Below are 144,179 nucleotides of genomic sequence, written 5' to 3'. Positions count from 1 at the left end.
AAACAAAAAGAAAACTAAACTAATCCTACCTAGCTAGCCTAAACTAACACTAGGCTAGCTTAAGACTTGATCTTAACAAAATGGGACAACAAAGATTTTGAGCACTTCTTGATTGATTCTTCATTATGTTAAGTAGTAACAACTTAGTTGGCCAAGTCCTACGTCTAGCAAATTCATTTTTGTACTCAGAAATATAAAACTTCAGCAATTTCAATTCATTTTGAGAGCACAAAACTTTAAAGACCAACAACTGTGGGTCTTCATTATGACCGTGATCTACCCACAAACATGCTGGTATTCTCTTCACCTCATATTAAAATACAAAGCAATCAACACATGGAGGGAAAAGGAAGGAAACCACCTAATTTGATTGTGTTGTTGGTGTTGTAGTGTCATAAATTGCACACCCTTGCTAGGGTGGTACAGTTTCAAACTTAGGTTAGCACCCACCTTACTGTGTTTGCATCTTGCATTATGAATCTAAAGTCATGTTTCATCACTCATCACACTATAAAATTGGGCCCTTTACTCTAAGTGTGCCCCTTTTTATTTTATTCCTCCAATAAATCATTTAATCATAAACCCTAATTATGTCCTATTTCAACCTTTAGGCCTGATTTTGCATATCAAAACACCTCAAAACCAACTGTAACTTTGGGATTCTCTCTAATATCATCATATCTAACAACCCTAAAAATTTGGTGACTTGGTTGGACCATGTGCGTACCCACCACGGTCCTCGGATTTTTTCCCAAAATTTTAGGAGCACAATTCTATGATATTATAATGCTTAACCCCAAAATATTGGTAGGAAATTCAATTCCTAGGTCAGCCTAAAAGCATAATTAAGTCGCAATTAAGATCTAGGGTTTCATACATAAGAGCTCTCTTTCTTCATTTGAAGGGAACCAAGAACTAGATGGATGGATCTTTCTAAGTATCTAAGAGAAGGTTTTTGGAGCATAAGGAGACTTCTATGTAGTGGAAGAGAAGCCTATGTGGAGTCTTCAATAACATTCAATAACTTCAACAATATTTCATTGAGCATTCATCATCAATTAGGGGCCTTGAAGACATTGAAGAGTAATAGGAGATCTAGTGGCAATATCTCTCCCTTGGGGATTGGTATGATTTCATGCTTTCATGTCTTTGTATGAGATTCTTTATATCAATTTACATATTTACATTCATGCTTTAGATCACTTTGCATCATTGATTTAGAGCATTTACTTTGTCAATTACAAGCAATAAGGGTTTACTCTTTAGGGTTGCTCTAGATTGTTTACTTTCATTTTAGGATCTTGCATACACACAAGGTTCTAGCACACACATTTTCAGTATATTATCAACTTTTTGTGGAGGTTAAAATCACCAACACATGGGTTTGAATAAGTCAAAACTCCATATAGCCACACAAACCTTCCCTTTTCAGTTCTAGGTATAGAAACAGGTACCCCGAGGCACTTTCAGCTCAGCAAAAGGCATAAGAACCACTCAAAATCATCAAATCTGCCCTAATATGCCTAGGAAAGGGGTGTGGCACCCTGGCCCTACCCAAGATAGTGGCATGGCACCATGGTCTCTCCTCTTTTCAGTGAATTTTAGCAGGTTGCAGCTTCAGGATCTCAGATTTGCAGTGTCTCAGTTGCAGCCTCCTGTATGGAGAAATGGGATAGTGGCGTGGCACCCTGGTCTAGGTCAGTTTTGTTTAATTTACAACATCAATTAAACATCTATAATCCTCTCCCTTTCATGCTTTCAGTATCTCAGTTTCAGATCTACAAGTTTGTGCAATTCCGAGGTCATTTATGCTTCATTCTTTATCTCCTAATCTAGTTGATCATTCAAACCCTAGTTTTTCTCATCATTTGCAACAAGAGGAATGGAAACCCTAAGAGGTAATCCTTAGCTCTCACTTTCTCACAAGAAGTATCCAAAGTGATCTATCTCCCTAGGCTCTTTCGTATTCCCAATGTGTTAGCAAAAGTGGGACTAGGTCCTAGTCACCCATTCTCACTTTTCCCGCCACCACATTTTGGTGAACCTAACGTGAATCCAAGATTATTAAATTCTGATTTATGTTCTCAGATTTGAGTTTTTTTCTATTTCAAATTCAAATTTACATTTACAAGTTTCAATTCCTTGCAAATTTAAAAATATAGAGGTTAATTTTGTTGAAACCCTAATTTTTCAATTCAAATTTGAACTTGTGGATAGCTTAATTTGGATCATTAAAATCAGATTTTATTTAGGAACACATTTCACTCATAAATTTTATTTTTCTAAATCATCATTTAGAGTGCTTCCATTGGTTAAAATTGAACATTTCCTTCTATTTTGTATGTGTTATCATTTGAAAGAGGAAATTTTTTGTCATGATGCATTCATTTCATAAATGTGATAATGGGTTATCTTCCCTTATTTCAATTTTTCCTCCTCCTATCTATGAAAACATTTAAGTGCCTAAAAGGGTTGTTACAAATCCCTTCAAAACTCTCCCATGCTCTAAGGATGAAGATTTGAAGAGTGATCTTGAGAATTCTCCTAAAATGTGCCCTTTCCATCTAGCTATCTTAGAGGAAGAGGATGATATCATAAACACATTTCTTAATGTCACTTTACCTTCCCTACATGATGCCTCTCTAAGTAAAAAGGTATTTATGTGTTGGGAAAAATGGTGTCTCAACCTTGCATTTATGTGAGGTTACTATTTATAGTAAGTTTTCATTTGAGCACGAAATGGTGCGAAACTCTCCCTGAAGCTTCTGGTTGGTTAGATAAGCATTTCGGTAAAGTTGCGTCGCAAGGTCACAGCTACTTTTGAAGATATTAAAGTTTTCGTCTTGGAGGGGTGCAATAAAATGTTTAAACTTAATTTTGGGGACTTTAGAGGCTCCGAAACGCCCTGAAAAGTTGTCGTAACCAACGAAGCGGGTTACGAGGTGATAGAGAACTTCGCGAGCTTTCCGGCGCTTCAAACGGTTCGTCAATCGGACACCCGGTTCTCAAGTTATGGCCTCCGGAAGTTTGTACTCCTGAAATAGGAAAAATAATTTGTATCGGATACATAAATGAGCTGTAAAAGGGAGCGACACGTGTTGATGTGTGCTTTAACATGTCATAGAAGGGAGATAAGGTCGGCTACACCTTATTGGGTGGTTTTAGCCCATGGTTTTGTAATACCGTTTGACGGTTTCTTGTATTGTATCTCCTATTTATGAGGTGTATGAGATAGAGGTTGTGTGTAAGAGTCTTATGGCTATTGAGTTGCCTCTGAATCTCTGATTAGTGGTACTCCTGCGAAGAGCTTGCTCTGCAAGTATTTTGTAATCTATTTTTGATTGCTGAATAAAATATTGAGCTGCTTTTGGAGGGTGGGGTTTTTCTCCCGAAAGGGTTTTCCCCACGTAAATCATTGTGTTGTGGTATGATTGCTATTATATCTATTTCTATTTTCTGTAACTATTATAATGATCTAAAAAAGTTTTGCATTACCCTCCTCTCAAGGTTAGTGTAGGAAGTTGTTTCCGCTACTTTACTTCCTTACAAGTGGTATCAGAGCCTGATCACCTTTGGTTTCAATTGTGGGCAGTTGGGTTTTTTGAACTAATCCAGATTTGAGTGGGAGCTTGTGCAGAAGACACTTTTTGATCTTGTTGCAGGAATATTCAGATGGCGAGTTCGTCAGGGAGAATAGAGGTGGAGAAATTTAACGGAAGTAATTTTGAGATGTGGAAGTTGAAGATGGAAGATCTGCTAATAGATCGAGATCTTTGGGATGCTGTTGATGCGAATGTCCAAAGGCCCTCAGATCCTACTGCGGCAGCTCAGTATGATGTTATGGACCGAAAAGCCAAGGGTCTAATCAGACTATGCCTGGCAGACTCTGTTCTAATCAATGTCCATGAAGAAAACTCTGCAAAGAAGCTATGGACTAAGCTTGGTGAGATGTATCAAGTGAAATCTTTATTAAATCAAATTTTCTTAAGAAAGAAATTGTATTCCTTGAAGATGGAAGAGGGTGGACGAATTGCAGACCACCTAGAAGCATTCAATATGATTGTGGCTCAATTAGTATCCGTCGGTGTTAAGATGGACGAGGAGGAGAAATGTCAGATCTTGCTTTGTTCTTTGCCTGATTCGTGGGATTCTCTTGTTATGGCTATCGGTAGTACTTCTGTTGTTTTGAAATCTGAAGACGTGGTGGGTGCCCTACTCGGTGAAGAGATGCGAAGGAAGGTATCCATCAGTTCAAAGGAAGCCCTAACCGTTCATGGAAGACCTAAGGAGAAAGGCAAGAAGAATGAGAAGCGCGGCAAGTCCAAATCCAAAGGGAGATCGAAATCTCCTGGAAAGTCCAAAGTCATTTGCTGGAATTGCAGTAAACCGGGTCACATCCGTAAGGACTGCAAAGAAGAAAAGAAGAAGAAAAAGAAAAAGTTCGATTCTGATTCTGAGTCCGACAAGGAAGATGGCGATGCATTTATTGCGGCTTTGGCGACTCATGCAGGTAATGATGCCTGGCTAATTGACTCAGGTGCATCTTTTCATATGACTTCCAATAGAGATTGGTTTTCTGAATATGAAGGATTTAATGGAGGTAAGGTGTACTTGGGTGATGATTCACATCTAGACATTGTTGGTCGAGGTAAAGTTAGAATCAGGTTTTCTGATGGTAGAATAAAAATGATTAATGGTGTGCTGCATATCCCTGGATTAAAACGAAACCTGTTATCTGTGAGCAAATTGATAGATGCGGGTGTGCAGGTAGTCTTTTCTGAAACAGGATGTAAGATGATTAAGGGTGCTATGGTAGTTGCTAGAGGTGTCAGGTTTGGCACTTTGTATAAGCTTGAAGCATACACTGTTGAGTGTAATAGCACTTCTGTAAAAAGCAAATCTGCGGATACTTCACTGGAAGATTTGAAGGTTTCACCTTCAGCAGATGGAAATGGTTTTTGGGTACGTAAGGGTGCTCTTTCGTCTGAAGCAAAGTTACCTGCAGAGAAGACTATGTTATGGCACCAGAGACTTGGCCACATTGGAGAAAAGGGTCTAAGGACCTTGAAAAATAAAAACCTTGTTGAAGGTTTGAATGACTGTAATCTTGACTTTGATTTCTGTGAGCATTGCATTTATGGAAAACAAAACCGCGTTCAGTTTTACTCGAGTTCTCATAAAACTTGTGGTGTTTTGGATCTTATCCATTCCGATGTGTTTGGTCCAGTAGATGTCTCTTCGATTGGAAAATCCACATATTATGTTTCATTTATTGATGATTTTAGTAGAAGGACATGGGTTTATTTTCTAAAGAGTAAATCTGAAGTTTTTAGTCGTTTTAAAGAATTTAAAGCAATGGTTGAGTTGCAGACTGGAAAGAAAATAAAATGTTTGAGAACTGATAATGGCGGTGAGTTTTGCTCTAATGATTTTGATAGATTCTGTAAAGACTGTGGAATTAACAGGCAGAAGACAACTCCGTATTCTCCACAGCAGAATGGAGTTGCAGAAAGAATGAACAGGACACTGATGGAGAAGGCTAGGAGTATGTTGAGTGGTGCTGGTCTTGAACAAAAGTTTTGGGCTGAAGCTGTTGCCACTGCTTGCTACCTGATTAACAGGTCTCCTACATCAGCTCTTGTTGATAAAACGCCTATGGAAGCATGGTCAGGTCACAAGCCTTCATTGAGACATCTTAGAGTTTTTGGTTGCGAGGCATATGCACATGTGCCAAAGGAGAAGCGAACAAAGTTGGAGAACAAGGCTGTGAAATGTATCTTCATCGGGTATAGTTATGGTGTGAAAGGATACAAGCTTTGGGACCCTGTCGCACAAAAGGTGATTCACAGTAGAAGTGTTATTTTTAGAGAAATTAAGTCTCCTTCTGTTACATTGCAGCCAGAACAGACTAAAAAAGAAGATGTGATTCAACTTCCTTCTACACCTGAAAGAGTTGAATCAAGACCCCTAGATAGGCAAGAATTTGAGGAGAGCTCATCTAGCTCTGAATCTTCAGAAGAGGAGGAAGAACCTCCAACTCAGCTTGTTCGAAGGTCTACAAGACATAGACAACCACCTGAAAGGTATTCACCTGATGATTGGAGATGTATTTTTGCTCTGAATACTAGTGTGGATGAACCGAAATCTGTAGAAGAGGCATTAGGTATGAATGATGCAGAATCCTGGAAGATTGCTATGGAGGAAGAAATGGCAGCATTGAAAAAGAATGATACATGGGATCTTGTACCATTGCCTGAAGGACGAAAACCTGTTGGTTGTAAATGGGTGTTCAAGAAAAAGATTGGTTCAGATGGAAGCATTGAGAAGTATAAAGCAAGGTTAGTTGCAAAAGGCTACTCTCAGGTTGAGGGTGTTGATTACGGTGAGATATTTTCTCCTGTTGCAAAAATGACGTCCATTAGATTTTTGCTTTCTATTGCTACTGCTTATGATTTAGAGGTTGAGCAAATGGATGTGAAAACTGCTTTCCTTCATGGTGATTTGGAGGAAGATATTTATATGACACAGCCGGAGCACTATGTGGTGAAAGGCAAAAGTAACTTGGTCTGTAAATTGAAGAAATCTTTGTATGGCCTCAAACAAAGTCCTAGGATGTGGTACCAGAAATTTGATACATATGTGTTGAGTTTGGGATTTGAACGTTCTAAATCAGATCACTGTGTTTATTATAAATCTTATGGTGATCATTTCTTATTCATTGCATTGTATGTTGATGATATGTTATTCATTGGTAAAGGGAAAGGTATGATTTCAGAACTGAAGTCTCAGCTCGCTGCTAAATTTGAAATGAAAGATCTTGGTGCAGCAAAGCACATTCTTGGGATGGAAATTAGAAGAGATAGGGCGAACAGAAAGCTATGGCTAGGCCAGAGTAAGTATGTGAATTCAGTGTTACAGAGGTTCAACATGCAGAATTGTAGACCATTGAGTGTTCCTTTTACAGTTGGAATGAAACTATCCATTTCAGATTGTCCTACATCTCCATTGGAGATGGAAGACATGAGCAGAGTGCCTTACCAAAGTGCGGTTGGAAGCTTGATGTATGCTATGGTCTGTACTAGACCAGACATTGCCCAAGCAGTGGGAGTACTTTCTAGATATATGTCTAATCCTGGTAGAGTTCATTGGGATGCAGTCAAAAGAGTCTTCAGATATTTGAAGGGTACTTCAGAGTATTCTTTGTGTTATCATGGTAATTCAGTTGGAGACATGACTTCCCTTGATATCCATGGTTATGTAGATTCAGATTGGGCAGGTGATATTGATAGCAGAAGATCCACCAGTGCTTATGTGTTTACTTTCTTTGGTGGTGCAATTAGTTGGATGAGTAAGCGACAGGCTGTGGTTGCTTTATCCACTATTGAAGCAGAGTATATGGCAGCTACTCATGCTTGTAAAGAGGCCATTTGGCTTAAGAGACTGTGTTCGGATATTGGAATAAAACAAGGTACAGTGACAATTTACTGTGACAGTCAGAGTGCAATTAGCCTAGCTAAGAACCCGACATTTCATGCCCGGACCAAACATATTGATGTTCAGTATCATTTTGTTAGAGATATGGTCGAAGATGGTAGGGTGAAGCTGGTTAAGGTGGAAACTTTGATGAATGTTGCAGATGCTTTAACTAAGGCTGTGAGCACAGAGAAGTTCAGATGGTGTTAAGAGTCTATGGGCCTTATGACCCCTAGAAATTGATTCATTGTGTTGACATTCCCTTCCGCTCATGCAAGGTGTTCGACAAGTGGGAGATTTGTTGGGAAAAATGGTGTCTCAACCTTGCATTTATGTGAGGTTACTATTTATAGTAAGTTTTCATTTGAGCACGAAATGGTGCGAAACTCTCCCTGAAGCTTCTGGTTGGTTAGATAAGCATTTCGGTAAAGTTGCGTCGCAAGGTCACAGCTACTTTTGAAGATATTAAAGTTTTCGTCTTGGAGGGGTGCAATAAAATGTTTAAACTTAATTTTGGGGACTTTAGAGGCTCCGAAAAGCCCTGAAAAGTTGCCGTAACCGGCGAAGCGGGTTACGAGGTGATAGAGCACTTCGCGAGCTTTCCGGCGCTTCAAACGGTTCGTCAATCGGACACCCGGTTCTCAAGTTATGGCCTCCGGAAGTTTGTACTCCTGAAATAGGAAAAATAATTTGTATCGGATACATAAATGAGCTGTAAAAGGGAGCGACACGTGTTGATGTGTGCTTTAACATGTCATAGAAGGGAGATAAGGTCGGCTACACCTTATTGGGTGGTTTTAGCCCATGGTTTTGTAATACCGTTTGACGGTTTCTTGTATTGTATCTCCTATTTATGAGGTGTATGAGATAGAGGTTGTGTGTAAGAGTCTTATGGCTATTGAGTTGCCTCTGAATCTCTGATTATTGGTACTCCTGCGAAGAGCTTGCTCTGCAAGTATTTTGTAATCTATTTTTGATTGCTGAATAAAATATTGAGCTGCTTTTGGAGGGTGGGGTTTTTCTCCCGAAAGGGTTTTCCCCACGTAAATCATTGTGTTGTGGTATGATTGCTATTATATCTATTTCTATTTTCTGTAACTATTATAATGATCTAAAAAAGTTTTGCATTACCCTCCTCTCAAGGTTAGTGTAGGAAGTTGTTTCCGCTACTTTACTTCCTTACAAGTGGTATCAGAGCCTGATCACCTTTGGTTTCAATTGTGGGCAGTTGGGTTTTTTGAACTAATCCAGATTTGAGTGGGAGCTTGTGCAGAAGACACTTTTTGATCTTGTTGCAGGAATATTCAGATGGCGAGTTCGTCAGGGAGAATAGAGGTGGAGAAATTTAACGGAAGTAATTTTGAGATGTGGAAGTTGAAGATGGAAGATCTGCTAATAGATCGAGATCTTTGGGATGCTGTTGATGCGAATGTCCAAAGGCCCTCAGATCCTACTGCGGCAGCTCAGTATGATGTTATGGACCGAAAAGCCAAGGGTCTAATCAGACTATGCCTGGCAGACTCTGTTCTAATCAATGTCCATGAAGAAAACTCTGCAAAGAAGCTATGGACTAAGCTTGGTGAGATGTATCAAGTGAAATCTTTATTAAATCAAATTTTCTTAAGAAAGAAATTGTATTCCTTGAAGATGGAAGAGGGTGGACGAATTGCAGACCACCTAGAAGCATTCAATATGATTGTGGCTCAATTAGTATCCGTCGGTGTTAAGATGGACGAGGAGGAGAAATGTCAGATCTTGCTTTGTTCTTTGCCTGATTCGTGGGATTCTCTTGTTATGGCTATCGGTAGTACTTCTGTTGTTTTGAAATCTGAAGACGTGGTGGGTGCCCTACTCGGTGAAGAGATGCGAAGGAAGGTATCCATCAGTTCAAAGGAAGCCCTAACCGTTCGTGGAAGACCTAAGGAGAAAGGCAAGAAGAATGAGAAGCGCGGCAAGTCCAAATCCAAAGGGAGATCGAAATCTCCTGGAAAGTCCAAAGTCATTTGCTGGAATTGCAGTAAACCGGGTCACATCCGTAAGGACTGCAAAGAAGAAAAGAAGAAGAAAAAGAAAAAGTTCGATTCTGATTCTGAGTCCGACAAGGAAGATGGCGATGCATTTATTGCGGCTTTGGCGACTCATGCAGGTAATGATGCCTGGCTAATTGACTCAGGTGCATCTTTTCATATGACTTCCAATAGAGATTGGTTTTCTGAATATGAAGGATTTAATGGAGGTAAGGTGTACTTGGGTGATGATTCACATCTAGACATTGTTGGTCGAGGTAAAGTTAGAATCAGGTTTTCTGATGGTAGAATAAAAATGATTAATGGTGTGCTGCATATCCCTGGATTAAAACGAAACCTGTTATCTGTGAGCAAACTGATAGATGCGGGTGTGCAGGTAGTCTTTTCTGAAACAGGATGTAAGATGATTAAGGGTGCTATGGTAGTTGCTAGAGGTGTCAGGTTTGGCACTTTGTATAAGCTTGAAGCATACACTGTTGAGTGTAATAGCACTTCTGTAAAAAGCAAATCTGCGGATACTTCACTGGAAGATTTGAAGGTTTCACCTTCAGCAGATGGAAATGGTTTTTGGGTACGTAAGGGTGCTCTTTCGTCTGAAGCAAAGTTACCTGCAGAGAAGACTATGTTATGGCACCAGAGACTTGGCCACATTGGAGAAAAGGGTCTAAGGACCTTGAAAAATAAAAACCTTGTTGAAGGTTTGAATGACTGTAATCTTGACTTTGATTTCTGTGAGCATTGCATTTATGGAAAACAAAACCGCGTTCAGTTTTACTCGAGTTCTCATAAAACTTGTGGTGTTTTGGATCTTATCCATTCCGATGTGTTTGGTCCAGTAGATGTCTCTTCGATTGGAAAATCCACATATTATGTTTCATTTATTGATGATTTTAGTAGAAGGACATGGGTTTATTTTCTAAAGAGTAAATCTGAAGTTTTTAGTCGTTTTAAAGAATTTAAAGCAATGGTTGAGTTGCAGACTGGAAAGAAAATAAAATGTTTGAGAACTGATAATGGCGGTGAGTTTTGCTCTAATGATTTTGATAGATTCTGTAAAGACTGTGGAATTAACATGCAGAAGACAACTCCGTATTCTCCACAGCAGAATGGAGTTGCAGAAAGAATGAACAGGACACTGATGGAGAAGGCTAGGAGTATGTTGAGTGGTGCTGGTCTTGAACAAAAGTTTTGGGCTGAAGCTGTTGCCACTGCTTGCTACCTGATTAACAGGTCTCCTACATCAGCTCTTGTTGATAAAACGCCTATGGAAGCATGGTCAGGTCACAAGCCTTCATTGAGACATCTTAGAGTTTTTGGTTGCGAGGCATATGCACATGTGCCAAAGGAGAAGCGAACAAAGTTGGAGAACAAGGCTGTGAAATGTATCTTCATCGGGTATAGTTATGGTGTGAAAGGATACAAGCTTTGGGACCCTGTCGCACAAAAGGTGATTCACAGTAGAAGTGTTATTTTTAGAGAAATTAAGTCTCCTTCTGTTACATTGCAGCCAGAACAGACTAAAAAAGAAGATGTGATTCAACTTCCTTCTACACCTGAAAGAGTTGAATCAAGACCCCTAGATAGGCAAGAATTTGAGGAGAGCTCATCTAGCTCTGAATCTTCAGAAGAGGAGGAAGAACCTCCAACTCAGCTTGTTCGAAGGTCTACAAGACATAGACAACCACCTGAAAGGTATTCACCTGATGATTGGAGATGTATTTTTGCTCTGAATACTAGTGTGGATGAACCGAAATCTGTAGAAGAGGCATTAGGTATGAATGATGCAGAATCCTGGAAGATTGCTATGGAGGAAGAAATGGCAGCATTGAAAAAGAATGATACATGGGATCTTGTACCATTGCCTGAAGGACGAAAACCTGTTGGTTGTAAATGGGTGTTCAAGAAAAAGATTGGTTCAGATGGAAGCATTGAGAAGTATAAAGCAAGGTTAGTTGCAAAAGGCTACTCTCAGGTTGAGGGTGTTGATTACGGTGAGATATTTTCTCCTGTTGCAAAAATGACGTCCATTAGATTTTTGCTTTCTATTGCTACTGCTTATGATTTAGAGGTTGAGCAAATGGATGTGAAAACTGCTTTCCTTCATGGTGATTTGGAGGAAGATATTTATATGACACAGCCGGAGCACTATGTGGTGAAAGGCAAAAGTAACTTGGTCTGTAAATTGAAGAAATCTTTGTATGGCCTCAAACAAAGTCCTAGGATGTGGTACCAGAAATTTGATACATATGTGTTGAGTTTGGGATTTGAACGTTCTAAATCAGATCACTGTGTTTATTATAAATCTTATGGTGATCATTTCTTATTCATTGCATTGTATGTTGATGATATGTTATTCATTGGTAAAGGGAAAGGTATGATTTCAGAACTGAAGTCTCAGCTCGCTGCTAAATTTGAAATGAAAGATCTTGGTGCAGCAAAGCACATTCTTGGGATGGAAATTAGAAGAGATAGGGCGAACAGAAAGCTATGGCTAGGCCAGAGTAAGTATGTGAATTCAGTGTTACAGAGGTTCAACATGCAGAATTGTAGACCATTGAGTGTTCCTTTTACAGTTGGAATGAAACTATCCATTTCAGATTGTCCTACATCTCCATTGGAGATGGAAGACATGAGCAGAGTGCCTTACCAAAGTGCGGTTGGAAGCTTGATGTATGCTATGGTCTGTACTAGACCAGACATTGCCCAAGCAGTGGGAGTACTTTCTAGATATATGTCTAATCCTGGTAGAGTTCATTGGGATGCAGTCAAAAGAGTCTTCAGATATTTGAAGGGTACTTCAGAGTATTCTTTGTGTTATCATGGTAATTCAGTTGGAGACATGACTTCCCTTGATATCCATGGTTATGTAGATTCAGATTGGGCAGGTGATATTGATAGCAGAAGATCCACCAGTGCTTATGTGTTTACTTTCTTTGGTGGTGCAATTAGTTGGATGAGTAAGCGACAGGCTGTGGTTGCTTTATCCACTACTGAAGCAGAGTATATGGCAGCTACTCATGCTTGTAAAGAGGCCATTTGGCTTAAGAGACTGTGTTCGGATATTGGAATAAAACAAGGTACAGTGACAATTTACTGTGACAGTCAGAGTGCAATTAGCCTAGCTAAGAACCCGACATTTCATGCCCGGACCAAACATATTGATGTTCAGTATCATTTTGTTAGAGATATGGTCGAAGATGGTAGGGTGAAGCTGGTTAAGGTGGAAACTTTGATGAATGTTGCAGATGCTTTAACTAAGGCTGTGAGCACAGAGAAGTTCAGATGGTGTTAAGAGTCTATGGGCCTTATGACCCCTAGAAATTGATTCATTGTGTTGACATTCCCTTCCGCTCATGCAAGGTGTTCGACAAGTGGGAGATTTGTTGGGAAAAATGGTGTCTCAACCTTGCATTTATGTGAGGTTACTATTTATAGTAAGTTTTCATTTGAGCACGAAATGGTGCGAAACTCTCCCTGAAGCTTCTGGTTGGTTAGATAAGCATTTCGGTAAAGTTGCGTCGCAAGGTCACAGCTACTTTTGAAGATATTAAAGTTTTCGTCTTGGAGGGGTGCAATAAAATGTTTAAACTTAATTTTGGGGACTTTAGAGGCTCCGAAAAGCCCTGAAAAGTTGCCGTAACCGGCGAAGCGGGTTACGAGGTGATAGAGCACTTCGCGAGCTTTCCGGCGCTTCAAACGGTTCGTCAATCGGACACCCGGTTCTCAAGTTATGGCCTCCGGAAGTTTGTACTCCTGAAATAGGAAAAATAATTTGTATCGGATACATAAATGAGCTGTAAAAGGGAGCGACACGTGTTGATGTGTGCTTTAACATGTCATAGAAGGGAGATAAGGTCGGCTACACCTTATTGGGTGGTTTTAGCCCATGGTTTTGTAATACCGTTTGACGGTTTCTTGTATTGTATCTCCTATTTATGAGGTGTATGAGATAGAGGTTGTGTGTAAGAGTCTTATGGCTATTGAGTTGCCTCTGAATCTCTGATTATTGGTACTCCTGCGAAGAGCTTGCTCTGCAAGTATTTTGTAATCTATTTTTGATTGCTGAATAAAATATTGAGCTGCTTTTGGAGGGTGGGGTTTTTCTCCCGAAAGGGTTTTCCCCACGTAAATCATTGTGTTGTGGTATGATTGCTATTATATCTATTTCTATTTTCTGTAACTATTATAATGATCTAAAAAAGTTTTGCATTACCCTCCTCTCAAGGTTAGTGTAGGAAGTTGTTTCCGCTACTTTACTTCCTTACAAGTGGTATCAGAGCCTGATCACCTTTGGTTTCAATTGTGGGCAGTTGGGTTTTTTGAACTAATCCAGATTTGAGTGGGAGCTTGTGCAGAAGACACTTTTTGATCTTGTTGCAGGAATATTCAGATGGCGAGTTCGTCAGGGAGAATAGAGGTGGAGAAATTTAACGGAAGTAATTTTGAGATGTGGAAGTTGAAGATGGAAGATCTGCTAATAGATCGAGATCTTTGGGATGCTGTTGATGCGAATGTCCAAAGGCCCTCAGATCCTACTGCGGCAGCTCAGTATGATGTTATGGACCGAAAAGCCAAGGGTCTAATCAGACTATGCCTGGCAGACTCTGTTCTAATCAATGTCCATGAAGAAAACTCTGCAAAGAAGCTATGGACTAAGCTTGGTGAGATGTATCAAGTGAAATCTTTATTAAATCAAATTTTCTTAAGAAAGAAATTGTATTCCTTGAAGATGGAAGAGGGTGGACGAATTGCAGACCACCTAGAAGCATTCAATATGATTGTGGCTCAATTAGTATCCGTCGGTGTTAAGATGGACGAGGAGGAGAAATGTCAGATCTTGCTTTGTTCTTTGCCTGATTCGTGGGATTCTCTTGTTATGGCTATCGGTAGTACTTCTGTTGTTTTGAAATCTGAAGACGTGGTGGGTGCCCTACTCGGTGAAGAGATGCGAAGGAAGGTATCCATCAGTTCAAAGGAAGCCCTAACCGTTCGTGGAAGACCTAAGGAGAAAGGCAAGAAGAATGAGAAGCGCGGCAAGTCCAAATCCAAAGGGAGATCGAAATCTCCTGGAAAGTCCAAAGTCATTTGCTGGAATTGCAGTAAACCGGGTCACATCCGTAAGGACTGCAAAGAAGAAAAGAAGAAGAAAAAGAAAAAGTTCGATTCTGATTCTGAGTCCGACAAGGAAGATGGCGATGCATTTATTGCGGCTTTGGCGACTCATGCAGGTAATGATGCCTGGCTAATTGACTCAGGTGCATCTTTTCATATGACTTCCAATAGAGATTGGTTTTCTGAATATGAAGGATTTAATGGAGGTAAGGTGTACTTGGGTGATGATTCACATCTAGACATTGTTGGTCGAGGTAAAGTTAGAATCAGGTTTTCTGATGGTAGAATAAAAATGATTAATGGTGTGCTGCATATCCCTGGATTAAAACGAAACCTGTTATCTGTGAGCAAACTGATAGATGCGGGTGTGCAGGTAGTCTTTTCTGAAACAGGATGTAAGATGATTAAGGGTGCTATGGTAGTTGCTAGAGGTGTCAGGTTTGGCACTTTGTATAAGCTTGAAGCATACACTGTTGAGTGTAATAGCACTTCTGTAAAAAGCAAATCTGCGGATACTTCACTGGAAGATTTGAAGGTTTCACCTTCAGCAGATGGAAATGGTTTTTGGGTACGTAAGGGTGCTCTTTCGTCTGAAGCAAAGTTACCTGCAGAGAAGACTATGTTATGGCACCAGAGACTTGGCCACATTGGAGAAAAGGGTCTAAGGACCTTGAAAAATAAAAACCTTGTTGAAGGTTTGAATGACTGTAATCTTGACTTTGATTTCTGTGAGCATTGCATTTATGGAAAACAAAACCGCGTTCAGTTTTACTCGAGTTCTCATAAAACTTGTGGTGTTTTGGATCTTATCCATTCCGATGTGTTTGGTCCAGTAGATGTCTCTTCGATTGGAAAATCCACATATTATGTTTCATTTATTGATGATTTTAGTAGAAGGACATGGGTTTATTTTCTAAAGAGTAAATCTGAAGTTTTTAGTCGTTTTAAAGAATTTAAAGCAATGGTTGAGTTGCAGACTGGAAAGAAAATAAAATGTTTGAGAACTGATAATGGCGGTGAGTTTTGCTCTAATGATTTTGATAGATTCTGTAAAGACTGTGGAATTAACATGCAGAAGACAACTCCGTATTCTCCACAGCAGAATGGAGTTGCAGAAAGAATGAACAGGACACTGATGGAGAAGGCTAGGAGTATGTTGAGTGGTGCTGGTCTTGAACAAAAGTTTTGGGCTGAAGCTGTTGCCACTGCTTGCTACCTGATTAACAGGTCTCCTACATCAGCTCTTGTTGATAAAACGCCTATGGAAGCATGGTCAGGTCACAAGCCTTCATTGAGACATCTTAGAGTTTTTGGTTGCGAGGCATATGCACATGTGCCAAAGGAGAAGCGAACAAAGTTGGAGAACAAGGCTGTGAAATGTATCTTCATCGGGTATAGTTATGGTGTGAAAGGATACAAGCTTTGGGACCCTGTCGCACAAAAGGTGATTCACAGTAGAAGTGTTATTTTTAGAGAAATTAAGTCTCCTTCTGTTACATTGCAGCCAGAACAGACTAAAAAAGAAGATGTGATTCAACTTCCTTCTACACCTGAAAGAGTTGAATCAAGACCCCTAGATAGGCAAGAATTTGAGGAGAGCTCATCTAGCTCTGAATCTTCAGAAGAGGAGGAAGAACCTCCAACTCAGCTTGTTCGAAGGTCTACAAGACATAGACAACCACCTGAAAGGTATTCACCTGATGATTGGAGATGTATTTTTGCTCTGAATACTAGTGTGGATGAACCGAAATCTGTAGAAGAGGCATTAGGTATGAATGATGCAGAATCCTGGAAGATTGCTATGGAGGAAGAAATGGCAGCATTGAAAAAGAATGATACATGGGATCTTGTACCATTGCCTGAAGGACGAAAACCTGTTGGTTGTAAATGGGTGTTCAAGAAAAAGATTGGTTCAGATGGAAGCATTGAGAAGTATAAAGCAAGGTTAGTTGCAAAAGGCTACTCTCAGGTTGAGGGTGTTGATTACGGTGAGATATTTTCTCCTGTTGCAAAAATGACGTCCATTAGATTTTTGCTTTCTATTGCTACTGCTTATGATTTAGAGGTTGAGCAAATGGATGTGAAAACTGCTTTCCTTCATGGTGATTTGGAGGAAGATATTTATATGACACAGCCGGAGCACTATGTGGTGAAAGGCAAAAGTAACTTGGTCTGTAAATTGAAGAAATCTTTGTATGGCCTCAAACAAAGTCCTAGGATGTGGTACCAGAAATTTGATACATATGTGTTGAGTTTGGGATTTGAACGTTCTAAATCAGATCACTGTGTTTATTATAAATCTTATGGTGATCATTTCTTATTCATTGCATTGTATGTTGATGATATGTTATTCATTGGTAAAGGGAAAGGTATGATTTCAGAACTGAAGTCTCAGCTCGCTGCTAAATTTGAAATGAAAGATCTTGGTGCAGCAAAGCACATTCTTGGGATGGAAATTAGAAGAGATAGGGCGAACAGAAAGCTATGGCTAGGCCAGAGTAAGTATGTGAATTCAGTGTTACAGAGGTTCAACATGCAGAATTGTAGACCATTGAGTGTTCCTTTTACAGTTGGAATGAAACTATCCATTTCAGATTGTCCTACATCTCCATTGGAGATGGAAGACATGAGCAGAGTGCCTTACCAAAGTGCGGTTGGAAGCTTGATGTATGCTATGGTCTGTACTAGACCAGACATTGCCCAAGCAGTGGGAGTACTTTCTAGATATATGTCTAATCCTGGTAGAGTTCATTGGGATGCAGTCAAAAGAGTCTTCAGATATTTGAAGGGTACTTCAGAGTATTCTTTGTGTTATCATGGTAATTCAGTTGGAGACATGACTTCCCTTGATATCCATGGTTATGTAGATTCAGATTGGGCAGGTGATATTGATAGCAGAAGATCCACCAGTGCTTATGTGTTTACTTTCTTTGGTGGTGCAATTAGTTGGATGAGTAAGCGACAGGCTGTGGTTGCTTTATCCACTACTGAAGCAGAGTATATGGCAGCTACTCATGCTTGTAAAGAGGCCATTTGGCTTAAGAGACTGTGTTCGGATATTGGAATAAAACAAGGTACAGTGACAATTTACTGTGACAGTCAGAGTGCAATTAGCCTAGCTAAGAACCCGACATTTCATGCCCGGACCAAACATATTGATGTTCAGTATCATTTTGTTAGAGATATGGTCGAAGATGGTAGGGTGAAGCTGGTTAAGGTGGAAACTTTGATGAATGTTGCAGATGCTTTAACTAAGGCTGTGAGCACAGAGAAGTTCAGATGGTGTTAAGAGTCTATGGGCCTTATGACCCCTAGAAATTGATTCATTGTGTTGACATTCCCTTCCGCTCATGCAAGGTGTTCGACAAGTGGGAGATTTGTTGGGAAAAATGGTGTCTCAACCTTGCATTTATGTGAGGTTACTATTTATAGTAAGTTTTCATTTGAGCACGAAATGGTGCGAAACTCTCCCTGAAGCTTCTGGTTGGTTAGATAAGCATTTCGGTAAAGTTGCGTCGCAAGGTCACAGCTACTTTTGAAGATATTAAAGTTTTCGTCTTGGAGGGGTGCAATAAAATGTTTAAACTTAATTTTGGGGACTTTAGAGGCTCCGAAAAGCCCTGAAAAGTTGCCGTAACCGGCGAAGCGGGTTACGAGGTGATAGAGCACTTCGCGAGCTTTCCGGCGCTTCAAACGGTTCGTCAATCGGACACCCGGTTCTCAAGTTATGGCCTCCGGAAGTTTGTACTCCTGAAATAGGAAAAATAATTTGTATCGGATACATAAATGAGCTGTAAAAGGGAGCGACACGTGTTGATGTGTGCTTTAACATGTCATAGAAGGGAGATAAGGTCGGCTACACCTTATTGGGTGGTTTTAGCCCATGGTTTTGTAATACCGTTTGACGGTTTCTTGTATTGTATCTCCTATTTATGAGGTGTATGAGATAGAGGTTGTGTGTAAGAGTCTTATGGCTATTGAGTTGCCTCTGAATCTCTGATTATTGGTACTCCTGCGAAGAGCTTGCTCTGCAAGTATTTTGTAATCTATTTTTGATTGCTGAATAAAATATTGAGCTGCTTTTGGAGGGTGGGGTTTTTCTCCCGAAAGGGTTTTCCCCACGTAAATCATTGTGTTGTGGTATGATTGCTATTATATCTATTTCTATTTTCTGTAACTATTATAATGATCTAAAAAAGTTTTGCATTACCCTCCTCTCAAGGTTAGTGTAGGAAGTTGTTTCCGCTACTTTACTTCCTTACAAGTGGTATCAGAGCCTGATCACCTTTGGTTTCAATTGTGGGCAGTTGGGTTTTTTGAACTAATCCAGATTTGAGTGGGAGCTTGTGCAGAAGACACTTTTTGATCTTGTTGCAGGAATATTCAGATGGCGAGTTCGTCAGGGAGAATAGAGGTGGAGAAATTTAACGGAAGTAATTTTGAGATGTGGAAGTTGAAGATGGAAGATCTGCTAATAGATCGAGATCTTTGGGATGCTGTTGATGCGAATGTCCAAAGGCCCTCAGATCCTACTGCGGCAGCTCAGTATGATGTTATGGACCGAAAAGCCAAGGGTCTAATCAGACTATGCCTGGCAGACTCTGTTCTAATCAATGTCCATGAAGAAAACTCTGCAAAGAAGCTATGGACTAAGCTTGGTGAGATGTATCAAGTGAAATCTTTATTAAATCAAATTTTCTTAAGAAAGAAATTGTATTCCTTGAAGATGGAAGAGGGTGGACGAATTGCAGACCACCTAGAAGCATTCAATATGATTGTGGCTCAATTAGTATCCGTCGGTGTTAAGATGGACGAGGAGGAGAAATGTCAGATCTTGCTTTGTTCTTTGCCTGATTCGTGGGATTCTCTTGTTATGGCTATCGGTAGTACTTCTGTTGTTTTGAAATCTGAAGACGTGGTGGGTGCCCTACTCGGTGAAGAGATGCGAAGGAAGGTATCCATCAGTTCAAAGGAAGCCCTAACCGTTCGTGGAAGACCTAAGGAGAAAGGCAAGAAGAATGAGAAGCGCGGCAAGTCCAAATCCAAAGGGAGATCGAAATCTCCTGGAAAGTCCAAAGTCATTTGCTGGAATTGCAGTAAACCGGGTCACATCCGTAAGGACTGCAAAGAAGAAAAGAAGAAGAAAAAGAAAAAGTTCGATTCTGATTCTGAGTCCGACAAGGAAGATGGCGATGCATTTATTGCGGCTTTGGCGACTCATGCAGGTAATGATGCCTGGCTAATTGACTCAGGTGCATCTTTTCATATGACTTCCAATAGAGATTGGTTTTCTGAATATGAAGGATTTAATGGAGGTAAGGTGTACTTGGGTGATGATTCACATCTAGACATTGTTGGTCGAGGTAAAGTTAGAATCAGGTTTTCTGATGGTAGAATAAAAATGATTAATGGTGTGCTGCATATCCCTGGATTAAAACGAAACCTGTTATCTGTGAGCAAACTGATAGATGCGGGTGTGCAGGTAGTCTTTTCTGAAACAGGATGTAAGATGATTAAGGGTGCTATGGTAGTTGCTAGAGGTGTCAGGTTTGGCACTTTGTATAAGCTTGAAGCATACACTGTTGAGTGTAATAGCACTTCTGTAAAAAGCAAATCTGCGGATACTTCACTGGAAGATTTGAAGGTTTCACCTTCAGCAGATGGAAATGGTTTTTGGGTACGTAAGGGTGCTCTTTCGTCTGAAGCAAAGTTACCTGCAGAGAAGACTATGTTATGGCACCAGAGACTTGGCCACATTGGAGAAAAGGGTCTAAGGACCTTGAAAAATAAAAACCTTGTTGAAGGTTTGAATGACTGTAATCTTGACTTTGATTTCTGTGAGCATTGCATTTATGGAAAACAAAACCGCGTTCAGTTTTACTCGAGTTCTCATAAAACTTGTGGTGTTTTGGATCTTATCCATTCCGATGTGTTTGGTCCAGTAGATGTCTCTTCGATTGGAAAATCCACATATTATGTTTCATTTATTGATGATTTTAGTAGAAGGACATGGGTTTATTTTCTAAAGAGTAAATCTGAAGTTTTTAGTCGTTTTAAAGAATTTAAAGCAATGGTTGAGTTGCAGACTGGAAAGAAAATAAAATGTTTGAGAACTGATAATGGCGGTGAGTTTTGCTCTAATGATTTTGATAGATTCTGTAAAGACTGTGGAATTAACATGCAGAAGACAACTCCGTATTCTCCACAGCAGAATGGAGTTGCAGAAAGAATGAACAGGACACTGATGGAGAAGGCTAGGAGTATGTTGAGTGGTGCTGGTCTTGAACAAAAGTTTTGGGCTGAAGCTGTTGCCACTGCTTGCTACCTGATTAACAGGTCTCCTACATCAGCTCTTGTTGATAAAACGCCTATGGAAGCATGGTCAGGTCACAAGCCTTCATTGAGACATCTTAGAGTTTTTGGTTGCGAGGCATATGCACATGTGCCAAAGGAGAAGCGAACAAAGTTGGAGAACAAGGCTGTGAAATGTATCTTCATCGGGTATAGTTATGGTGTGAAAGGATACAAGCTTTGGGACCCTGTCGCACAAAAGGTGATTCACAGTAGAAGTGTTATTTTTAGAGAAATTAAGTCTCCTTCTGTTACATTGCAGCCAGAACAGACTAAAAAAGAAGATGTGATTCAACTTCCTTCTACACCTGAAAGAGTTGAATCAAGACCCCTAGATAGGCAAGAATTTGAGGAGAGCTCATCTAGCTCTGAATCTTCAGAAGAGGAGGAAGAACCTCCAACTCAGCTTGTTCGAAGGTCTACAAGACATAGACAACCACCTGAAAGGTATTCACCTGATGATTGGAGATGTATTTTTGCTCTGAATACTAGTGTGGATGAACCGAAATCTGTAGAAGAGGCATTAGGTATGAATGATGCAGAATCCTGGAAGATTGCTATGGAGGAAGAAATGGCAGCATTGAAAAAGAATGATACATGGGATCTTGTACCATTGCCTGAAGGACGAAAACCTGTTGGTTGTAAATGGGTGTTCAAGAAAAAGATTGGTTCAGATGGAAGCATTGAGAAGTATAAAGCAAGGTTAGTTGCAAAAGGCTACTCTCAGGTTGAGGGTGTTGATTACGGTGAGATATTTTCTCCTGTTGCAAAAATGACGTCCATTAGATTTTTGCTTTCTATTGCTACTGCTTATGATTTAGAGGTTGAGCAAATGGATGTGAAAACTGCTTTCCTTCATGGTGATTTGGAGGAAGATATTTATATGACACAGCCGGAGCACTATGTGGTGAAAGGCAAAAGTAACTTGGTCTGTAAATTGAAGAAATCTTTGTATGGCCTCAAACAAAGTCCTAGGATGTGGTACCAGAAATTTGATACATATGTGTTGAGTTTGGGATTTGAACGTTCTAAATCAGATCACTGTGTTTATTATAAATCTTATGGTGATCATTTCTTATTCATTGCATTGTATGTTGATGATATGTTATTCATTGGTAAAGGGAAAGGTATGATTTCAGAACTGAAGTCTCAGCTCGCTGCTAAATTTGAAATGAAAGATCTTGGTGCAGCAAAGCACATTCTTGGGATGGAAATTAGAAGAGATAGGGCGAACAGAAAGCTATGGCTAGGCCAGAGTAAGTATGTGAATTCAGTGTTACAGAGGTTCAACATGCAGAATTGTAGACCATTGAGTGTTCCTTTTACAGTTGGAATGAAACTATCCATTTCAGATTGTCCTACATCTCCATTGGAGATGGAAGACATGAGCAGAGTGCCTTACCAAAGTGCGGTTGGAAGCTTGATGTATGCTATGGTCTGTACTAGACCAGACATTGCCCAAGCAGTGGGAGTACTTTCTAGATATATGTCTAATCCTGGTAGAGTTCATTGGGATGCAGTCAAAAGAGTCTTCAGATATTTGAAGGGTACTTCAGAGTATTCTTTGTGTTATCATGGTAATTCAGTTGGAGACATGACTTCCCTTGATATCCATGGTTATGTAGATTCAGATTGGGCAGGTGATATTGATAGCAGAAGATCCACCAGTGCTTATGTGTTTACTTTCTTTGGTGGTGCAATTAGTTGGATGAGTAAGCGACAGGCTGTGGTTGCTTTATCCACTACTGAAGCAGAGTATATGGCAGCTACTCATGCTTGTAAAGAGGCCATTTGGCTTAAGAGACTGTGTTCGGATATTGGAATAAAACAAGGTACAGTGACAATTTACTGTGACAGTCAGAGTGCAATTAGCCTAGCTAAGAACCCGACATTTCATGCCCGGACCAAACATATTGATGTTCAGTATCATTTTGTTAGAGATATGGTCGAAGATGGTAGGGTGAAGCTGGTTAAGGTGGAAACTTTGATGAATGTTGCAGATGCTTTAACTAAGGCTGTGAGCACAGAGAAGTTCAGATGGTGTTAAGAGTCTATGGGCCTTATGACCCCTAGAAATTGATTCATTGTGTTGACATTCCCTTCCGCTCATGCAAGGTGTTCGACAAGTGGGAGATTTGTTGGGAAAAATGGTGTCTCAACCTTGCATTTATGTGAGGTTACTATTTATAGTAAGTTTTTATTTGAGCACGAAATGGTGCGAAACTCTCCCTGAAGCTTCTGGTTGGTTAGATAAGCATTTCGGTAAAGTTGCGTCGCAAGGTCACAGCTACTTTTGAAGATATTAAAGTTTTCGTCTTGGAGGGGTGCAATAAAATGTTTAAACTTAATTTTGGGGACTTTAGAGGCTCCGAAATGCCCTGAAAAGTTGTCGTAACCGGCGAAGCGGGTTACGAGGTGATAGAGCACTTCGCGAGCTTTCTGGCACTTCAAACGGTTCGTCAATCGGACACCCGGTTCTCAAGTTATGGCCTCCGGAAGTTTGTACTCCTGAAATAGGAAAAATAATTTGTATCGGATACATAAATGAGCTGTAAAAGGGAGCGACATGTGTTGATGTGTGCTTTAACATGTCATAGAAGGGAGATAAGGTCGGCTACACCTTATTGGGTGGTTTTAGCCCATGGTTTTGTAATACCGTTTGACGGTTTCTTGTATTGTATCTCCTATTTATGAGGTGTATGAGATAGAGGTTGTGTGTAAGAGTCTTATGGCTATTGAGTTGCCTCTGAATCTCTGATTAGTGGTACTCCTGCGAAGAGCTTGCTCTGCAAGTATTTTGTAATCTATTTTTGATTGCTGAATAAAATATTGAGCTGCTTTTGGAGGGTGGGGTTTTTCTCCCGAAAGGGTTTTCCCCACGTAAATCATTGTGTTGTGGTATGATTGCTATTATATCTATTTCTATTTTCTGTAACTATTATAATGATCTAAAAAAGTTTTGCATTACCCTCCTCTCAAGGTTAGTGTAGGAAGTTGTTTTCGCTACTTTACTTCCTTACATTATGGACATTGACTTATCTTCTCCTAAATTTGATCTTACTGATGGGGGAAAGTTAGTACAACAAGAGGTTATGAGCACTTCTTCCAAAGATCTCCTTCCTAAGGATGAATATTTGGAGAAAGATGTTCATTTATCTCCTAAAGAATACTCCCCTCATGAGATTCATTTTGTGAAAGAACATGGTCTTGTCCCTACTTTTCCTAGTGATGGCATTTCCTCTTTTGATTCCAACAAAATTCCCACTAGATATGATGCATTAATGAGAAATGATTTTCCTTCTCCTAAAGTTTTCCTTACCCCTTAAGATGCCTTAGAGAAATAAGATGAAATCATAATAAATTTCCTTAATGCTCTCTCCCCTAAATATCTTATTGAAGACATTTTCAGGAAAGAGGATGATTTAAATACATGTATTGATTCTCTCCTTCCTAAGGATGAAGAATTAACGAACAACATTATCCCTTCTCCCAAAATTGGCAATAGCAATAAGGACATCTTTGTGCAATATATTTCTAATACTTTTCCTAATGACCTCACTATTTGGGATGAACCATTAGAAGAAGGTGTTGATTATTCTATCCCCCATGAGAGAACCCTAGCCAAAGAGGATAAAATCATGATTGATAACTCTCTTGATAGCATCTCACCTTCTATGAATCTCAATTATTTTTTCTCTAAAGGTAAAGCATCTCCCTCTCCTCAACTTGGTTATACTCATAAGGATACCTTATTTCAAGATAAGATGGTTAACATCTTTTTCAAAGATCTCCCTCTCAAAGGTGAGACTTTAGAAAGTAATTTTGATCCTTCTCCTAGAAAGTTTATTCCCCATGTAGATCCTTTGGTGATAGATGATGATATGACATTTCCTACTAATACTTTTCCTCCTAAAACATCAATGCCTACTTCTAGTCTCTCTCCTAAAATTGGTCTTATCCATGATAATATTTTAGTGCAAGAAGAGACTATCAATAATTCTTCCAATAATCTCGTTCATTCTTCTTTTAAGGACACCTTTGATATTCCTAAACCATCCTCAATCAATTTGATACATGTGAATGAAACACCTAATAAACCCCTCTTCATAGTTCAAGGTTCTTGTCCTTCTCAAAATTCCCCACATAAGCCTCTCTTAGTGGTTCAAGGTGGTTAGGCTAATTATTCTTTTTGCACTCCTAAGAGACCTATTATTACTATGCAAAGAGGTTATCCTACTAAGAGCCCTTATGAGAATGCTAAGAAAATCACTAGGGAGAGAGTTATCATGCAATTGCTCATATCTACAACACAAGAAACAATAGGAAACCTAGTCCTCCTATAGTTATCCCAACTTCATTTCCTCCCTCTCAACCTATTTTTCCACAAGAACCTTGCATATCAAATCTTAGCAAGGAGTATGATCTCATTGAACAACTTAAGGCCACTCTTGCTAAGATTTCTATTTGGGATTTGGTTCAAACTTCACTTTCTTATCATGGGATGTTACAAGATTCTTTGACAAACTTAGATGTCCCACCAGCACTAACACCTAATAACATGTCTTCTATGATTGATCCTACAAACAAATCCAAATCTCAAATTGTATTCACACAAGATGAGTTACCTTCTCCTGAAATCCAAAATTAATATGATCCTCTTATGATTGTGGTTATTATCAATGATAGTGCTATAAGATGAACCCTTGTGGACAATGGATCTAGCCTTAATTCTTGTGGTGTAGACTTATTGGATAAGATTAAAGTGAATCTTTCTCTCATCTAATCTTCTTCACTTACTATTAGAGGCTTTGATAATGTTGCTAAACAATGTCTAGGTGTCATAGCCTTGCCTGTTAAGGTAGGTCCTATTGTGTTACCTACACCTATTAATGTTATGCCTGGTAATTTTACATATAAACTTCTATTAGGGAGACCTTGGATTAATAGAATGCAAGTTTTCCCCTCAATTTTGCATAGGCAAGTCAAATTCATTTATAACAATACAACATACACCTTATTAGTTGATACCAAATTTCAAGAATAATTAAAATTTGGATCTTCTTGTTCAACTACTTCTCATTCTTCTTCTAATCCTTCTACTTCTTGAAATACATCCATTCCCTTTGATTATCTTATTCCTTCTAGTAGTCACAATTCTTCTACTCAATCATAATCTCCTCCCAAGGATCTCTTTTGTCTCAAAGAAGTACTTGCAAATGATGATTGGGGATCTCTAGACTTTAACCCTACATTTGTAGGAGAAAATATAGTATCTTGGAAAGGATCTAAGACTGAGAAGGAGAAATCTAAGGAGGAACCTAATGAGTAACCCACTTTGACTAAGCAACTAAGTAACAACTTTGTGGCTGCTTCCAATTTAAATAATTCTTAAAATCCTTCCTCTAATTCATATAGCACTGAGACCTATGAGGCATCACCATCTCCTTATGATTTGGCATCCCTTTATGGTCCTGGTTTTCACATTTTTGCTAAGAGTGGCTATGATGGCAATGGTTGTGGTGCAAATGAACAAGGAATTAAAGTTCCTTTAGAACATAATACACATGAAGCTTCATTTGGACTTGGATATAATCCTTCTAAGCCCACCAATGCATCTAAAAGACCATCTCTCAATGTGAGTGCTATATTTAGTAGTGATGATAACCTCACCTCAATTAAATCATATTTTGCTTCTTTCAACACTCATTCCCTTCATAAGGAAATCTTGGCGATGAACAAATCTCTTTATGAATCTCCTCAAGAGATTTATAATCCCACTTATGAAACTTTATCTTCTACTCATGCTAAAATCCCCTCTTCCAGGAATAAGGCTCTAATGAATTATACTTATCCCTCTCCTAAGATTTCTCGTGTGCAAGAGAAGTATAACTTAGTGGCCTATTCTTCTCCTATAAACATTTCTCTTTCTAAAGACTTTTTAACATTAATCACCTTATACATGTTTTTGATCTCACTTATAGTAGAGCATTTAACATGTCATATTCAAATACCTCATTCAATATATCGTGTCTTTAAATAACATTAATGGCTATTATGTTTCTCATCATTATGTGACATTGGTAGCTAACTTACTAGGGGCTCATTGTCATTCATGATGGCAAAATTTCACATGCAATCATACTTTTGGAAGCAACATAATAGCCTATTTATGTCTCATCTCTTCTCCCTATATATATATGGGGGCAAGAGTGATTTCAAACATCTCTCCTTATTAAGATTCAAATTTCCCCTTTGAAGAAGTGTCTTATATAAGGATATTTTTTTTTATTGTAGAGGTGTATTAATATTTGAATTCCTTCTCTCATATTAGAACAAGCATCCATAATGGGGATCTTAAGTAAAAATCCTTAATTGGGACCTCCTCCTTGGTGTTGGAAGTCTTTTATCATTAATCAATTTATTTTCTTCATTGAGTAGTATCTTTTATAATAAACCCTTCTATTTTGTGCACATGCATATCCCTAATGAGGATATCTTGCCTTCTTTTAGAAGAGTGTTGTTATAAATAGTCTCTCTTTGATGTCATCTCAATCCTCTACTCTTTCTTGTATTAATTTATTCTAGAAGATGTTATATTTGTCTAAGACAACTCCTCTTGAAGGTAGATGTCTTTTGAACAAAGATCTCTTATCCTCGAAGGATCTCCTTTACACTGATATAGCAAGATATCTCTTTTCAACTATCTTATCCTTGCTTGAAGAGTATTCCCTCTCTTGCTTGGATTTATGACATTGTTGCATGATGGATATCTTCTTGGTGTCTAAGGTAGGTATCCTTGTTCTACTTGCACACATATTCATGAGGTTGAGTATAACTAATGGTGTTTTCACTCTCCTCCCTTACATGGATCACCCAAGCAGACTCTAGGGGCTAGTTTTCCATGTCTTTCTCTCCATGGATCACCTAGTTTTAGGGGCAAGATTTCCATGGTTCCTTTTTTTTTTCTCATGGAACACCAAAGTGTGTATTCATGCTTTCTATATATTCTTCCTTCTCTTTTCATTTGTCTCCATTTAAATATTTTGTCTTGTGTTAGAAAGCTCTCAAATTCTCAGACTCTTTGTTGTGTTGGAATTGAGGTTTAGTTCTCTTTCTTACCAAATGATTCTCTATTAGTATTTGATCTTGTATCAAATCTTCTTGTGAGCATTTATCATGAATCTTCTTTCACAATTCGATATGGTAAACATGATACCCTATTTCAAATCACTAAAATTAGCAAGCCAAAACACAAGGGGCACATAGCTACCCTCGAATTTTCATAACCTTCCTTAGTAAGAATTTTAGGTGATTTTATGATTTTATCTAACATGTGTTTTTGTAGGGTGTGGATCCTAACTATGTACTACAGATACCGCTGGGGGCTTCATCCGACAACTTGTGGATATATCCTTTTTCATGAATTTTTACTTTTCTTTACTTTATCTTGCATATGCACGTAGTTTCATATGACCACTAAAGTGGGGGCTAAAAGTAGTGTCGTAAATTGTACACCCTTGCTAGGGTGGTACAATTTCACACTTAGGCTAGCACCCTCCTTACTGTGTTTGCATCTTGCATTATTCTTTCCCTTTAAGCATTTTATTAATTAATTTAATTTAATTTAAAGTCATATTTCATCACTCCTAACATTATAAAATTGGGCCCTTTACCCTAAGTGTGCCCCTTTTTATTTTATTCCTCCAATAAATCATTTAATCATAAACCCTAATTATGTCTTATTTCGACCTTTAAGGCCCAATTTTGCATATCAAAACACCTCAAAATCTGCTATTAATTTGGGATTCACTCTAATATCATCATAGCTAATGGCCCTAAAAATTTGGTGAAAAGTTGGTCGGACCATGTGCGTTCCTGCCACGGTCCTCAACTTTTTTCTCAAAATTTTGGGAGCACAATTCCATGATATTATAATGCTTAACCTCAAAATATTGGTGGGAAATTCAATTCCTAGGTCAGCCTAAAGGCGGAATTAAGTCAAAATTAAGATCTAGGGTTTCATACATAAGAGCTCTCTTTATTCATTTGAAAGGAACTAAGAACTAGATGGATGGATCTTTCTAAGAATCTAAGAGCAGGTTTTTGGAACATACGGAGCCTTCTATGTAGTGAAAGAGAAGCCTATGTGGAGTCTTAAACAACATTCAACAACATTCAACAAGATTCAACAACATTTCATCAAGCATTCATCATCAATTAGGAGCCTTGAAGACATTGAAGAGTAATAGGATATCTAGTGGCAATATCTCTCCCTCGGGGATTGGTATGATTTCATACTTTCATGTCTTTGTATGAACTTCTTTATATAAATTTTCATATTTACATTAATGCTTTAGATCACTTTGCATCATTGATTTAGTGAATTTACTTTGTCAATTACAAGAAATAAGGGTTTACTCTTTACAGTTGCTCTAGATTATTTCCTTTCATTTTAGGATCTTCCATACACACAAGGTTCTAGCACACACATTTTCAGTATAATATCAACTTTTTTTGGAAGTGGAAATCACCAACACAGGGTTTTGACTATGGAAAAACCCCATATATCCACCCAAACCTTCCCTTTTAAGTTGTAGGTGCAGAAACGGGTACCCAGAGGCACTTTCAACTACACAGAAGGCACATGAACCACTCAGAATCATCAGATCTACCCTAATCTATCTGGGACAGGGGTGTGGTGCCCTTTTCCTACTTAAGACAGTGATGTAGCACCATGGTCCCTCTTCTTTTTAGTGATTTTTAGCAAGTTGCAGCTTCAAGATCTCATATTTGCAGTGTCTTAGTTACAGCCTCCTATCTGCAAAAACATGACAATGGCGTGGCACCCTAGTCCAGGTTTAGTTTTGTTCAATTTTCAGTATCAAATACATATCCATAATCCTCTCCCTTTCATGCTTTCATTATCTAAGTTTTAGATCTACAAGTTTGTGCAATTCCAAGTTCATTTATGCTTCATTCGTTATCTCCTAATCTAGTTGATAATTCAAACCCTAGTTTTTCTCATCATTTGCAAAAAGAGGAATAAAAACCCTGAGAGGTAATCCTTGGATCTCTCTTTCTTAGAAGAAGTAGCCAAAGTTATCTATCTCCCTAGGCTCTTTCATATTCCCAATGTGTTGGCAAAAGTGGGATTAGGTCCTAGTCACCCGGTCTCGCTTTTCCCTCCACCATAGGTGCATGCTCTCGCATAGTGACTTTGTCCTTATGAGGTCCTAGCTTGAGGTACAACTTGTATTCTCACTCAGGGTCATACATGTTAAGAGAAACAACATCCATTAGCAATGTGATATGTTGGTCATCAAGATTAACTTTAACTTTCAATAAATCATTATCATGAAGACCAACACCAAGAAGTGAATTGGGACACTTAACTTCCACTGGACTATTTACTTCAAACCCCTCTTCTAGTAAGTTAAAATATTTAAGTTCATCATTCTCTAGATTATTAAAATCACAATGTTTACCTTCAACGTTACCTACTATGGCAATCTCCCAAGCCATTACAAAGTCTAGACAACTTTCCTTAGAATGTGATTCCAAAGGATGAATCCTACATGAATCACATGTAAAATATAACATATTGCATGAGCAGCTATGACCGGTTTCGACATGAGATTCATTGTCCTTTCCATTTCTTCTATTGAGGTAGGCTATATGTTATATTTTCTTTGCAAACTATGGAACTCCTCTTCATGTTGTACAACATCAATTCCCTATACAGAGTCACCAACATTAGCAATTTGATTACCAAGGTTATAAATAACTAATGAATGAGATATTTCTCTTAAATGTTCATTAGAATACATAAAATCAAATAAATACTTCCCTATTTCATGTTGTTGATCTTGTTGATCTTGTTGAAGCATCTCCATTCCTGAATTTGCCTCTTGCATACACTTTGCATTTCCTTGCACTCCTTCAACATGGAACATATCACAAATGCATTGTTGTAATAAGAGGTCAACCTCATGCATGTGTGTGATTGCATCATTATTCATTATGACATAACTTTCTCTCATGATTGGCACAAATTTGATCTAGACATTCATCAAAAAGTCTTTGGCAAGTTTGAATGTAGTTTTGACTTGTTTCTACATTTGCATCAAAAGTCTCAACATCTGAGTCATTCTTACGAAAAGGGAAGAGGTCTTCCACTAATTCATCCAAAATTATATTATATTCCCTTAAATCATTAACACTCTCTTCAATGAAATCAACACAACTTGTACATTCCAATGAGTAGCTTATATGATCCATGATCATGAAAACATTCTCAAACACATCACCGTTGTCTAAAGAAGCGAACTCATCATCATTATTTTCAATCATTTCCAAATCTACTCTAAAATAACATGCTTTCTTCTGAAGTCCATACCAAGATTAGCATTATCAACCTCTAAACATAGAAGATTATCATTCATAACTTTGTCCAAGAAATCATCCATTATTGAATCAACTTCTTTACAAATTGAATCCATACCCAAATTGAGTTCAACCTCATAATGTGGGACTAATTCAATACTCATTTGATCAGGAGAAGAAGAGTCGACCATTAACATACCAACCTTGTCTTTTCTTGTAGTGATTTCTCCATCACGTTGGTCTTTGCCAATCAACTCCTTATGAGGGTCTGGTTGTGAGTCTTCTTGAGATATGTAAGATAGGAATTTCTCAATGAATTCATTTGTAAGGTCCCAATGGTCTTCCAACGGAGTGAATACTTCTGCAAATTTAATTTCCTCCTTCAAGCATAGGTCCATTCTTTTGAGGAAAACAAAACAATTAGCTTCACAATGATTCTTTGTGAGGCGTATTCTACAACCATCTAATAATTCAATGTCAACCATATACTTGGAAACACCCATTTCTTTCAGACGTTGGTTCACGCTACTATGTGCAAATAGAATGTCTTCGAAGAAATACAAACTTTTCTAAACTTTGTTCTGTGATTGGTTACTATGGAAATCATGTTGAGAATGTACATGAAACTTTTTACTTGTTGATTCTCCATTGTAACAATGTTGGGGCAGCGTTGTCGATATTTCAAATTCTTTACAACTTTCTTCCAAACAAGTCATTGAATTTCTTCCAAATCTGATTTTATGTTTGTAATCAAAATTTGCAGCCACTTCTTTTTCATTTTCGAGCAATCAGTTCACGTGGTATAGCTGATCATTAACTTCAACAACAACAACTTCATTCTGATCTGCTATTTTTCTTCTTGAATCATGACCAAAGAAAGAAGTTACATCCATAAAAACTTCATTAGCAGGTGTAGTATTTTCATTCACATTTGGCAGTTGCATTCAGTGATTGTAGTTTGGATGATTTATTGTGTTATTTGAAGTCATAGTGGGCAGACTTAAGACATTATAGTTTTTGAATGCTTGGTATCAGATATGCATGGTGTGTGCTTGAGCACAAGTTTGTACATACGAACAACCCCCTAACACAATTTCATTAAAATGGTAAAAAATATTATTCATAGCGTCATACCCAAATTGTGCTAAGATTAATGCTATTCCAAGTGCCTGATGTACATCATTGACTTCACCAAAAAATTTATTTTTTTGCAAACGTATTTCTTAATAGCCAAAAGTAATGACCTTTCAAAAATCTTGCATCTATTACTCTGCTTGTAGATTGAACTCTTTGATACATAAGCAAGAATCTATGATTGAATTGACCAATTGATTCACCAGATACTCTTTTCACATTTGCAAATTGAGTAAGTGCATCTTCCAATCTTGTGAAATGATTGAATTGACTTAAGAAAAGGAATTCAAATTTTTTCCATGAACAAATCAAGCTAGGAGAAAGACTTGCATACCATTGTGATGCTAAACCTTGAAGAGTTTGAACAAACAAGTTGCAAGCAACATCGTTCGATGAGGTTTGAAGGAAAAGCACTTGACGTTTAAAAAGATTTACATGGTCTGAAGCATTTTGTCCATTCTCAGGAAAGAACATGGGAAGCCCATTATATGCATGATGAGGAATTGAATGAACAATCCAAGGTATACACAATGGACTACCCATTGGAGTTAAACTTTCCCAATGTCTAACTCACTCTAACTTAAGCAAATAATTTAGAAATAATTATCGACCCTCCTAGTGCCAGTTTCTGTTGACGGGTGTTTTGACACACTCACCAACAATCAGGTAGTTTTTATGAACACTCACCACCTCTCCTAAAAAGCAATCAATCTCAAAAGACTAATTACTCCAAGGTCTCTATAGTCAGATCACGACGGTGTTGGGTCACTCACTGGCTGATGCGATCGTACTTGTCAAGGGGCTTGCTGGTTGAAACAACTTCAAATTACCTTTTTTTTGTATTTTTTGATTTTCAATTTCACAAAATAAACAACAAAAGATAGATCAGGGGAACAAGGAAATAACAATGAAATTGATACAATAATAACTTAATTATCCGTGCACAGTTAGAATTTTGTAATCCAAATATTATCAATACTACTAAATCAACATTCAAATGACTAACTCCGGAAAATATATAAAGTTAGACAACTTTACACACCAACATAAATGAATATCACCCAACCAATAATAGCCCTATCATTTTAATCCTCATATACCATTTACATGCACAATATGATTCATAAAATAATAAAGCTTCCAAAAGAACTAGTTGTTGATTCAGAGGATAGAAGTTACCAGATCACGAAGAACACAACCATATAGAACACAGTGTTGTCATTGTATAGTCATTGATGTCAACTGGTAAGTATAGCATGTCATCGGTATGGATGGTTACCAGTATGCAAGGTGTATGCAGGATGAAAGAAGGAGATTTTAGAAACATGGATGTTCATCGGTAAGTAAACATGACATCCAGTAAGGAAGCAAAAGACAACAAAGAAGAGTGTAATCCATCGGTAGGAATAATTATCAGGATGTGCATTAATGACATGTTTTACTTGAGGATAATACCGGTATGAAGATAGGTGTAATATCATTGGTAAATAGACTTAGTGCCCTAAATCAGGGGTTGGTGCTCTTTGGGTTGGTGCCCTAAAATCAGGGGTTGGTGCTCCTTGGGTTGGTGCCCTAAAATCAGGGGTTGGTGCTCCTTGGGTTGGTGCCCCAAACATTGTAACTTTTTTTACTCTGAAGTTGGATTGGAGTTGTAGACTCCAACAACATTTCTCACTGAGGTTTTTCCAACATTGGGTTTTCCTCATATATCTGGTGTTATGTGTTGTGTGTCTTTGTGTGTTTGAATTTGATCACTTTCCTTATCTCACCAATATATCCTCCTTGTGTTTGATTTTCTAACCGGTACCAAGAGTTAGGTTTAAAAGGTTTAGAATATTGGGAACCACTGATTCACCCTCTCTCATTGGTACATTGTGTTCAAAAATTGGTATTAGAGCATAGGTTCCTGGTCAGATAATATTTCTCTAGCTTGGGTAGATTCTGGTCTTAGAACACAATGGAAAGAAACAACTCCTCCTCTTCCTCTAAAGATCCCATGTTTTATCGAACCAACTATGCCTTTTGGTGCAGAAGAATGGAAACATATATGTCCTCTCTAGGATTTGATGTTTGGATGTCCGTAAAGAATGGGTATACTCTCCCTAGTGTTCCTCCCATAGACCTAGATTCTAAGAATGAGCATGAGAAAAATGTGAAGGCTAAACATGCTATTCTCAGTGGGTTGTTAGATAATAAGTTTGTTAAGGTTATGCACCGATCATCCTCCAAAGAGACTTAGGATAAATTGCAGAGATTATTTGAAGGAGATGCCAAAGTCAAATAAGCCAAGCTACAATCACTAAGAGGTCAACTTGAAGGCTTGATTATGAGGAAGATGAAGACATTGAAACTGAAGTGGATCTAGAAGGTGAGCTCATCAGTTCTCTTGAGGAGTTAAGTAAGATAAGAAGAAAACTCAAGAAGGTCAAGCTTTCTATAGTAGAAGAATAAGATCTCTTGAAGCATTCCCTAGATGAGTCCAATCAAGTAATTTCTGACTTGAAACTCTAGTTGGGAGAAGCTAAGAGGATATGTGAAGTTGCATCCTCTGATTTGATGAAGAAGGAGAAGGTGCATCAAAATCTGGAAAAAGAAATTTCAAATCTGAGAAAGGAGCTTGAAAAGAGTAAGGATGAACTGAAAATGAGGAGCAAGTATGACGATATCATTGAAGCTTTGGACAAGATGTTGAGCAATCAAAAGCACTCAAAAGATACTGGTGGCTTAGGATTTGGAGACGGACAAAGTTACAATAGCAAAGACACATTCGGTAAAGAGATACAATTCACTTTCTCAAGTGAATGTAACAAAAAAAAAATCTTTACAGTCAGTAAAGATACTGGCAAGAAGGCCTATGCTGAGGCTACAAGAAATTAGCCTGTGAACCGGTATGCTCAAAACCGGAAGGCTCACACATCGTACCTATATGCAAATCATAAAAGAAAGACCAAGGTAGATAGTGAAGGATTCACCAGAATCAACAACATGAGAGGAAGACATCCGGTGAGACAAAGGTTTTCCGGTTCAAAGCAACAAGACTGGTATGTACCCAATTTCCATGGTTATTGCTACTAGTGTAATAAGTTTGGACATAGAGTTGCTGACTATAGATTGATGAATACACCCCATGTTAGTTTTGAAAGTAGAAACTCTTTTGCTGCACTCCAGGGTGTGGATGTTGTTTTTTATCAGTGTAATGGATTTGGTCATAGGAGTTTTGAATGTAGGAGAAGTCAACCAGTGTCCTACAATAGTTTTAAATATTCATCTTTTAATGTCAGTATGAAATACTATAACTGTCAAGAGTTTGGGCATTTTCTAAAGCATTGAAAGCATAGGAAAATCAAGCAAAAAAAGATAGCTCTTGATCAGAAACTGTTCGAATCCAAGAATACTGAGAGGGGGGTGAATTAGTGTTCTACCAGAATGATCAATTTTAACCTTATTAAAACATGCATTCACCAATTGGTAAACCAATACATATAAGATTGAAAGAAGTAAAGCAATCAATAAGCCAATCACACAAATGAATACCATAAAACAAAGAATTATACATGGAAAACCTCAAAGAGGAAAACCCACCGTGGGATTTGTGACCTACAATATCAATCCATTGGCCATATGAAAAGATATTACAAAATATAGGGGCCTACACATGCAGGAAGGCTTACAACCTAGAGCACACTTCTCATCACAAAGGAGTCTCACTTACTACAATTAATTTGAATAAGAAAATTAACATAAAACTAAACTCATATAATGCATCTTCTATTCGAGTTCTGGTTCAAGCTCTTTCTGTTTCGGTTTTGATACCTTAAACCCTTACCAGAATAACCTCTTACATAATCAACATTCCTCACATTACAAATATTACTCTCATATATCTCATAACCTCACATATCTCTCATATAACAAAATGATCTAATCAACTGACCTATATACCCTTACAATCTTGCATGCCTTATGTCAGCTTACATAGATAATTACAAAATGAATATACATGTTGGCTCAATTACATATATACATAAATATAAAAATCAATTTTTGATTGCCGGATCTCCCAAAATATGTCAGCCTCCAATACATGTAACCTGATGAAGTCATGTCAGCTTGCAATGTCAGTACCCATAGAATTCTTCGTGTCGGTGAAGATACCTGTCGGTGCTAGTGCTGGTGCCGGTGAAGTGTCTCTCAATAAACAACCAAACCAATATATGAAAGCCGGAACATGTTGCCATCAATGAAAACATATTGAAACCAATAAAATGACTATCAATTTCCAACAATATCCCCCTTTGGCATTGATGGCAACAATCATGTGAAAAATGATAATGGTTTCCATTTGCCAATTTCACTTTGAGACTGCTCCCCCTGAGCTAAATATCCATCTATGATTATGATCTAAACAAAATAATCCATACCTCCTGATGTCAAGAATATATTTTTCGCCTATACCTCCCCCTTTGACATCAATGCCAAAAAAATACCAAAAACCGGGATGAAGAATGAAAGACTATACAAAGAATGTCCCAAAACACCTTACCAGAGCTGAATATATTTGAAAATTTTCTTATAGGCTTTCTCCAAAAGCTCTAGATAGGTATGCCAACCTGATTTGAGTTTGCCAGAAATAGATACAAGTCAATTAGGTGTTGGAAACCAAGAAAACTAAGAGGGGAGGGGGGGGGAGGGGGGTGAATCAATGTTCTACCGAAATGGAGAAATTTTAACCATATTAATACAACAACTGATCAACCGGTAAACATAAAAGCATATAACAATAAGTAAAAATATAATCACAAGATGAACACCATAACACCATATATTTATACATGGAAAACCTCAAAAAGGAAAAACCATGGTGGGATTGGAGACCCACAATATCTATCCACTAATTAGATGAATAAATATTACAATAAGGGGCCTGCACATGCAGGAAGGCCAAGAACCTAGAGAACACTTCTCATCACAAAAGGAGTCTCACTGAATACACAAAACATCAGACAACAATCTAAAATGAAGATTGAACTGTGAGAATAGCATCTCCCATGCCTGAATATAGTTTTGGTTAAGCTCAATACCAAAAATCAATGCCATAAATCTCCCATGACATCAATGCCAAAAATATGACATAAATATCAAAGAAAAATTATAAACCAGTGAATCACAAGACTAACTACTCCCCCTGAGAAGTAGCATCCCCACATCAATCTGGAAAAATAATAGCTCTGATAATGCATACCAGACTGATACTAAATAGCATCACCAGGTCTCTACCAAAGGGTTAGAAAACCTCAATCTATCACTCAAATTCTCAAATGATTCCACAAACCAATCTGACTTCATTTGCTTCCACCTACTCCAGAAAATTATACTTGATAGAAATACTGAATGACAATAGCAGTAGAGTTATTACAATAAATAACTACCGGTACATTACAATCCAGCTTTACATCCTTCATCATATGCTTCACCCATAGAAATTGTGTACAGTAAGTAGCAACAACAACATACTCAGCTTCAACAATAGATAAAGAAGTACATGATTGTTTCTTGCTGATCCATAAACCAAGTTTCTTTCCAAGAAAGAAAACTTCACCAGATGAGCCTATCCAGTTACTTGTATCTCTAACCCAATCCACATTTGAACATGGTCAAAGTGTAAAGTCATCATAAAACAAAAACCATACCAGAGAATCCATGAAAACATTTGAAAATCCTAGCTACCGAAGCAAGGATTCAACATAATCAATTCCTTCCTTATAAAAATATCCATTGCAAACCAATCAAGCCAAGTTCCAATAACAACCAAGACCATGTGATATCCTTATCTAACTGATCCAATTCCTCTTCCATAGCATTCATCCAACATTCATCTTTGCAAGCTTCAATAATTTATGCCGGTACAATTAAAGAAATTAAGCATACCTCATCAGTTGTCAATCTTCTTCTTGTCCAAATATCTGATCTTCTAAATGATTCAGCCTTACATACCTAGGAGTCTTCTAATTCTCTGTTCCTCTTCTCTGACCTTCAGTTACTGTTGAATTTTCTGATATTGCCCGAGTAACTAGTTCAACGTTTTGTTTCAGTAGAGGTGTTACCAGTTCAGTTAAGACCATTTCTAATGCCAGTTCTTGCTCATAAACTCTGATTTGACCTCTATTTAGCTCATCCACCTTGTCATTACAATTCTCTCCACAATTCTCTGCAATCTCTTGTTATAAAATTTATATGCCTTGATTTCATTAGATTAACCAAGATATATTCCTCCATCACATTTAGGATCAAATTTGCCAATTAAATCATCTCTCTTGATATAGCATTTACTACCAAAGATTCTGAAATACTTAATTGTAGATGTATGACCAAACCATAACTCATAAAATGACTTATCAATAAACCAAACTAGATCCAAGATCAAAGATCCAACAAATCTTTGTCGGTTAACCTCTAAATTGTCTTCCAAAGATCCGAAATAGGCTTTCAGACCACCACTAGGGGCAATACAAGATCTGTCATCAATTTGCCTCCCCACAAGGTGAATGCCTTAGTTGTCGGATGTGTTTCTTGCTGGTGCAAGAATAGTCTACTCTATTGGTTGAGTGACCGGGTTATATCCTTCAACCAAATAAACATTTGGGGTAATTGATTATGCCGGTTGAGCCTTAGGCTTCATAATCCACTTCTTCTCATACTCCTTCCTAGTGTCATCAACCTTTTGCTTTCTTTTCTCATTAGCTTTAACATTTCCTACTGGTGGATCCTTGCTTATCCAAAATTTAGCAATATGTCCCACTTTGTTGTATGCATAACATGTAACATTGTTCTTCTAAATTGCCTTACTGAAACCTTAACCATACCTTGACCTACATTGATTAGCAATATGTCCAAAATTTCCACATGCATAACATTTTACATTCATTTTGCAATCTTTTGTCCTATGACCATACTTCTTACACTTTTTACACTCATCGGGAACTGCATTGTTATTCCAATTTTCTCTATTTCTACAATGCCTAGCCATATGACTAAATATATTACAAACAAAGCATCTACCATTAAATTTATAAGCATTGGGATTTCTTATCGGTGACCTCTGATTCCGATTAACCTTATGATCTTCATTTGCAGTACCGGAGATCTCTCCATGCTCAAATCCAAGACCACTAGTGTCTCCAGTGTCCCTCTAATCCTTCAATAATTCATCAAGCCTAGCAGAACTAACCTTGAACTTATCTTTGTACTCATTTGCAATAGCCAGACCATCTCGTAGGATTGTTACCATTCTTTCCAATTCCTACTCATTGTTCTGTGATGGTACCAATTCAGTTCTCAACATATCATTCTCATGAACCAACCTAATACATTCCTTAGATCTATCTTTCAAAGATATAGCAATATTTTCTTCCTCCTTCTTTTGATCTTCAATCTCGTTTGACATCCTCATAGTTAGGGCTTGCATTTTATTCCTCGTAACCATCTTCTCCTGACTCATCTTTTGACGTTGTTCCTTAAGGGCATCCTTCTCTTCATCATCCTAATTTGGTAAAAGTTCCTTCCTTCTAACTTGTGCAGTTGACAATATTTCCTATAGGGTAAAAATGAATTCCTTCGTAGACCTCAACTCATCTTGCATCTTTATGTTCCTCAATCTTTCAACATCATATTCTTCAAGAGATACTTGAAGTTCCTTCCTTAAACTGATCTCCATAGATTCTGGAAACAAGATATTTCTCAAGCTATTAAAATTTCTCTGAGACACTAGGCTCTGATACCAATTGTTGGAAACCATGAACACTGAGAGGGGGGGGGGATGAATCAATGTTCTACTGGAATGTTGAAATTTTAACCTTATTAATACAATAATTGATCAACCGATAAACATATTAGCATATAACAATAAGCAATAATGTAGTCACAAAGATGAACACCATAACACCATAGATTTATATGTGGAAAACCTCAAAGAGGAAAAACCATGGTGGGATTGGAGACCCACAATACCTATCCACTGATCAGATATACAATAAGGGGCCTGCACATGCAAGAAGGCCAACAACCTAGAGCACATTGCTCATCACAAAAGGAGTCTCACTGACTACATAAAACATCGGACAACAATCCAGAATGAAGATTGAATTGCAAGAATAGTATCTCCCATGCCTGAATATAGTTTCGGCTAAGCTCAATACCAGAGGACTAAATCCTCTTACATAAATCCAACTCGATCACCAATGATCGACCAAATCCTCTGCCTGAATGATTACAACATTATTCACTCACATACATCCTTATCCTTATCCCTTCTACATCTACCATGATCTACAAAGAGATCTTACATCATATTCATATCAACCAAGGACCTAAACAATTAGGTCGGCCACCTAAAAGATAATACAATAAATTCATAACTTAAACCCATAATCAAATGATCAACCAAGTCGGCTTAGGCCGAAAAAAATGTAAACCAATCCATAAGACATCTCAGGAACACATCGAGAAGTCCAATCCACACATTGCATTAAGCAGGTCCATAACCTAGATAATACTGGGACCCAATATAGGTCCACACATGCTAAAGCAATGATCCCAATCAACCAAGTCTCAAACACAATCACCATCATCATCCTGAATCTCCACTAGATGCCGCACCAACACCACTTATGCATATCATCAAGTATCTTTAATAAAGCTCTGTCGGTGAAACCCTTGCCGGAACAACAAACCAAGCTTACTAGCAAATAGGATAGCATTTGATCACTAGAACAAAACCAACTGACTGAACATGAACATGAATAAGCCAATTCCATAACCCAAATATACCAAAGCATACCGGATCAACATGATCTAATCCAACCAAAAACCAAACATCCTACCAGGACCAGAAGGGTGCCAGTAAACAACCAAAGAAGCTAGCGCAATTGATGTTTCCAGTGTTGCCATTGTTGCCATCAATGACAAAAAACAATAAAACACATAATCAATTCCTCCAAATTACCAACATTAAGCATATGGGCATATGACTCTTTATCCTTAAGTTCTTCCGGTGTGGGCTTACCAACAATATCAATACACTCCTTGTGTACACTTAATGAGTCGAATTGGGGACTCACCAAACCTCTGTGACCTTTAGCTCTCCTGGCAATTTTATCTTTATTCCTCTCAAGAGCTGAAACTTGAGCTTTTAATACCAAAATCTGATCATCAATAGATGTAGTTAAAGAATTTGAACCATCAAAAGAATTGACTATAGCTATAATCTTCTCCTGAGTATCCTTAATCCTTTTATCTAAATCTATTGTAAGTAAACCTTTGTTACAACATACTCTATAAATATTAGTACATTTCCTTAAGGCATTATCAATCAACTTCAGCTTATCATTAATCTCCTTCTTCTTCGACTCAATCATCTGATCAAATTTTGCTCCCTTGGCTTGTGTAAACCTGTCTAGTGCCTGTCGGTTTGATATTTGCTATAAAGATTGAAATTCCTTAGAAATATGCTCTATGATTATTTTAAGTTTGTCGGATGGGCTTTCTCCTTTGTCAAATTTGCACTCTGGGACAAGTCTATGCAAAATTAGGAAAGACTGATCAATAACTTCTTTGTCCATAGATCCTTCCTTCATCATCTTCTGTGCAACCATCATCATGAGCTTAGTAGAACTCATCTCAGTTATGCTTTTTTGCTCTACATGTGAGATATTGGTTGAAAACAATGATGCGCTCACTAGCGGTTCCATGTCAGATTCCTCTTTCTTCTCCTCTGATGATTTATCAACTTTTATAGCTTCATCTTTTGCACTAGTGGCTTTGCCACTTGGTGCAGTATCAGTTACTGCCAGTTCCTCCTTATGAACTATGTTCTCAACCTATACATTCTGATCCAGATGACTAATATCCTCAATATTTGCAACCTGTACATTATGATCCAGATGACTAATATCCTCAATATTTGCAACCTGTACATTCTGATCTAGAGGACTAATATCCTCAATATTTGCAACCTTTACACTCTTTGAATCTGTTGGTATCTCAACATTTTCCAGTATCACTTTTGTGTCTTGTACATTAGATTTTACCGGGGATTCAATATCGAATTTCTTAATATCCTTTAAGATTGTAGATGAGGTACCCATTATACCTTTACCTTTCCCTTCAACCGAGTTGTTTGTAATGTCAGTTTTAGCCTTCGATGAAGGGTAAAAACTGGGGTTTGTAGCAAAGAATTGAACCCATGCCTTGTGGGTCTCAGTGATTATCTCATTAACCCTTCCTAACATTAGACTAACTATCCTGTGCTTGTTGTGAACTATTTTTCTGTCTGCAACCTCAAGTGTCCTATCCAACTCCTCTGGAGTAATGGATCCACAGGTAGTTAACAACTCATGAATCTTTATCCACTTATCCTCCTCCATAGATGATAATCTTCTAGTATCTAAATTGTCCTATAGTTGTGCTGGTATTTTCTTCTCAATTTCCAACAAATTTTTCTTATATATATCCAAATATAACAAAATTTCTTCCTCAACTTCTCTCTGCTCATCATCATCTAAATTCTCATAATAAAATTGTACATTTTTCAAAAAACCATCCTTAATAATTTTATCTACCAATTCTGCACAAGTCTTAGGTGGAATAATAGTTACATTACTGGATACAATTGCCAGGTTTGTGTCATCCATCTTCTTTCTTCTTCGAGTACCAGATGGAGTAGAAGGTTTTTCCTTTGGATCTCTCTTTTGTGCCAGTACCTTGATTGTAACCTTCCTAACTGGTTTCTTCCTAGCTTCCTCCTTAGTCTCTTCACCTTTCTTCCTTAATATCCTCTTGAATGCTAAGGCTGTGTCATCCTCAGTTCCAGAGTCTGATGGAATAGGCTCAATAAAAATTTTAGGCTCTTTTCTCTTCCTTTTTTTTTTTTTTGTTTCTTTTTTCTGAAACAACATCCATTAATGCCTTGATATCCTAAGATACTTGTTCAACAAATTTTCTTGCCTTCCCTTTTTGTTTCTCCCTCTTCTTCCTGTTAAATTCAGTTTGAACCTCTTGCTTCTTTTGTTTTGCAGTACCAAAGGATGTCTCAACTTAATTAATAGGTGCATCAATTAACATCTTTGCATAAGCATCCAAAATCTATGAGTCAACTTCATAACCCATTTCTTCAATCCATATCTTACAGGGTTTGACTGCTTCCATCAAGGTTTCATCGTTTTTAACCATGAAGCATATCTCGATTGAGTATTTCTCAACAATTTTCTTTGGAACCCTTTCTCTAGATTTCATAGCCTTCTGGAATGCCTTGAAATAACCACATACCTTATCATCTCACTGACTACCCAATATAGAAATAGATTGTTTCAGTTTCCTTCCTACTGGAATATCAAATGCCCATTGTCTCTTCCCAAAACTGGGAGTTTCATTAATGAAAAATAGCATCAAATAGACAATAAGATTTCCATAGTGGAATGTCCCCTTCTTCTCTCCATTGATCTTCTCTAGGTTAATTAACAATTCATCTAACATCCATCCACAAAGATCTAACTTCTCATTTTCCCTCATGATCTTATGTGCAACATAAATGTAGGAGCTAGAAACAAAGTTAAGATGATTGGATTGAGTTACCTTGTATCCAATAATCATGCTATCAAATCTGATGTCTCTATCTATGTTGGTGCTAACCCTCATCGATCGTTGGTCCAAAGTTGTGTCAGTGAGCTTGTTAACCTAATCATTAGAAATCTTCTTCTCCAGACGCTGACCAATCTGCAACAAACTGGTGATGGCCTTAATGGCCTCCTTTGAGATCTTATAAGGTCTGTCCAACTAGATGAATTCTCCACACACTCTACTCAAATCATATTTGACAATCTCATCCTCAAATTCAGGAATATCCATAATGTTGGTAAACCCTAGATCCTCAATTTGTTTATACTTAGCCTTGATCTTTCTAGAGTCTCCCATCAACTCACTCATAGACATGCTTTTAATATCATTGGAACCCAAATCCTCAATGTGGCAGTGAATGTATGATCTGACATCTTCCACATATGCAACTCTTTTCGGGACACGGGAAAAAGCGCCAACTGCATCATCCAAGGTGGCAATATGCGGACATCATTTTAAAATTGACCTAGGACGATCCTTTACCTCAATAATAGTAGGATTTGCAATAAAAGTAGGTGCAGAGGATGATCCCGCTTCCATGATGAAAGATGATTTTGACAAGTACTTGAGAAATAGTTGCTAGTGAAAACCATAAAGAACTCTTCCAATCGCTAGTTAAATCATTGAAGAAGATATTGGATACAACAGAATCGCCTTAGACTCGCTCTGAATCCCTCTAAATGTAAGGTGATCAGAAATGAAGTGGATTCAACCTTATAACCTTTAAGAAACCCTAATCCTTCATTGATATGAATGACTTCTGGTGAAAGATACCAGACCTTGGTCAAACATCTCCATGCCACATAAGCATTTCCAATGTCTGGAACATCTTCCAGAACCTCTTCCCGAGGCTTAAGCAGTATTGTCATGAATTTTGCCTACCCCTAAGGCATCAACCTTAGTTACCGGATGAGCTTCCTGCCGATGCAAGAGCAACCTCCTCCACCGGTTGAGTAACCAGAGCATTTCCATTTGCTAATTTCTCATCTGACTTCCTGACCCATTTCTTGATATGATCTTGCCATATTTCATGGACCTTCTCTTTTCCTTTATCATTAAATCCATCATTGTTAACCGATGGATTTCTTCTTGTACAAAACTTAGCTATGTGTCCAACCTTGTTGCATGTATAACATGTAACATTGTTCTTTTGAATTGCTTTGTTAAAACTGGTATAATTGCTTGACCTACACTGATTAGCCATATACCTAAATTTTCCACATGCATAATATTTAACATTCATTTTGCAATATTCTATCTTATGACCATACTTACTACATTTAGAACATTAATTGGGAGCAGAATTTTAGTTCTGAGTTGCCCTTTTTTTGCATTGCCTAGCCATGTGACCAAATTTATTACAAACAAAGAATCTACCATTAATTTTGTAAGCATTAAGCTGCCTTACTGGTGCATTCTAGTTTTGATCTTCATTAGCAGTACTGGAGCTTTGACCTTGTTCACATCCAAGTCCACTGGAATCTCCATTCTATCTTTGACTTTTCAATAATTCATCAAGTTGTGTTGAACTAACCTTGAATTTGTCCTTGTACTCACTTGCACCAGTCAGATCATCTCTCAAAATTATCATTTGTCTCTCAAGTTGTTGTTCATTACTTTGGGATTGCACTAAATCAATTCTAAATATATTATTCTCATGAACCAACCAGATACATTCTTCAGATCTATCTTTTAGGGATCTCCCAAGATTTTCTTCATTCATCTTCCAGTCTTTAATCTCCTTTGACATCCTCATAGTTAGGGCTTGCATTTCATTCTTCATGACCATGTTCTCTTGACTTAGCTTTTGACATCTTTCATTAAGGGAATCCTTGTTATCATTATCCTGATGTTGCAGAAGTTCCTTCCTCCTAGCTTGAATAGATGACAACCTCTCTTGTAGGATATGAATGAATTCCTAAGAAGAATTCAATTCATCTTGTAACTTCAAGTTCTTCATCCTTTCAGCATCATAATCTTCAAGTGCTACCTCAAGTTGCTTCTCTAAACTCATATCCATGGATTTCGGATTCAGGATCTTCCTCAAGCTGTTAAACCTCCTCCGAGGCACAAGGCTCTAATACCAATTGTTGGAATCCAAGAACACTGAGAGGGGGGGGGTGAATAAGTTTTCTACTAGAATGATCAATTTTAACCTTATTAAAACATGCATTCACCAACCAGTAAACCGATACATATAAAATCAAAATAAGTAAAGCAATAAATAAGCCAATCACACAAATCAATACCATAACATAGAGAATTATATAGGGAAAACCTCAAAGAGGAAAAACCATGATGGGATTTTTGACCCACAATATCAATCCATTGGCCATATGAAAAGATATTACAAAATATAGGGGCTTGCACATGGAAGGCTTACAACTTAGAGAACATTGCTCATCACAAAGGATTCTCATTGACTACAATTACTCTGAATAAGAAAACATAAAACTGAACTCATATAATGCATTTTCTATGCCTGATAGAATTTCTCGTTCAAGCTCTATCTGTTCTAGTTCTGATACCCTAAACCCTTATGATAATAACCTCTTACATAATCAACATTCCTCACATTACAAATATCACTCTAGTATATCTCATAACCTCACATATCTCTCATAACAAAATGATCTAATCAACTGACCTATATACCCTTACAATCCTTCATGCCTTGTGTAAGCTTAAATAGATAATTATAAAATGAATATACATGTCGGCTCAATTACATATATACATAAATATCAAAATAATTGCCGATTACTAGATCTCCCAAAAGATGTCGGCCTCCAATATCTGTAACCTGATGAAGTTATGTCAGCCTACAATGCCTGTACCCATAGAATTCCTCCTACTAGTGAAGATACTTGTTGGTGCTAGTGTCGGTGAAGTGTCTACCAGCAAACAACCAAACCAAAATATGAAAGCCGAAACATGTTTCCATCAATGACAACATATTGAAACCAATCAAATGAGTGTCAATTGGCAACAAAAACAGGTAGTTAAACCAGAACAAGAAGTTGCATGAAACAAAAAGAAAGAAGGCAAACCGTTTTGGGTTGAGAAAGACAAGAACAAAGAAGAATCAAGTTTGATTGTGTAGACTTCCCTACATGCAAAAAGAACAAACTTGTGGGTTGTAGACAATGGTTGTTCCAACCACATGACCGATGATAAAAATAAATTTATCAAGCTTGAAGATTGGAATGGAGGCTTAGTAAGATTTGGAGATAGTGCCTCCATCAAGATAAAAGGAAAAGGTACTCTGAATATAGATGGAAAATTGAAGGCACATGATGTGTATTATGTAGAAGGTCTAAAATGCAATTTGCTAAGTGTGAGTCAGATGTGTGATAAAGGTTATAAATTCACTTTTGACTCTACTAGTTGCCAGATAAGAAAAGAGAGTACCGGTCTAATTGTAGCAGAAGGAAAAAGAATAGACGGAAATGTGTATAATCTAAAGGAATGCTTTGAGTCCCAATGCATGATGGGACAAGTGGATGAGAGTTGGTTGTGGCACAAGAGATTAGGCCACATAAATTCTGATAATCTAGTTGCAGTGAGCAAAAAGGGCTTTGTGAAAAATATACCACCAATCATCAAACTGGAAAGCACATTTTGTGATGAATGTGTAAGAGGAAACCAGAATAAGGTGAGCTTCAAGACTAAGGAACATAATACTTCAAGACCACTAGAGTTGGTGCATACTGATCTATGTGGACCAACTAGAATAATATCTCTAGCCGGTGAAAGATAATTCATGCTCCTCATTGATGATTTTTTAAGAATGACATGGGTCATTTTCCTACAGGATAAATCTCAAGCCTTTGAAAGATTCAAGTTTTTCCAAAAGATGGCTGAGAGGGAAAGTGGATACAAGCTGAAATGTCTAAGATCAGACTGGGTGGAGAGTTCACATCAAATGAGTTTGAGGACTACTTTGAAAGACTTGGAATTAGAAGACAATACTCTACCCCTAGGACACCAGAAAAAAATGGTGTTGTAGAAAGGAAGAACATGATAGTCAAGGAGATGGCTAGAACTATGTTGAATAAGGCAAACTTACCAGATATGTATTGGAAGGAAACGGTCCATACTATAGCATATACTTTGAACCAGTTTCAACTAAGAACAAACAACAGGATGACACCTTATGAGTTGTGGTATGACCGGAAACCATCAATCAAGTACTTCAAGGTGTTTGGGAGTAAATGCTTCACTAAAAGAGATCAGGATAGCTTGGGCAACTTTGATTCTAGGAGTAATGAAGGTATTTTCCTTGGTTACTCAACTCACAGTAAGGCCTACAAATGCTACAACAAAAGACTAAGAAGAGTCATTGAGAGTGTGAATGAGAGAGTAGATGAAGATATGCTTAAAGGAAGAAATACTCAAGTCAATCGATATGATGATTCTGGTGATGAAGGTGAAGAAGATCAGTCAGACAATGAACCAGAAGAATCATCCAATAAGGTCCCTAATCGGCATGTATAGAAAAAACACCTAGAAGAGTCAATTTTAGGTAACAAGAGTGATGGTGTGAAGACTAGAAGAAGGCTTGCCCAGAATGATGAACAAGTCAATTTCTGCCTCATGACTGAAATGGAACCTAAGACATTCAATGAGGCTAGAAAAAGTCAGAAATGGATGGATGCAATGGAAGAGGAAATTCAACAGATTGAGAAGAATAAGACTTGGGAATTAGTTCCTAGGACAGTTTATAAAAATGTCATTGAAACAAAGTGGGTATACTAGAACAAGATGAATGAAGAAGGGAAGATTGTGAGGCACAAAGCAAGGTTAGTGTGCAAAGGATATTCTCAAGTAGAAGGTATTGATTTTGAAAAAACATTTGCACCAATGGCTAGGATAGAAGCTATTAGGATGTTTCTTGCTTTCTCTGCGTACAAGGGTTATAAATTTTATCAAATGGATGCCAAATCTTCTTTCCTAGATGGAAATTTAGAAGAGAAAGTATACATGGAACAATCGGAAGGTTTTCTGCTACATGATGATGAAACCTTTGTATGCCGGTTGAAGAAATAACTATATGGTTTGAAGCAAGATCAAAGAATATGGTACTCAAGGTTAGATAAGTATCTAAAAGAGTAGGGGTTCATAAAAGAGAGTGCAGATAGTAATCTATACATTAAAGCATATGGAAGACACATGATTATTGTGGTCGTATATGTGGATGACATCATTTTTGGAGGCAACAAGGATACCTTGTGTAAAGAGTTTGTTGATCAGATGTAGTCAGAGTTTGAGATGTCATTGCTTGGAGATCTATCCTACTTTCTTGGTTTATAGATTTTACAACAAGGTAAAGGAATATTTATGTCTCAAACCAAGTATGCCAAAGATAAATTAAAGAAGTTCCAAATGGAAGACAACAAACCAGTAAGTACTCCCATGGTGACTAGATGCAAGCTGAGCAAGGATGATGAATCACCAGTAGTGTATCAGACATTGTATAGATCCATGATTGGCATTTTGTTTTATCTCACTACTTCTAGACTGCATATAATGTAGGTAATATGTATGGTAGCTAGATTTCAAGTTGCACCCAAATAGTCACATGTGAATGTAGTCGGGAGGAATTCTGATATCTACAAGGGACAATTGATTATGGAATATGGTATCCCAAGCAAGGGGATTTTACCCACAAGGTTGATGATCAAGGTTTCTCATCAAACGGGTGCAACTTTTGTGACAACAGTTTTTGGCATGCACGGTGGGATGGATTGAACCAGGTTTGATTCAATATTTCTTATCACTTGTTGATATTCAGTGTGTATATCAGTAACTCAACCTTTGGAGGTAGCATCCTACATACCTAGCAACTCTACAAAGAAGAAATCTACTGGTTAATGCAATCCAAAACTCAAGTTAGTTGAAGAATTGGTGTGATCTTTAGTCTTAGCCTTTAGAGGCAGCTTCTATCAAGCACTAGACTTCAACAAGCTTTGGAAAATAATGGTATGATATCAATTCCTTATTTTGAGTGCTTGCATGATGGGTACATATCATGGGTGTAATTTTTATTCACCCCCATTTTTTGAACATATCAATCAACCCTCCTCATATTACCAATGAGAACAAACTAGGATTGCTCCTAGTTTTAATCCAAATGATTTTTCTTAAGAAGTAGGTGGGAATTTACCTAATGCTTACCACCCACCAATCCCTGCTCAACCTTCTTATCAGCCCATTTGACCTTAAAAAAGTGAGATGGACCTCCTTGTAGAGTCTTTGTTGTTAGGGGTAAATAGTCAGATAGAAGTGATGCAAAGTAAGATACATGATAGGATGATGGATTATAGAATGAAGCTTGATGAAATCAAGTAACAACTATGGGATTAGCAATAGGAGGAGACATTCTATTATCAACAACAATAACAACAAGATTTTGAAGCTCAATAATAGCATGAGGCCTTCCTTGCAAAGTGGCTTGCTTCTGCCAGGATGGAAGGTTAGATAGTTAGTGGCCCTAGAGGTCAAAATCATCCAAGAAGAGGCCTCTGCCCCTACTTCCCCTAAAAGAAAGATTCCAAACTTCAGGTAGGACAGACCTCTCAAGCCTCTGGAGGAGTCTGTCCTTCAAAAATTGCATCCTTATAAGGAGCCCCTTATGGAGGAAGTATAGCTTTCTCCTTGTTTTCATGAGGAGCCTATTCATGAGGAGTTTGAATTTCAATCTCATCTTGAGCAGCCTGAGTTGGAGGCCCTGAGACAACATTTTTTGGCTCTATCCTATTATCCTGATGAAATTCGCCTTTGCAAGGATGGACTTATCATATGGAGGATAAATGGATCTCATGCTCCCCTTGTATTGGAGGAGCGACTTGTTGTTAGTGAGGAGAGTGTTGAAGAGCTTGAGATGTTCCAGGAAGAAATAAAGAATGACCTATTGTAGTCACAAATCAACATACCAAAATAAATATGTAGTGAGGAGGAAGCCTTGGTCATCTTTGATCACCTTCCCTCCATCATTGAGGATTAAGAGGAGATTTCCTCACCTAGACCGATGGTGGATACCCTGTAGGAGCCTTCATTAGAGGACAAAAATCATGAGGACTGTGGGAGAATGGGAGACATCAGTTTTGCCCCCATTCCCATATTTACAGATCTTCAAGAGAGTTGCAACAACACGCAAATCAGTCCCATTTTCTTTAAAAGTGAAGAGGAATTGCAGGAAGATTCCTTTTGGGATGATTTGGAGGGATTTTGTTTACATTTGGACATTAAGACAACCTCTCATAGTGAGATTATTTTTGAGCAACATGAGGAACAAATCATGGAGGTGCTTGTGTTTGCCACCATGTTATGTGCAAGTCCAAGAGTAGACAAGTGAAGACTCAAGTTTTGGAGAGTCAAAAGGATAACTTGTAGGAGGTTGTTGATCAAAATGTGCAAGGGAAAAAATAAGATTTGGACATTAAGCCAACTTGCAAGATAACTTGCAGGAGGTTGTAGAAAGAAGGCATGCAAGAAAAAATGAGCAAGTGAGCTTTTGTCTCATGACTGAAATTGAGATATTCTTATTGGCAAAGGTAACTCTGCTAAGTACGATAACATGATGTGTTAGTCATGCCAAATTCCTATTGAGATATCCTTATTACCTTTGCCAATAAGATAGAAGTTATCCTGCAAGTTGGCTTAATGTCAAAATCACTTCCCATATTTTCCCTCATCTTGAAGATCAGATTATTTGTTTTGCTTCTTTATCATGTCATGCAACGCACTAGTGCTACTCTCATACTTCATTTTTGCCTTGAGATCATCTTAGCACTTCTCAAGATCCTTTTTAAGAGTCACAATCTCTTGCTCCAATTTTTGACATTCAATTTCTTTAGCTTCCAAGTTTGATCTTGTCACTTCAAGTATTCTTTTGGCTTCCTCCAATTGTGTTTTTAGATTTACAATATTTAGATCAGACTCTTCAAGACACTTATTCAATCTATTTTTTTCCTCAATTACAACCTTCCTACCTTCCTCAAGTTTCTAAACTCTTCAAGAGAACATATATGTTCACCTTCAAGATCTACCTCAGCTTCAACTACATATTCCTCATCACTACAAAGTGAGTTATGACTTTCTGATTGATCCTTACAATCTCTTCTGGAAGCAAGTTCTTCATCTAACTCTTCTTGTTCCATTAAAATATTGACATCTCTTTCATCCTCACTACAACTCACATCTAAAACACTCTCTTCATCAGTGGCATCACTTTTCATTATGTAGAGTCTTCTCTTCCTTTAAAAAAAAATCTCCTTGGTTTAGAATATTTCTTCACCTTTCTTTTACAAAAGCTCTTCACATTTTGTTTCTCATCATCTCCCTTTTCTCCATATGGACATTTAGCAGAAAAATATCCAATCTTGCCACAATTGAAGCATTTGAATGGAAGTTTTCCTTTCTACTTACTTGAATTCTTCTTGAGTTTTCTAACAAAATTAGCTTCAGTTGCATCTAAGTCATTTTCTTCAACATTTGTAACATGTTCTTTCTCTTTCTTTGTAGTATTGAAATAAGCTTGTCTCTTTGAACTCTCACCACCTACTGCTCTCATTTCATAAGTTGATAAGGAGCCAAACAACTCATCCATGGAGAAATTCTTTAAGTCTTTAGTTTCTTCTATGCCTAAGAAATTCGTATCATACTTTGTTGTTAATGATCTCAGAACCTTCTTGACAATTACTTCATCTGAAACATCTTCTCCAAGTCCTCTTATAGCATTCACAATTTCATCCACTCTTTGCAGATAATCTGAAATCTTCTCTTCCTCTTTCATTTTCAGTCTTTCAAATTGAGCTTTAAGATTTTGAAGCTTAGCCTCTTTCACCTTGAAATCTCCTTCATATATCCTTTGTAGCTTATCCCATGTTTCTTTGGCTGAAGTACAGTGCATTACTTTGACCAACTCTATGTCAGACAAACCACTTCAGATTGCACTATTAGCTTTGGCATTGTGCTCATATTTCCTTTTAGCATCAAGGTCTATAGGAGGAACTTGAGGGACAGTATAACCATTTTTCACTGACATTTAAACATCAAAGCCTAAAGAGGATAAGTAATTTTCCATTCTTCTACTCCATAAAGCATAGTTGGTGCCATCAAACATAGGTGTTTTGGCAGAGGAGGATTCATTTCCAACCATTGTGTTCACTAGCTAGAATCTTCCCAAGCTTGAGAAAGCTTATCTAACAGGGAACCTAGGGCCTTGATACCAATTGAAGAACACGATTAGGTCACTGAGAGGGGGGGGGGGAGGTGGTGAATCCGTGAAACTTTAAAACTTTTAAATCTAATGTGTTAGTACTTGAAGATGTAAGAGATTAAATGAACACACATAAATTAAAATATCATAACCCAATGTGGGGAAAAACCTCAGTGAGAATAGCTACTAGAGTCTACTGCTCCAATCTAGCTTCACGATAGAAAGTCCGATTACAATATATTTTAGGGAACCAACCCAAAGAGCACCAACCACTGACAAATTTAGAGAACCTACCCCTCCTCTGAGAACCCACTCAAAGAATTACAATGATTGAAAGATAAATTTAAAACAATGAGACACCTTGTTACAAATGAGTTTTGAAACCATTACAATCTTATGATATGCACTCATTGCTACTCTAAAATAATGCTCTCTTTGATGTATCTTTTCTGCACTTGAGTATTTTGTATAATCACTATCTCTTAATCCACACACTTGTATTTCATCTGCAATACACATTTGACTCCATGGTCTTCTCTCTGACTTATCAACACTCACTCTTCTGCTAGACAATAACCTCTACTCTTCAAGATGCATTCACTTTTTGTTCTGCAACACTCTATCTCATTTAGAATAACCACCCTTCTGTATTTTTGTACACATCTGACCTACAACTCCTCTTGTATTCTATTGATCACTGTTATTCTCTCTAAAACTCACTCTTATTCTGTGACTAACTCAACTCTATTAAGCTACTATATTCTTTTTCTTTTCACGCTTGTCTTACTTTTCTGGGCCATCACTTCACACTCAACCACCACAGTCACATCATAATTGTCTCATCTCACTCATCTCTGTACACAGTACATCTCCCTCCAAAAGGAATTTTAAAAATGATATCAAGCACCAAAGAAACATATCTACAGTTAGGTTAGATCTTTTGTAGATAGTTGTCAAAAACAAATGTTCCTCTTGATATCTTTTTGCAATCAAATCATGTCTCTGAGATTGGATTCTATTGTGTATTTCTTAATAGGATGTTTATTTTTATTATAACTGTAAGTTGTGGATATCTTTATAGGATGTCCTATGTATCTCAATCTGGTGAGATTCAATAGATCAATAGATGGCCAACTAGACCCCTCAACCATATTTTTCTCTCTATTAAATTCATTGATTATCTAATAAAACTTAATATAACGCATTTTTCATTATTTTAATAACATCTATATATTAGTAGATCAATGTGACAAGAAATTTATCATTTATGATTATACTAAAGCTATTGTTGGATATTGCTAGTGCTAGGATATGTTGTTGAAATTGATGTCAACATATTCCTATGCTTTGGTGCTCCAGTGATTACAGAGAACTGACATGTGGTTGGCAGAGTTTGGTATTTGTTTCATTGTTCTCCAGTATGATCTGATCTTGTGTTGCGGATTTGGGTGAGTGTTTGGGATGTTCTTGTGTATCTTTATTTCAGATGGTCCATGATTTTGTTCTCTGCAAGTTATCTTTATGGTCTAAATTGTTGTTGTTAAGTGTTCTTGAGTGTTAGCATGTTGATCGATGAAGATTTGAATAAGTGGTGTTGGTGCAGCTATTACAGGTGGTTCTAACATGCTTGTTGGTGTTTCCTAATTGCATCCTATTTATTTTGGTGGTTTGCATTGATCATTGTGTTTTTTATTGAAGATCTTATGTATCTGGTGATATTCTTCATGTTATGTGGTATTTTCGGTGGTGTTGCGTGTTCGAGGATTTGATTTGGGTCCATGCTATATTGCCTATAGTACTGTATTGGTCTGGTGGTTGATTTATTTATTGTGTGATATAATTTTGTAATTAGGTGTTAAAGGTTGAGCCGACATTGTATTCAAGGTTGATGATTTGTATAAATAGGTGTTATATTCATGTAATTTAGGGATGAGTGTGGTGTTTGCACTATCAGAGAGCAGTGTATGTGCAAATGAGCTAATTCATCTTTTGGTATGGTGTATTGAGAAGAGATTGTTGTAGGGAAGACAAATGAGCTTAATCAGAACTGTCATCAGGCATTAAGAGATGCTAATCTTTCAGTTCATCATAACTGGATTGTAGTTCAAATGTTAATATAAGGTAGTGAACCTTCCTTGAGGGTTGTAGCCTTCCGAGTCATTTTATTTTGAGTAGTGAGCTCTAGGTAGTGTTCCTGAATGCATATGCATTTCCCATTGTAATATTTTCACATACTAAGAGTATCATCTTATTGTGGGTAGGTTCCCACCATGTTTTTTCCCTTAACTTGGTTTTCCACATCAAAATATTGGTGTTGTGTGTGTTATTGTTATTATGTTTATCTTTATTCTTGCTATAACTGATCACATCTGAGATTGTTTTTAAATTATTTATTTTTGATGAAAATTGATTCACCCCCCTCTCCTCTCAGTTTTCCTTCATTATTGTTGCCAAAAATTGGTATTAAAGCTAGATCCTCTAAAATAAGCTGGACCACTTGAGGAGATTCAAGATGGTAACCTATGCATTCAAGAAGGAGAGTTTGAGATTTGATGGAAATAACTACATTGTATGGAAGGACTGGATGGAAGTTCATTTGAAATGTCTTGGAGATGATTATTGAAAGATTACAAAAAATATCTATAATGTTCCTCAGAATGGTCCGGTTACTTCTGCTGAGATCAAGTATATTGAACATAATATAAGAGATAAGGAAGCATTGCTGAGTGCATTGACAGATTCAAAGATGACTAATGTGATGGGTTTGTAGGCTGCACATGAGATCTAGGAGATGTTAGAAACCTTGTATGAAGGAGATAAACATGTCAAAGTTTCTAAGTTATAGAGTTTGAAAGGAAAGTATGAGACGCTGAAGATGGGAGAAGATGAGAACATATCTACCTTTATGGCTAAGGTGAATGAACTTTTCCTAGGTATCAAATGTGTCGGTGGAACTCAGGAAGAAGATGAGATTGTTGCTAAAGTGTTGAGATCCTTGTCTCCTGCTTACATGCCTAAAGTAGCTATTATTGATGAGATTTGAAGTGTGACTATTGTGACTAGGGACATCTTGATTGGTAAGCTTGCTTCTTTTGAGTTAAGCGAGTTTGGAGAATCACATGGAAATTCTAAGACTGCATTTAGAGTCTTTGTATCCGAGAAGTAGAAGTATGATCTAGAAGAAAGTTCATGTTGGGTGTCTAGAGATGAAAGAGAAAAGAGAGAGATGGAAGAGCAAGAAAGAGAGTTGGATGAGCTTGAAGCCCTTATTGCTAGAAGATTTCCTAAGGGAGTCACTAATTATGATGGAAAGTTACCTCTGAAATGTTTATCTTGTAATAAGATAGGACATTTCACCTCTAAGTTTCCTGAAAGAATTTATAGGTATGACAAGCATGAAAAATTTGAAATGCATGGTAGATCTGATAAGCATGATAGATATGGGAAGCATGATAAATATGATAAGCCCTATAAGACTAACCAGAAGTTCATATATCAGAAGAGATGTTATTATGTTGTTGATGAAGGTGTGATAGATGAAGAATTCAAGAATGGGAATTCAGAAGATGAATTTGTATTTATTTCTATCAAGGAAGATGATCTGGTACCAGTGAATTCTACAAGCTGCATTATTGAGGAGAAAGCTTTGGCTGCAAAGATTGAAGAAAAAGATGAATGGGTAATTGACAGTGGTTGTTCACATCATATGACAGGTGATAAAAGAAAATTTGTGAAAATAGGGAGGTATGATGGTGGTATAGTGAGATTTGGAGATGATAAAGCTTGTGTGATCCATGGTAGAGGTTCTATTTATTTTGATGGTAAGAATAATATTGATGATGTCTTGTATGTTGAAGGCTTGAAGCATAATCTTTTGAGTGTTGGATAGATGGTTGACAAGGGATATGATTTGCAATTCAAGAATGGTAAATGCAAGATCCTAAATGCCTCTCGTATAGAGATTGCATCAAGGACTAAGACTAAAGGTAATATCTTTCACTTGAATGCTGGTGAGAAAAGTTGTTTGATTGCTCATATTTATGAGAGCTGGTTGTGGCATAGAAGGATGTGTCATGTTAACTTTGACTACATGATGAGGATAAGCTCTACTCAAGTTGTTAGAGATTTGCCTAAAATTGTGAAGCCATCTAATCTTGGATGTAAACAATGTTAGTTGGGAAAGAAAACAAGAACTTCATTTAAGAGTAAGTTGTATTCATCTAATGGATTGTTAGATCTCGTGCATACTGACTTGTGTGGTCCTACAAGAGTGAGAAGCATGCAGGGTGACAAAAATTTCATGTTGTTCATTTATTATTACCCTAGGATGATGTGGGTTACCTTTCTAAGGGAGAAATTAGAAGCATTGGAGAAATTCAAGATATTTAAAGCTAAGGTGGAGATGAAGATAGGATCAAAGTTGAAGTGCATGAGATTTGACAAAGGAGGAGAATTCATATCTGGTGAGTTTGATTCATTTGTGAGAGGGATGTAATTAGAAGATAGTTATCTGCTCCTAGAACCCCTCAGTAGAATGGAGTTGTTGAAAGGAAGAATATAATCATTTTGGATGCTGCTAAATTTTGCACAAGCCTTTTGGAGAGAAGTTGTTAGCACTATTGTTTACACATTCAACTAGGTGCATATAAAAGGTGATTCCGGCAAGACTCCTTATGAGCTATGGTTTGGACATATTACTATAGTTAGGCATTTCAGAATTTTTGGAAGCAAATGTTATATCAAGAGAGATGAGGATATAGGAAAGTTTGATGCAAGATATGATGAAGGAATCTTCTTGGGTTATTCTACTAAAAGAAAGGTTTGCCAATGTTACAACAAGATATTGAAGAAGATAATGGAGAGTGCAAATATGAAGGTTGATGAATATCATGAAAAATAGATCAAAGCATGTGGATATGAGTTTGATGATCAAGATGTTGTTTCAAAGCCTATGCAAACTGAGATCTTAAAGCAGAATGCTCAAGTAGAGATAGTTAATCCGGATATTACTGCTACCAGTGAAGAAGTTCAAGAGCCTAACAATCAAAACAATCAGAAAACTCTGAGGTATGTAAGATTGAATCATTAAAAAAATCAGATTATTAGTGATAAAAATAAAGGTGTGATGACTAGAAGGAGGATTGTTGCTGAAGATATATGTTTGATTTCCAAATTTGAACCTAAAGATGTTGCAGAAGCATGTAAAGATGAGAACTTGATAAAAACTATGGAAGAAGAACTGAATCAGATTGAGAAGAATAATACATGGGAGCTTGTTTTGAGACCTAAAGATAAGAATGTGATTGGCACTAAATGGGTGTTCCGAAATAAATTGAATGAAGTTGGTGAAGTGGTTAGAAACAAAGCAAGACTAGTTTGTGTTGAGCTTTCTAATTGCAATTGAGGTTGGAATACTAATTCACAACTCAAGGATTTTTATCCACACTAAGAAAACCTTCATGGATTAGAAGCTACATTTAATTATCAACCCAGGGATGTGAGCTTGAAATGAGACAACAATATATATGAACTATGGAAGCCTTCTAAGGTATTATATTAGTTGTGTATAGAAAAAAAACTAAAAACAATAAACTAAATTAAAAACACAACAATTCTAGAAATAAAACTAACTACACAATAGTGGTTGCAGGCAAACTGGTTATTTGCAACAACAATGGCTATAGGAAGCAAGTAGATTGTTCTAAAACTAGTGAAATTAAATACGTTGAAACAAAACCTATCATAAGAAACTCACTAAAAAAACCATAATTAATAACAATGTAAACTATTTCAAATCTAAACTATGATGGAGTCAAAGTTCCTCAAGTGGCCCTTGCTTGAGTTGCTTCAATCTGTCATTAGCATTCCATATTCAATAGATAAGCTTCAATGCTCAAATAATCTTCTTATTGAAAATTAAATAATACATGAACATGTATTAGACTTGTTGATTGAACTTAGACACCACTAACAAGACTCAACACTAACTAGATATTCTCTAAAAACTCTCTACACTATTCTCATTACTCGCAACTCAACAAAATCTCAGATTTATGCTTGAGGCTTGAGAGTTGGAGTAATTATAAACTCAAAAACTTATTAAAAATGTAATTTTTCCTATGAAATCAAGGAGATGAATTATTCTATTCATGAATGGTAATAAAGATTAAACTAACAAGAGTTGTGAGAGTTCTAATCCTCTTCAAACTCTACAACTATAAAGTACAGTCATGGTTGAACATGTGTACAAAACATGTTAAAATGATTTATTAATCACAAAATATTTTTTCCAAAATATTCTCCAATGTTCCTTGACTTAAATAACTCCAAATACACTAACTCATGAAGAGGTAGAAGAGTCCAAGTTAAACTAGAACCTATTCCTTAACTGCTATCTGGAAATCTTTCATTTTGTCTCGGTCAACTTCTGGTGAATGTTGCTCATTAACTATTATGAATCAACTCAAATGGTTTAAACCCTTTTTGAATCTCCCCTTAATATTTCCATATCATTTTTAAAATATAAATTTTGTTTATAAATGAGTGAGATATGCCCGTTTGACTGAAACTGGTCTTTTGACTTTTTCTTCATTTTCAATCAACTGCTACACTTGTCAATTGCCAACATGCTCCTCCTTTCTTCTAGCTGTATGAATGAATCAAAACACTAAAAAACAACATGTTAATAATTAGAAAGTACTTTACATTCAAAAATAACCATTTATTATAATATTTTATCATTATTTAGCATCAACTAGCTAGACACACGTATACATATCAAACACCATTAATCCTAGTTAATGCTTCACAAAACCAAGGTAATGTTTGGAAATGACTTGGAAGGACATTATAAACATGAGGTAAAGTATCATAAAACCTGAAATAATATGGTCAATTTATAGATTTATCCTTTTGTAAGGGATGTTCTCAGATGGAAGGAATTGACTATGAGGAAACTTTTGCTCCAGTAGCTAGAATTGAAGCTGTTAGATTACTGCTTACAAGAATTTCAAGGTCTATCAGATGGATGTTAAGTTAGCCTTTTTGAATGGTGATTTGGAAGAGGAAGTATACATTTAGAAACCAGATGGGTTTTCATTATCAGAGGAAGGAGACATGGTATGCAAATTGAAGAAAGCACTCTATGGACTGAACCAAGCCCTTAGAGCCTGGTATGCTAGATTGGACAGGTATTTGATGAAATTGGGATTGTGTAAGGTACTGCTAATAGTAAATTGTACTTTAAGGTTGATAATGATAACATTTTAATTTTTTAAGTCTTTATTGATGACATTATTTTTGAAGGAGATGATGATTTAAGTATGAAGTTTGCTAATGATATGCAAAAAGAGTTTGAGATGTCTATGATAGGTGAGATGAAGTTTTTTCTTAGGACTGTAGATTACATAGATTGACAAAGGCATTTTCATTTCTCAATCTAAGTATGTGAAGGAATTATTAAAAAAATTTGGGTTAAATGATTCCAAACCTGTTGGTACTCCTATGGTGACTAGATGCAAGTTGTTTAAGCATGATGAATCTCAGATTGTTAATCAGACCTTGTATAGATCTATGGTTGGTGGATTGTTGTACTTGACTCAGACTAGGCAAGATATTATGCATGTTGTTTGTATTTGTGCTAGATTTCAAGATGATCCTAAAGAGAGCCATGTTAGAGTTGTGAAGAGGATTTTCAGATACTTGAAGGGGATAATTGACTATAGTTTATGGTATCCGAAAAATGATGATTTCATGTTATGTGCTTATACTGATGTTGATTGGGTAGGTCATGTTGATGACCGGAAGAGGACTATTGGTGGAGCTTTCTTTCTAGGAAATAAGTTGTTCTAGTAAGAAACAAGATGCTATATCTCTATCTACTGCATAGGATGAATACATTATTGCTGCTAGCAATTGTACTCAGGTAGTTTGGATGAAGTAGATGTTGAAGGATATTAGAGTTGTGCATGATGAGCCTATTGTTATATACTATGATAATTCAAGTGCTATTGATATTTCTAAAAATCTGGTACTACATTCTAAAACAAAGCATATATCAATTAAGTATCATTTCTTGAGGGAGAAAGTCAGTGATGAAGAAGTTAGATTGGAGTATGTATCTATAAAGGATCATATTGTAGATATATTTACTAAACCTTTGCCTATAGATACAATTGTATATTTGAGAGACAAGTTAGGGGTCTTTGCCTCTCCTGCTAAGAACTAGATGCATTGAGATGCATCGATCCAGTGGACTTCAGAGTCTTATCTTCTTATCCGAATCGATCAGCTGGTTTGACTACTCAGCCGGAGTATTCTGTGTATGGTTCAAATTTGTGAGTTTATCCTAAGGGTAAGACAATAGTAATTTGTATTTTATCTATGGCATTGTTGTCAAAGGGGGAGAGAAACATGTGAAAAATTTCCTTATCTTTGAAGCTTTGTGTGTATGATCTTAGGGTTTGTTCGTGATTGTTGGTGTTAATTTATTCTTTTGCATTGATTGTTTTTCACATTCATATGTTGCCATCAATTCCAAAGGGTGAGATTGTTGGATATTGTTACTGCTAGGATATGTTGTTGTCATTGATGTCAACATATTCATGTTCTTTGGTGCTCCGGTGATTACAGAGAGTTGATATGTGGTTGGCAGAGTCTGGTATTTGATCTGTTGTTCTTCGGTATGATCTGATCTTATGTTGTGAATTTGGGTGAGTGTTTGGGATGTTATTATGTATCCTCATTTTAGATGGTTCATGATTTGGTGTTCCCCAAGTTATCTTTCTGGTCTAAATTATTGAGTTAAGTGTTATTGATTGTTAGTGTCTTGATCGATGAAGATTTGAATAAGTGGTGTTGGTGCAACTATTACAAATGGTTCTAACATTCTTGTTGGTGTTTCTTCATCATGTCCTATTTGTTTTGGTGGTCTGCATCGATCATTGTGCGTGTTATTCAAGATCTTATGGGTATGGTGATATTCTTCGTGTTATGCGGTATTTTCAGTGGTGCAGTGTATTACAGTTGGTCTTGGCGAGATTTTTGGTGGTGTTGCATGTTTGAGGATTTGATTTGGGTCCATGGTATGTTTCCTATGGATCTGTAATGGTCTAGTGGTTGATTTATATGTCGTGTTATGTAATTTTGTAATTAGGTGTTAAGGGTTGAGCCAACCTTGTAGTCAAGATTGATGATTTGTATAAATAGGTGTTATATTCATGTAATTTGGGGATGAGTGTGGTGTATGTGCGAATGAGAAAATTCATCTTTTAGTGTGTATTGAGAAGAGATTATTGCAAGATAGACAAATGAGCTTAATCAGAACCGTCATCAGGCATTAGGAGATGCTAATCTCTTAGTTCATCATAACCGGATTGTAGTCCAAATGTTAATGTAAGGTACTGAACCTTCCTTGAGGGTTGTAGCCTTCTAGTTCATTGTATTTTGAGTAGTGAGCTCTAGGCAGTGTGCCTGAATGCATGTACATTCCCTATTGTAATATTTTCACATACTACTGTAGAGTATCATCTTATTGTGGGTAGGTTCCCACCGTGGTTTTTTCCTTAACTGAGTTTTCCACATCAAAATCCTGGTGTTATGTGTGTTGTTGTTATTGTGCTTATCTTTATTCTTGTTTCAGTTTATCAGATCTGAGATTGTGCTTAAATTATTTAATCCGGTGAAAACTGATTCACCCCCACCCCTCTCAATTTTTGTTCTCAAAGTTTAATCTATTCTATTAATATGACTACCATTTAAAATTTAGAAATATAAGAACTTTAAAATTAATGATGCACCATTAAAGAATATTTTACACACTTTTGAGTTATTGTTTTCTAAAATTCAATCTTAAATTATATATTTCCTCATTTGTGAATTTTCATTCAAGAAAAATGAGGCCTATCTTAACCATAGTTCCTCCAATTAAGTTTCCACATCTATCAATAAACAAATTTGAGTTTTTTCTTCAATATACTCATAACTTATCCTTTGTCTACTTTATATAGACACCTAAATAATGTGACTTTTTCCATCATAATCAATCAAACACATGATATCATCTTATCATCAACTCATCACCTAGGACCCCTAGAAGTATTCATCACCTTGGATGCCTAACACCTTATCACCCATCCATCACCTAAGAGTCCTAACACCTAATAATTTAATTATAGAAGTAATGGTTTTTTAATTAACTTAAGCTACCATTATTCATAAATTTAATAAATTAGTATTTGCTTATTTATTCATATTTATCTAAATATTTATTTCACGCATTATCCTTTAATAATTTAATTTAATATTATTTTTCAAATCATGTCAACAGTTTTTCATTTTATTAATTATTAAAATATCAAAATCCATCTCACCTAGTTAAATTTCTAGTCTAATTAGCTCACTCATACTTATTCCCAATCCCACCCTTCAGTCAAACCCACTTCACTCATTCATGCAATTAGTTGAATATTTCATGAAAATAATCAAGTCCTCTTGATTATTTCGTGTACTTAGTTAACTCCTTCATGCAAGTAGTTAACTCCTCAATCAAATCTATTATCTCCTAATAAAATTGAGTTGAGAAATTATTATTATTTTGATTAAAATTTGAAATAATGTGTAACTCACCCATGTTTGCCTTGTGATCTCATAAGCACACCTAATTATGGATCAAACTTGAGATTCTAGATTGAATCCTAGTTATTCATCATATTCTCTTGAAAATCTATAAATCAAACCCATTTCTCATCATTCTAAAAGAATTCATTTTTACATATATATTCTATCATTTTGTTATCCAAGGAATGCTAATATTATGTTGGTAAAGTGAGCACCCGTATTCTAAAATGAGAAAAGCTTCACATCATGCTTCATTTAAGGTTTGTAAGTGTAGAATTTGAGCATTTAATTATTTTAATTTTGATTCTTATATATTTATTTGTAATGGAGGAAAAAATAGGAATTGGGGTTTCACTAAGTAAATCAACTAAATAACCCAATTAACAACATTACAGTGAAAGAGGGTTGAACCCAATAGATCTAGGCTCAATCCCAATGGGAAAAGGTCTAAGATTCTGATTAGATTCAACTGGTTGGGGTTGATTATCCTCTTTCTTAGTTAAATTTGTAATATAATATGAAATTAGGGAAAAAAACATGAATATTTGAAGTAAACTAATAGATACAGTAAGCTACAGATGTCCCACGGAGCCACCAACTAAGATTTTGGCAAACAGAGATGTTTAGAACCTATTCTCCGAAGTTCGGCCTAATTTTTGGGGATCAGTAGCATAAATCCACTCTGGTACTCTAAATTTTTTGTCATCGAAAGTTAAACCTATTTGTTGTTGTCGACACTACCGAATGTCCTGAGTATAGCTCTTCCACCTGTTTCCTACACATAGAAAGAGGGAAAGATATTGGGAATAGGGGTTTACCTTAGGTCAAACCTCAGTTTTGGAATTAACCATGAAATTACATTGACAAATGTAATGAAAGCCTGCAATGAATTACTTTCTTTTTAAGGGAAAGCCTAAAAATGCTTGAAACAATAATGTATAATGTGATGAAGTTTTGTTTGACCTCCACACAAAGGTTTTAGTGTTTCATGTAGAGTCTATTCATAAAACATTAATCATGGATGTCATCTTCAATAATTGAACTTGATTTTGCTTTTGCTACTTCGATGCTTGATGAATGATTGCTTTCTTGCTCACTTGAATTTGCTAGAGTAAAATTGAGATCTTGATTTTGGTTAGGTTTCAAATGAGAGAGGTAGACCTCCTTTTATACTTGTCTACCTGATAAACAACTTCAATTTTCGAAACAGGACAACATAGGATCGATTATTCTGCTCATTTGAGATGACCATTGTGAGGCCCCAATTTAGGGCCTCATTAAGAGGACCAATGCATGGAATGCCCCGGTCCTAAAAATTGGGACTCCAAAATGGGAAGGGAACTATACAGATTATTAAAATGCACTATTGGAAGGAGGTGTGAGCAAAATCGGTATTGCAATTAGGCAACGAAAGCCAAAACACTAAAGTGAGGCCTAGTTGAGGACAAAATTATAAGCGAGTACAATTTAGGATGCTACATTATTCTATTTGCATTGAATTCACTTGACATTTTTAATTTAGATATATTGTTTCCCTACGCAACAATTTAAATTCAATAAGGAGAGTTGGGGGGTTTACTAATTCAAAAATTAGCTATGAGCTTTATGACAATCTAAAACCTTAATAAAACATCTAATATGATTTTGAGGATTTTATTGTAAGAGTGAGCTTAATACTATTTTAATTGAATTAAAAAAGATAAATCCTACCAAGAGATTTAAAATATACTCAATTTTTGGGAGATTTTGTCAAATGCTCTAGTAGGCATCTACATGAATACATAAGCACCTCCAGCAAATGGGACCCACTTGTCATAGTGTTGCCATAGTTGACTCTTCCACTTGTCATAACCTGTCATATAAATTTTTATAATATATTATAGACTAAACTCTTACAACTCATGGCACATGCCATCAAGTTATCCTTACCGGTTCCACCAAGTGGGACACCTACTTCCATAAATCTATCTTGCATGTCATCCTATTCTCTTCCATGTTAGATTATACCTCACCTGATAGGTCCCACAAATTGACTTGTCATGTAGTAGGCATAAAATTATTTAATTAACAATTAAATAAATGCTAGAGGGCTTGCAAAGGTTGAGGCACCCTAATCCCAACACACCTTGTATCATGAGAGAAGAGAACATATAAAATCAACCATCAACACACAATAATCTAAATTAAAGAAGACATGGAAAATAAATTTTAATTTCCTTTATTAAAGATAAAATATATTAAAATAGCTTTGCTTTAAAGTTTGCCAGGAAAACCTACACACAAGTGCTAGTAGTTTCGAGAATAAATTTATTTGATAAATAATTTCACTGCAGTCAAAGAGGGTTAGCATCAAAAAAATATCTACAAAATTAGAAAATAACACTACCAAATAGAAAAATAGATGTTACTAATAGATTCCTTAGAATTTTTTGATCAATTTAAACAAAAAACATTTTGATATCATATGTAAAATTTATGCTCATGTAAGAAAATAATTAAAAATGAAATTCAAACTGGTATACTTACTATTTCAATTTAAATTTACAAAAATAATGTAATCCACAATGAAGAGAGTGGAACCAATTTTCTAATGTCTATAAAAATGTAAAACTTAGATTTTATATGAGAAATTTATGTCAATTTAAAAAAATAGTTTTATTATAAAATAAAAAGGCCTAGGAGGATAGGGTAGAGATTCACCAAGAAGGTGGCAAGAGGTTTATATATAGGCAACATGGGGGTGGTAGGGTGGGTGGTGTTGCTCGAGCAATGAGGTGGTGCAAGAGTGTTGCAATGGTGGAGGGGTGGTCAATGTCACTTAGGAGGCAAAGGGGTACAAGGGTGGTAAGGTGGGTGGCTTTTCTTGGGTGATAGGATGGTAGCTAACTTAGTGAGCACTAATGAGGATATTAAAGGTGAGAAATAGAATAATTTTACTAGCTCAACATTTTTATTTGGGGGGGCACTAGTTTCTATTAGGCAATGGCTAGTTTCATTAAATGGTTGACAACTAAAGTTGTCTTTGGGGTGGGATACAAGCCCCAACCTTGCTAGGTGTAGGGTATGAGGTACTCTAGCTAACAAGCCTTTAAAAGGCTCTTTTTTTATTAATTTTTTTAAATTATTGTTTTTCTATATTTAGTTATATATATATATATTTTTAAATAAATAACAATATAATTGACCTATTGTACAAACCTATGTAGATGTCATAAGATCTTTCTATGCAAAAAAATATTCACTCAACTTCTCCCAAGCCCAAAATTATCAAATTATATATAGATTCAAGAGGTTTTGTACCTTTTGAGTTCAATAGTAAGGTCCATTTTTTTCCAAGGTGACTTGTAAAATTTTAATACAAATTCTGCATGCAAAATCTATCAAAACAAATTATGAAACACCCACAAAAATAAAATTAAACAATGAACAAGTTCCCATAAAGCATGCTAGAGATGTATTACCAAATATTAGAAAACAAAGAATTTAAAAAAATAAAAAATTAGTAAACCATTACCAAATGTAAACTTCGAATGTGTCTAATATGTTCTCGGATAAAATATAGGTTACTCTTTGAATTTGAAATATAGTTTGATTATTTGTGCATGAATTTATTTAAAGTTTTTTAGATGAGGACATGATGGTGATATTTTGATCTTGAATAGACTATCACTATTGAATGAGTGGATTGTCCTCATCGACTCAGAATAGTTTAGAAGACTTATGGATGTTCATTAGTGAGTGAAGATAGTTGCTCTTATTTATTTACTTATTTTAGTTTTTGTTTTTTTTGGTACATAAGTTAAAAATAGAAGAGAATAATGGGGGTTACAATAGTATATTAGTGGATAATTAGATTTTAAACATTTATTTATGAAGAATATATGAAAATGGTTTATTTATTTATTTTTAAAAAATGGATTTATTTATTCATGTTAGAATAAGTGAAAATAAATTTATTTATTTAACATGGATTATTTGATTAATCAATAATGAAGAGGGGAATTAGAATGGGGTTAGAAAATGGTACTAGGATGTGTTATAGTATTAATATTTAGTGATAGATGTTACATTATGATATGGTGAAGTAATAAATTTATACACCCTAAATTAGCTCTATTGACCAACTATATGAAGTTATCCTACTTGTCATCATTTGTGGGGTCTTGATCTATAAAGGGAGGTTTATCCCTCTCTCCCCTGTAGAATGGATATCTCTAGTGATAATTATATTAAATTTGTCTAAAGGCATTGTCTATTAAAGTCCAAACTATCTAGAAACCCTCTCAAACTAAAAATAGTACACCACAATAGTTTTTCAACCAATATATTGTCTTGGTCACCTAATGCACGACCTAACTAAAAATAATCATTGACATCAACAACTAACTATCTGCATAGCCTCCACTTAATATATTTAATCAAAAATAATAAATTAAGAGGTTAAATTCATAAGAACCCTAATTTAGTTTCTTAAAATTGACTTGTGTGTTGCATAATTTTTCAATTGTATTTTCAGGTCTAGTTCATTCTTCCATTACATCTTTAAATTTGCATGTTTCAAAATAGTAAAAATATAAAAAATATATAATTATTTAATGCATTGTTATGTGTGTTTAGATTAGTCCTTTTACATTTTATTTCATTGCATTCACTTCTTTCATTTCATGTTGTCTTTTTCTTAAATTAGAAAAATGTCAAATTTATTTTTGCAAGACGATGCTCTTAAGTTGCAAGGATTTAAGATTTATGAAAATCCCCTTTATGAGCCTTTGAGTGGTTCATCTCCCAATGTTTCTCTCCCTAAAGAAGAAATATTGATGAAAGAAAACATTTTTAACACTTCTCTCAATAATCTCCCTATTTGGGATGAACATTAGAGAATGGTGTGGATTATTCTCTTAATATGTTCCTCCTCCATGAGGGTACCTTGGTGAAAGAGGATGATATTATGGTAAAAGAAGGTGATATGAACAAAGTCCCATAATCATGCCTTAAGATTCATCCCCTCCCTCCATCAATCTACATTACTAGTACCCCAACAAAATACTAGGACTTGGAAAAAATGTGTACACACAAATGCTCATAAGTCCAAGTCTAAAGGATGGATGATGCCTTAATGTTAATGTGCATCCCATGTACAAATATATTTAAAGTAGCATACATATGAGTGAGCATACATATAATAAAAGTAACACTAATTCTCCTAAATCTCACAATAAATATAAATGTAGCCATAGTACATCATCAAACTTATGTCATCTAGTAATATAAGAATATCCACAATCAATAGAATCCAACTGTATCTATTCAAGACGCTATTAATTACAACCTAACTATATAATACTTTTTCTTATCTATGTTCAACTCTCTCAATGCATCAAAAATATAAATCTTGATCTTCATATCGAGTGATGTATTTGGTCTCTAAACACCTTCCTCAAACTACAAGGTGTGTGATCTACCAAACATCCTCCAAAGTAATTATAATGTGATTTTGAACCCACCTCTTGGCCAAGGAAACCATTATCTAGGTGTCACAATACAAAGGTGGTAGCATAACCATGTGACAAACCCTTGCTACCTCTAATAGGGCCCATTCTACCTCTATAAATCAAAAAGTTCATACAAATTACTAATTTGTTGTGTATGTAAATGCTCACAAATATCTATCTCAATCTTCACACATAGAGATGTATACAAGAAATGATCAATTCATCATAAATAAATAAAAATTCAATAATTAATAATTAAATTTATGCTAAAAATTTACGTTTGATCAACAAAAGTTGATCCCACATACTTGGGTCAACCCTATGAGTCAATTTGTTGTATAGAAAATTATATTTACAAGTCATGTAAGATGAGAAAAATGAGCTTACATTAGCTTCACACAAATCTAAATATTTTTCAATAAAATTAAAAAACTAAAAAAATTAAGCCAAAAAGCTGACAAATCACACCCAAGTGCTCAATCCACTCAATACTATCTCTCATACTCTATCACCTTGTGGGGGACATACTAGATCATTATACCATTATTTTGTTGGCATTTCAATAGAAGGAGATTGTTGATATTCATTAAGGATATTGAGAAGGTTGTTGAAGATTATTTGATATAATTGAAAAGGGATGATAACTATCTTTATAACATTATTTTGTCATTGATGTCAAGAAATTAATTTTCTGATTCAGTATGATGTTGCCATATCTTGAGAAGATTGATTTGAAGAGAATTAAGTGGTCGGTATGTGACACAGAAAGAATGTGATAAGAAATGGGAGAAATAAGTTATTCAATGGGCAACTATTACCGAGTTAGACAATGATGAGATCATGATGTTTAGATTGTTTTGATATCATACGTATGTTGTTGATTGTAAGGTTAATACTATATTATGTCACCGAGCAAAGAACCTAGTCGGTAAACCCTAAGGAACCGAGTCGGTAAATCCTAAGGTTATCGATATTAGTTAATGAAGGTGGAATGTCTATCGAGTAAAGTTTAGTATTTATCGAGTTGCAACCGAGTTATGACAGATCGCATTGGATGGATAAAAGCATTATTTAATGAAGGATGTTGATGAGTTGGAGATGAATAAATGATTGGTATGTCATGCATGAAGTTTGTTAAGGATCTACGGCAATAGAAGATCGGCAAGAAGATCTACAGTGCAGATTGAACCGCAATAACCTTGTGCAAGTTCCAAGAAAGGAATTCAAGTCCCTAGGCAAGCTAAAACGTTTTCAGATCGAAGGATGTATTGAACCTAGTCAAGATTGAATATCTGATGGCTAAGATTGATCATGGGAAATGTGATCAAGGAGATTCAGTGGTTAGCAAATTGTTTATAAATAAGAAATTGTTGATGAACAATGTATGCGGGCAAGTGTAAGCACAGGTATGCTACATAGTGATTACTAGGCAACAGAAGCTTGAAGACCTATTTGAATAACAGAGTAGGGAGCCCAGCAGAGGGACAAGATAAGTCCTATGACAAGATTGTTTTGAGAAAAATAGAATCTGCTTTAGCATTTTAGATGTGAAGTTGCAAATATATTTTTATTACTGTTATTTTGTAAGTGACAGAAAATCTCTTAACCGAGTGGACTTAAATGTCTTATTTGTAAACCCTCTAGCAAGGTAACATTCTAAATGAGTGTTTGAAATCCTTTGACAAGGTCACTTCTAACAAAGTGAAGATCCTAATAGATCTGAGGGAAATCCCTTAACTGGGTCACATCTAGCAATGTGTTTGTAATCTTTAACAGGATTTGCTTTTAATCAAGCATACTCTAGAAGAGTATATTTCTTAGTGGGTCTGAAATCCCACAGTGGTTTTTCCCTATTTGGGTTTTCACGTTAAATCTGGTGTTATATGTGTTATGATGATTATGTGTTTATGAGTTTGCATGTTTAGCAGTTTTTGGTTAGATTGTTGAAGTATAAGTTACCGAGGTTGAATCTGTTGATTTTATGGAAGATTAAGTTTGTATGATTCACCCCCCCTCTCATCTTGTTAGCTATTGGCATCAGAACTTTACATATTTCACTCACAATTCTTGGAAATTAGGAGGAATTGATTATGTGTTGCATTGATGTCAACACTAGCTGCTCTGGTTGTTTCTCGTATTTGGTTTGTCTCGGTAGGATGTTTGGTTTCTGTTTGGTTAGATCATGTTAATCTAGTATACTTCGGTATGTTTTGTCTTATGGAATTGGCTCAGATCTTCTATTCATGCTACTTAGATATATGCTTAGTCAGTTGGTATTGATTTGGTGATCAAATGCTATCTTATATGCTGGTAAGCCTGGTTTATTGATCTGGTGAGGGTTTCACCAACAAAGCTTTGTTGAAGATCTTTTGATACTATGCATAAGTGGTGTTGGTGTGGCTTCTAGTAGGGATTCGGGATGCTGATGGTTATCATGTTCATGTTCCAGTTGATCGATGGTGTTGCATTTAGCACCAGACTTATTCTGTGCTATCTAGGTTATGGACCGACTTAATGTAACGTGTTGTTAGGAATTCTTGATGTGTTTTCGGGATGACTTATTGGTTGGATGACATTTTTTGGCCTCAGGATGACATGTTTTATAATTATGTAATAGGTTTTCTTGTCTGGGTGACGACCTAATTGTTTAAGGTTGAGGGTTTGTATATATATGTGTATGATCTCATTGTAGATCATGGTATGCAAGCAAATAATGTAATAATCATTCATGTAGAGGATTTCATCGATCATAGGTGATCAAGTTGGGTTTATGCAAGAGGTTTAAGACCTTTGGTATTGAGATTTTCTAGAACTATATTCAAACATAGGAGATTCTATTATTGCAATTCATTTTTCCTTCCAGATTCTAGTTTGGATTTCTATGTAGTCAGTGAGACTCCTTTTGTAATGAGCAGTGTGCTCTAGGTTGTTGGCCTTCTTGCAAGTGTAGGCCCCTCAATTTGTAATCACATACTTACTATAGAAGTATTATTTGACTATGGGTAGGCTTCCTAGCGTGGTTTTTCCCTTTACCAGATTTTCCATGTACAAATCTTGGTGCCATGTGGATGGTAACTATTCTCTAATTGTTGGTTGTGCTTAATTGGTATATCTGCTATTCCGGTATTGATCTTATGTGTTCTGGTAATAAATTTTTAATTGTTTAAGGTTCTAGTAATCTGGTGACAACTAATTCACCCCCCTCTCAGTTGTCCTCTGATTATTTGAACTGTCTAAAAACAATATGGGTTCTATGCTTTAGAAATTAAAATTTGCAAGGGTGTTGGTATGAACAAAAGTAACCTTTTAATATTCACCCCACTTTATATAATTGGGTACCATTTTATAGATTACACATTATGATTCCTACAAACTTTTTTTATCACACAAAAAAATCAAATTAATGATCACACATATTCTTGCTGGCAACAAGAGACCTAAATCCACTTGTTGAGCATTTTTTGTCATATTTTACTTATTATGTCTCATGTCTTATGTTGATGATATTTACAACATATGAAATGTATATTTATGATTGCATTAAGTCATGCCACCTATTTGATCATCCCAAGATAACTTTAGATCACACATGCCAATTTTTACATGATTTATCCTTATGCCATGTCCTCGAGCATGTATTACAAATTCATTACAACCCTTAAAACAAAAGTCAACAAAATAAATCATCTTTACTTGCATTTTCATGATCTCACCCTATATATGTGTGCCTACATGAAACTCCATGGATACAATCACCTATTTGCAACCATCACATGAAATTATATGGCTAATAAGGGTCATGTTTATCATATCATTTAGGTGGTTATACATCATTTATAATCTTACTTATGCCCATAACATTTTTGTCACCTCATCATATTATCTTGCATATGTGCTCTCTTATGACCACATCTTTTGCAGTTGTTTTTGCATGCCTTATCACATACTAGAGTCATATTATTGCATCAAGAGACACCATAAGCTTCCCCATACTATTAATTTTATGGAAATAAAATATGCCACTCATTAGAGATACGTTCTTGCCAAGGACCTCATGCCTTCACTATACTATTATTTGCTTGAATCTACACTAAATGCATATGCCTTTTCTAGTGTCATATTAATGTGAATGTACCTAGCTATTAGGACCACCTCACTTTTATCATCTTGTATTATTGGGGTCAAATTTATATGCTTTCATGATTATGTCAAACCTATATGCTCACCATGCCTCTTATTTAAGATATCTTATTTGATTGTCACATGTTGCATTCATGCCATTCATTACTATACATTATTCATGTTCTTAAATGCTTAGCTTATGTTTAATTTGTACATACAATTTTTTCCTCTACTTCAATTCTTTACATTGAATGGATGCAAACAATTGAAGGGGAGCATTTTTGATGCAAAGCCCCAAGGAACAAAGGCTCCTCACACAAACTCAATCTACCAAACCCTCAACTAAGGTCTCAAAATTCACATAGATTCTTGGACAGTCCAATAGAAACATGAAGTGACTCCTCTACACTCCCCCTTTCTCAATGGGACCCTACCGTGTCCATGAAACAACCCATGGAGATACAACTTCTCACATCAAGACTGTTCTTGATACCAACTCTCCTATCGCCACCTATGGCTACTTGGTTTACGACTCAACCAATATTTAAAAAAAGTGTGGAACTTATAGTACCACTTTACCAACGAAAGGAACACTATTCACAAGAAAAACAACACCCTTTTTGTGTGTGCAAATCAATCAAGATAATCAACCTATTGCTAAAGCCTACTCCTAGTAGCCTTGTTTTGAACTTTTGAGGAAGAACTCAAAAATAATCCTAAGGACACCATAGACTCTTGATAATTTTTTAAACCTTAAATGATTACATAAAACATTTCCAAAACTCAAAAACTAACTCCTACATTTGTTGGGTCAAATATTGTTGCTACACGAGGGCTAAAATGGATTTTAGTCAACTTTTACAAAGAAACCACACTCCAATGACTTAATCCAATGACACCAATGGATATATAAGGTTTTCAAACATCCAAAAACAAAAAAACCACAACCATATAGGGTCCAACAAACATGGTTTTATCGCTGCACCAACTTTAGCAGTCAAAATGGGCTAGTCACATGAGGATGCCTAGCCTAGGGCATGATCCGAAACTCCACCAACTCAATGGACCACTCAGAATATTCAAGAATATTAAATTAAATTTTCTCCCCTACCATTCCTCAATATTTGAGCCAATTTTTCCAAATGAATGTGGGGTTAAGAGAGCATTTCTTTAAAAACCCTAGTTTTGGAGGGTTTCCAAGCCGCCTGTTACAAAAATGCAGATATCTTCCTAGTTATTCAACCTTTTTCGACCAAATAAAAAAAAAATATTATAAATACATATTCCTATCCAAATAAATGACTTATACTACACATAAAGTCCATACGAAATCTGTGCAAGCCACTATTACAACAGATTTAAGGAAATTTATGAGTATTTACTGAATTTGATCACCAAATTACATCCAAGCTTCATCGTCAACTCATCCCTTTGACCTAAAAGGCCTTAAATATGGTTTCTCTAACCTCCTCAACCGACTCCAATATAAATTTGAATTATTTATCCTTTGGAGGGAGGTTAGTTACATTTTGACAACAAATTGACAACAAAAGTTGTCATTCAACCTGACAACTTTGCACAAACTTAATAACTTATGAATTTTACCAATGAGACCTATTAGAACACATCATAGACCTTAAAAATAGGCCACATAGAAGCCAAAATACATTGTTTTCCTCATGTAGGAATTTTGGATGTCATGTTACCATGGTTGACCAAATAGGTCCAAGGGAGTGCACACTACAAAAATGGTATCAAAGCCTTACATGGCTGATAAAAGCACAATGAATGGTCTCTGAAGACATTATTGCAACACAAAAAAATTCAAATAACCTAAAAATTCCTCCAAGAGCCTTCATTGCTCAAATGGTCATCAAAATCTACATGGTGCTCTTGCACCATACTCCCGGGGGCATAAAAAACTCAAGTCTCTTGAGGAATGAGATCTACAACAGAAAGTCCATCCTTTTTAATATCATCTTCTATCATCCACATGGCATCTTCATCAGGTAATCCACTTCACTTAACAAGGCATTCCTTGTAAGTCTTCTTCCTAATCTTTTTAACCACCTTAGAGTCCAAAATGCTTTCCAACTTCAATGGTTGGCTAGGTTGTAGATCCTTGACCCAAAATTCATCTCCATCTAATTTCAAACCTTCATCTAAACCTACAGCATCATCTTTATAAGGAAACAAATCTGAAACATTGAAATGGGTGATATTCCTAAGCCTTGAGGAAGTTCAATCTCATAGGCATTACAACCAAACTTATACACAATGCTACAAGGACCAATCTTTTTCATATGCAACTTAGTTGGCTGCCCCTTCTTGTCTTTGATGGTGAATGTGTAGTCTTGAAGATGTTCAACCCACTTCATATGCTTGTGACTAATCTTCTTCTGTCCATTCAAAAAACTGAGAGCATGATTGTCAGTATAAACAATGAATTCTTTAGGTAAAATATAATCCTGACATTTCTTCAAGGCTTGTACCATTGCATACAACTCCAAATCATATGTAGAATACATCCTCTTAGCATCACTAAGTTTCTCACTAAAGAAAGCCACCAGTCTGTCCTCTTGACTCAAGACAATCTCTATGGCAACATTACTAGTATCACACTCCACTGTGAACAACTTGTTAAAATCAAGCAAAACAAGAATAGGTTGTTGTGCTACTCTCTTTTTCAGATGCTCAAAGGATTTATTTGCTTAATTTTTCCAAGAAAACTTACATTTTTTACCTCCCTTGATTGTGTCTAGGATGGGTGCACATATATGACTAAAAATTTTTATGAACTTCCTGTAAAATGTTGCCAATGCATGGAAACTCCTCACATCACCTACTGTCTTGGGTGTTGGCCATGTCAAGATAGCCTCCACCTTTTCTGGATCCATCTTCAAATCCCCCTTGGAGATTACAAAACCAAGGTAGACAAGCTCCTCCTTCATCAAGACACTCTTCTCCATGTTGATCATCAACTTTTCATCATGCAACTTCTTCAAAACCAAGTTCAAGTGCTCCAAATGATCCTACTTTGTCCTACTAAACACAAGAATATCATCAAGATAAACAACAACAAATTTACCAATGAGGTCCTTCGATACCTCATTCATGAGGTGCATAAAGGTGCTTGGGGCATTGGATATCCCAAAAGGCATCACCATCCACTCATAAAGACCTTCATTTGTCTTGAAGGTTGTCTTCCATTCATCTCCCTACCTTATTTTGATTTGATGATATCCACTCTTGAGATCAATTTTGGAATGGTAGCAAGCTCCTCCCAAATAGTCCATCAAGTCTCCAATCCTAGGCATAGGAAACCTATATCTTATGGTAATCCTATTGATGGCCCTAGAATCAATACAAAGTTTCCATTTACCATCCTTTTTAGGTGCTAGGAATGTTGGGACAACACACGAACTGAGACTCTTTCTCACCAACCCCTTATCCAACAATTCTTTCACTTTCTTGGCAATCTCCTCATTCTGAGATGGAGTCATCTCATAGGCTAGTTTATTTGGCAAAGTAGAACCTGGTATGAAGTCAATTTGATGGCTTATGTCCCTAATGGGTGGTAAAGTGCTAGAAATTTCCTCCACCATTATGCTTGTATTCCTATGCAACAATTGTTGCACCTCTTGGGAACTTCTTCCCTACCGTTACTAGACACATTAGGACTATTTTTAGGCTTCATAATCAAAGAATACCCAGGGGTTCCTTCTTCCTTTCGGATGTCTAAAAATTCCTTTCCACTCACTAACATGACACTTGACCCAATGTTCTTATCTACACTCTCATTTGGTAAAGGATCCATCTTTTATTTTCTCCCATTTTTGGTTATGAGAAAGGAGTTTATTTTACCATCATGTTAGGGCTACACATCATACTACCATAGACATCCTAACAATAGATGGCGAGCATCCATGGGGATTACATCACATAATATTCTATCTTTATACTCTCCTCTCTCAAACTCTACCCAAGATTATTCATCTACTAATACCTGTTGCCCCTTATTCAACTATGACACCTTATAAGGGTCAACATGAGGTATTCTTTTCAACTTCAGTTTTTCTACCATCTCTGTGGAAACCAAATTTTTGATAGCACCTAAATCAACAATTACCTTTCATATCTTACCATAGGCCTTGCACATGGTTCTGAATAACATCTTCCTCTAAGGGGGTTTTTGTTACTTGCACTTCTCTGCTTGCTTGATTAGATCCAGTTATACACAACACTCTGCAACTCTCAGGTAGATATCATGCTTCACTTGGATGGCTTAACACATTCTCTAAGACCACTGATAACATAAACATCAATTGTGTCATCCTAAATAGCCATCTCAACTAGGTCGGCCACAAAACCTAATTACATCATGAATTTATAATTCAAATCATAAGAGATCATCATAGATCGCTATACAAATCATTATAACAAATTACAATGCAATATCAACTGTTGGTTGATCATAACCCATCACAAAAATCTGATATGTACCAAAGTCAAACCCTCAAAACACTCTACCAAGTGTTTTGTTGATTCCCAAGAAAATCTTCCTTGAATCATGCCAAAACAACAATTAACTCTTTCATGCGGGTTGTGCCATGTTACCAACTTCATGTAGACTTGTCGTCGATCACCGTCATAATAGAAATAATTACCGGTTTGATGATTTCTTCATCAGTCTTTAAACCCTACTAAAACCTTAGCAAAACTTCATTAGAAATTTGAAATACCTTCCAGTAATCATCACAAGTTCCAGTTTGAGTCAGATACTCCTTTCTATGATACAAGTTTACCATCCAAACCACAAATCACTAATCATTGCCAATCAACTGATCCAATCAAAACAACTCTTCTTTGCCAGTTAAAGTCCTATTTCACATACTTTATCTCTCTACCGATAAACCCTATCTTCCAGTAAACCAAATCACTTAGATGACAAAACAAAACATCAGGAACATCATTTGACATCAGTTTCCAGCAATGACAACACAAATAAATGATCATGTCATCTATTCATAAAATCTCAATCTCTTCATCACAAATAGACTTCTATCCTTTACAATGATGGTATGATGAAAGAATAAGTATCGAGTCAACTATTGAGAGGGGGGGGTGAATCAGTAGATAGAAAAACTGATACAAACTTCACCAATCTCAAAAATCAATCTCTCAAAGTAAACTTAGAACTAACAATGTAATACCTCTATCAAGATAAAAACTCATAGGATAAACCAGTTGACTATTACAACAAAGTAAAAGGGAAACAACTTCATTTCTCAATGCTTTCGGTTATCATGACTTATCAAAATAATTAAGTAGTTAAGTAAATCAACCATGAAAACATAACCACAAAAAAATTCACCACTTGACACAAATATTTTTGATGTGGAAACCAAAATAGGTAAAAAACACGGTGAGATGAGACTCGCAAGATAACTATCTGAACTCTTTTGAAGTTCACCCTATTAGGAGCCTAGCCTGTTAAAGCTTTACAAAAAGTCCTGTTAAGAACTGATCCTGTTAGGAATCACCTAGTTAAGGGATTAACTACAAATGCCTTGTTAGAAGCAATACCCTGTAAGGAGTAACCTCGGTAGAGGATTTGAAAATCCAATCTAATGGACCACCTTGTTAGAGGATTTGAATAACACCAAGATTTTTAGAGATTACCCGGTTAGGGGATTTCAATTCTGTTGTAATTGTTAGAAAACAACAGGAGTTTGTTGATTTGTCTGAATAGCACTACACTTGCTTGATCAGATCCATTTCATGCTCCTATCTGCCTTTACTCAAATTGCAGATACATCATCCGGTTTGGAAACCACACACTCAACTGATCTGTGCCAACTCTTTGCCAACTCATTAAACTAAATAATATTATCGACCTTATAAAAAAATCAATCAGGTCGATAACACAACAAAAACATAATTCTCATAGAGATTACAAACAAATTGGTTCAAGAATGACTGCTGGATTACATAGCAATCTCTACACATCAATCAAGAAAACCTTGACTGCTCCTTGATCACCGCTTCATCAAACTTAGTAACTCATCACATGCTTTGCATTATATGCAATACATTTTCTCATTCGCTAGACAAAAACCATTACAACAACTCGCCAAAATCTCTTGGAAATGTCTTCATACAATAATCATACGTGTCATAATCATTACCATTCATCATCAGATCATAAACCAATATAACCAATTCACCAAACTTAATCAATTAGGGTTTATACAAAACAACATGTAGGGTTTACCAGTTATATCAATAGATAAGGTTTACACTAGTTACCAGTTCACTCCACAAATTCTTCCTATCGGTTATAGTAACAATATTACAATAATATCAACAATATCATTACAGGTTAATTGACATCAATGACAACATAACATATCATTAATGCAATCTTCATTCAAATGCCAACATACTGGTGCAGTCATCCATCTTCAACTGCATCACGTCATCTGTATCAGTTATGCCAAATGCCAACAATCTCCCTCATTGGTATTGATGGCAACACTAATCATATATACAATCAGAGTAACATCATCATCTGCAACTTTCTTGTCGATATCACATCTCTATGGGTTCTCCTCCTTTTGTCATCTCCCCCTTAACCAATGCTTCTCTGATATGATCTTCTAATCTTTAACTTCTCCCATATCCACCATATCTAATTTCTATTCTTTTCTTCTCCCCTTTATTGGTGCAGTCATCCATCTTTAACTGCATCACCTCATCTATATTAGTTATGCAAATGCCAAAAATCTCCCCCTTTGGCATTGATGACAACACTAATCAGATATACAATCACAGTAAAATCATCATCTACAACTTGCTTGTCAATATCACATCTCTATCGGTTCTCCTCCTCTTGTCATCTCCCCCTTAACCAATTCTTCTCTGATCTGATCTTCAACTTCTCCCATATTAGCCATATTTGATTTCTATTATTTTCTTCTCCCCCTTTGACAACAATGCCAAAGATGTAAATGCATCACTTATCTTTAATTATGTTGTTGCCTCTTCCATCATCTCTGCTACTCAAATCAAAAAAATTATAACAGAACATTAAATCAAAACTTTACATCAGACTCGCTCCCCCAAAGGAGTAGCCTGCTCCTTTATCAATCCTTAGTGAAAAATGAGCATGAAATCCACAGGATTGATGGATCTCCATCATTTTAGTTCTTCCAGTGTAGGGGTCTAACCCCTAGCTAACTGATCTTTACTCTCCACATATTCCATCTTCACCTTCTTTTCTTGAACTCTTTCCATTAGGAAGTGATACTTCAATTCAATGTGCTTGGTTCTAGCATGAAGTACAGGATTCTTAGAAATGTTCATTGCACTTCTATTATCACAATAGATAGTCACTAGTTCAGACATATCTATCTTGAATCCTTCTATCACATGTCTAATCCATATTGCCTACATGAAATTCATGATGCAACTACATACTCAACTTCAGTTGTAGATTAAGAAACATATGTGTGTTTCTTGCTCGTCCATGCCACTAATCTTCCTCCAAGTAGAAAATCTGCACTGGTTGTGCTTTTTCGATCATCTGCATTACCTACCTAATCAACATCAGTAAAGACATCTAAAGTAGAATTTCCTTTATAGGGATACCATAAACCATAGTCTATTGTGCCTTTGAGATGCTGAAACAATTCTCTTCATAGCCACCATGTGACTCTCTTTAGGCTCTTTTTAAAATCTGGCCACTAATCCTACAGCATGAGCAATGTCTGGTCTACTATGGGCAACATAGTGTATCTTGCCAATCATAGATCTATACTCTTTTTCACTAGCATCAAGGGGATCATCTTCCTTTGACAACTTGTAACCAGTCACCATCGGTGTCCCTACCGGTTTGGAGTCATCTATGCCAAAAGTCTTCAACACCTCTTTGATATACTTGGTCTGACAAATAAATATACCATCACCCAGGTGTTGAACCTGTGTGCTAATAAAGAACTTAATTTCACTAATTAGAGACAATTCAAATTCCTATTTCATTATATTAGCAAAGTCCATACACATATCATCATTTCCACCAAAAATTATGTCATCAACAAACACATATGCTATCAGCATGTTGTCTCCATCAGTTTTCAAATAAATGTTGATATCCTCACTGGTACGTTGGAATCCAATTTTGATCAAATGTGCATGTAATCTCTCATGCCATGCCCTTGGTGTCAGCTTTAGACCATATAGTGCTTTGTGCAATTTACACACCATGCCTTTATCATCAGTCAAGGAAAATCCATCTGGTTGTTCAATGTATACTGTTGGCAAATGCACACTCCAATGAGAAATTGTAAGTGATTGAAGGTATTGTCATTGATGGCAACCTTACAATCATATGATACCAGCAAGCATCGGCACCGACAGACTCTACACTAGCATACGTTCACCGGCACCGAAAAGATTCATTACCGACATCCTGGCCGACAGGATTTTATTTATTGCAAAATATAATTAATTGTAATATCTTTTCGAAAGTAGACAAGGCATATTGTAATAAGGCTCATATATAAGTATGAGATCTTAGAGAACATTTGTAGGTAGGATATGTGATGGATATTATGTGCGAATATTCAGGCAGATTGTAAAGTAAGGTCTATGATTATTATAGAGCTTAAATTGGTATTGGATCTGGCATAGCAGATGCCCTTTTGTATCAGTACATCATCTTGGATTTGTATAATCCATTTTTGTAAGTCAATGAGACTTCTCTTTTGTATTTAAGCAGTGAGCTTTAGGCAGTTGTCCTTCCTGCATGTGCAGGCCCCTATTGTAACAGTAATATTCACTTATTGTCCAGTAAGTGAATATTATGGGTCACAAATCCCATCGAGGTTTTTCCCACACTAGGTTTCCTTGCCAAAAATATTGTGTTATGGTGATCTTTGTACGTTGTGGTTGTTGTTCTTATTTACTACATTAATTCTTGTTTACTAGTACATAGTTTTGGAATGCTTTTCATTTAATAAATTAAGAAAATCCATTAACCGGTTTGATACTGATTCACCCCTCCCCTCTTAGTATCTTTGGGAATCCTAACAATTGGTATCAGAGCTTGGTCCTCTATTTTCAAAAGCCTAACAGCTTGAGGAAGATTCTGACACCACTAGAGATGGAAAACTTGAGGAAGCAACTAGAAACATCTCTTGCAGACTATGATGTAGAAAAGTTGAAGAATATGAAACTTGAAGATGATCTGAAGGCTGCAGAGGAAATCATTCAAGGACTTCAGAAAAATCTCACTATTGCTAGGAACAAAAGAAGAGAACTTAATGAGAAGATGCATAGTGACGATGATGAGAAAGAAACTCTTAATGACCTTGTGAACAAGCTGAGACAAGAAAACAATACAATGAAAAATGAGATGCAAGATATGACCATGAGATTCTATAAAGACATTGAAGATAGAAAGAAGAATGAAGATGACTTGGTTAGAAGACTAAACAATGTTGGAAATGAAAACACAAGACTCAGTCATGAAAATGATATGTTGAAGACAGATTTGATGCATACACAAAATGACAAAACTGAACTCATGAGACAGAAAGGAACCTTGGAAAATGAGTTGGCTACTGCAAATCAACACAAGGAGACATTCAAGAAAAGCTCAGAAGAACTTGATGACATGCTGAAAAATCAGAAACCTAATGGAGATACAGATGGCCTTGGCTTTGAAGTTGGGGAGAGCTCTGGTACTGCAAATACCCATGATCATAGTAAACCAGTAAGACAACCTAATGCTTACAAATTCAATGGGAAATGATTTAACTGTAACAAGTATGGTCATAGAGAAAATTAGTGTAGATCTAGAAACTATTAGAATAATAATGCACCCACTAGTCAATGCTCTAAATGTAACAAAATTGGTCATAACTCTGAAAACTGCAGAATGAATGTAAGATGTTACATTTGTGGGAGATTTGGACACTTATCTAATCAATGCAGAACACATACCGGCATAGGATATGGAAAAGCAATTCAGAAAAACAATGTGACTTGTTATGCTTGTAACAAGATTGGACATATTGCAAAATTTTGTAGAAGTAAGACATCACCGACAAATAACAAAGGACCCAGTTTGAAAGGTAAATAAAAGGTTGAAGAGGTAAAGCAAGAATTTTCAAAACAATGGATTAGAAAGTCTGGCATGAATGTTAGTGAAGCTATTCCTTCACCGGTAGAATAGAGTATCACTCCACCGGCAGGATATTCTTCATCTAACTAAAGAAAACCCTTTTGGGGGTATGGTAATAAACTGTAAAACATGCTAATTTACCCTCAGTTGATGGTGAGAAGCTGGATTACTTCTTTACCGGTAGATGAGTTAAGTTTTGACTTAATTGGCAGGCATTAAATATGATAGTTAAAGGAAATAACATTATAAAGCAAGTGTTTTAGCTCCTTTTTCATTCACCAAGCATTCAAATCTCTATAGAGCGCGAAAATCCCGAGCGAAGGCATCCATAGTGAAAAGTGAAGCAAATCATCCTAAAGGCAGATTAAGGTATTTATAACTATGGCTTCTTCTTTCGCACCTGAATTCATTGCAAATCCTACAGTGATTGAAGTTATTAAGCACCCTAGACCCATGTTCAAACTTATTCCCAAAATTGTGAAGAAAGATGATACCCTAGGAGCATTTTCAAAAATACCTAAGGGAGTAGTTTATGTAGAAGATCCTAGAATGTATATACATTGTCATATTGAGGAACTAGGAGCTGAAGAAATAATGAGCATGTATAGGATTGTAATTTGTGATGAAAATGGAAATGCTAAACTGGAACACAAGATAGTGGAAACCTTAGGCTTTGTGGGCATTCTCAATATCCCTGATTTTCCTAAGGATGTGATAAGGATTGTGCTAAGCAAAGTACATGGGGAGTTCTTTTGGTTGGATTCCATCCATAAGATTACCAAAGAGGCAGTTAGGGCATTGATAGGCTTACCTTCCACCGGTAGCAGGCCTGATAGAACTAAAAAGGTTCCAAATGACACTATGATGACCCTAACCGGTGCAACATTTGATAAAAGATCCCTAAGAGTCAACGATGTGAAGGACATCAATGTTAGATTTGTCAGCACGATTCTTGGTTATAAGGCTACACATACAAACAGACTAAACTTTGTTTCCAGCTTATGTATAAAAAGTACATATGACATGGTAAATAACAATGCAAGAATTGATGTATGTGAGTGGCTAAAAGATGAACTGATAGACAATTTAAAGAAAATCAAAGGTGATAAGAAAGGAACTTTCAGATTTGGCAACCTGCTTGTGTGTTTAATGTTGTACATTACCAAGCAAGTTCCTGGTATTGGTAGGAAAGACTTTGGTTTCGATATACTTGTAGGAAAACAACTTTTAGACATACTGAACAACATGGGAGATGATAGGGAGAAAAACATAAATGAATATTTTCAAACTTTGAAAGCAAAGATGAAGGCAAGAATAAAGCTATCTCAAGCATTTGTTGATAAGTATCAAAAAGAGATATGCTTTGTGATCAAGAAAGATGAAATTTGGATGGAGGCAGTTATCCCTAGGACTATTTGGGTACAGAGATGGGATATGAGGTAGATGACAACATAGTTGAAACCTATGCAAAAACCCTCTTAGAAGCACCTAAGGAACCAAGTGAGAAAGTTTTTGGCAATGTGGAGACCATAGAAAGAAAAATCCAATCTAAGAAAAGAATCAAGAAAACTGAACAGAAGGTGAGGAAGGGAACAAGACAGACAAAAGCAATAAAAGAGGATTTATTGAACAAAATTGGTATTAAGGAGAGTGAATTGGAAGGAATACAACCAGAAACACATCTTTCACCGGTTTCTACTTCCTCAGATAGTGATATACCGATTGAGTTCAAAAGGGTAGAAAGAAAAAGAAAACCCTCACCGGTACCCTCACCTACACCCAGAAGGACAAGACAAAAGCAACAAGCAGGTAGGCCTCTGGCTAAGAAGTTAACACCAAAGAAAAGGAAAGAAAAATAGGTTATTCCACCTTTGGACAAACTTCTAAATGAGATAACTGAGGATGGGAAATTAAAAAATATCAGCAAGTTGTATAACACACTTTCAAATGATGAAAAGGAGAGCATAGAAAATAGTGTAATCTTACACTTAGACATCTATAAGAAATTTTTGATGGAGATTGTAGATGACATACCCAATGACTTGTACAGAAGATTAGAAGCTAGAAGTGTAGCTATTGTGGAATTAGATAAAAAGATAAAAATAGAAAAACTACTTGCAGTTCACCCAGTGAACTCCATAGAAGAGATAGATGGATTAATCAATGAGGCCAATCGGATAATATTTTCAACTGGTCACCGGCATGTTGCACTAATGGCAGGCAGAGTAAATGAAATATCAGAAGAAACTGTAGATCAGTGGGATATATTTTTTGTTGAGAAAGAAAAACAAGAAGAGCTTAAAAGACCAAAGACTATCAGAGTCTACCAAAAAGATAAGGATAAGGGGAAAGGTAAAGTAGGTGGACCTCCAAGCCTAAATATAATTGATAACTTTCCCCCGCCTCTTTCTGATACTCCACCGGTACAAATTGTTGACACACAACCAGCAATGGAGAGTATGGAAACACCACATGAGGATACAAATCCTGATTTTGAGGTGCTATACAACATTGACATACAGGAAGTCAATATTGTGGTGGATAAGGAAACAACTGACAAAATAGATGTGGCAACTGAGCCACCAACAAGAAATATTGGATTTGAAAACATTAGAATTGGGGCAGAACAACAAACTAAAAAATCAAATGAACTCCTGGACACAAGAAAGGCAGAGACCACAGGTGTGCATACTGATGCATCTACTGAGCCACCAACAACTACTAAAATTGGAAAACCTACTGATTCACCGGTAGTAGACAATACAGAGGTAAACAAAGGAAAATCAACAGTGGACACCACAATAAAATCTTCATAGGCACAAACATAGATACCATCAAGAGAGGACACTGAGAAACTGGTAGAGCAACAGATCCATACTGAGAAAAACATTGAGAAACAAGCAGAGCAACAACCTCCATCATAGATAGTGCCACCGGCTACATCTGACAAGCCCAAGCCTTTGGTAGTATAAATGCAAACTCAAACTGATCCTTCAGAGAAAGAGGAAAGCAAAGCTATCACTATCACCAGTGGATTACAGATTGTAAAAACAATTGGATCGTCATCCAGAACATCCATGACTGAATTTAGGCCAACAAATATAACTGAGGTACTATTAGATTCAATAAAGAAAATAACAGAGTGCAATGCACAAGCTTATAAGGCTATAGATGACACTTTACCAATTTTGAAGATGATAGCTCCAAAGTGTAACATAGAAAATAAAGATTCTTTGAGCCAATTAGACACATTGTCTAAGTATATAACTGTCAACCTAATAACATTGGATTAGATAAATGAAGATAGCTTCAGAGAGAAAATGAATAAGGAAAAGGAAAAATTCTTTGAGGAAACAGTCAAGAATAATAAGGAACAAATGGAAACCTTATTACCGGTATTAGCAAGACAATTTTGGACTTCAAGAAATTGTATAGAGACACATGCAAAACAGGCATTTTGACAAAAGATATAGATAAAGAGATCGACATAGCCCAAAAGGAAATAAATGATATTGCTGACAACTTGATAGGTTCATCAGATTCAATATTGGTAATTGAACAGGAAATTGCATGATTTGAAGGAAAAATAGGAAAACGTGTGAAAGACAAGGAAAGGATAAAATTTAAGGCAAAAGAACTTAAGTGCAGACTAAGTCCTAAACTGGATATCCTCATCTCTTTGAGAAAAGAGATTTTTGAGGCTCTTGTTCTAGGACTTAAGACACCGGAAGAGAAAATGTACACACTCACCAGTACAATTCATAGAACAAAAGCATCAATAAAGGACAGTGAGAGGTTCAACAATAGTTTAAATTTTGCATTGGCGTAAATTTATCAGATTGTAACCAACCGGTTACAAGGATCAAGAAAGGAAATACACTCAATTGACATTGAATGAAAGCCTTTGTCATTGATGCCAAAGGGGGAGTAGTTGAGGATGAGAAAAAGGATAATAGAAGAAATCATCTGCTCAGGGGGAGCACTCAATTTTGAAGCAGACAGTTTTGGTAAGTCAAATTTTGGACAACACTTTTGGATATACTTTTTGACTTTTTCTCATGAGTGTTGCCATCAATGCCAAAGGGGGAGATTGTTAGAAAATGCACACTCCGATGAGAAATTGTAAGTGATTGAAGATATTGTCATTGATGGAAACCTTACAATCATATGATACCGGCAGGCACCGGCACCGACAGACTCTACACCTGCATATGTTCATCGGCATCGAAAAGATTGATTAATGACACCATGGCCGTCAGGATTTTATTTATTGCAAAACGTAATTAATTGTAATATCTTTTTGAAAGCCGACAATGCATATTGTAATAAGGCTCATATATAAGTATGAGATCCTAGAGAACATTTGTAGGTAGGATATGTGATGGATATTATGTGTGAATATTCAGGCAGATTGTAAAGTAAGGTCTATGATTATTACAGAGCTTAAATTGGTACTGGATCTGGCATAGCAGATGCCCTTTTGTATCAATACATCATCTTGGATTTGTATAATCCATTTTTGTAAGTCAATGAGACTTCTCTTTTGTATTTAAGCAGTGAGCATTAGGCAGTTGTCCTTCCTGCATGTGCAGGCCCCTATTGTAACAGTAATATTCACTTATTGTCCAGTAAGCGAATATTATGGGTCACAAATCCCATCGAGGTTTTTCCCACACTAGGTTTCCTCACCAAAAATATTGTGTTATGGTGTGCTTTCTATGTTGTGGTTGTTGTTCTTATTTACCGCATTAATTCTTGTTTACCAGTACATAGTTTTGGAATGCTTTTCATTTAAATCCATTAACCGATTAGATACTGATTCACCCCCCCCCCCCCCCCCCGCTTCTCAGTATCTTTGGGAATCCTAAAATATACTTCTTCTAGAATCCCATTTAGAAAGGCTGACTTGACATCCATTTGGTAGACTTTGAACCTTATATGCAGAAAATGCCAGTAACATTTTTGTGTGTGGGAAAAGCAGGTCTATGAAACTCAAAATGTGAAAATGCGGTCTCAAAGAGCTTGTTCACACACCCACAGGACTTCTTGGTGCAAGTTATGGAGTCATGAAGAATGACTCAACTTCCCAAGGTTGGTTCCATGGTTCTCTATCTCACAAGGTCCCTCAAGCCAATGCCTTTTCTCTCAGATCACTGAGCAAAGTGGCTTAGGGATGACGAATGCAAGAATGAGGGATGATTTAGATTAATTTTACTATGAAATGCATCCTATCTATGCATGATTCTACAAATGAAGTAAACAAGATTATAAGATGACAAGGTTAGTAGCAATACTATCCTAACATGATATACTAGTTAATAATTTAAGCTAATGATAAAAGAAATAATCTAAAATGCTTATTAGATTAATTCCTATTACAAAGAGAAGCTAGATGTATTGATAAATTTGAGCATAAATGAGATACTAAAAGCTTGCATGGATCTTTAAAATGGAGGAATGAGAGCTCTATTTATAGTGAAAATAGGGCAAAGGACGGTCAAGATTGAAGGAGTTAATCAAGGGTCAGGATTGAAAGTTATCAATCCATGTTTACAATTTTCACCAATGAAATGGTGACAATTGTCAACATAAGACTGGTTGAGAGGAGATGAAAGAAGCATTAAATGCTTGAGAAGACCTCATGGTTACCTTAGGAAGTAAGGGTTAAGGTTAGGTAAGGGTTATCCAATGGATAAAGCTTTTACCCAAGGAGTAAACTCTTGTGCAAAGGTTAAAGGGATAACCATGGTCAAAGCAATGAATGCTTGATGAGACCCCTAGGTTAGATGAGGGTTAAGTTAGGCAAAAAGTCTCTAACCATGCCACTAAGGGTTAGTTAACCATTAATGGTTTGAAGAATTTGGGGACAAATTTGTAAGAGTCCTTCCAAATTTGGGGGTATTCAACAAGTTAGCTTGTTGAAGGCATAAAAGTTTTAATGCCTTTTGAAGACTTTACTCCAAATTTGAGAAGTGACCTCCTCAAATTTAGGGAAAAGAGATAATGGATGGATTTAGGTTAATTGATTAGGATTAGATGGATTCTAGAAGAAATTAGGAATAGGGTTAGGATGCAAGTGGGAGATGTCGAAAAATGCAAGTGGATGAGGGATAATAGGATTAATTAAAATAAATTGCTTTATTTCAACTTGGTTGCAAATTATGGTAAATTATTTAATTAAATGTAAATTTAATTAAAAAGTGGGGAGAAGAGATTTAATTAAATAAAATGATTTATTCAATTAAATGATGTAAAGGGCTTAAGTGAATTTAAATAAATAAATTGAATAATTTATTTAATTAAATAGAAGAATGTGAGTGATTTAATTAAATTAGATTTAACTAAATAGAGGAATGAGAATAAAATGAACATTGAATATTCATTTAGGAATATGGTCATTTTTATACATCTACATTTTGCCCCTCTTTGAAGTGACGTGTGTGCACATGTTGATTCAAAGAAAATGATGTGTCATCATGATTTGGTGTTGATCAATTTTTATGTCATTTTGAGATTTTCCTATCGTGCCCCAGATTTGATAAATGATGTTGATAATGCCCCCTCGGGAAATGGATCAAAAATTTTGAACATTTGATTTGATTTGGATAAATTTGATAAATTTCATTGCATTGTAAAATTTTTGGCTATGTTGAATGCGGTTATTTGATTCATCTCCCAATAATGATGTTTGGTAGGGTTGTATGAGATACCTCAAGCAATTTACGCATTCCTCCACGTAACCCTAATTTTGATTTACCCTATAAAAGGGAAAAAGTGATTTCTTTTTGTCTTATTTGTGCTTGTTGACTTTAGAGAAAGTGACACTTGGAGAAAAGTCAACATGTCGGTTCCTTATGCTTCTCATCGATTCAAGCACGTTTGGAGGTATCGGAGGCCCGCCGCGTATGGACCACGGGTAAGTCAACCTTTTTTACCCCTTTTGGATTTTTATTTTATCATTTTTAGGCATGTTTTCAATTTTGTCACGCGGATTTAACGATTTAGCGCGTCACGTAAAACCTGTAGCACATACGATAAGTTTTGCAGCGCGTAGTGCTTTAGGTTCTAGGGTAGCATCTGTGTAGGTTAGAGTAGCACATCGATGTAAGTTATCACAGAGGGTGCACAGGGTAGCATGTAGGAGAGAATAGGTAGTGCATAGGTTAGACCTAGAGCATAGGGTTCCTAGGGGGTCACATGAATAGGCATAGGTAGTGCGTAGGTGTGACCTAGCACAACGGGGTAGGGTTATAGCGCAGGAACCAAGTGGGATAGTGCATGGGGGGAGTTCAACACTTAGGGTAGGTTAGGTGGTGCATTGGAGAAAAGGGGTAGTGCGTAGGTGTAGGCTAGCGCATAGGGTAGATTGGGTAGCACTTTGATAGGATAGAGTAGCGCATAGGTGTAGGCTAGTGCGTAGATAGGATTTTTTTAGCGCATGGTGGGAAAAGTGTGTGAAAAGTGTGATTTTTTGGATGAAGAAAAAAATTGGTAGGTTGATGCTAGTTTTGCCGGGATAGGTGCAAATTGTCAGTCTGCGTGTTTGTTGTCATTGTTTTGATAAGTTGTCCAATAGGAGTTCTGATATAACTTGATTTGATTTGGTTCAAGTTGATTTTGATCTGATGTTGATTTGATATGGATGATGGATATGAACTTGATTTGATATGAATTGTTTCAAGTTGATATATATGTTGAACTTGAGTTGTTTTACAAGCTGCAATGGTTGTGGAACTTGAGTTGTTTTACAAGCCGATATGAATGTGAAACTTGAGTTGTGTTAGAAGTTGATTTGATTATGAAACTTGAGTTGTGTTAGAAGTTGATTTGATTGTGGAACTTGAGTTGTGTTACAAGCTGATATGATTTGATATGAAAATGGATTGATATGATGTGGAACTTGATTAGATTTTCAAAGTTTCAAATTGATATGAATTTTATTTTGATATGAATTGTTTTGATGACGAAACTGATAGTGGACTTGTTTTTCTTTGTGACAGGAGTGCATTGGAGTGGTTCAGTCACGAGAGCAATTTCTAAGACCATGGTCATTGATACCATGATTGACACAGGCTGGCAGGGATATCATTGAGAGGTGTGGCCTATCCTCATTGTTAGAGATGCCCCAGTTTATTGTTAACTGAGGTTTATTGACAGCATTGGCTGAGAGGTGGCATAGTGATACGAACACCTTTCATTTGGCGACAGGCGAGATTACAATGACACCTGAGGATTGCTACCAAATTCTACAGATTCCTATCATAGGTGCATTGTTTCCCTATGAGCAGACTGAGGAGGGTGGGACAGAGGCACTTCACTGGATTCTTCAAGATGATACAGTTTGTGGATATAAGATCCCCTGACAGGAGTTCCTAGATTTGGATTACACTCCTCTACCATCAGTCCTGGCAGGTTTCATAGGTGGTTTCTTATGTCCCGACTGGACATCAAAGGGACTGGCTATAGGATGGGGGTTGGTCTTGGAGGACATGGTGACACAGGGTTGCTGATTTGCATGGGGGTCGACTATGTTGGCCCACTTATATAGAGATCTGCATCAAGTGGTGTACTTGGGGTATAGCAGTTTATCTGCTGGAGTTACACTACTATAGGTATGCGCGTGGGAGCATATTCCTGCAGCCAAGCCACTGGCGGATAGAGATAGGCTTGTTGGGTGTGCTTATGCATATGGATATCGAGGGATAGTTGTCCATCGTAAGCTGGGAAAACTAGAGCACTGGAGGAGAGTTTTTGATGATATTGACATGGTCATCTGGCGACCATATATAGGTTGGCAGGTATGGGCAGAGGATGGGATGGAGATGCCCTATGTATACATGTCCAGATATCTGATAGAGCGGACGCCCTTTGTTATTGAGATATTTCTGCATAGCCGGGTGTTGCGGCAGTATGGTCAACAACAAGGGATACCACAAGGAGCATGTTTATATGCTCGACAGAGACAGGATGTTCCAGAGTGGGGACCCACTATTGATAGTGTGATGGCAGTTGAGGAGTTCTTTCACTTAGCCAGCCAGATATGGGACTATGCCCCTGAGATAGTGGATGCAAGGACGACTGGTGAGTTTGCATTACTCTTTGCAGTGCATGCAGTGGCTAGGATATCAGATCCAATGGAGATGATTCCCGCTTTTGACGATGATGAGGATGAGCAACCCGAGAGGCTAGGGAGACGAGGAGAGGATGGAGAGGAGCTAGATGAGGGAAGTGGGGATGGTGGAGGAGGCGATGGTGGAGATGATGGAGGAGGTGGTCGAGGTCAGTGAGGGGATAGGGGGAGATTGGATTAGGGGAGGAGAGGAGATAGGGATGGAGATGGTGGTGACAGAGGGATACGGGTTGAGAGAGTAGTGCGACGGGCTGTGGTGGATAAAGGGAGAGGAGGTTTGGCTATTAGAGCTAGGGGCGAGGTGATAGCAGTGGTGGGAGGGCATGATGATTTTAGACAACCAGCCCAGAGGAGGAGGTCAGATTTTTTACCTCCACCAGCACCGAGGATAGGTAGAGGGACAGGGGGTACCCCTTCACAGGTACCTTTGCAGATGTGGATTCTGACACATTAGGAGGACGCATAGATTAGATCTCTGCAGTTGTCCATGCAGCAGTTGTAGACACAATTGCTAGTGCATCAGCATCAGATTACTCAGCTTACCACAGAGTAAGATACAGAGATAGAGCGTTGGGGTCGAGCAGAGGAGCTTGCAGAGAGTTTGCAAAGAGTGACAACAGGTGGCCCAATGAGAGACAACTAGAGAGAGCTGGCTTTGAGAGCCAAGGAGGTGGAGTACTATAGGAGGCATTATGAGGATGCGATGCCCAAGGAGCATCGAGTGTCGAGTTTTAGAGCATCGAGATCCAGTCAATCTCGAGAGACTAGGTCAAGGACAAAGAGAAGAGGCGTGACAGGGCCCCCTAGACACGATCCACCTAGAGATCCAGGTGTTGGGACATCTGCAGCGAGACCATCTCCTTCAGGAGATAGTCATACTTGAGAGACGTTGTCTCTATTGTATTTTGATCATTTTATTGTATTGGCACAGACATGACATATTTTGTACATTGATCATTTTTGAGATATATATGACACCATTTTCTTTGATCCTTATGTGATGTGTTATGGATTATGCTTTCTATATGATTTTAATTTTTCTATGATGATGATGTGATACTTAGATATATGCGTTGAGAATTGATGAATATGATGCATTAATGCATGATGTTTATGAGATGTATCTTGAAAATGAGATGTATGATATGATATGTTGTGAGATGTATCTTGAAAATGAGATGTATGATAACGATATGCTATGAGATGCATCTTGAAAATGAGATGTATGATATGATATGCTGTGAGATGTATCTTGAAAATGAGATGTATGATATGATATGCTATGAGATGTATCTTGAAAATGAGATGTATGATATGATATGTTGTGAGATGTATCTTGAAAATGAGATGTATGGTATGATATGCTGTGAGATGTATCTTGAAAATGAGATGTATGATATGTTGATGATACTAATGCAAGATTAAAATGATATGCAACTAATTGTAAAATGATATGCAACTAATTGATTTAAGCATCCTCATTTTGCATTGGTCATCCCTATATAGTCACATTTTTTTTCTTTCTTTGTAGTTATCATCATTGAGCATTAATTTTTTTGGGATATGTTGAAAATTTATACAAGCATAATGGTATAATTGAACCATAATGACCTAAGAAAAATTTACATGATTTTTTTATTTTGCAAGATAGCACAAGCGTCAAGGTATAATTGAACCAGGACAACCTGAGTGCAAATTGTGTATAAACAGACAAGATTAAACCATGTGTATGCATAATGTGGGATCATGTCTTCAGTGATATGCTTTGAATCACGTCTCAAGACAAGTATCTACACAATACAAATGATCGCCTCACACATAGAAAACTAAAAATATTGGAGTCCCCACGACTTTCTCTTGCTTTGAAGCTTTTGTTGAGAAAATGTAGAGGATCCAATCATTCAAAAAGTTCAAGTGCAAAAATAGTCAAAACTTTATGCAAGATGCAACATTTGATACTTCAGAAAATCATCCATTATATTTTGCGAATCCCATTAAGTGATCAATGTGTGGTTTTTGGGATTGTTGAGTTTTGTTTGCTAGATATGATGTTCTGAGTTTGCTACAAGTTTTTGACGTCTTGAATTTGCTGTAAGTTCTGCTCAATGCTGCCCCTAGCTGAGTGTTCTTTTTAATGTAGATATGTACAATGATTACCAAGCCATGGTGAGATGCGGCAAAAGGATATGCGGATAAACCAGGATAGTGACTATGCTAAGTATGTCCTGGATGGATATTGTGATAAAATATCAGGCGATGGCCCATAGTGCTTAACTGTGGATATAACAGTAAAATATAGATAGAGGAGCTATCCTCTCACAATAGCGTCTGTTTCTAGGTTTTCACCAGTTGCTTTTATTGTACTTTTTTTGCTTTTTTGTTGATTTTTGATTTTTTTGATTTTTTTGACTTTTCCATGCATTAGACTACTCAAGTGTAGTATTTCTTTAGATGGATGTTGTTAGTTGGTTCACTGAGCACATCTCCTTCAGAAGTTATTAGCTGATAAGCACCTAATCCATAGGCTGATATGATGACATAGGGACCTAACCAGTTAGGTTCAAATTTCCTTTCTTTTCCGGATCTTGTTGATTCTTAGGATTTTCCTTGAGTACTAGGTCACCAATTTTTAAAATTATGGGAATGACCTTGTGGTTGTAGCTTCTACACATGCATTGTTGATATGCTTTGAGATGAGTGTAGGCACATTGGCATCTCTCATGTAAAAGTTCAAGCTCCTGCAGTTGGTTAACTCAATACTCTTCATCTGGAATTAGGCCTTTCAAAGAGACTCTGAGAGATGGAATTTCTACCTCCAATGGTAAAATTGCTTTTGATCCATATACCAATGAATATGGTGTAGCTCCTGTAGGTGTGTGGATGCTAGTTTTGTATGCCCAAAGTGCTGGATTGAGTTGTACATGCCAATCTTTGCCTACATCATTCACTATTTTCTTTAGGATTTTCAATATTGTTTTGTTGGATGCTTCTGCCTGACCATTCCCCTGTGGGTAGTAAGGTGTACAGAAACGATGTTGGAGTTTGAATTTTTCACATAGTTCTCGCACATCTTGGTTCTTGAAAGGTCATCCATTATCTGTGATGATGGAACTTGGAATGCCATATCTGCAGATCAGATAATTAAGGATGAAAGAGGTTATTTGTTTCCCAGTTACTATGGTCATGGGGACCGCTTCAATCCACTTGGTAAACTATTATATTGCAGTTATAATGAACTTGTGTCCATTTGAAGATGAAGGATGAATTTTGCCGACTAAGTCTAGTCCCCACTAGCAAAATGGCTAGGATGTTGTGAATGGTTGCAGTTCCCGTGCTGGTGCATGTATAAGATTGCCATGGATCTGGCATTTAGGACACTTCTTTGCAAAGTGATAAGAGTCTTTTTCCATTGTCAACCAATAATATCCCATTCTTAGAATCTTTTTAGCAAGAGTAGTTTCACTTGAATGTGTGCCACGGATACCTTCATGAAGCTCTTGTAAAGTGGAATCATATTCATTAAGATCAAGGCAACGAAGAAGAGTACCATCTAGACCTCGATGGTACAAAGTATCAGCATTGAGAGTATAACGGGCAGCTTGCCAGATAAAGTTACATTTTTGGTTTCGGGATAGGTCAATGGGTAGGATATTGCTCTTAAGATAGTCATATATCGGTCCATATAATGGAGAGTCAGAACCAGTCAAGGCATAGATAACATGGGAATCTGAATGGTCATTGGCTGAGGAGAAGAGTTGCTCTACCAGAAACTCGTAATGATTCTGTTGCTCTGGAATTTGCAGTAGTGAAGCGATAGTAGCCATTGCATCAGCTGCTCTGTTGTCCAACCTTGGTATTTGCTCGAAGGTGATGTGTACAAAATATTGTTTAAAATCATCCACCATTTGCTTGTATGGTAGCATCTTGTCGTCCTTCATCTAGTAGTCATTGTTGATTTGATTGATGACTAGTTGTGAATCTCCGTAGACATTTAATTCTATGATTCTCCATTCCACGACCATTTTGATTCCTATAACCAGTGCCTCATATCCAACAACGTTATTTGTGCATGGAAACATAAGCCTATATGATCTTGGTATGGTGTGCCCTTCAGGAGTGATGAACAGAATGCTAGCACCTGAGCCATGTTGCATATAGGATCCATCAAAGTATAAGGTCCATTGTTTGGTGCAAATAGCAAGAACATCTCTGTCTAGAAATTTGATTTCCATAGGTTGTTTTCCGGGTAGTGGTGCTTCTGCCAGTTGATCTGCAATTGCTTGTCCTTTGATAACTCATCACTTTGTGTAGTGGATATCAAATTCACTGAGAATCATGACCCATTTAGCCAATCTACCTACAAGAGCTGCCTTGTTGAGTAAATATTTGAGAGGATCAATTATTGCAAATAGCTTAATTGTGTGAGCTAGCATGTAGTGTCAAAACTTTTGAGAGGCAAATACCATTGTTAGACAAGCCTTCTCAATGAATGTATAGTTGAGTTCATATCCGTTCAGTGTCCTGTTGATGTAAGAGATAGCTCGTTCCTTGCATTGTTGATCCTCTTGTGCTAACAATGCCCCTAGTGATATATCTATTGTTGAAATGTAGAGAATGAGTGGCTTCCCTGCTATTGGTGGTACTAGAACTGGTGGATTCATTAGATACTGCTTGATTTGATAAAATGATCTTGCATATTTGGCTTCCCATCTGAATGGTACATTTTTATGTAGCAAATGATTAAATGGTAGACTTTTATATGCTAGTTGAGCAATGAATCACCTGATTGATTGGATCCATCCTTGTAGAGATTTGAGTTGGCTAATGTTCTTTGGTGGTGGCATATCCATAATGTTCTATACCTTTGCTGGATCCACTTCAATAACCTTAGCTGAAACTATGTAGCCTAGTAACTTGCCTGATGTAACCCTGAAGACACACTTCTTAGAGTTGAGCCGGACTTGGAATTTTTCCAATCTGTCAAAAACCTTTTCTAAAATGCTTAAATGTTATGCCCTGGTGAATGATTTGGCTAGTAAATCATCCACATAGTCCTCCATGAAGGTATGCATCATGTCATGAAAGATTGTCATCATTGCTTGTTGATAAGTTGCTCCTACATTCTTTAAGCCAAAAGGCATGACAATCCAATAGTATGTTCCCCAAGGACAGGTAAAAGATGTTCTATCTTGATCCTACGGGGCTATCTTGATTTGATTATAGCCTGGAAAACCGTCCATTAGTGATAGCATTGCATGGCCTGCTGTGAGGTCTACAATTATGTCAATACTGGGTAAAGGAAAGTCATCCTTGGGACAGGCTTTGTTGACATCTCTAAAATCAGTGCATATTCTAATACTGCCATCTGGTTTTGATACTGGTACAATGTTGGAAATCCATTCAGCATAGTCGATAGGTCGAATGAATCCAACATCTAATAGTTTCTTCAGCTCAGCTTTAACCATGAGTGCCACATGTGGATTCATCTTTCATAGTTTTTGCTTGATTGGCTTAGCTCCTGGAGTAATGGATAAGTGATGTATGATTAATTGTAGATCAATCCCGAGCATATCTGCATATGACCAAGCAAAGTTGATTTGCTTTTCTTTAAAAAAATTGATAAACTCTGATCTTTCTTCCTCTGTCAAAGATTCTGCAAGGTGTATATTTTTGGTTGCTTCTGTAGTACCAATCTTGATTGATTGAGTGGGCTCAATCAATATGGGTGATCACTCATGATAATGCTTAGGAAGAGTGTCAATCCTCCCATCTTTAGGTGCCTTAAAAAGGTTTTCACCTTCAGATGCGTCCTTTATTTTTACTTTTTTGTGATCTATTGTTGCCATTGACTGGTTTTCAGTAGTAGATCTTTTATTTTGTTCATTTTTGTGACTGAGAGACTTGGCACTCCCTTGATTGCAGATGTCATTACTTTTTTCACTAGTAGAGTCTGTTTCCAAGTTAATGGTACATAAGTAATGGATGATAGATTCGTCATTTGGGAAAATTAGTATATCATGAGTTTCAGGTTCGTCCTAGTCTATGAGGTCAGGAAAGACAAGTGGTAAGGAGTCGTTAGGTGGATCAAGGTCTGCTGTTGTAAGTGTCAGGATGGAGTTATCATCATGGTTGGTCTGGGTGTTAAAGAAGTTAAGGATTTCATCAAGGTTTTTGATGGTATCATCTTATGTATAGACTTGCTTGTAATGTCGCTGCTCATTTTCCTTTGCATCATAGATATTTTGTGGACCAAATTCAAGTGGTCTAGATTATGTGCCATGTTCTTCTTGAGAGATGGGTGTATGACTGTCATTTGCACCAATATCTTTAGTAACATTAGAACAGTTGCCCCATTCATATTCATTGGAATCAGTCTCAAAGGTATTATCCCAAATTTTGGCAGTGTTGTGGACTGGTATGTTGTAGGGTGAGAATAGGTCTTTGATGATTGATACAAGTTTGATAGTTTTTGTAGGATTTTGCCAAGATCAAGGGCACAATGAAAAGCATAAAAGAGAGACAATAGAATGACAAGAACAAACTGTATTCTCATCAATATGCAAATGATCAACTGGATTAACCAATACAATGAATATAGGCCTGCTTATATAGGCAAGGCCATATGGATGTATGAGCACACAATTATGACATGTGGCTCAATGAGAAACAAGGGTAGGTAAGAAATACTAAGGGTAGGTAGGAGAAATAATATAATATTCCACAAGAGGTGGATGACCCACCGAATGTGGAGTGTAACAACAAAATAAGACCACAAAAGGTGGAATTTCTCCTACAAGCTCTATCCCTATGTGCACACTTCCCTAGGTGTCTCAAATCCAAACTACGAAGAGATGTATTATCCTAAGTTAACTTTAGTAAAGTGTAATAATATCCATAATGAATATTTATTTACACCAACACCCCCCCTTAAGTGCAACTTAGGGGAATGAAGACTCAAGTCAACAATGCAAGATGGGTCCCGGCTACTAGGCCATGATAGGTACCCATATACAATATGCAAATGCAAGCAAAACCATGCAGTGCAATCTCTCACAAATGGAGAAAGGGAGAAAACCCAATGGGAAAAAACTCCCCCCCAAAAGAGAGATGAATGTACAAAAGACTCTCAAAGAAGAAGGACAAAACCTCAAAGAGGAAAAAGTCCCCCTCATAAGAGAGGAAGGAGAAGTCAGCTAACCCCCCCTAATGACACATCCCACACCCCCAAGAGAGCTTGCAACTGCTGGAAATTACTCTCGGTGAAAGGTTTGGTGAATATGTCAACAACCTGCTCTACTGTAGGACAATACTGCAAATCAATGACCTTCTCCTGAATGAGCTCTTGGATATAGTGCATATGAATCTCAATGTGTTTGGTCCGCTGGTGCTAGACCGAGTTCTTTGAGATTGCAATAACACTCTGATTGTCGCAATGTAGAACTGTCCGCTGTGGAGTGGTGAATCCAAACTCTATGAGAATCTGCTGGAGCCAAATGGTCTCAGTCACTGCGTTAACAGTGCCTTGATACTTAGCCTCAGTCGAAGAGAGAGCAATAGCATGTTGCTTCTTTCTCTACCAACAAATGGGGCCCAAACCAAGGTGAAAACTGCAACCAAAAGTAGACTTACGATCATCAAGATCGCCAACCCAATCGGAGTCTGTGTAACCAACCAAGCGAAGTCCTATGCCTGCTGCATAGTGAATCGCATAGTGATGTGTACCCTTGATGTAATGAAGGATGCGTTTAGCAGCTTTCCAATGAAGCTCATGTGGTTCTTGCATGAAGCGGGAAACCATGCCAACTGCAAATGAAATATCAGGGCGTGTATGGGTCAAGTAGATGAGACTACCCACAAGTTGACAATACAAAGTGGCATCAACTGGTGCAGAAGAACACTGAGCCTCAAGCTTGACTCCTGAAAGAAAGGGAGTCAGGGCAGGCTTACAATCAGCCATATGAAAGCGTGCAAGTAGATCAAGAGCATACTTGGGCTGCGATAGTGTAATCCTAGAAGGTGACTGTGAAATCTCTATCCCAAGAAAGTAGTGCAAAAGACTCAAGTCAGTCATAGCAAATCTGTCATGCAAAGCAGATTTGACCCTGCTAATGATGGATGAAGTACTCCCTGTAATGATCAAGTCATCAACATAGAGCACAAGTATCAAGTGAGAGTCATCCTATCACAAAATGTAGACATTCGGATTGGAATGACACCTGGTGAACCCTGCAGAGAGAAGAAAGGAATCCATCTTGGCCTACCAAGCCCTGGGGGCCTGCTGAAGGCCATAGAGAGATTTCCTTAGTCTGCAAACCAAGGAAGTATCTTGGATGAAACCCTATGGCTTCTCCATATAAATCTCCTCATCAAGATCACCATGAAGAAAAGCACTCTTCACATCCATCTAATGTACAACCCAACCATGAGCTACAGCAATAGCAAGTGTCAAATGAATGGAGTTCATTTTGGCTACGGGTGCAAAGGTCTCAGTATAGTCAACACCTGCAACCTGAGAGAAACCTTTTGCAACAAGCCGAGCCTTATACTTATCCACACTACCATCTACTACAAACTTGGTCCAATAGATCCACTTACATCGAACCATCTTTCTCCCCTTAGGGAGATGGACTAGATCCCATGTGTTGTTCCTCATTAAGGAACTATACTCTTCCTCCATAGAGTGGTCCCACTCAGGATCCCTTGACACTTCCCTAAATGTCTATGGATCAGAAGTGGTAGCAATGAATGCATGTGGAAGATCCTGATGTTGTGATCAAGTTCTTCGTGTATCTGAAGGATCCCCAACAAGAGAACCCTCGGACTCAAGTGTCTGTCAAGCCCAACGAGGTCTAGGTGGAGGTGGAGAATGAGGCTCCACAACTGCAAGTGGACCCTATGGAGGTGTAACCCTACGAGTCAGAGTTGAAGGAGTCTCATCATCTGAATCACTAACATCACTATCCACAATGGAGGAAGGTGGAGGAGGTAGAGAGGCTAATCTTGGAGAGCTTTCCTCAAAGTGAACACTCCTCTCAATGAACACCTCATGTGTCTCTAGATCCATCAATCTATATGCCTTAACACCCTCAGGATATCCAACAAATATGCAAGGCCGACTCTGAGGTTCCAATGCCTTGCATTTCTGCAGAGGTATGCGAGCCCATGCTGGACACCCAAAGACTCTGAAATGTCTCACAATCGGTTTCCTACCAGCACAAGACTCAAAAGGAGTAATACCTTGCAAAGCTTTGTGAGGAACCTGATTCTGGATGTGTGTGGCACAACTGATAGCCTCTGCCCAAAAGGCGGGATCAAGAGAACGTGCATGTATCATATAGCTAGCCATTTCTTTGAGAGTTCTATTCTTGCATTCTGCAACCCCATTCTATTGTGGAGTGTATGCTACAGAATGCTGAAGATCAATCCCCTCAAATGTACAAAAATTCTCAAGTCTTTTGTTCACATATTCCCTTCAATTATCTATGCGAAGAATCTTGACCACTTTCCCTAATTGCTTCTCCACACGAGTCTTGAAGTCCTGAAATCTGTCAAATACTTCACTCTTATGAATAAGAAAGTAGACCCAAGTGAAGTGGGAGTAGTCATCAATGAAGGTGAGAACATAGCAGGCCTTACCAAATGAAGGTGCTGGAAATGGACCTGCTACATCGTTGTGAACAAGTTGAAGAACTTCCAAAGCTCTCCAATCTTTCCCCTTATCAAACTTTTCTTCGAGATTCTTTCACAGAAATGTTAATATTGGAACAATCTAAGTTGTTGAACATGGGGTTTCTCAAGTCTTCAAAGTCCAAGGCTTTGGTGGCTAATCAAGGGAATCAAGGAAGTCAAGGCAAAGATTCCAACAAAAAGAAGAAGCACTCTAAGTCTAAGCCACACCAGGAAAAAGGACAATCATCCTCTCCATCACAAGGCGATTTTTCATCCTCTTCCAAGAAGGGGACACCACCTAAGAAGGATAAACCAACTTGTGCATATTGCAAGAAGTATGGTCATGATGAGCATCGATGCCACACAAAGCAAGTTGATGAGTTAGCTAATCTTCTCAAGAAAAACAACATCAACTTGCCATCCGCCTACACAAAGAATGATTCATCTCCTTCCTCTTCCTCACAGTCTAAGGGAAAAGGGCATTTGGTAGATGGAGAGAAGGTTGGTAGACAAGTTAGGAACATAGAGAACATTCTCAAATGTTCCATCATCCATGTCAACTGAACCTTTCCCTTCAACCTCTACTTGTGTATCATCACCTATGTAAATGTGAGGTACCTTAGATGGCTCCAATGAAGAAAACTGCTCCTTTGTAGAACCCATGTGATATGAGGCACCCGAGTCAAGTATCCATTGCTGTGAAGAACCTGTTGTAGCCACAAATGCTTTCCCTTTTCCCTTAGACTATGAGGAAGAGGAAGGAGATGAATCCTTCTTTGTGTAGGCGGATGGCAAGTAGCTTTGATACCATGTAGGATTTTACCAAGATCAAGGGCATAATGAAAAGCATAAAAGAGAGACAATAGAATGACAAGAACAAATTGTATTCTCATCAATATGCAAATGATCAACTAGATTAACCAATACAATGAATATATGCCTGTTTATATAGGCAAGGCCTTATGGATGTATGAGCACACAATTATGACATGTGGCTCAATGAGAAACAAGGGTAGGTAAGAAATACTAAGGGTAGGTAGGAGAAATAATACAATATTCCACAAGAGGTGGATGACCCACCGAATGTGGAGTGTAACAGCAAAATAAGACCACAAAAGGTGGAATTTCTCCTACAAGCTCTATCCCTATGTGCACACTTCCCTAGGTGTCTCAAATCCAAACTACGAAGAGATGCATTATCCTAAGTTAAATTAAGTAAAGTGTAATAATATCCATAATGAATATTTATTTACACCAACAGTTTTCTTTAATTCTGTGTCGGATCCTGCTTCCACTCTTTACATTTGTTCATATACTGTCTCTCCTTGGGGAGGATTGATGTTACTAGGAGGCGATTCTTCTTTTTTGGATATTGGTTCTTGAATATGATGTGCTTCTGCAGTAGATGCTTCCTTCTTTTGAATGATAGGCTTCCTTTGATATTGCTTTTGTTCTTGATTTTCATGTTCTTTACGTATTGTCTCAGCTGACTCAAATAGTGCCTCCTGCTAGGAGTCTTCCTTGTATTTCTTTTTTGCTTTCCACTGAGGTTTTTGGTATTTACTTGGTGTCTTCCTTGGTGGTAGAATGTATTCATAGCCTAATCCTTTTTTGTCCTTACTAAATTGCGAAGGAGGATCTAATGGTTCTGTGATGCCTTCCTAACATTTACCAATAGGTCCTTTGCCCTTGTATCCCATTTGTTGCATGATCAAGTAGCCTTTTCCATATAGGTGTGTTGGTATAGCTACCTCCACAGTAGCCACTCTGTCTTCTTCCTCATCCTTGTATAGCCAGCTAAGGATGTCTTTTTCCTCTGATTCATGTGCTAGAGTGCCTAGTTGGATAAATTTGCCTTCAAACTTGGTGATGGGCTGGGTTACTTGATGTGTTGATGTTGTAGGTAATCCATGAGATTTAGGTGATGCTGGTAAGTTGGCCAAATACATGGGTTCCAAAGAGTATTCTCCCATTCCTTGTTCTTTGATTCCCATTTTCTGCTTGAAATCCATAGATAGTGATGTAGACTTTTCTTGTTGAAGATCTGGTGTTGAGTAACTTTGTTTTTCTCTATTATGTGGAACCAAGTTGTCTTGGGCTGCCCTCATAGCATTACAATGTTGAAATGGATTATGATCTCCTGATATAGAAATCTCCTACCCAGTGTAGGGGAACTTAACAGACTGATGATAGTAGAAGGTACTGCTTGCATTTCATGTATCCAAGGTCGACCCAATAAGATATTGTATGTGAGGTCTATGTCTAAGACTTGGCACATAGTGTCCTTTTGTATTGGTCCTACTTGAATTGGCAACATTATCGTTCCTTTGGATGATCTCTCTTCATCATCATATGCTTTGATAGTGATCTTTTTGCGCGGATCAATAGATTTCTCAGAGAAGCATAATGCACAGATAAGTTTCAAGGCACAGATATTGAGTCTGGCTCCTCCATCTATTAATACTCTTTTGACTCGATGCTTGTAGACCAAGACTTCAATGTGGAGTGGAGTATTGTGTGGATGTCTCAATGAGATATTATCATGCTCAGAAAAAGTGAGGTTATGAGGCCCTGTCATATGAGCTACCATGGCTTGGAATTTGTCAGCATCCAGATCTTGAGGTATATTAGTTTCCAATAACGCTTGTTCCAAGATGTCTTTGTGTTTTGGCAAAAGTTTCAGTAACTCTAGTATAGATATTTGAGCAGGACTTTTCCGTAGTTGACTCACTAGATCATATTGAATTTTGGGTATGGTGTTTTCTATTGACATATGCCCCTTCCAGACATATTTTTGAGCCCTGGTTGTTACGTTGATGGATTGATGTTCATGCTTGTCCTTGATTGTGATAACATTGACTTGATTGTCCTCAGCTGATATATGATTGATGGTGTTATTGTATATGTGATTGATACGAGCTCCACGTGTATCATTTGAGGTTGAAGCTCCATCCTTGTAGTTTGGAAGAGGATTTTTAAAGGCTCCATGGTCACCATTTGTCTTAGACCATCGATTGTTCAATCACCTCTATCAATCATGTCTTGAACAATGTTTTTTAGTCTCATGCAATCATTTGTTTGATGACCTTTGTTGCGATGAAAATCACAAAAGTGGGAGTCATTCCCCCAGGGTGGTTTGATTTGTGGTTCAAAGTTGTTGATCGTTGGTAAGGAGATAATTTTGTTTGCCAAGAGTTCTCTGAATGCTAACTCCAGTGATTGCCCTAGTGGTGTGTAAATGCATTTTGGAAAGTTGTTTGCATTACCTCATGAGTTTGGATTAGGTCCTTGATTGGTATTATTGTTTTGGGCATTGTTGGTGTTGTTTGTGTTGAGTTGATCTTGATTGGTATTTGGTGCATAAGTGTTAGTGCCTTGGTTAGCACCTTTGGGATTCTTTGTTGCTTGAGGATTACCTGATAATGCTAGCACTGGTTGCTTGGATTTTGGATCATTTGATTCATTTCCTCCTTCATTTCCAGTGTTTTTGTTTCTGGTCTAGAATCTAGATTTGTCTAAGTTGTTGTTGTTTTGGTTGTTGTAATTGGATGAACTTGTTCCTTCTTTGAAGAATTTTAATGTTCCTTTCTTGACACATGCCTCTTCTACTTGGATGCCATTCTCAATTAATTTGGCAAAAGATGGTATGCATTGAAGTTTGAGTATGTAACTCATCTCACTATTCAAGTTGTTGATGAAAATCTCCATCTTTTCCTTTCCAGGCACATCTCAAGGATATCTTGAAACCATACACTGCCAACATTGAAGAAATACCATGAATGTTTCATTGTTTTTCTGTTTGGTGTTACAGAAATCTAACATGGTGATAGCATGCTGAATGTTATAGGAATATTGAGTTATGAATTTGTTGACTAATTCATCTAATCATCTGACAGGAGGTGTGATTTTGGATAACCATTCCATTTTTTGTCCTCCCAAGCTTCTTGGGAATAACCTCATCAAATAGGTGTCATCATGGGCGAATTCAAGACTCATGGTACAAAATTCTCGAACATGATCACGGGGATCACTTTTCCCATCATATTTGTCAAATTTGGGAATGTCTGAGTTTGGGGGAAAAGGCACCATGTTTAATCGTATGTCAAAAGGATAAGGACAAATTTCAGTTAAGGAGTATCATACTATTGTCCCTTGTTGCATGTCTTGCATTTTTCTTTGTAACATTTGCATTTGTTGAGTGAGAGAAATCAAAGGTGTATTATTTTTCCGAGGGAAGGGTTCTTCCCTTGTATTAGTTCTAAGCTGAAATGGTGTGTGGAACAGTATGTTTGGCTCGGGGATGTTTTGCTCAGGGATATCTTGCTCAGGCAAGTTTTGTTCTGGTAGATCTTGCTCATGTATGTTTTGTTCAAGGTCACGGGTTTCTTCCTCTCTTTGTCGTTCTTGATAATCATAATGTCAAGACCTTGTTCTAAAAATGTCGGTGTCAAAGTCTTCAGAAAATTTAACTCCTTTGCTTGTGAGCATGAGCAGATATTTTTCCTTGTCGCTTTCCATGAGTCTTTCCACAAGTTTTTGAAATGAAGCACTTTCTTGACATTCGTGGAGGAGTTCCTCAGAAATTTTGGTGTCCTCTAGATTTGTACACTCGAAAGGATTTGATAATCTTTGATTCATGCTGGACTCTGGTTGCATTTCACTTTGTTTATTTTGTTGAGAGCGAGTAACAATGAGCATCTAATAAAAGCTATTTGTGACAAAAGGAATGAACTCCTCTTAGATGTTTTGTTCAGGGGTTGGTGGTTCAAATCAGGGTATGTTGTAAGTGATGCACTCTTCGGGAAAGAAGGTCGAATTGATCTTTCCTCCCCGATTCAGGTGTTGACTGAATGCTGATTTTTGATAGAATGCTCTACTCCTCAATGGTTCCTTGTCAAATTCATTTGTTTTGTCTTAAATATACAAGCGCGTATGATGAAGGAATGTTTGATGAGATTTGAAGAGTTGGCAATTGATGTATAAAAATTTATTCCATTTGGCAAGTTTCAAAGAACTAGGTTGTTGTTTCTTCAACTTAGTGTTATGATAAATACTCTTTCTTCTCAGAATATGAGGATTAGTCATGCACAAGAGATCAATGGTTTCCTTTGATTTGTTTTGGATTTAGTTTAGCTTGTTTTGGAAACTCAAGTGTTACTTTATCAAAATGAAGGTTTAGATGTCCCCTCACGACAATGCATGTCAAATGATATGGAATACGAGCTTTCCCGATATGGAAACTCGATTTGACAACTTGGAGTTTTAAACTAAGTATGTTTTGGGATAAAAATCCATTTGATTGAATGACCTATTTGATACTTGTGATGAGGTTTCCTGGTTGTGATAGGAGAGATGTTTATCTTGCGAATAGTTTTCAGATTTTGGGAACTTTGTTTTACGGAGAACTTGCTTTTGGGAATAGTTTTTGATACTCTATTTTGATTTTTTGTTTGATGAAGTTCAGGCTGAGGAAGGAAAGCTCCCTAAATTGTTTTCAGATTTTTCAAAAATGACCTCTATTTTGCCCCCTATTTTCCTGGTTTTCGCCACATGCTAAGACAGAGATGCAATGCGCTATAGAAAGTCCTCAACGCGCTAGAGAAAAGATTCCACGCGCTAAGCTACCCCCTTTGATGCGCTAACTGGTTTATTATAATTTTGCCTTGGTTCAAAAGATTATGCGCTAATATGGGCTGCCAAAGCACTAACTATTGATCTCTATGCACTAAAGTTGATCTCCACGCACTAAGTTGATGCTTCAACGTGCCAGACTGTTTTAAAAAGGCCCTACTTAAAACTGCTAGTTTTGGATTTTTATGAAGCCCTAACGTGCTAAGGTAAAGGTCAAATGCGCTAAAAGATGGTTTCTATGCACTAAGAGGTTGCTTTTACGCACTAAACTGCCCTGATAGTTTGACTTGGTTGTTTTTCTATGATTTTTGGAACTTTGTTTTTAGTTTTTAGTGATGATGGATGATTTTCTGAAGTAACAAATGAAAGCACGACACAAAAGAAGCAACCATTTTGCTTAATCTAAACAATGAATGTGTGTTTTAAGAGGATGTGTTCAAATCCCCAATGTTTTAACAGGTTTAGATACAACAAGCAATTCAGTCAGACTCTTTATTCAAGGGTCATAAGTAATATCACAGCCCACTAGTCTCGATACTCCATCAGCTCAAACAGTCATGTCACCCCCTAGGGGGCACCTATTTTTTGGCCTTTTGCCAAAAATTAACCCAAAGCGAATTGCTTCACAATTGAGTAGTTATCTTGGGAGATATATGGTGAGCGATCTTGGGGGCGAATTCTTCCCCACCCTTGCACTATGATATTACAAATGTATGGATACTGACACGGCTCAAAGTTTCTATGCTAAAGTTCGTAATCAGGCTTCCCGTTCGGCCGTTAGTGATAAAATCCCTCAAGAGGCTTCCCAACCTTTAGAACAAAGGCTTTACATATCTCAAGGATACTGGGGGAAGGCTAATCATTGCACACAACCGTTGAAAAGGAATTTCGTCACTTTCCACTTTTGATTATAGTGGGTTGGAACACTTGGCTTCAAAGTCATTTTCAACCCCTCAGGAAGGTAGGCCTACTAAAGGATTTAATGCAATATGATTGAAAGCATAAGAGTGGTCTGGCTTTTTTATCACCTAGTTAAGGGGAGAGCATATTCCTTCCACTTTCGAGACAAGGCAAATAAGGTTCTTTTCAACTTTTCATGGCAATGATTTGATAAGATCTATATGGAGATGTTGCTCCACAAAAACATGGAGACTATTTTACTCCTTTAAAGCAATGATTTTCTGATCTATGAAAAGAACCTGGTCAACAAAGCAAATTCGATGTTTGGTCAAAAAAAAAAATTGATCAAAAGGGGAAGATCTTCCCTCTTTAGTTGTGACTGACTTTTGACATGTGTGATTCTTTTATTTTGCAAAAATTTGAAGTGGATCCTTTTATGCACCAAAGGATGGCGAAGTTCTTTTTAAGCCCCTTTGTTTTCAAAAATAAAAAATTGCCTTGTTCTTTTTAGAGCCCAAAGTGAAAATTTGTTTTCCTAGGAAAAGCAAAAATGATTATTTTTGTGGTTCTTTTTATAGCCCAAACAAGGTGAGTTCAATTTTATCTCATAAGAATTAAAAGACTTTAAATTTTAACTAACTTAATTAAGCTAGTAAAAACTTAAACTATTATAACTCTAAAAGTAAAACTATGCTTCTCCCTGCAAGAAAATGTTAAAGATCCTGCAAAATACCAACCAAAATAGTTAAAAAAATACAGGCTCTTGTGGACCTCAACAAATCTAAATTTAGGCTCGGTTACAATTTTAGTTTTTGCCTTCTATCTGTAATGCGCTACAAAAAGGACTGTACGCACTACAAAACAACTGGGATGCGCCATCGGACAGACCCGATGCGCTGAATTGTTTTCGGAATGCGTTGCTCTGTTATTTTCCCATGCCGAGACCTACAGGAAAATGTTAATAAAGTGGATGCACTAAGTTATGGTCTGCACGCACTGGGAAATGAGTCCCATGCACTAAACAATGAGCCGGATGCGCTGGAAGATTAACACACCCAAAACAGGAAAAGCGGGTCTATGAAACTCAAAATGTGAAAATGCGGTCTCAAAGAGCTTGTTCACACACCCACAGGACTTCTTGGTGCAAGTTATGGAGTCATGAAGAATGACTCAACTTCCCAAGGTTGGTTCCATGGTTCTCTATCTCACGAGGTTCCTCAAGCCAATGCCTTTTCTCTCAGATCACTAAGCAAAGTGGCTTAGGGATGACGAATGCAAGAACGAGGGATGCTTTAGATTAATTTTACCATGAAATGCATCCTATCTATGCATGATTCTACAAATGAAGTAAACAAGATTATAAGATGACAAGGTTAGTAGCAATACTATCCTAACATGATATACTAGTTAATAATTTAATTTAATGATAAAGGAAATACTCTAAAATGCTTATTAGATTAATTCCTATTACAAGGAGAAGCTAGATGTATTGATAAATTTGAGCATAAATGAGATACTAAAAGCTTGCATGAATCTTTAAAATGGAGGAATGAGAGCTCTATTTATAGTGAAAATAGGGCAATGGATGGTCAAGATTGAATGAGTTAATCAAGGGTCAGGATTGAAAGTTATCAATCCATGTTTACAATTTTCACCAATGAAATGGTGACAATTGTCAACATAAGACTGCTTGAGAGGAGATGAAAGAAGCATTAAATGCTTGAGAAGACCTCATGGTTACCTTAGGAGGTAAGGGTTAAGGTTAGGTTAGGGTTATCCAATGGATAAAGCTTTTACCCAAGGAGTAAACTCTTGTGCAAAGGTTAAAGGGATAACCATGGTCAAAGCAATGAATGCTTGATGAGACCCCTAGGTTAGATGAAGGTTAAGTTAGGCAAAAAGTCTCTAACCATGCCACTAAGGGTTAGTTAACCATTAATGGTTTGAAGACTTTGGGGACAAATTTGTAAGAGTCCTTCCAAATTTGGGGGTATTCAACAAGTTAGCTTGTTGAAGGCATAAAGACTTTAATGCCTTTTGAAGACTTTACTCCAAATTTGAGAAGTGACCTCCTCAAATTTAGGGAAAAGGGATAATGGATGGATTTAGGTTAATTGATTAGGATTAGATGGATTCTAAAAGAAATTAGGAATAGGGTTAGGATGCAAGTGGGAGATGTAGGAAAATGCAAGTGGATGAGGGATAATAGGATTAATTAAAATAATTTCTTTATTTCAATTTGGTTGCAAATTGGGAAATTAAATAAATTATATTTATTTAATGGGGGCAAATTATTTAATTAAAAAGTAGGGAGAAGGGATTTAATTAAATAAAATGATTTATTCAATTAAATGATGTAAAGGGCTTAAGTGAATTTAAATAAATAAATTGAATAATTTATTTAATTAAATAGATGAATGTGAGTGATTTAATTAAATTAGATTTAACTAAATAGAGGAATGAGAATAAAATGAACATTGAATATTCATTTAGGAATATGGTCAGTTTTATACGTCTACAATTCTTACTCCTAATCTAGCAACAGGTGTAAATGTTTCACCATAATCCTCACCTTCCTCTTGAGCATACACTTTGCAGACTAACCTTGCCTTGTTTCTTAAAATTCTTCCTTCTTCATCCAATTTATTCCTGAAGACCCATTTTTTCTAATTACATTCTTATCCTTCAGTCTAGGAACAAGTGGTCATATCTAATTCTTCTCAATTTGATCTAATTATGCATTCATTGCATTAACCCAATCATCATCTTTTAGTGCCTCCTTTACTGTCTTGGGTTCTGGTGTAGATATCAAACATGAGTTCTCTATGATCTTTCTCCTGGTTTGCACACCTGCATTCTTATCACCAATTATCTGCTCTTGTGAATGATTCAATTTGACATATCTAGGTATTGCATGTGTCGGTTCTGCATCTTCTTCATCAGGTTCTTCATTTTCTTCCTCACTGTCATCGCTTACCAGTTGAGCACCTAGTTCTGCATTTGCCAGTTCTTCATTATTCTTTGCTTCCGGTTCAATGATCACAAACTTTTCCTCATTATCATCCTTTTCAAGTTTTGATATGCTTGTGCCTTTAGACTTATCAGATAAATCATCAACTTTTACATTAACACTTTCAATAATTTTCTTAGTTCTCTTATTGTAATATTTATATGCTTTACTCTTAGAAGAGTAACCAAGAAAAATTCCCTCATCACATTTTGCATCAAATTTCTCAGTGTAGTTATATCTCTCTTAATAAAATATTGACCTCCAAAAATTTTAAAATAACTTACACAAGGAGTTTTTCCATACCATAGCTCATAGGGTGTCTTATTATTACCTCTTTTTACCAGTATCCGGTTTAAAGTGTATACAACAGTACTGACCACTTCTCTCCAAAACATTTTGGATACATTACCCTATAATAACATGGTTCTTGCAACATCCACTATTGTTTTGTTCATCCTTTCTACAATGCCATTCTGTTGTGGTGTCCTCGGAGCTGACATCTATCTCTTTATGCCCTATTCAACACAATACTTAACAAATTCATCAGATGTGAATTCACCTCCTTGGTCTGATCTTAAACACTTCAAGTTCTTACCGGTTTCCTTCTCAACCAGAGCTTTAAATGATTTAAATTTATCAAATGCTTTTGATTTCTCTCTCAAAAATGTTACCCACATCATTTTAGAATAGTCATCAGTGAAGATCATGAAATACCTATCACTGTAATAACTCTTTGTTCTCATACGGCCATAGAGATCAATATGTACCAAGTCTTAAACATTCTCATAAATACAATTCTTTCTCTTGAAAGAAATAGAGGTCATCTTACCGATTTGACAATATTTGCATATCACACTATCTAGTTTGACAAGTTGGGGTAATCCTCTTACAACACTTGACTTGCTTATCTTAACCATATTATCAAAATTAACATGAAAACATCTTTTATGCCATAACCAACTATCTTCCATTCTTGCAACCAGATAATTATTAATATTACTATTCAAATAGAATAAGTTACCTCTAGTTTGCTTCATGGTAGCAATCAGTTCACCATTACCTCCCTGTATTCTGCAGACTCCACTCTTAAACTCAAGCAAATAACCTTTATCATTGAGCTGACCAACACTTAAAAGATTATGCTTAAGACCATCAACCCAAAATACATCATCATCATTACTCTTCCCATTTAGAGAGATTGAACCTTTACCTTTCACTATGCAGGGAGAGTTATTTCCAAATCTAACAACGCCTACGTCAAATTCATTAAGGGTTATGAACTTACTTTTATCTTCAGTCATGTGGTGTGAGAAGCCACTATCTATAATCCAATCATCACTATTCTCCATATGAGATACTAGTGCCTTTTTATCAGATGGTTCCTCCTTCATAGCTACAAACACAATTTCTTCATTGTCATCTTCTTCTTCTGACTCCTCATCGATCACAACTTCATCTACTGCAACATAACAATATTTCATGCCCTTTCCTTTGAATCTTCTAAACTTTTCTTTCTTATCGGTGTTAGGGCAATTACTAGCAATATGACCAATTTTATTACAAGAGAAACACTTTGAAGGTAGCTTTCCTTTATACTTACCAATGCCTCTTGGAAATCTCTTTGCTAACAATGCCTCAATTTCCATCACTTGATCTTCATTGTCTTCATTTCCCTGGTTACTTCCATGATTTATCTCTCACTAATAATTTTCACATATATCTTTTCCTTTTCTAGTAGCTGAACTGGTAACAGAAGCTTTAAAGGCAGATTCAGTAGATTTTGTCACATTATTATCAAAACTATTTAACTCAAAAGTTGTAAGCTTACCAATCAATGAATCAATAGTTACCTTATCCTTTGAAATTGATCTAAGTTCTTAGATTTTTTATACTCTTATAGCATACTGAGGTTGAAGAGTTCTAAGCATTTTACTTACTATTGTATCATCTTCTATTTCGCCTCCAGCACTCTTTATGCTGCCAACAACTTCTTTGATTCTCTGACCATACTGTCCAATATTCTCTCCTTCAAGCTTTCTCATGTCATCGAACTTTCCTCTCAAGATTTCCTCTTTGGCTCTTTGAACATTCTCATCTCCTCCATAGAGTGTCTCTAACTTTTCCCAAACCTCACTTGCAGTTTCCAATCCTTGAACATCAATTTATTCTAAATCAGATAAAGTACTTACAGTAGCTTCTAGGGCTTGCATGTTATCTTGTTTCTCTCCGAGTTCATCCAGTGTCAAGGGAGTAGCGGTAGCGGTAGGAGCAACATATGTTGTTTAAACTTGCTTCCAATATTGTGCACCAAGACCTTTGATGTAGATCTTCATTTTGTCTTTCCAGATCTTGTATTTATCCTTGTTGAACTTGGGACCCTCTTTCTTCATCATCTTGAATTCCTCAGAATCTTTTCCTCAAGCAGTTAGGCTTTCTGCACATAGAGGACCAAAGCTTTGATACCAATTGTTAATCCTATGAGGATCTAGTTAATACTAAGAGGGGAGGTGAATCAATATTAAGATCAATTGAAACTTTAACTCAAAAACACTTATCTCAGATCTGAAATATCTCAACTTCTTTAATCAGATCTAATACCCTCTTTATCAGTTTTGCTTAACACATTAATCAAATCATTTACCACAACTATCAATACTTTCACTACCAAAGCAATCATATAAACTTGATCATTTACCAACTCATTAACCTTATTAATTAGATCAAAAACTTTCTCAAACAACTTCTTATCAGTACCGATAACCTTTGATAAACTGTTGATAAAACATCATAACCGGTGTCTCATAAATAATGCATGAAATAAAAAAGAACATCACATGAAAAGCATTCCACACATGAACACCATAAGTTTTTGACGTGGAAATGAAAATAGGGAAAAACAATGGTGGGAGTTGGTACCCACAAATATTTGTACTATTTTGAAGTACGCCCTGTTAGGAGCTTACAATATGCTCGGTTAGCAGTCACTGGGTTAGGGGATTTGCCTTGCAGCCTAGTTAGGAGCTTGACGATCTATTAGGATCAACCTTGTGAGAGGATTTAACACTCTTTTGAGAGCTTCCCTATTAGGGGACTTAAACATATAAGGCCTGTAAGGACCTACCTGGTTAAGAGATTTAACCTGTTGCAACTGTTAGGGAACAACAGTAAGAAAATGATCTATTACTTGCACTTCTCTGCTTGCTTGATCAGATCCAGTTATACACAACACTCTACAACTCTCAGGTGGATCTCACACTTCACTTGGATGGCTTAACACATTCTCTAAGACCACCGACACCATAAACATCAATTGTGACATCCTAAATAGCTATCTCAACTAGGTCGGCCACAAAACCTAATTACATCATGAATTTATAATTCAAATCATAAGAGATCATCATAGATCGCTATACAGATCATTAAAACAAATTACAATGCAATATCAACCGTTGGTTGATCATAACCCATCACAAAAATCCATTTTGTACCAAACTCAAACCCTCAAAACACTCTACTAAACATTTTGTTGATTTCCAAGAAAATCTTCCTTCAATCGTGCCAAAACAACAATTAAATCTTTCACGTGGGTTGTTCCATGTTACCAACTTCATGTAGACTCATCATCAATCACCGTCATAACAAAAATCATTACCAGTTTGATGATTTCTTCATCGGTCTTTAAACCCTACTAAAACCTTAGCAAAATGTCACCAGGAATTTGAAACATGCCTTCCAGTAATCATCACAAGTTTTGGTTCTAGTTAGATACTCCTTTCCATGATATAATTTTACCATCCAAACCACAAATCACCAATCATCACCGATCAACCAATCCAATCAAAACAAATCTGCTTTACCAGTTAAAGTCCTATTTCATAGACTTTAGCTCTCTATCGGTAAACCATGTCTTCCGGTAAACCAAATCACTTAGATGACAAAATAGAACATCAAGAACATCATTTGACATCAGTTGCCAACAATGACAACACAAATAAATGATCATGTCATCTATTCATAGAATCTCAACCTCTTCATCACAAATAGAATTCTATCATTTACCGATGTAATCATCCATCTTCAACTGCATCACCTCATATGTATCAGTTATGCCAAATGCCAACAACCTTGCTCCAGGTATGGGCTTGGGAGAATATAGCCATCTCTCAGTCGGCTATTCATGTTTCTCTCAAGGGTGAGTGGCCATATGTGTATATGTACACTCCAGGTCTTAGACATAGGGTTCAGGCAACACCTTGTATTGGAGACATCAGATAGATATTTTGTAGTACTTCACATGGAGACCATATTTGGATTTTCCTGGTTGGGCAAATGATGCTCAGCAGTTTCCATTCTGTCATCAGTACCGATCTTATTGGTTGGTCTTTAAATACTCGTCAGGTTATTGACATACATCCTTCAAGACGGGTACTTTGACAATTCAGAGAGATACAGGGTATTCCCGATATGAATGCATACTTTGCTTGTGTTACCCATGAGATTAGCGATTGGGGGGCTTGTATTCAACCTCATTTTGTTGGTGGTGAGTTTGATTCTTTACATCCTATGCAGTGGGGTTGGATGGTTGGTCCAATAGATCTAGGGATGATAGCTCAGTATGATGGGTAGTGATTGGCACATAGACCCATTCCTTTGACAAATCCTACCATTCCCATATCACCACAGTAGATTCAACATTAGTGGCCATGGGGTGGGAGAGGGAGAGGGAGAGGAAGAGGAGATGTGTTGTCTATAGCAACAGCAGGAGAGGAGGAGGAGGAGGAGGAGGGGGGGGAAGTAGAGGAGGATATGGAGGTAGACATCGGTGGAGACACCGAGTCCAGTAGTTTAGAGGAGGGAGATGATGATTTTAGTTCAGGATCATCGAGCAACAAAGGAGATGACGATGTTGAGGGTGCAAATGACATTGACATACCTGAGATAGGAGGTGCGCCTTCTATAGAGGAAGGTGGTGATGGAGCGCATGATGGGGATGGAGATGGCAATGATGATCTACAGGTACTGAGAGTGTGGATTCAGAGTCTAGAGGATGCATTAGCGAGAGAGTGGAAAGTGAGGAGGGAGGGTGATTCTGTGCAGATTCTCAGAGCACATATACAGAGCTTGGAGGATGTGGTGGAGAGGGTTAGAGAGAGAGAAGGAGGATAGAGAGTTGTTCTAGAGAGATAATGGATCCTTGGAGGTAGAGGGATCAGATTGTGGTAGAGAGGGATCGCCTCCAGTAGGAGAGAGATCATGCGGTGAGGAGGGCATAGGTGACCGTGGATGCTTATGATCAATTGTTTGGTCCAGGGACTGTTGCATGGATGTAGTCAGACAGATTTTTCACTGCTGCTCAGGAGGCTATATACTATAGACAATCATATGAGAGAGTCATTCCTGAGGGTCAGAGGGAGCCTAGTTATCGATCCTATAGATCTCAGAGTGGATCTAATAGAGACATGAGTTGACAAATGAGCAGCGGAGGCGTGATGGTTCCTCCTAGGGCATCATCAGGAGATCCTGGAGCAGGATCCTCCTAGAGATAGAGGCAGTGTTGGTTAACACTTATTTGATGATATTAGTTGAGCCATTGGGCCTTTTATTATATACTTTGACACATTATTATTTTTTAGCTATGTGATATGCAGTTTTGGCAGTGTTCTATATGCTTGTGTTCTATTGGTGATGCATGTTTATGTTATGCAGTCTATATGATTTTATTTGTGCTTTCTATGTGATGTGTGATGCAATTCTATATGATGTATGATTTTATGTGATGCATTTTTACATGTATGTGACTATCTATAATGATTGAAATGTAACTATTAAAGTGGTTAAATGATAACACACTTAAATGAATGCAAAAATTTTCAACATGATAATGAAATGTAGCTAAATGAATACAGTTTTTAACATGATAATGCACTTAACATGAGATTAAATGAATAATATGGACTGAATGGTGATAAATGAACTAACTAAGTGGATGAGCTATATGAATGCAATTAATCTTTTTAGTTCAAATGTGCCAAAATATTATATTTTCTCTTTGACTTAGTTAGAATAGAAGAATTGTTAGTAAAATGAAATGATTGATGAGAGAGAGATAATGAAAGATGATGAAAGAATGAAAAAGATAATTGAAGTCAATCCACTAGGCATGATGATCTTGATTGATGCCGATCAGAATGATAGGTCATGAAATGATATGATACGATAGATGATGAATAGCCTTCTTGTCTTTATTCATAGTGCAACACGTTATCGTCACCGAGCCTTATTATGTAGCAATGAAGTTGAGTACATCAAGGTATAAAGAACCAAGACATAAATATATCTCATTGCAAGAAACAAACACTTAGCAGACAAGGAATAAACCCTCCATTCTAGGAATTATGCTAGGGGTAGAGATATGTGTTGCATTCACAAGATAAATTCTCCTATCACAGACACCCACTAGAGAAATTTCCCCAAAACTTCATTGGTTCACACCACAAACAATAAACAAAGAAAAGGATCATGCTCATCCTAGTTCCTCTAGTCACTTTTGGACATCCTTGAGTAGCATAGAAACGTGATCTTCGCCAACTGATAAAAGATAAAACCCAAATTAGACAAAACTCAATAGCTTTACTGATTGTGCCTTTGCTTTGATTTGTTTGATGTGATGGTTGATAATATCTGGTTGCAAAAACTTACAGACCCCGTTTAAGATCGATTTGTCTGATTTCGAGTGTATCCTCTTTTGTTTAAGACAAGATAATGATCTCGTTGATATGGATATTAATGATTGATAAGACTTGATTAGTTTGGTTGCATATTTTTTATAAGATAGTTATATCCTTTGTTTAACTTCATACAAAATATTTGCTTGGATATCTGCTAGGGTGTTTGTTTCTCATGAGAAATTTTATTGCAAGTTTTGATTGTTTTCAATTTTTAGTTTTTTGAAGAGTTTTTCAATGTTTAGGATTTTCTTAGGATCTTATATGAATGATTTTGGTTGCTTTTGTTGGATTTTTTTATGTTTTTGATATTTGTTCAAAATCTTTTTAGGATTTTTACAATTTTTTCAAGACTTTTTACAATTTTTAGGATTTTTTCAGGACTTTATACAATTTTTTGGGATTTTTTCAAGACTTTATCTTATTTTTTAAGGACATTATATGATTTTTTAGGATTTTTTCAGGACTTTTTCTAATTTTTAGGATTTTTTTTTAAGTTATGCCCTTAGTATGCAAACCTATTATGACATGATGATCTAGGTGATGCATATGAAGACAACGAATTTTCGATGTGAGTTATGCTAATGAAAGATACATGATGAAGATGCAATTCTTATTCGAACAAGGATGATTGTATGTGTCTTCATTCTAAAATACACTAATTGGATTAAAGGTGCGAAACATTTCATTGATAGGAGTTCAATCCGTTCTCAGAAGACCTTAGACCATCCACCCTAGCACACAATGGAACCAAGATTTATGAATGGAGGCAATGAAAACTTCTCCATCAATTCTTGAAACTTTGATCTTCTTTTGCCCATGTATGTGCAATTGGATTTATTCCAACTCTTGTAACCATTAGAGACCCTGAGAATCCTATGTGACTAGCTAGGTGAGTTATTCTGACTTCAAAAGCATCCCGGATAGAGCCTCGCTACCAATCAGATGTTAATAGCCTCAATGAGGTTATACACTGTAATCTCTTGAATATTGCTTCATTACCAATAGGCGTCCATAACCCTAATGGAGTTACTTGCATTTTCCCATAGTCAAGCTTTTATTGCACTTGTATGCATGATATTTTAGTTATATATCTTTTCTCTTTTTGCCATGATATTTTGATATTGATTTTGGCATAGCACTTTTCTTTTATTTTTTTCCTTTTCTTGTAAGTAATGAAACCTACTTGGGTATGATGATTATAGCGACGCTGAAGTAGAACTTTGGGTTTTTCACTAGCCACATGACCAACTAGGTATCTGCAATGACTTAGAGAAAATGATTAATGTGTGATATATAGCAATTGATAGACTTTGGGTAACAAGACTCAATAGTGAAACTTCTACCCAACCATGGATAAATCTCAGTCACAAGATGAGATTGAAGATGAATGATTGAAGACCTCCTATAAACTTCATGTACTAGTATCTAGGAAATGAGACAACCTTCACTCCTTTTAGTGTAGACAGGTGAATGACTCAGACAATATCCTTGCTTTATTGATGCAACTACATGAGAAAGAAAGAATGATATGGAGCTACATGTCATGAAATGGTGATATGTAAACAACTATGATGCACTCTGAAATGGAGATATGTGATGCAATGCAGTAAAGAAATATGCAAATGCAGTACTAAAAATTTAAATCAACCCATCCCTTAGATGCAATTTCTTTTAAGGTGGATATTGTTATTGGGTCGATGAGTTTTGTGTAGGTAGTTCATTGGTCTGTGTTTGAAGAGTTGGATAAACCTTTTTTTTTAAAGGATTTTTTGACTTAGTTGGTTGTACATGTTCGACATCTCTAATATTGATCTCTTCAGTTTTGTTCAACTAGTAATGATGAGTGTTCTTTGTCTATGGGAAGGGTGTCTAATCTGATGTGAACCATATGTTTTGCTTCATTTTCACCATTTGGATTAGAAGAGGAGCTTGCTTCTCCAAAGTATGTAGTTCTATCAAGATCTATAGCGAGCCAACTTTGTGATCATCATAAGGAATTTCATCCCTTGCACCCAAGAATTCAACTATAGCTTCATCATTTTGAAACCAATCTAATTGTGGTTGCCCTTCTTGCCCCCAATCTATTAGGTGAGGATACATAAGACAAAGATCTCTTTCTTTAGCAAGAGGAGATGTTTCTAAGATCATGCAAATTCAGTTGTTAAAAACATACTTGGCTGATGATGGGAAGATTGGTATGTCTTTATATTCAATGTCATCATCTTCAATTGGAGAAAGAAGATTTTCAGTTGTATTGATGATGAAGGGGAGAGTATCCTTACTGGTAGGATCTTCTTTTGTGATAGAAGCTTCATTGAGTGCTTGAATAAGAGATAGGGGTAATATTGAATCACCATCTCTTATTGGTATTATCCTTGTTTCTATTGATGTACTAGTTGGTGATGATGGAGTGGAAGTATTTAATGCTCGTGCATTTCCTGTCTCCATTACTATATTGGCATGGGATGCTAGATGAGAGACTATTTGTAATGCATTGTTTTACATTGGTGTGTCACAATCTTCACTTGTTATTATTGGGGTATCTGGTCTAGTCGTTCTTCTTTTTCTTGTCAAACTAGTGTACCCTAATCCCCAATTCTTTGGATTCTCTGGAGGTAATATGGGCTTTATGATGCCTTGTGCATATGCCCCCAAGCTTGTGGTTCCATCATAACCATATCATTGTAACATCTTGAAACCATTACTATATTGTTCTAAGGAGAGTTTGAGGTGTGAAGTGTCATTTTCTTCTTTATACAACCATCCATTGACATCTTCATCTAGAGATTCTTCATTAAGCTCTCCCCATCTGATAAAAGAACAAGAATCAAAAAAATGGACAATTTCCTTTCCTTTATCTTTGTGTGTTAGATTTGATAATATTCTCCCAAAGGACCTAGGAGATAGTTGCCCTACTAACAAGTTTCCAAAACATAAGTACTCACCACACCCTTCATCTTTGACTTGAAGAGGAGGTGTTGTAGGTGTGCAGGATGATGATGTTGATATTTGCACAATCTTTATGGATTTCATTTGCATGTGGAGTGGAGTTGTCTAATTAATGGGTACTTGATTATCTGCGCTTTCTCTTAGGTAATTGCAGTGCTGAAAAGGGTTTGTATCGCCATGTATGATGATCTCAATTCCATTGTAAGGCGTCTTGACACATTGGTGAAAAGTTGATGGCACAGCCTACATGGCATGTATCCATGGGTGTCCTAGTAGCATGTTGTACCCCAACTCTCTATCTAAGACTTGGAAAGTGATATCTATGGTAACTAGTCCTACTTGCACTAGCAAGGTTACTACACCCTTGGAGGGGCATTCCTCATCATCGTAAGCTTTGATATTGATTCTCTTGGTAGGATCAATATGATGTTTAGAGTAACCTAGACCTTTGATTAGATGCAAGGTGCATATATTGACCCTAGCTCTGCAATCTATGAGTACTCTTCCAATCTTCTTTATGTAAATAAGAGCTTCTAAGTGTAGGGGGTCATTGTGCATAGGCATGTATGTAGGTACATCTTGTTCAATAAATTCTACCTTGGAAGCTTCCAAGTTTACAATCATGAATTAAAATGTATTCTCATCTATATCTCTAGCAACAATAGATTGTTGTAATGCTTTATCTAGGACTGCCTTTTGAGCCAGTAAGATGTGAAGCGGCTCAAAAAATGAAATTTGGGCTAGAGTCCTTTTCAGTTGATCAACCATATTATAATTGCTTGTTGGTGGAAGGGGTTTGATGGTACCCCTGCAATGTGACCTTGGATCTTCGGGTGATGACAACACAATCTCTTCTCCTTGGATTTACTATAATTGTGGCCACTATGTCATCTCCTACACTGATTGTATTGATTGGATAATCATATGCAACATTGGTATAATTTGCATTGTTATTTTGTGCATTTGAACTAGAAGATTTCCCTTTATCATGCTTAACAAAAGGGTCCTTGAATATGGTGTGGTCTGTATTAGCTGATCCTTTATTGGCATCTATAGTGATATCTCCCTAATCAATAAGGTCTTGTATCAGGTTCTTGAGCTTGTAATAGCTTGATGTTTGTGGCCTTTGGAATGGTGGTATTCATAGAAATCATTGGCATTCCACCAAGCAGACTTGAATGGACCAAGTTCATAAGGTTGAGCCTCTAGAAAATTTATGGCATTGTTTTGTATCAACTTCTTAAGAGATTATTCAATTGGTTCCCCCAATGGTGTGAAATTTATTTTTGGTGTATTGATCCTTGGGGGTCTTGGGTTGCTTGACTAAGCCACATTGGCATTTGCATTGTTGTTTTGAGTTTGATTCCTATTGAAAGAATCAACTAGTTCTTGAAGTGATACCACTAGTTGAGCTCTATTAACAACATGGGCATCCACAACTCCATCATTTGTAATATTCTTGTTCTTAGACCAAAACTTTGGCTTTTCATTGTGTGTATTCATGGCTGGCTCATTATCCTTATGATGTTTTAGTATTCCTTGTTCTAACAAACCCTTCTCACACTTTATTCCTTTTTCTATGATTTATTTTAAAGTTCCTATACATTGCATTTGTAATGGATATTTGACTTGAGGAACAAGGTTCTCAATAAAAATGTCTACTTTCTCAACTTCGGGAATATGACTGAGATATTTTAGTATAGAGCTCTCCATCTTTGTAAGAATGTAGCAAATGTTTCACCTTCCTTTTGTCTAGTTTCACATAAATCCATTAGGGTAACTGGATTGTCTATGTTGAATGAAAATTTTGTGATGAATAGTTCAACCAACTCTCCCCATAAAGCAATCTTAGGTGGTAGATGTGAAAAGCATTCTAATGCAGTCCCTCCAAGACTTTTGGGCAATAGGCGCATCAAGTATGTGTCTTCATCGGCCACTTCTATACATGTTGTGAAGAACTCTCTGACATGATCTCATGGATCACCTTTCCCTCTATACTTGTCGAATCTTGGAGTCTCAAAATGTGGCGGAAAAGGTGGCATGTACAAATTCCTTTCAAAAGGATAAGGACGAAGATCCTCCGTAGTATAGCTCTTCTAGTCATTAATTGTTTGCATGTTGGTCATCTTCTTTTGGAGATTATTTACTTGTTGAGCCAATATCTTTGTTTGGGCCAAGGGTGTGTCAACCCTATAAGAATTTCCCATAAAAGGAATAGTGTTTGAGTATCTTGGAGCTGTTGAAATATTGACTAACCATGTAATTGTGTGCCTTGAATTCCACTTGATGGTGTGCAATATGCAAATTGTGTGTTGACACTTGGCTGACTTGAGATATTCATTCTTGTTGACCCTTGGTTCATATTCTAACCATTATATGTGGATCCAATGGAAACTGGTACTGTAGGTTGAGATGTACTTGCATAAATAGTGTTTTGAGCCATGGTTGTTGTAGCTTTGGTTGAAGTATTCAACATGCTTGCCATTGTAACACTTGTGGTTTGAGATGTGAGACTAGTGCTTGAACATGCAACTATTGATTGAGTTGAAGTGGTTGCAGCTTGAAATTATGCCACACTAGGTGCTTGAATCACATTTTGGGTAAATGTTACCCCTGGTGGCAAAATTGTGGCCACGCCAACACCTGAAGGCAACTTGGCCCCATTTTTGAACTAAAAGTGTGAGATATCGATCTCTATCATGATGTATGAGTGCATTCAAAACCATGAGAAGCATTGGATCTTGTTGGGCTGCCTCCAATTCCTCTTGTGTTAGATTATGTTGGATTTCATCTATGGAAGGCATCATGTTTTTGTTTGTTGGTAACACTGTAGGTCTTCTACCTTGTGATTGTTTATTCGTAGATAAATCCATATTCCAAGTGGGATTGACCAAGGGGTTGTTGTTTGGATCCATTTTAGCTTTTTGTGATCTTGTTAATGGCATCAATGTATCTCCAAAATGATCTTGACTCTATATGACTCACTGTGACTCTCTAAAATACAAATGGTCGATTAAGATGGATGCAAGACTTATGCAAATGACTAACCATGTATGTATGCAATCTATGAATGATGACACTCTACTAAGGTTTCTGACAAGGGATTGGACTATCTGCCATAAGTTTTTCAATAAATTGTCAAAATTCTTCTTGTTCTCTTTGTTCCTTGATTTCTTTTTCTAGTTTTGCATCAACATGGATAGATTTTCAGATTTCATTATCTATGATAGCTTCAACTTCCTCATATTGGGGAAGATTAATTCTTACTTCCCAAGCAAGATTATCCAAATCATCAATTATTTTTAATTGATCATTGTCCAGTCCAAGATTAGGTTGTTCGAATGGAAATTCATCATCTCCTTTTAGACCCATGCAAAGGATATTCTCTTAAGAATTCTATTGAGTGATGAACCAAAATGCAGACTATGCAAGGGTTGACTTTAAAATTAAGATGGTAAATGCAGAATTTAATGTACTCTATTATGATATGCAAGACCAAGGTGGATCCTAAGATGGACTTAGATGATGATAATGCAATGATTAAATGAATGTAATCTTTAACAAAGATTGAATCTATTTCTACGTGAAGTGAGAACTTTGTGTAAGGACTTTATGTAATATGAGGACACTAAAGAGACTATGCATGGACTAGATGCCTAGGACCTAAGATCACTAAAAGTAAAACTTTCTCCATTTCTCAAATGTTGCAATGTTTGATTTTGATTTTGATTCTGATGTTGATGTTGATGTTGATGTTGATATTGATGTTGATGTTGATGTTGATACTTGAAGTTTTCTTTGAGTTTGACATTCTTGTTGATGTTTTTGACAAAACTTGATCAGTATTCCACTTTGTAATTTTTGATTATGTACCAAAGACATGACATCAAAGAAATGGAAAACAACTTTAAATAACCAAAAGAGAGCACTATTTAAAGGATTTTTTCAAACCCTTGTGGATGTTGATATCTTTTTCAAAACCTCATTTTGCTTTCGATAAAATTTTGGTCATTCAGTAGCACATCAAGCAGACTCTCCTAAGGTCAAAAGGTCACAAATATTACCACAACCCACATCTTGATACTCCGTCAGCTCAAACAACCATGTCACACCCTAAGGTGCACCCATTTTTTTGCCTTTGTCCGAAAATTAAACCAAAGAGGATCTCTCCTCAATTGGCTTGTTATCCTGGGAGATGTATGGTGAGTGTCTTGGGGGCAGATTCTTCCCCACCCTTGCACTATGATAGTATAAGAATTTGGTTATTGACTCGGTTTAGCCTTTAGATCTTAAGGTATTTAATCAGGCTTTCATTCAGGTGGTCATAATCAACAGTGTGTTATGCTCAGTTAAGGAGGTCTCCCAGTCTGAAGAGGTTACACTCTACAAATTTTGTCATACAATATAGGCACTGAGGGAGGTATAATGTCATTATGACGACATGTATCACTTGTTTCTCACAATTTTCATTGCAAACACATTTATTTTATAGTGCTTCAAAATACTTGGCATTAGCTATTACCACTTAGGTTGTTTCCTCTCACTTGGCCTTATGGGCTACTTGGGAGGCAGGCCTTCTAAAGTTTTTATCCTAATGTAGAATTGACAAAAAGCATGAAAAAGGTGGCTATGGCTTTTTGGTCACCCAGTTAAGGGGAGAGAATATGCCTATCGCCTTGAAAAAATGGAAAGCAAAGTTCTTTTTAAATCGTCGGCGCAAAATTGTCTATACTACTTGGAGATGTTGCTCCAAAAGACGTGTTGTTGATTTTAACTGACATAGAAATGGTGAAATTTCTATTGTTCTTATTAGAGAACTAAAATAAAGATTTAGCTAAACTAAGTCCAGCTATCCCTACAAGAAGCCATGAGAATTGTTAGCACATTGTGGGCTCTCCAGCCTAATTTTCTTCTTCTGGTTACAATTTTGTCCTTACTGTTTGTTGATGATCTATTTGTAAAACAAGACAGTAAGAATGACAGAGAAAAAGACAGAGCAGAAAGATTTTTGAATTTCCAGCAAATGCGCATTCTTATCAACTTGAATGCAAATTTTTGTGCACCCGAATGCGAATTTCTGTCAATCCAAATGCATTGTATTTTTCGATCGAATGCGAACAAGTTATGAAATCACAAGACAAAAAAAGGTTAATCGATCATGACATAAGTTGAATCCATTATTAATTTTCCCATAGTTTCAATATCATCAAATACATCAAATCTGTCTATGTACTTATGCACAATGTGATAATATCGGGATAGGGTGGTTGTTTCTTCGAGATCTTGAAATCGCTTTTTTGCTATTATCCACTGTCGATATGCTTTTCTTTGTCTCATGTGTTGTTTTCTCTCCCTAGCACCTGATATTTTGACAGTTACCCTTGTTGTCATAGGATCAAATGCATTTTATATAGAAAACCAGAAATTTCCATATTTTTAAAATAATTGTGGGTCACAAACACAATTCAATAACAAACAAAAGCGACAAAAAAGATTAATTATGCATCTAAATCCAGTGAATGTGAATCAACTACTAGGCAAATATGAATTTTTGCTTTATCGATTGTGAATTACTATCACAGCGAATGCGTGTCCCTGTGAGCGAATGCATGACGATTTCCTATGTCTGTACACATCCTGCAAATAGAAAATAAAAAAAGATCAGAAAGTTATGTTCACGTTGGGTTCAACATTGTTTTGTAGGGGTAAATTTAGTCATAAATAACATAACCAGATATCAAAGAGCAAATCACAACTCTAATCTAATTAAGATTACTCCTAAATGACAATAGAATAATGCAAATCAATTGAATTAAATAAATAATCTAATTAAGACTCCCTCAATTGATGTAGCAAGGCTTCCATTGCTCTTCTCTGAATTGTGTATGGAGGTGGCTCTCAAGTATTGCACTAGGATTCCTGCATAAAGTAGACAATTGTTTTAAAGACTGTGATTCTAGATTGATTTGAGAAATTGATGTTGTTTATATAAATTTTCAAGAGAGATGTGGAGGGATTTTGAACTCAAGTCTTGATTGTGAGTGAACTGATTTAGATTGATTAGTTAACAAAGTTGAGTGATTTGATAACCCATTTGATTGAATAGTCAACTAAATAGATTGGATAGTGAGCTAAATATATTAGTCAATTGACTGGATAGATTGATGAGATGACTGATTTGATTGACTAGTCAAAAAAGGTGATTTGGAGTGAAAAGGGGAGATTGGAGAGTTCACTGAGTTAATTGATTTGATCAATCAGTTATGATTTCAACATGTGCTATAGGGAATTGAATTGAAATTCAATTTCATTCTTATTTTGATTTGAATTTAGGTTTTTGAATGCCGAAATGCACATGAGATTAACTAAAATTTATTGAAATTCAGATTTGGTGAAATGTTAATATGATGATTTGGAATTAGATGAAATTAATTGAAATCCACATTTGGAGAATTGTGAATTTGAGAGAAATAAAATTACATGAAATTATTTGAAATTCGAATTTGGAGATTTGGAGGAATAAGTTAATTAATTAAATAATTTAAATGAAATTATTTAATCATTAGAAATAAGATTAATTAAATAATAAAGATTATTTAACTAAGGAATAAATTGTGATTAATAAAATAAATGAGATTTAATTAATATTTGAGATAGGGTTAACTGATTAATTAATTAAAGAATAGAAATTCGATAATTATAAATGTTGAATGTGATGATTGAGTCAGTTTAGAAGAATAATTGGCTTAATTAAATAATTAAAGAATTACTTAATTAATTAGGACGAATAATTAGTGTATGATTAATGAGGCATTTTTAGGTGTCTGGATTAATCAATCTGATTTTTAATATATTTTTGTCTAATTGAGACAATTAGTTAGAAAAACACTTTGTGTTGAAATGTAATATGATAACATTTAAGACAAATATACAAATTCACTAGGGGAGAGAACCAATAGTTAAGCACCCCTAATTTTGTGCCTCAAAATTATAAATGATTATTACAAATCACCCCCAATTTTTGCAATGGCTTATTTAGCAAGAATTTGATTACAACTAAGGTTTCAAGTCCACAACACATGGTTTTTGTTGAGTTATCCAAAAAGACTCTAAGAAAAAGTAGACTAGTAGTTGTGAATTAAGTTATAATAGTTGTGCATGAAGTCGTGTTCTATTAGTGCACCAATGTGACATCACACATGATTTGTTATTATTTAAATCTAAAAAATATATTTTCATTCAATTATGAGTACTAATGATCAACACTAATAACCTTAAAGCCACAATTGATAGCACTATACCACAAAAATATTGGACATTAAATCAACAAATACTATCACAACCATTGAAACATGCTTATCTATCTAATCCTCTCCATTAAAAAATAATATCAAAAGATCAACATTGCAAAGGGATAGGGGAGAGGTCCCTATGAGCCGATGTTGATTTAATGCCCAATATCTTTAATTATGTCGAAGGCATGTCTTATATGAAATGGATAGACTGATTTTACAGATCAATGATGAATACTGTATTAACCCGCTTGCAAGACGATTGAAACAATCGTCTCCGTTTATTCTGTCCTATCTTTTATTTTATTTGTTAATATTTCACTTGCCGCTTTTCAGGGTCTCAGGAATGGAACACCAATATTTTTGTCAGATTTATATCTTAGATCTAAACAGATATGGACACATGGAAGTTATGATCAGAAGTTTCGGTTTTCCATATGTCACCAATGCAGATGTGGTGCTAATGTTGTACGTATGTGATGCATTATAAGGTGAAGTTCCTTTATATAAACATAAATAAAAGGATGCGACCAATAGTAATTTAATTTTATAATCCATTGTATGGTTAAAGAATTTAAGCTAATTATTATTTTATGCACCTTGCATGTGTGAGTATAAATGAAAAACTTTATAATTATAGCGGTGGAAAGATTAAGTGCTTTGATTTGTTGAAGTATACAAGAATAAACATGGAAAATAATTAATAATATTTAAGAATAAGAGGTTTAGATTATTTCTCATATAAATACAAAAGAGTGATGTTTAATTATTATTCTATTAATATTGATTCCAAAGTTATTTGAATAATATATGTAACAGGGTTATGTTTAATTAAATTGTTAATTCTAAATTTAGATAATAATAATAATTTTGAAGTATTCAATGTAATTATTTAAGGGAGAAGTTAGAAAATAAGGTTTGAGTATCTTAGTTTTTAATTAAGATGAAAGAATAAATATAAAAAATAAATAACTATATTATCTTATTAAAGTTAAATAAGTGGAGGTCGGTACATAATTTTTAAAATTAAATTATCTTATTAAATTTTGTTGTCATATTTTTCTACAGTACGAAAAAATAAAATAAATATAAGATACAATATATGGAAGCATATGATTCAAAATCAACATTTTATAAGATAATGAGAAGTTAATAATATATAACATTTAAAAATTTCATTTTGGATGAACACAAATTGATAGTTGTATTTAGCAAAATTTTAGAAAAAAAGGAAAAAAAATTAATAATATTGTTAAAGTAATTATTTATTTGATAATATGATGAAACTATAAGGATCTGGTCAACTGTCCAAGGGGTTGAGCTTAACTGGTTAAAACACTGGGTTCTCACTATGGAGACCCAAGTTCAATTCCCAATAGGGACATCTAAAGTGAAATTCTAAGTTGTGACTCTTCGCCTTCCATAGGATGGGAAAGGTCTTGGGATCAATCTAATCAAACATAATAATAATAATAATAATAATAATAATAATAATTCAAAGATATGTAATGGGGATGGGGCCCCCTACTGTGTCCCCGCTGGTTCATAGCTCCAGTCCAAAGCTATTCAGGCTTTGGCCAATTACCGATCAAAAAAAAAAAAAAAGGATCCGATCAACTACTAAGAGGGGGGGGTTGAATCAGTAGATAGAAAATAAACTAAACTTTCACCAAACAAACTTTCAACTCATAATCCAATCACTAAACTAATTGGCTTAGTCACTGTATCAAAATTGCAACTACATTGTCAAACTTTACCAATTGACCAAAACATCAATGATACAATGCAACAGATCTGAAACTCAAATAGCATTTTACCAAAACATTAAACCACTTCACTAATATCAGTAATAACACATTTCAGATCATTTCCGGTCATCTAAACATATCTAAGTGGATTTACAAGTCATTCATATCAACCATATCAAAAACACATCCACAAAATCATTCACCACTTGACACAATGATTTTTCATGTGGAAACCCAAATGGGAAAAACCACGGTGGGGATGAATACCCACAAGTATTTTGAACTCTTCTGAAGTTCGCCCTGTTAGGAGCCAAGCCTTGTTAGAAGCTTATACAATAATGTCATGTTAAGAACAAATCCGGTTAAGGACCACCCGTTTAAGGGATTGACTACAATACCCTACTAAAGGTAATACCCTGTTAGAGGTAACCTCGGTGGAGGATTTCAAATCCAAGTTAATGGATCACCTTGTTAGAGGATTTCAACAAGAAGCATGTTAAAGCCTATCGGGTTAAGGGATTTAACTATTGTCATGGTTAGAGAACAACAAGTTCTTTGTTGATCTAAAAATAGCACATCCTTGCTTAATCAGGTCCTTTTATGCTCCTATCTACCTTCACAACATTCTGCAGACACACCTTTTGGTTCGACAACAATCACACTTAACTGAATTTGCCAACACCACATTGTAACAAATCATCGACCTTATAAGCAAATACAATAGGTCGGTAACACAACACAAAACCTAGAAATCTCATAGAGATTACAAACATATCGATTCAATTTTGACCGTTAGATCACATAGCAATCAACTACACATTGTTCTAGACAACTTCAACCGCTCCTGGATCACCGCACATTGGAAGTTGTAGATCATCACACATTTTTCACTTCATGCTATGCATTTGATCATTCCCAAGATAAACGGTTATCTCTACGTGCCAAATCCACTTTGAAACTCATCACGTGCAACATGCATACGTGGCATCTTCATCTCCGATCATCATTTGGTCATAGATCATCACAACCAATTCTCCAAGCTCCATCGATTAGGGTTCTGCTTATCAACTGGTTAGGGTTACCGGTTGATCTCTCTACTTCAATAATAATATTGGTTGCCTTCACTTCTTTACTATGGGTTGCAATACAACTTCATTACTGGTTACTATTGACAAGAACGACAACACTATACTTCATCAATGCAAACTTCATGCAATACCAACATTATTGACTTAATAAGCATTATTTATTGGCTTAATAATTATATTTTACAACATAATATGGGAAGAACCCCATTTAAAACTTTTATCTTAAAAATAAAAGGAGGGGTAGAAAAATTATTGAAAACAAGAAGAGAACAAAGCAAGGGCATTACATAGACCTATCAAGCTCAACTAAGTCAAGCAACTGTTGAGACAAATCTGGGGGTAACTGAGCCCAGTCCACAATATTCCAATCATAAATATGATCAAAGGCCCACTTGGCCAAACAATCAGCAACACCATTCCATTCTCTAGGAATATTTTATAATTTTTAACAATATTAAATATTTATGTGCTCTCTCTCTCTCTGGACCCCAATTCTATGGGAAAAACTCTATTTAAAACTTTCATCTTAATCTATACAATATTTTTAAAATTTATTAAATATTTATACTCTCTCTCTCTCTCTCTCTGGGTGTGTGTGTGTGTATATAGCCCTCTCCCTCTCCCTCATTATAAATTAAGATATCTATGTGTCTCCTTCCCTCTTTCCCCCTCTTCTCTCTTTTCATCCTCTACCAATATTTCTCTCTCTCCTCCCTCTTCTCTCCATCCTCTACCTATATCTCTCCCTTTCTCTCATTCCCTTTCTCTATACCCTTTCTATCTCTCCCCATCTCTCCTTTATCCCCTATCTACCTCTCTATCTCTACCTCTCCTCCCCCCTCTCTCTCTCTCTTTCTCTCTCCCCCCCTCTCCCTCTTCCTCTCTTCCTCTATCTTCATCTCTACCTCTACGTTCATCTCACCTTCTTTATCTCTACACATGTCTCCCTCTCTCTATCCATCCCTCTCTCTCCATCTCCCTCTTCCTAAACCTTGATATCTATATCTCTTTGCCTCTCTATCTTTCTCTCTTCATATTTATCCCACTACCTCTATATTGTTATCTCTCCATCTATTTCTACCCTTATGTCTCTTCCTCTCTCTACCTCTATATATCATCTCTTACCTCTATCTTTATCTTTCTATCCCCCGCTCATTCTCTCTCCCCCTCTCTCTATATTTATCTATTCTATCTCTATCTCTATCTATTCCTCTATCCTCTCTCTTTTTCTCTCCCTCTCATCTCCATATCCCTATTCTTCTCCATATACATATCCATATCCATCTCGATCTCTATCTTCCTCTCTATCTTTATCCCTTAACTCTATCTCCTTACTCCTTTATCTTTCTCTCACTCAAGTCCTCCTTTATCTCTCTCTTTATATCCCTATATATCCCCCTCCCCTTCTCTCATTATTGCAAACAAAACATAAGCCTATTGGTAATGGAGCTTGATTATCTTCTCAATTTAAAGGTTTGTTTGATTGTATTTGTCCATTTAAGTGGATGCATAGTTGATCTGAATCTATAACTTCTCCAAATGTTGAGACCTTTGTTGAATAAACAATATCATTTACTAAATAGTATGCTAATTGATCTCATGTGTTGCTCAAATGTATGCAAAAATAGATCATTTTTTTTCTAATAAACATTCCACATCTCTTTATTGTACCTATTGCACACCAAGGTGCAATTGCTAGTAATATAGCACTGGTAGTTGTGACTTTAAAGTTGTTAGTGTTGATCATGAATACTCATGATTGAATGCAATGTATTTGTTAGATCTAAAAGCAACAAAGCATATGATGTCACACCAATACACCAATAAAACATGACTTGGTGCACAATTACAATACCTTCTTTTTGGGCACCTCAACAAATAAACATGTTGATGTGGCATGCATTTGATTATGTGAACCTTATATCTTAGTTATAAAAAGACACTTGCCAAATAAATTGCTAGGGGAAGAGCACCAATTACCGTTCATGTTCCAATTTTTGTTCACTCCTTGCACACTCAACCCCCCAATTACTAACTTTTAAAAAAGCAAAAAACAAATAACTAAAATCTCATTAATAAATTACACATGTACTAATAGCCACTCATTTTTTAGCTTTTTTGGACCATAATTGGCCCATTTGTGCACTTTTATTGGTACCCATAGCACACAACTACTAGGGCATTTGTGCATAAGCATTGACAATTTTAAGTGCATAGTTATTGGGGAATCTTTAAAAAAATAGCAGGTGACACTTTGAAAGGTGTACTTTTTGACCCTTACGTGCATAACGGATCCCACAACGTGCATCGTTACTACCCAAAAGCCAAAACAATAGCTATAAGTAGTTAAGTCGCATGCGGAGACAACATAAAAAAAAAGTTAAAATCCAAATATACCATTTAGAATCTGTGGATGCACGAAGTTAGCTATAACGACTACCAGTACGCTTCCCCTAGCGGAAGGGTTCATGTTCCAATATTTGTTCATTGGATTTCACTAATTAAAAGCCCTCTAAAAAATCATCTAGTGGGCCAATAGTCACTCACTCATATACCCAATGGTTGGAAAAAAAAAGTTAGTAATTAGAGGAATTGTGCAACTTTATTGGTACCAACTACCAATAGTGCATGATTACTGAGACATTTGTGCAGAAGGATTGGATCAGTTGTACAAATTTTGGGGTGGTCAAAGCAAACAACATTAACGGGGCAATAGAGAATATGAGGACATCAACTCAAAATGGCCAGTTTTGACCCTTGTGTGCATAATGAATCCTACTCATTCATCATAACTACCCAAAAGCCAAAACAATAGCTATAAGCACTTAAGTGGCATGCAAAGAAAAAAAAAATCATCAAAATCCAATGTATCATTTATGAATTTAGGGTGCATGAAGTTAGCTATAACGACTATTGGTACCCTTCCCCTATGATATTTGATTATTTGAACGTTAAACCTCAATTATAAACACGACTCTTGCCAAATAAAACAGTATAAAAAATAAAAAATAATTTGAAACTTCTCATAGACTAGTGGATGTTAAAATCATTCTACACCACCACAAGGATTGTCGTTGAAAGAAGGATTGTACCCTTCCCCATGGTTATTGGTAATGTCTATGCAGCCAACTAAAATACATGACATAAAAAGAAGACACTTAGCTTTTTTTACTCGTCTTATATTAGTTTTTAGTTGGCTGGATACCCACAGATATGATTATTCCATAGATCTTTACAATTGGACAGTACCCTATGACAGTTGTGAGCAGACTACACAATTTGTTTTGTGGGTAGATCCCACTTAAGTGCCACAACAGCATAGTGAGAATTTTTAATAGCCGGGAAAGTTTTTCAGGCCGAGGAAAAGGTCAGCCGGATTATCTTACAATTCCGGGAATGCCTAATCTTCTAGGATGAAGCTCCCACAAGAAGCAGCCTAAAAATAATGTCAGGAATATTCATCAGTCATCAATGACCTCAGATGTCAGCTTTCTTACACTTTACTGTAATGCCGATTTGGCTCTGTACGCCCCACAAGAAAACCTCATCCTTCATGTTAGACAAAGGTCACTGTAGGTAGTTGTAGTTAACTTAAAACCCCCAAAAAAACACAGATAAACTCAATGAAAACCCAGAGTTCAGATATGTTAAGAAACTGTAGTACATAAGCCCATATGCATTTCAGTATATAAGATTATAAAGTTTCCTGAAAATATTCAATGCTGACACAGTCTGCACATGGACTCTGGTGAACGTGAAACTTTTTATAACCACTTTACATGGTGATGGGTACTTCAGTCATTTTTTTCCCTTAACAAGATCAAGGCTGTAACAGTCTGGCTGTGTTGCTATTTTGTGCATCCCCATAAAAAACACACCCATCAATTACCTATATATGTTAAGAGGCTTCCATAACCAGAACTGGATGTCAGATTCTTTATTGCCTATCAATATGCAATCATTTTTACTGCTACTGAAAACATTTCATTTTTCATGCACACAAAGCTGCCAAGTCAGCAAGGTGGCTGCTATACACAATTTTCCTGTTTACTTTTTCCTTCCCCTTCAAATCAGGCAAGATATCCTTTCTTTAAGAAAAGAAATAATAAATGATTATTTTTTTACAATTCATAATCATTATTTTTGATATTTCTGAATTAGACTGTGTCTGTCTTTTTTACAACTACGTTTTAGATCACACTCTGTAATCTATCATCAGGATGTTGGAGAGCTGTCAGACCAGAGACAAGATATTCCTTCTTCTCTAAATATCAGTATAAATCAATATATGGTGGGATCTGTGAAGTCACTTCATTAACACACATCATTATAACCTTGTTCAAATGAATTGTCTTTTATTCATATGAAAGTGAATTTATAAGAATGGAACTTGCAATCAATCTTTTTTTGTATTTGGTGGGATCCCTGAAGTCACTTCTTAACACGCGTCATTATAATCTCCATCCACATGAATTGTCTTTCATTCATATGAAAGTAAATTTAAAAGAATGGAACCTACAATCAATCTTTTTTATATTTGGTATGATACATGAAGTCATTCCTTAACATGCATCATTATAACCTCTGTCCACATGAACTATCTTTCATTCATGTGAAATTAAATTTAAAAGAATCGAAAGTAAATTTAAAAGAATCAAACCTGCATCACAATCTTTTTTAATATAAATCTCATCTGAATAATTGATCTGTCAAATAAATCTGATATCTACACACCAGGCCCATCTATTGTTGTGGGTGGCCTAATGTCATTTACTTGTCCAGATCAGAATAACATCTAATATAAAAATATAGATTTTTCAATTTAGAAGAAATCATATAAAAACTCAATTTTTAAAGGGCACATCATCTAGGCTACATAATTCTTTGTCAATTAATTATATTCAGCTCACCTGGATCTGATTTTTTTTTTTTCACATGGATCTCACAATCAACAAAAATGAAAAAAGGGACACCCTATAATGATATTGCACTGTAACGATGGATGTTCTGATAAATATAAGAACCAAGGGACAACTCTATTATTAGATTCTATTGAACTACCATCGTCTTTGCGTGGGCTCAACAACACATGTTTAAATACACAATTTTTAGTTCAAAAAGTTTGATGCTCTAATACAACAGAATCTTCCAAATGATTGGATGGATGTCATTTGATTTGGGATAAGTTTTTTTTTCTTAGTTCACAAGCTTTTTTTCATTCTTCAATACATTTTTTTTTTGAGATTTTTCATAGAAGTTACATGAATCTAATTGTTCGAAATTGTGTTTTATATTGATTGGGGAGGTCATAGTTAAAGAGAATTTTATTTTCATTTTTAAGAAATCTGGATAAGATTTTTGTTCATATCTTATGGGAAAAGTGTGTTTACAAGAAGATAGCAAATCTTTTGATATCAATAATGTCTTATAATATATATCTCATACAATCAATTTGGGTGGTCATCTTCTCAGATCAGATGTGGGTCGCTTGGACAGCCAAGAGGTCATACTTTCCCATTGGGATAAGTTAGTAGAAGATAAGCTTTTTCTCATTCTTTAATACATTTTTCTTTGGAGACTTTTCATAGAAGTTAGATGAATCTAACTGTTCGAAATTGTGTTTTGTATTGATTGGGGAGGTCATAGTTAAAGAGAATTTTATTCTCATTTTTAAGAGATCTGGATAAGATTTTTGTTCACATCTTATGGGAAAAGTGTGTTTAGAAGAAGATAGTAAATCTTTTGATATCAATAATGTCTTATAAAATATATCTCATACAATCAATTTGGGTGGTCATCTTCTCGGATCAGATGTAGGTCGCTTGGACAGCTAAGAGGTCATACTTTCCCATTGGGATAAGTTAGTAAAAGATAAGCTTTTTTTCATTCCTTAATACATTTTTCTTTGGAGACTTTTCATAGAAGTTACATGAATCTAACTGTTTGAAATTGTGTTTTGTGTTGATTGGGGAGGTCATAGTTAAAAAGAATTTTATTCTCATTTTTAAGAGATCTGGATAAGATTTTTGTTCACATCTTATGAGAAAAGTGTGTTTATAAGAAGATAGAAAATCTTTTGATATCAATAATGTCTTATAATATATATCTCATACAATCAATTTGGGTGGTCATCTTCTCAGATCAGATGTGGATCACTTGGACAGCCAAGAAGTCATACTTTCCCAATAGAAGATAAGTTCAACTCCAATAGAAAGCTTATGAATAAGTGTTGAATGTTTGTTTGGAGATTATCCTAGCAGCTGAACGGACTACCAAGGTAGTGGCTGCCCTAGAGGATGCTCTTGCTAAGGTGAAAGAGGTGGTCAGGGTCGCAGTTAAGGATTCATCTATGACCTCAGATGTCAGCCTTTTATTCTTAATAACAGTAATGTCAATTTGGCTCTATAAACCCCACAAGAAAACTTCAGTACACCTCACAAGAAAACCTCACCCTTCATGTCAAAATATGAGTGGTTCTGGTCTCACCCTCATCAGTTTTTATAGAATAAAATATTATAAAGTTGCCTGAAAATATTCAATGCTGACACAATCTGCACATGGACTGTGGTGAAAGTGAAACTTTTTATAACCACTTTACATGGGTACTTGTCAATTTTTTCCATTAACATGATCAAGGCTGTAACAGGCTGTCTGTATTGCTATTTTGTGCATCCCCATAAAAAAAATCCCATCAATTACTTATATATGTTAAGAGGCTTCCATACCCAGAACTGGATGTCAGATTCTTTATTGCCTATCAATATGCAATCATTTTTATTACTACTGTTTTTTCATGTATAGAAAGCTGCCAGACCACACAAGATATCCTTTCATATATATATATATATCAGTGTAACAATCAATATTTGGTGGAATATGAGAAGTCATTTTTTAACATAACTTCATTCATATGAAATGTATTTCATTCATTTGAAAGTAAATTTATAAGAATGAAACTTGCAATCAATTTTTTTAATATTTGTAATATAAATCTCATCTGAAAAACAGAAATTATTCTTTGTCCTTATTTATATATTATTATTATGTTATTTCTTTTTCTAATTTACAAATATATCTGAAATTTTATATCTATACACTATGTCCATCTATTTTTGTGTGGCCTAAAGTCATTCACCTGTCCATGTCAGTATAAAAATATAGTTTTTTCAATTTAGAAGAAAACATATAAAAAACCTCAGTTATTGAAGGTCACATCATCTAAGCTGCGTAATTCTTTGGACCAAAAAAGTTCACTGATTCAAAACAGGCCAATTTATTGTGTTCAGCTTACCTGGATCTGATTTATTTTTTCTCACATGGATCTCACAATCAACAGAAATGGAGGGAGGGACACCCTTGTAATGAGATTCCACTGTAACAACAGATGTCTTAATAAATATATGAACCAAGGGACGCCTCTATAATTAGATTCCTTTGAACTACCATCTTCTTTGCGTGGGCTCAACAACACATGTTTAAATACACCATTTTTAGTTGAAAAAGTTAGGTGGTCTACTACTATAGAATCTTCCAACTGGTTGGATGGATGTCATTTGGTTTGGAATAACCTCCTTTTTTCCCTGAGCACACAAGCCTTTTTTTCCATTCATCAATACATTTTTTTGGGAGGAGACTTTTTACAGAAGTTACATGAACCTAACTGTTCGAAATAGTATGTTCAGTTTTTGTGTAATCAAGATATGGTTAACTTTTGTAATGGTAACAAAATCGTTGAAAAAGAAGTGTATGGATTTTGTGTTTTTGGATTGATTTATTGTAAATATGAGGATTATTAGTTTCACATTATTTATAAGGTCATTAATTAAGAAATGGCTATCCCGTTCTTATGATGTATCAAGGTTTTCATTATAGTGTATGAAGATTGTGGATGTCTTGATGCATCGTAAGGGTTAGATAGTTGTTTCCCTCTCTGTGAACTATAGGTTATAAGATTCTATATGTATTCATTATGGTGTATGAAGAGTGTGGATATCTTGGTGCATCGTAAGGGCTGGATAGCCATTTCCCATTAAACTAAGATCAATGAGTCCAAGTTTTTTAAAATTTTACTTCCTCTTCTTAGACCAACTTCATGGTGATTAGTCAATTAGTCTACAAGTTTGTGGGTGGGTTTTTTAATTTTTAATTAATTAATAAATAAAGCCAAAGGTGCATCCTAAGTGTTGCATAGACATTTTGGGCTCAATGTAGGTCTTCAAGGGGGTTTGTGGGGTTTAGAGGCCTTATGCTTAGATAAAACTCTTAAAATAATTTTTTATTTAAGAACTAATCATTTGGGAATGTAACTGTCTTTTTCCCCTACCTTTAAAGGTTGGTGGAAACTCTAAACAAAGATATAAAGAGAAAAGAAGATGGATAATTAAATACCTAAAAGAAAGAAGCAAGAAAAAATAACATATTGCAAGAAAGGAAAATCTAACCATCATTTTCCTATAAAGTTTAGATGAATCCAAACAAATCTTGTCTTAACACCTAACTCCTACCAAGAATAGCTATAATATTACAATGAAATAATCTCCAATACCAACACTAGTTGGTTGAGAAAGCCCGCATTAGAAGGTCACAATAAAGAAGGACAAAATATGGCATCAAAGAGTAAAGCAAACAAGAGGAATGAAAATGACAATCTAGTATAGCAAAATAAATTACTATTTTCATGTAAAGAGAAAAGAACTATATGTTTTCACACATTCCCCTCGTGTTTTACACCACTTTATACAAATGGTTATTCTCAAGGGGGTTCTTCTTGAATCAACCAACGTGCACACATTTTTAGATTATGTAGGGGATCCTTCTAAACAAACCAATTTCTACACTTGTTCATGTTCTAAAGTGGGTCCTAGAAGGTCTCGAGTTATATAGTAGGTGTGTATTTTTTAGGTTCACCCTTATGTCATTTGATATGTCATATTACATAAAATCAAGGATTAGATTATACACCACACACATACATTAACCTCCTCCATCTACATCAACACTCAAAATATATATCCATGGTTATTCTATATTTTATGATTGACTTGATCTTTAGGATTGACTAAGGTGGAAGGAGGATATTAGAATGCTTCCACATCTTTTCATGGAAAGCCCCACTACTTATTATTACCACTCATACAACTATTTTATTTAAATAACAATTTTCAAGTACTTCAGATAATATATTTTTTGGATTACATTGTGTTGGGTAGGATTATATTGTGTTGGGTAGGATTATAAATTTTGAATAGTATCATGATTTTTGTAGGACAAGACTACCATTATTATTTTGCCTCAAGATCCTATCTTCTTTGAAAGATTCACTTGAATTTTTGCCTTGTGATCACAAATATAGTCTTAGAATTTATTTTTAATCTTCTCTTGTAGTGTGGAAACAATCAAGTTCACATTCGAGCATATATATCCTAAATACCTATTATTTTAACTTACACGTGATCATTATCTTACAGTAGTCATGTTTCATACTCAAATCTTAAGATATAAGGTTTCATTTGAATTTTATTTATTAGCTCTACATATTTTGTAGACTTATTCTTTTTTTTTACATGATAGTTGTTACTAGACACGTTACACAAGAGAGAACATGATATAATAGATTTATATATTGAATCTACCATCTAATATGAGCAAGTTACTTTGGGGCACATTCTACTAGCTAAGGGAATGGTTACACATATGACCACAATTAGAGCTTGGGGATACAAGGCTTGGTCTAAGAAAGCTGGATTTTTTTAAAATAAAATTTTTTCGTAATGTGAGAAAGGAAACTTGATTGGATACCATATTAACCACTTAATCAACATCCCTTCAAATATTTTTTTTTTAGTAACATAATTAAATTCGAGAAAGTAACCTAAATGTGATCCAAATATTTTGTAGCTGCCATTTCTTAACTGGCTGCATGAGAGAGAGAGAGAGAGAGAGAGAGAGAGAGAGAGAGAGAGAGAGAGAGAGAGAGAGAGAGAGAGAGAGATTCAACATCATAATGAGACTTCAACTCAATAATAATGTTAAAGCTAAAGACACAAGAATAAAAATCCCATCCAAGTGGATAAAACCTTTTAAGTGTTATTTAAACAAGCTTAATTGAGATCTAAATAGAAGCTAAATAGAAAGAATGGTTTGGTATCTAACAAATAATTCAACCACTTGCCTAGGTCAAATCTTAAGAGGCAAAATCTATGTTCAACTTGAACTAATTGACCTTTAGAGGCTCTTATTTTATGGAAATTGATTGTCACTTAAAATCCTTAATTAAGAGATGTATATGGTATCATTAATATAATTGCAACGCATACTTATAATTCAAAGAGAGTTGGATATGCCAATTATTTTATACATTGGAGATGCGTGCATAAAAAAGAGGGACCTAAAAGGGGTCAAAAGTGTCAACATTTTTTAAATCATTTAAAACTGATCTTAGTTGATAAATTTTAGATAGCCATACTCAAAATTTGAAGATGTGATAAGAACAAGAAGGTAGTACTTAGAATCTAATTTCTAAACTACTTTTTTTTTTAAACGGTGGAAAATAAAAGGTTCAAATAGGGGTAGCACACAAAGTGCTCTTATTTTTGTCAAAAAAAAAAATATTACATCTGGTGTGCTCCCATTTGAATGTTGACTTTTTAAAGGTATTTTAAACATCAACTATCACCTTAGTGGAAAATTAGCTAACATCATGTAGGTTATGCCTTTTTTGCTAATTTTTAATCAATATATGATTTTTTACTAATTTTCAAATTGGACACATTGAAATATGAAAATTTGAGTAAAGAAAGAAACTAGTAAAAGAAATTGCAGATCAAAACATTAACGTATTAGAAATATAGAAAAAAAAATACATGGTTAAAAAGATAAGAGAGATCTTGAAGTTATTGTGTATTTTTCATTATCAACATAACCAAATATGTGAAAATTGATTGGGAGCACATTTGACATTATTATTTTCTAATTTTTATAAAAAAATTGTCTTCGAGTGTTAACATTCAAGTACATTCAAGTCCAACCCTTTAGGTTGAAAGCCCAAGGCAAATCCAACCCTAAGGGTTGACCATATTAGAGCCAAGTTATAGCATGAACATGCTTTTTTTGGGGTTTGATGAATAGCAGCCAATTCCATTAATTATAGATAAAAGTACACTATTCACAAAAAAAAAGGTAGGGAGAAACAATATCACCTCTGAAAATCCATACAAGCAACACTCGAAGAGTCTAGAAAGCACAGGCTAAGCCCAAAGACAAAATAATAATAAAAGTCGCTATGTGGCTAGAGCAGTGGCCAAGGGTGGTGGAGGTGGAACTCTGTCCTCCTTGGGTCCCCATACATCAACATGGTCAAGAGTGTCATCTAGGAGGGACCAACCCTCATGAGAAACAACATCCTCCTTGTCTTTATCTCTGCAAAGCAGAGAAATAGCTAGCTCAAGGCATGGAAATACCTTGGCAGAACTTGGCCAAATGTTGTCCCCTCCATAAGCAAGCCAACCACTATCACCTCCTTCAGATAGAGTCATGCCAACGCAACCCCAGCTGGAGGTAGAACCCTCGCTGATAAGGGAAGAGGAGCAACACCTGTTGAAATCCTGGCCCCGACCAAAGTGGCAGCAAGCGAAGGAGCTTAGACCATGTCAATGACTATGGGAAAGAGACCGATCTCGAGAAGCCAAGGTGTCAGGAGGCACTTTAGCAACCATACAAGGAGCATTACCCCAATGCTCCAAAATATTTGAAGGTGGGCCACCTCCAATGCAACTTCATATGCTTGAACTTTAATTTGGAGCAACATATTGTTAGAGATACAAGATTTAACATGAAGCAAAACATTTACATCAAGAGATCTAAGTGAGAAAAAATAACAACATTTATGTCTTTCCAAAGAGAAAAAAGGATTTCCAACCTAAAAGCATGCCAAATCTAAGAGAATTTAAAGGGGATGCTAGGGGTCCCCCAAAAGGGCCATATGCCAATAAAAAGGCTTAGGTTTGAAAGGCCTAAAAAATTATGAATCCAACTCCAAAAATCTTGAGCACGTCTACAGAACCAAAACAGGTGTATGAAAGATTCAATTTTCCCACAAAAAGGGCAACGCAGGTCAGGAATACCCAACTATTTTTGGTGAGTGCCCAAAGGAAAGCCTTGGAAATAATACACAAAGCAAAATGGGAAATCTTGGGTTTAGTAATAGTAGACCAAATCGAAAGGAATCTGCTTCTCCAAGTGCTTG

The sequence above is a fragment of the Cryptomeria japonica genome, chromosome 2 (assembly GCF_030272615.1).
Source record: "Cryptomeria japonica chromosome 2, Sugi_1.0, whole genome shotgun sequence".
NCBI lineage: Eukaryota > Viridiplantae > Streptophyta > Pinopsida > Cupressales > Cupressaceae > Cryptomeria > Cryptomeria japonica.
Note: the sequence above shows the minus strand (reverse complement) of the source record.